The sequence below is a fragment of the Oncorhynchus nerka genome, linkage group LG9a, assembly GCF_034236695.1.
Source record: "Oncorhynchus nerka isolate Pitt River linkage group LG9a, Oner_Uvic_2.0, whole genome shotgun sequence".
NCBI lineage: Eukaryota > Metazoa > Chordata > Actinopteri > Salmoniformes > Salmonidae > Oncorhynchus > Oncorhynchus nerka.
Window position 1 is genome coordinate 29791267 of NC_088404.1, and position 144179 is coordinate 29935445.

Below are 144179 nucleotides of genomic sequence, written 5' to 3' on the forward strand. Positions count from 1 at the left end.
TCTTAGTAAGTAGGTTCAGACATGGGACGGCAGGCTAGCCTAGTGGTTAGAGTGTTGGACTAGTAACCAAAAGGTAGCAAGTTCAAATCCCTGAGCTGACAAGGTACAAATCTGTCATTCTGCTCCTGAACAGGCAGTTAACCTGTCATTGAAAATAAGAATTTGTTCTAAACTGACTTGCATTTTAAAATAAAAAAAAGACTTGGAACTTTTTGCCAAGCAGCACTCTCACACCAATTCACTGTGACTACTAGTCTTCCCATCTGCTGCACATGTCAGATCTTAATATGAACCATTCTAGAGGAAAACAATCCTGCAGCAGGAGGATTTGAATAAATATTTCAAATGTATAATCGCCGCCATGGGACAGCTGGAAGCAATGTTTGTAGGCTATACAATGCAGTACAGTACCTAGGGGCTAGGGTTTGGGGAAGGCTCTGCAAACCAACCGAGCTCATATCATTAAGTATCATCAAGTATTCTCATGGCTTAATAGAGCATTGTGAACTGACATAGTGCAGTAGTCTGAGCAGCTTGCTTTTGCTCTGGACATGATTTTTTTCGCGCCCAGTACTGGGCAATCATTTTGACACTTTGTATGAATGGAAACTATTGTTGGTGTAGCATACTGTTATTAACCAATCCAAAGGCTGCAGCCTATCTGCCTCCAAAGGCACCTACCTTAGTATGCAGCATTTTCCCAGTAGGTTATTGTCATTTGGAACGGGATTTGAAGGCAGCATCGTGTGATAACGCATTCACATTGGCATTGTAGCCACTTTAGCAGCGTGAGCAATTAGTGCTGGCAATTCAATGAAAAACTACCCCAAAATGGAAATATCTGACACAAATAACAAGTAAACAAGTAACAGAATCGTTCTCCTCATTACCTGTTAATGAATGAAGTTGACACCGACCAGAATATTTATCCTACGGTATAGGGTCCCCCTTTTGCATATTGCTTGGTCTGCTGCTCCGTCGTTGTGGACATGACAGGTAAGATTGCATGCATGATATCATATAGGCTACCATTTTGTTTATGGATAAATAAGTTTAAGAATGAATAATAGCCAGAATAGCAACCTAGACTCAGGGGTAGACATAACGTTACGTTTCGTATGGTATTTGTGGATGTCCATCATTCATTTCGTGTGATAGGTTACGAATTACAATTGTATGATATGTTGTGAATTACAATTCTTATGATATGTTGCGAATTGCAATTTGTTGTGGCTAACATTAGCTAGGTGGCCAACGTTAGCGAAGCTAGGGATTAGGGTTAGGAGATAGGTTAGGGGAAGGGTTAACTAACATGCTAAATCATTTTAAGTAGTTAAAAAGTAGTAAATGGTTGTTAAAATGTTAAAATGTTTGTGTTATACGCCTACCAACTACTCTACTTTCGTTTTTGCCTTAAGTATCCTTCTGTCTTATGTAAACATACCAAATGTAACATATCATACTAATAAACTTTGATTTGATTTAATTTGAGTGTTCCGGATGTACATTTACTATGTTACGTCTAGTCTATGAGACCAGGCTGAGAATAGTGGAGTTTCACTGTGAAGCTAATATTGCATTAGAGCTGCTGTTTTTTTCCTAATGAGTAGGCTTGCATTGTGATTAATTCATACAACTATCCCACCCGTGCATTAAATGACACCGATGTTCAAAAAACCATGGTTTCATATTTGTTGATAACTAATATTGAAAGGTGATATGATGCAATCTATCTAGATTAGAAGGCCTAGGCTACTTCATCCTAATGTAAACTAAACGCATTGGATACAAAACAAATAGTGGCATGTGATAAAGGATAATATGTCCAATATGATTATATAAATGCATATCAAACAAGAAAATATAATGAAATTAATACAGAGTTGAAATAATATTGATGCCTTTCTCTCTCCTTGCAGGGGATTTGACAGATGAACTGCAGTCACCAGATGTTCACACCTCAAAACCAGAAACACATGGAGACATCACCTCTTGTAATTCTGAATAACTGTTAACGTTTTTATTCGTTTTCCTTTATCTGTGCATGAGTCCTTAAAACATAGTTCATTGTTCAAAATAAGTCATTCCCAAGTGAGGGACATCTCAAGGAGATTAAACCTCCAACATGCATAAACTTGTTCATTACCTGAGGGCAATTTAGACATGACAGCCACAGATGTTTTTATATACAGGACAGTAGTTTACATATTTGGTTCCAGCCCTTCACTAACACCTAATTCAACTAATTGTGGTCTAAATTGAATACTTGCACACAGTGCAATCCCCTGGGACAGAAATCATTTCATAAATTACAATGTCCTGGCAAATCTGCATGATAACATTGTTATCAAACATTGTGATGCTGCACAATCCTGAATAATATCCTGGGATATCATGATTATCCTTGTGGCTGGGAGGTTCACAACAAGTTCTTTACATCTGCAGGGTGTCAGGGTGAGATGTCCTTCAACCTGGAACACGATCAGCTGCCCGTTTTAGTCCCTGAAAACAAATGGGGAAAAAACTGTTTGCTACATGTCTTCAGCTGGCTAGCAAATTCACCAATTCATGATTTAAAAATGGTTTGCTACATGTCTTCAGCTGGCTAGCAAATTCACCAATTCATGATTTAAAAACTGTTTGCTACATGTCTTCAGCTGGCTAGCAAATTCACCAATTCATGATTTAAAAACTGTTTGCTACATGTCTTCAGCTGGCTAGCAAATTCACCAATTCATGATTTAAAAACTGTCTGGGTCTTCACAATTTACACATGGCTGAACCTATGATTTGTTGTTCATCTCTAAACAGCCAATAAACAGGATGAGATTGCTTGCTAGCTAGCTAGCTTGGTATCGGGCTGATAAACACCATTTACTCAAGGTTTGAATTCACATTTAATATGAAAGTAAAATATTTTAGCATAATTTAGTGAATAAATAAATGATTCCTCATTTTTCTGGAAAATGTTGTCCCAATCAGGGACTACTGTCCACCGTTAATTCTTTTTTTTAAATTGCCTGCACTGCAAGGTGTTATGGGAGAGCTTCCCCGGCGAAGCATACATGGGATTGGAAAATGCCAATTTGGACATTCTGCCTACAAATGTTGCCTCAAAAGGCAGCATCCTTATTACAGCCAGCTGATGTCTCATCAAACCATCAATTGCAACCATTATTGGTCACCTCATTACCACTCCCTAAAATATGCTGCAACCATTGTCTTTCAAGATATGTTTGCCCTCTGTTCATCACAACAACTTAGTCCTATTTGAATCCCTAGTCATAGACTGTTCTCTCTGCTACCGCATGGCAAGCGATACAGAGTGCCAAGTCTAGGTCCAAAAGGCTTCTTAACAGCTTCTACCCCCAAGCCATACGACTCCCGAACAGCTAATCAAATGGCTACCCAGACTATTTGCATTGCCCCCCTCCCTGTTTATTATCTATGCATAGTCACTTTAACTCTACCTACATGCACATATTACCTCAATTACCGGTGCCGCCACACATTGACTCTGTACCGGTGCCACCTGTATATAGCATCGCTACTGTTTTTTTATTGCTGCTCTTTTAATATTTTTTATTTATGTATTTTTTTACTTAATACTTATTTTTCTTAAAACTGCATTGTTGGTTAAGGAATACCTGTTGTATTCGGCGCATGTGACAAATAACATTTGATTTGAACAGACTAAGGGCGATTTATCTATTTGACAAGCATTGTCAGGGTTGGGGAGTAACGGATTACATGTAAAAAATAGTAACTGTAATCCGTTATGATAACATCAAAAATATTGTAATCAGATTACAGATACTTTTGAAAAACTAGATGTTTACTTCAATGATTACTTTTAAATTCAGAAAAATAAACTTTGACACTTCTCTGTTTTCTTAATGACATTCAAATCATCATTGAAAAAAGGTGCAAGTAAAACATTTTCCTCCTGAGCGAGTCTGACCACAAGTCAGAGACCACAATGTTGACACACCGAATGGGTTTGATGGATTGCAGGAAAAGAGGAGAAATAGGCTTTTGTAGGCTACAGTCCAAGTTATGTCTTCCAATGCTGTGACTGCTGTCGGCATCCAAAGATTATGCAACTTGAATAAACGCTTAGAGGTAAGGATGACAGCAGTGGTGTAGTCTATGGCGATACGGATATCACTTATTATTGATATCTACATAGCGCATTGATGTGAATCACACTGCTGCTCTCTCATTTAGCTATTTGCTCCTTAAGGATTGTGTTTGTTGTGGATGGCTGTTCACACATCTAAATGTGTATTTGCACCCAATAATGGTTGAATTCAACAAGTTTATCGATCTATATTATTTGTAGCCGTCTATTTACCACCACTGACTGATGCTGGCACTAAGACCACACTCGACCAACTCCATAAGGCCATAAGCAAACAAGAAAATGCTCATCCAGAAGAGGCGCTCCTAGTGGCCGGGGACTTTAATGCAGGCAAACTTAAATCTGTTCTCCCACATTTTTACTAGCATGGCACATGTGCAACCAAAGGAAAAAAAAACTTCAGACCACCTTTACTCCACACACAGATATGCATACAAAGCTCTCAATACAGAAGTGGTCAGATGACACGAATGCTACTTTCAAGGAGCGGGACACTAATCCAGACACTAATAAGAAATCCTTCTATGCCCTCAGACAAACCATCAAACAAGCAAATCGTCAATACAGGATTAAGATTGAATCCTACTACATCGGCTCTGACGCTTGTCAGGGCATGAAAACTATTACGCACTACAAAGGGAAACCCAGACTGCCCGGTGACGCTAAATGCCTTTTATGCTCGCTTCAATGCAAGCAACACTGAAGCATGAACGAGAGCACCAGCTGTTCTGGATGACTGAGTGATAACGCTTTGGGTAGCCGATGTGAGCAAGACCTTTAAAATGGTCAACATTCACAAAGCCGCAGGGCCAGACAGATTACCAGGACGTGTACTCAAAGCATGCGTGGACCAACTGGCAAGCGTCTTCACTGAAATTTTCAACCACTCCCTGACCAAGTCTGTAATACCTACATATTTCAAACAGACCACCATAGTCCCTGTGCCCAAGGAAGCGAACGTAACCTGCCTAAATTATTACCTCCCCGTAACACTCACGTCGGTAGCCAAGAAGTGCTCTGAAAGGCTGGTCATGGCTCACATCAACAGCATCCTCCCTGATACCCTAGACCAACCCTCTTCCTGGAGATCTACTGTCCTGCAGGTTTTCAGTCCAACCCTAATTTAGCATATCTGATTCAGCTAGTTAAGGTCTTGTGAGCATCTAAATAGTTGAATCAAGTGTGTTAAATCAGGGTTGGACTGAAACCCACAGGATGGTAGATCTCCAGGAAGAGGGTTGGACAGCCCTGCCCTAGACCCACTCCAATTTGTATACCGCCCCAACAGATACACAGATGATGCAATCTCTATTGCACTCCACACTGCCCTTTCCCACCTGGACAAAATTAATGTGTGAGAATGTGTTCATTGACTACAGCTCAGCATTCAACACCATCGTACCCACGATGCTCATTACTAAGCTAAGGACCCCGGGACTAAACACCTCCTTCTGAAACTGGATCCTGGACTTCCTGACGGGCCGCCCCCAGGTGGTAAGGGTAGGCAACAACACGTCTGCCACGCTGATCCTCAACACTGGGGCCCCTCAGGGGTGTGTACTTAGTCCCCTCCTGTACTCCTATTTCACCCACATCTGTGCGGCCAAACAAGACTCCAACACCATCATGAAGTTTGCTGACGACACAACAGTGGTAGGCCTGATCACCGACAACGATGAGACAGCCTATAGGGAGGAGATCAGAGAACTGTCAGTGTGGAGCTAGGACAACAACCTCTCCCTCAATGTGAGCAAGACAGAGGAGCTGATCATGAACTACATGAAAAGGCGGGCCGAACAGGCCCCCATTAACATTGACGGGGCTGTAGTGGAACGGGTCGAGAGTTTCAAGATCCTTGGTGTCCACATCACCAACAAACTATCATGGTCCAAACACACCAAGACAGTCGTGAAGAGGGAACAACAAAATCTATTCCCCCTCAGGAGACTGAAAAGATTTGGCATAGGTTCCCAGATCCTCAAAAGGTTCTGACCGTAAGGTGCTACAGAGGGTAGTGGGTACGGCCCAGTACATCACTGTGGCCAAGCTTCCTGACATCCAGGACCTATATAATAGGCGGTGTTAGAGGAAAACCCATAAAATTGTCAGAGACTCCAGTCACCCAAGTCTAAGACTGTTTTCTCTTCTACCACACGGCAAGTGGTACCGGAAGGCTAAGTCTAGGTCCAAAAGGCTCTTTAATAGCTTCTACTCCCAATCTATGAGACTGCTGAACAATTAATCAAATGGCCACCAGATTATTTACATTGACCCCCCCCCATTTGTTTTGTACACTGCTGCTACCAGCTGTTTGTTTTCTATGCATAGTCACTTCACCCCTACCCACATGTACAAATTACATCACCTGACCTGTACCCCCGCATACTGACTCGGTACCGGTACTCCCTGTGTATAGCCTCGTTATTGTCATTTTATTTTGTTACTTTTTGTAATTTTATACGTTAGTTTTTTTGATAACAAATTTCTTAACTCTTCTTGAACTGCACTGTTTGTTAAGGGCTTGTAAGTAAGCATTTCACGGTAAGGTCTACACTTGTATTCGGCGCATATAACAAATACAGTTGGATTGGATCATTGTTTTTGAAACCAATGGACAGCCAGGAAAAAATGTGCTCTTGCAACAGCTGCAAAGTGTGAATCCCCGCCTATGGAATAAAAGTGGGTATTTTATTGCTCAATCTAATATAATCTGATTTTTTTTTAATTCATAGGCCTAATCTAATGGACACATGCTCAAACTCACACTTGATAGACTTAAAGAGGCAATATGTAATTGCTACATTAATTTGGGGATTTATAAATTATAAGTATAAGACATCAAAACAATTAAATAAGAAATATGGAATCATGTAGTAACCGAAAAAGTGTTATACAAATCAAAATAGAGTTTAAATTTGAGATTCTTTAAACTAGCCACTCAGAATAGATGACAGATTTGCACACTCTTGGCACCTGGAATGCATTTCAATTAACAGGTGTGCCTTGTTAAAAGTTAATTCTATGGACTTTCTTTCCTTCTTAATGTATTTGGGCCAATCAGTTGTGTTGTGACAAGGTAGGGTGGTATACAGGTAAAAGACCAAGTCCATGTTATGGCAAGAACAGCTCCAAAAAGCAAAGAGAAACAACAGTCCATCATTACTTTAAGACATGAAGGTCAGTCAATCTGGAAAATGTCAAGACCTTTGGAAGTTTCTTGAAGTGTACTCGCAAATACCATCAAGCACTCTGATGAAACTGGCTCTCATGAGGACTGCCACAGGAAAGGAAGCTCCAGATTTAGCTCTGCTGCAGAGGATAAATTCATTAGAGTTAACTGCACCTCAGATTGCAGCCCAAATACTTCACAGAGTCCAAGTAACAGACAAATCTCAACATCAACTGTTTCATAGGAGACTGCATGAATCAGACCTTCAAGGTCAAATTGCTGCAAGGAAACCACCTCTAAAGGACACCAAGAAGAAGAAGAGACTTGCTTGGGCCAAAAAACACGAACACACGAGCAATGGACTCCAAATTTGAGATTTTTGGTTCCAACCATCGTGTCTTTGTTAGATGCAGAGTAGGTGAACGAATGATCTCCGCATGTGTGGTTCCCACCGTGAAGCATGGAGGAGGAGGTGTGATGGTGTGCGGGTGCTTTGCTGGTGACAAAGTCTGATTTATTTAGAATTCAAGGCACATTTAACCAGCATGGCTACCACAGCATTTTGCAGCGATACGCCATCCCATCTGGTTTGCACTTGGTAGGACTCTTATTTGTTTTTCAACAAAAAGACAATGACCCAAAACACACCTCCAGGCTGTACAAGCGATATTTGACCAAGAAGGAGAGTGATGGAGTGCTGCATCAGATGACCTGGCCTCCACAATCACCGACCTCAACCCATTTGAGATGGTTTGGGATGAGTAGGACCGCAGAATGAAGAATAAGCAGTCAACAAGTGCTCAGCATAGGTAGGAACTCCTTCAAGACTGTTGGAAAAGCATTCCTCATGAAGCTGGTTTAAAGAATACAAAGGGTGCCTACTTTGAATAATCTCAAATATACAATATATTTTGATTTGTTTAACACTTTTTCAGTTACTACATGATTCCTTGTTATTTCATAGTTGTGATGTCTTCTATTATTCCACAATGTAGAAAATAGTAAAAAGAAAGAAAAACACTTGAATGAGTAGGTGTGTCCAAACTTTTGACTGGTACTATATATATATCCGTTGAATATTGAAGAATATAATTTATGAATGTCTCATGAGCTTAGTTCAACTGTCACACTCCATAAAAACCCTAAATATAAGCTTGTTTTTCCTCCAATGTTTGTAAACACACTGTATAGCCTCATAACATAGTTAAAACAATCATTTTGATATAATGGATGGTCAGTCCTTTCATCCATAGCTCTGTCTATTAATCTGAGAGTGGTTCCATTTCTCCAGGCCCATACCTCAGCTTTCTACCAATACAGAGGAGGGGTGACCGTTTTGTTATTGTTTCATCTGTGGATTTGCCCTTTAAGATATCTGTCGGGAAGCAAGTCTGGGGAACAGTACAAAACAAGAAACACGAAAAGCGTACAGCCATGAAAGAGAAATACATAAATAATAATGCCTGGGGAAAGAACCGAAGGGAGTGACAGATATAGGGGAGGTAATCAGGAAGGTGATGGAGTCCAGGTGAGTGTCATGAGGCACAGGTGAGCGTAACGATGGTGGCAGGTGTGCATTATGGTGAGACAACTGGCAACGACAAGCGCCAGAGAGGAGGAGCAGGAGTAGATGTGACAATATCAAAGCATATGGCATTAATTTTTCAAATGTAAATAGTAGTGCTCAAAGCATGCCATGAGCACAGCATTTATTTTTGAACTTGAATCAATGAGCCCAAACAATCCTCCATGATAACAAATTCATAAACAACAGATTAGGGATGGCTAAAAAATCCTTAGTTATGGGATTATGATCAGGTAAAACAATTTGACTAATCTATACTTCCATATTTCCAAGTCCTATTCTTGAAGATCAAGGGGTATTAAATGTATCGGAATGACTGTAATTCTGATAGACTTTGGTTTTTAATGTAAATATATCATTTAATTGTATTATTATTATTATTATATGTGGTAGAAAGCGATGGGTTAGAAGAAGCCTACATAGCCAACCAATAAAGTACAATTTAACATCCATATATGGCCAGCTATGTAAACTTCAACATTGATTTATCCTGCAATAATGTTGTTCAATTGGTAACATACATTTTTGGGTAATCCAAAAGTTACGTTACTGATTACAATTTGACAGGTAACTAGGAACTGTAACGGATTACATTTAGAAAGCAACCTACCCAACCCTGATCACGGAAAACTTTATCATTTTAGCTAATCCGCAACTTTACAACTACTTTGAAGCTGCTTTGCAAATACCTAGCATGTTAGCTAAGCCTTCCCCTAACCCCTTTAGCTAACCCTAACCTTAACTCTTTAACCTAACTCCTAAGCCTTACCCCTAACCCCATTTAAGCTAAAGTTAGCCAGCTAGCTAACGTTAGCCACCAAGCTAGAATCCGTAACATACCATACATTTAGCAAATTCTTCACATATTGTACATTCAGCAAATTTGTAACATACAATACGAATTGTAATACGTAACATATCACACGATAATGGGTGATGGACACCCACAAATTAATACATACCATACGAAACGTAACATATCAAACTAAATGGGTTGTCTCGGATTTACGTTCAGAATAATACAAAATGCTCTGAGACCAGGTTTGTATGAATGGGAACTAATTTTGGTGTATCCTGATGACTGATATTTTTTTTATTTGTTTCTTATTTATGTTATCCAAAAGTGTCTGTTATGATAATTTCTTATTTAGATCTGGGGTAAAATAACATTGGAATGTCCAAATTGTAAATATGTAACTATATTAAGTCAATCGGGGATTAAGTTATTTGTGCGTTTTGACTTGTTTACGTGCTGCTGTGCATTTTGTTGCCAACCTTACTTTGCCACCTGACAACTTTAATGTTTTTACTTTTTTATTACCGTTTATATTTTTAGTTTTTCCCTCACTCAACTTTTTTTCATTCAACCTTTTCACGCCGGATGTTTTATCTGGACATGGTTCATCAGGACTTCCAACAGCCGAAGCTAAGTAGTAACATTAACATGATGTCTTCTAATTGCGGTCGCTATACTCATAATATACAGGAGAATGATCGCCAATCGTTAGGCAAGGTTTATTTCAGTGTAGGAAAGGATGAAACAGCATCTGTGCCACCAGATAGTACAGATAGTAACGTGAGTATAAAATCCCCTCGCACGGTCCGCGCAGCCAGACAACTTTCTCATGGCTTCTGGAGGGAAGTGCTGTAGGAATCCTCAACCGGTGTCGCTCATTCAGCTGACAGAAACTTTCAATCGGTTCTCCCCATTAAGCAGCGAAGCGGAGTCAGAGGCCGAGCCTTCTCTGGTCTCTACTCCTCCCGTTACGGGGTCTGAGACGCCAAAGCGTCCCACCATTAGCTCTGACAAATTGAAAACCCTAGTCATTGGCGACTCCATTACCCGCAGTATTAGACTTAAACAAATCATCCAACGATCATACACTGTTTACCAGGGGGCAGGGCTACCGACGTTGAGGCTAATCTGTTTACCAGGGGGCAGGGCTACCGACGTTGAGGCTAATCTGTTTACCAGGGGGCAGGGCTACCGACGTTGAGGCTAATCTGTTTACCAGGGGGCAGGGCTACCGACGTTGAGGCTAATATGTTTACCAGGGGGCAGGGCTACCGACGTTAAGGCTAATCTGTTTACCAGGGGGCAGGGCTACCGACGTTAAGGCTAATCTGTTTACCAGGGGGCAGGGCTACCGACATTAAGGCTAATCTGTTTACCAGGGGGCAGGGCTACCGACGTTAAGGCTAATATGTTTACCAGGGGGCAGGGCTACCGAAGTTAAGGCTAATATGTTTACCAGGGGGCAGGGCTACCGACGTTAAGGCTAATATGTTTACCAGGGGGCAGGGCTACCGACGTTGAGGCTAATATGAAGATGGTGCTGGCTAAAGCTAAAACTGGCGAGTGTAGAGATATTGTTATCCACGTCGGCACCAACGATGTTAGGATGAAACAGTCAGATGTCACCAAGCGCAACATAGCTTCAGCGTGTAAATCATCTAGAAAGATGTGTCGGCATTGAGTAATTGTCTCTGGCCCCTTCCCAGTTAGGGGGAGTGATGAGCTCTACAGCAGAGTCTCACAATTCAATCGCTGGTTGAAAACTGTTTTCTGCCCCTCCCAAAAGATAGAATTTGTAGATAATTGGCCCTCTTTCTGGGACTCACCCACAAACAGGATCAAGGCTGGCCTGCTGAGGAGTGACGGACTCCATCCTAGCTGGAGGGGTGTTCTCATCTTATCTACGAACATAGACAGGGTTCGAACTCCCCTAGCTCCACAATGAAATAGGGTGCAGGCCAGGCAGCAGGCTGTTAGCCAGCCTGCCAGCTTAGTGGAGTCTGCCACTACACAGTCAGTGTAGTCAGCTCAGCCATCCCCATTGAGACCGTGTCTGTGCCTCGACCTAGGTTGGGCAAAACTAAACATGGCGGTGTTCGCCTTAGCAATCTCACTAGAATAAAGACCTCCTCCATTCCTGACATTATTGAAAGAGATCATGATACCTCACATCTCAAAATAGTGCTACTTAATGTTAGATCCCCCACTTCAAAGGCAGTTATAGTCAAAGAACTAATAACTTATCATAATCTTGATGTTATTGGCCTGACTGAAACATGGCTTAAGCCTGATGAATTTACTGTGTTAAATGAGGCCTCACCTCCTGGTTACACTAGTGACCATGTCCCCGCGCATCCATATATTGCCAAGATGGCATAGCAGTTCAGACGTCTTTTGTCCTCGTCTTGTCGTGTCGTGTATATATATATATTTACAACTTTTTTTTCACATACATTTTATTTTTATTTTCCATCAACTCATCTTCAATACACTCTCCTGCAACCTGCCTCACCAATTGATATGTATAAATACGTATTATTTACCTCAAATCTGCAATCAAATCTGCAATCCTCCAAGAAGCTAGCCAGAAGCTAGCCAGAAACTCCAAGAAGCTAGCCAGAAGCTAGCCAGGAGCTAGCCAGAAGCTAATCAGAAGCTAGTTAGCTTCTTTACTGGCAACTCGTTCGTATTCAGCTAACCACGGTTTGTGGTCATTAGCTATCCTTTAACTCGAAAATCTATCGCCAGTTTTGTACGGCGCGGCTCGGAACGGAACATACCGGACCGATTTTTTCTCTCCATGTCCCTGGATTTCAACTGCTCTCTGGACATTCACTCCCGGATCTCACAGCTAGCTGGCTGCTATCCGTGTGTCTATCTGCTTTCGTCGATTCCGGAGCAAACATCAATTACTCCGGAGCTAGCGAGCTCCGTCAACCACTCCTGAGCTCCGTCAATCACTCCTGGGCTGCAGTCACCTACCCGGACCCGTTTTACTGCCTACACGGAGCCCCTCCGGGCCTTCACAACTGGACTGCCGACGTTATCTACCCGAAGGAGATCCGGCTGGCTCCTCCGTCGCGACGTTACCTGAATGCCCATCTGCGGCCTGCTAACCGTTAGCTGTCTTACCGGATGCTCTCAGAATAGACAATCGGACAATTTATTTATTTTTATTATTAACATGTTTCTTCTTGGGCCTCTATAACTATATCTATTGTTTTTATTTTTTTGTTGTTGTGTGATTTGGACTAATCCCCTCTACAACACGGAACTCCACTAATCTACTGACGGAACGCAAGAGGTGGCTAACAACAGACCTCCATCCTATGCTAGCTTGCTACCGATGTCCTGGCTAGCTGTCTAAATCGCCGTGACCCCCAAACCAACCTCTCCACTCCCTGGACCCTTTTGATCACTCGACTAAGGATGCCTCTCCTTAATGTCAATATGTCTTGTCCATTGCTGTTCTGGTTAGTGTTTATTGGCTTATTTCACTGTAGAGCCTCTAGTCCTGCTCACTATACCTTATCCAACTTATTAGTTCCACCACCCACACATGCAATGACATCTCCTGGTTTCAATGATGTTTCTAGAGACAATATCTCTCTCTTCATCACTCAATACCTAGGTTTACCTCCACTGTACTCACATCCTACCATACCTTTGTCTGTACATTATACCTTGATGCTATTTTATCGCCCCCAGAAACCTCCTTTTACTCTCTGTTCCAGACGTTCTAGACGACCAATTCTTATTGCTTTTAGCCGTACCCTTATTCTTCTCCTCCTATGTTCCTCTGGCGATGTAGAGGTGAATCCAGGCCCTGCAGTGCCTAGCTCCACTCCTATTCCCCAGGCGCTCTCTTTTGATGACTTCTGTAACCGTAATAGCCTTGGTTTCATGCATGTTAACATTAGAAGCCTCCTCCCTAAGTTTGTTCTTTTCACTGCTTTAGCACACTCTGCCAACCCGGATGTTCTAGCTGTGTCTGAATCCTGGCTTAGGAAGACCACCAAAAATTCAGAAATTTTAATTCCAAACTACAAAATTTTCAGACAAGATAGAACTGCTAAAGGGGCGGTGTTGCAATCTACTGCAAAGATAGCCTGCAGAGTTCTGTCCTACTATCCAGGTCTGTACCCAAACAATTTGAACTTCTACTTTTAAAAATCCACCTCTCTAAAAACAAGTCTCTCACCGTTGCCGCCTGCTATAGACCACCTTCTGCTCCCAGCTGTGCTCTGGACACCATATGTGAACTGATTGCCCCCATCTATCTTCAGAGCTCGTGCTGCTAGGCGACCTAAACTGGAACATGCTTAACACCCCAGCCATCCTACAATCTAAACTTGATGCCCTCAATCTCACACAAATTATCAATGAACCTACCAGGTACCCCCAAAGCCTTAAACACGGGCACCCTCATAGATATCATCCTAACCAACTTCCCTCTAAATACACCTCTGCTGTCTTCAACCAAGATCTCAGCGATCACTGCCTCATTGCCTGCATCCGTAATGGGTCAGCGGTCAAACGACCTCCACTCATCACTGTAAAACGCTCCCTGAAACACTTCAGCGAGCAGGCCTTTCTAATCGACCTGGCCGGGGTGTCCTGGAAGGATATTGATCTCATCCCGTCAGTAGAGGATGCCTGGATATTTTAAAAAAATGCCTTCCTAACAATGTTAAATAAACATGCCCCATTCAAGAAAATTAGAACCAGGAACAGATATAGCCCTTGGTTCTCCCCAGACCTGACTGCCCTTAACCAACACAAAAACATCCTATGGCGTTCTGCATTAGCATCGAACAGCCCCGTGATATGCAGCTGTTCAGGGAAGCTAGAAACCGTTATACACAGGCAGTTAGAAAAGCCAAGGCTAGCTTTTTCAAGCAGAAATTTGCTTCCTGCAACACTAACTCTAAAAGTTCTGGGACACTGTAAAGTCCATGGAGAATAAGAACACCTCCTCCCAGCTGCCCACTGCACTGAAGATAGGAAACACTGTCACCACTGATAAATCCACCATAATTGAGAATTTCAATAAGCATTTTTCTACGGCTGGCCATGCTTTCCACCTGGCAACTCCTACCCCGGTCAACAGCACTGCACCCCCAACAGCAACTCGCCCAAGCCTTCCCCATTTCTCCTTCTCCCAAATCCATTCAGCTGAAGTTCTGAAAGAGCTGAAAAATCTGGACCCCTACAAATCAGCCGGGCTAGACAATCTGGACCCTTTCTTTCTAAAATTATCTGCCGAAATTGTTGCCACCCCTATTACTAGCCTGTTCAACCTCTCTTTCGTGTCATCTGAGATTCCCAAAGATTGGAAAGCAGCTGCGGTCATCCCCCTCTTCAAAGGGGGACACTCTTGACCCAAACTGCTACAGACCTATATCTATCCTACCATGCCTTTCTAAGGTCTTCGAAAGCCAAGTCAACAAACAGATTACCGACCATTTCGAATCTCACCATACCTTCTCTGCTATGCAATCTGGTTTCAGAGCTGGTCATGGGTGCACCTCAGCCACGCTCAAGGTCCTAAACGATATCTTAACCGCCATCGATAAGAAACATTACTGTGCAGCCGTATTCATTGATCTGGCCAAGGCTTTCGACTCTGTCAACCACCACATCCTCATCGGCAGACTCGACAGCCTTGGTTTCTCAAATGATTGCCTCGCCTGGTTCACCAACTACTTCTCTGATAGAGTTCAGTGTGTCAAATCTGAGGGTCTGCTGTCCGGACCTCTGGCAGTCTCTATGGGGGTGCCACAGGGTTCAATTCTTGGACCGACTCTCTTCTCTGTATACATCAATGAGGTCGCTCTTGCTGCTGGTGAGTCTCTGATCCACCTCTACGCAGACGACACCATTCTGTATACTTCCGGCCCTTCTTTGGACACTGTGTTAACAACCCTCCAGGCAAGCTTCAATGCCATACAACTCTCCTTCCGTGGCCTCCAATTGCTCTTAAATACAAGTAAAACTAAATGCATGCTCTTCAACCGATCGCTACCTGCACCTACCCGCCTGTCCAACATCACTACTCTGGACGGCTCTGACTTAGAATACGTGGACAACTACAAATACTTAGGTGTCTGGTTAGACTGTAAACTCTCCTTCCAGACCCATATCAAATGTCTCCAATCCAAAGTTAAATCTAGAATTGGCTTCCTATTTCGCAACAAAGCATCCTTCACTCATCCTGCCAAACATACCCTTGTAAAATTGACCATCCTACCAATCCTCGACTTTGGCGATGTCATTTACAAAATAGCCTCCAATACCCTACTCAACAAATTGGATGCAGTCTATCACAGTGCTATCCGTTTTGTCACCAAAGCCCCATATACTACCCACCATTGCGACCTGTACGCTCTCGTTGGCTGGCCCTCGCTTCATACTCGTCGCCAAACCCACTGGCTCCATGTCATCTACAAGACCCTGCTAGGTAAAGTCCCCCCTTATCTCAGCTCGCTGGTCACCATAGCATCTCCCACCTGTAGCACACGCTCCAGCAGGTATATCTCTCTAGTCACCCCCAAAACCAATTCTTTCTTTGGCCGCCTCTCCTTCCAGTTCTCTGCTGCCAATGACTGGAACGAACTACAAAAATCTCTTAAATTGGAAACACTTATCTCCCTCACTAGCTTTAAGCACCAACTGTCAGAGCATCTTACAGATTACTGCACCTGTACATAGCCCACCTATAATTTAGCCCAAACAACTACCTCTTTTCCAACTGTATTTAATTTATTTATTTATTTTGCTCCTTTGCACCCCATTATTTTTATTTCTACTTTGCACATTCTTCCATTGCAATACTACCATTCCAGTGTTTTACTTGCTATATTATATTTACTTTGCCACCATGGCCTTTTTTACCTTTACCTCCCTTCTCACCTAATTTGCTCACATTGTATATAGACTTGTTTTTTTTTGTTTTTTTTTACTGTATTATTGACTGTATGTTTGTTTTACTCCATGTGTAACTCTGTGTCGTTGTATGTGTCGAACTGCTTTGCTTTATCTTGGCCAGGTCGCAATTGTAAATGAGAACTTGTTCTCAACTTGCTTACCTGGTTAAATAAAGGTGAAATAAAAATAAATAAATAAAAAAAAGGCGGAGGTGTTGCTAACATTTACGATAGAACATTTCAATTTACAAAAAAAAAAGACATTTTCGTCTTTTGAGCTTCTAGTCATGAAATCTATGCAGCCTACCCAATTAGTTTTTATAGCTACTATTTACAGGCCTCCTGGGCCATATACAGCATTCCTCATTGAGTTCCCTGAATTCCTATTGGACCTTGTAGTCATAGCAGTTAATATTCCAATTTTTGGGGACTTTAATATTCACATGGAAAAGTCCACAGACCCACTCCAAAAGGCTTTCGGAGCCATCATCGACTCAGTGGGTTTTGTCCAACATGTCTCTGGACCTACTCACTGCCACAGTCATACTCTGGACCTAGTTTTGTCCCATGGAATAAATGTTGTGGATCTTAATAAATCCTGTTAGGGAAGTTGCGAATTTTCACAGCTTTTTGTTAAAAATCGCGCAACATTTCAGCGCCCTGCTATTCATGCCAGGAATATAGTATATGCATATGATTAGTATGTGTGGATAGAAAACACTCAGACGTTTCTAAAACTGGTTAAATCACGGCTGTGACTATAACAGAACGTGCGTTTCATCGAAAAGTGCAGGAAAATCTGATCACTGAAAATGGAAATAAATATCCATGCTCTACTTCCAGGAATTGTTCAAGGTGAACCGGATTAAATGAGGCCGAGGTTGCAGTACCTACAGCTTCCACACGATGTTTTGGTTGAGATTTCTCCGGACATTTTTTCGAGACGGACACCTATAGAATTTACATCGCCTCCTGATGAATTTTATCGCTTATTAACGTGTATTAATACCTAAAGTTGCATTACAAAAGTATTTCGAAGTGTTTTGTGAAAGTTTATCGTCGACTTTTTTCATTTAAAAAAATGACGTTACGTTCTAAAACGCTATTTTTTTCCGTTGTTCACACAGTATTCATAGATCGATATCTAGGCTATATATGGACCGATTTAATCGAAAAAAGACCCAAAATTATGTGTGCCAAGAAAGAAGCTCGTCAAAGGTAATGAATGTTTTATATTTTATTTCTGCGTTTTGAGTAGCCCCCGGCTATCGCAAAATCTGTCGTTAGGTGACGTTGCTGTATTCTGGGGGATACATGCTATCAGATAATAGCTTCTCATGCTTTTGCCGAAAAGCATTTTACAAATCTGACTTGGTGGATAGATTCACAACGAGTGTAGCTTTAATTCAGTACATTGTATGTCCATTTTAATGAAAGTTTGAGTTTTATCAACCACTATACGTGGCGCACTTGAAATTTCCTCTGATTTGATCCCCTCGAGGGAACCGCTTCCCTAACAAGTTTTAATGTTTTTCCTCATAATCCTAGACTATCGGACCACCATTTTATTACGTTTGCAATCGCAACAAATAATCTGCTCATACCACAACCAAGGAGCATCAAAAGTCGTGCTATAAATTCTCAGACAACCAAAGATTCCTTGATTCCCTTCCAGACTCCCTCTGCCTACCCAAGGACGTCAGAGGACAAAAATCAGTTAACCACCTAACTGAGGAACTCAATTTAACCTTGCGCAATACCCTATATGCAGTTGCACCCCTAACAACTACTAACATTTGTCGTAAGAAACTTGCTCCCTGGTATACAGAAAATACCCAAGCTCTGAAGCAAGCTTCCAGAAAATTGGAAGGAAATGGCGCCACACCAAACTGGAAGTCTTCCAACTAGCTTGGAAAGACAGTACAATGCAGTATCGAAGAGCCCTCACTGCTGCTCGATCATCCTATTTTTCCAACTTAATTGAGGAAAATAAGAAAAATCCTAAATGAATTTTTTATACTGTCGCAAAGCTAACTAAAAAGCAGCATTCCCCAAGAGAGGATGCCTTTCACTTCAGCAGTTAAAAATATCATAATCATTAGAAAGCAAATTCCAGACTCCTCTTTAAATCTGAGTATTCCTCCAAAGCTCAGTTGTCCTGAGTCTGCACAACTCTGCCAGGACCTAGGATCAAGGGAGACACTCAAGTGTTTTAGTACTATATCTCTTGACACACTGATGAAAATAATCATGGCCTCTAAACCTTCAAGCTGCATACTGGACCCTATTCCAACAAAACTACTGAAAAAGCTGCTTTCTGTGCTTGGCCCACATCCAGTGAAAGTGCAGGGTGCTAAATTCAAACAACAGAAATCTCATAATTAAAATTCCTCAAACATACAAGTATTATACACCATTTTAAAGATAAAAGGGTGATGCAGTTAAGATCCGACAACCTGTAGAAGCAATCAAGTCCAGGTCAGGCCTAAGGTTATGATAACATACATGCTACAGCCCTGGCTTAGAAGATTACTTATTGAGAGAAAGCATGCACTAAACCTGGGCATCGATCCTGTTATACTATAAGAGAAGGAATGGAGAAATTATTAGATGAAAGCTTTCTCAGTCTTATGAAGTAGCCTGAGAGCTGTTAGTGAATAGTTTTGGTGATGTGAAATCACCAACATTACTAATAATAACGTCAGAGCTGGAAGCTGCATCCAGATTGTGCCTGACACTACCAACACACACACATACAAATGTCCACATACACTGTGTGTTGCCTCTCCATCATTGTATAAAGCAAACACTCTCTCTCCACCTCGTCTCCTCTCCAGCCTCACATCAGGGGCTTTTGTGTGCGATGAATAGAGTCACAAGTATTTTATTTTCAAAAGAGAGCAGTCTTAGCATTGCTCATTGTGTTTCTATAGTCTGTGCTGTGAGGGACGGTATAGCTGAGGAGAGTGGAGAGCGATGGAGATGGAAAGAGTGAGATAAATAGATAGTGTGTGTGCAGAGTTCTCACAATTTCTCCCTGTACATCAAAGCAGTACAGCAATTAATTAATGCACTATAGGCCATAAGTATGTAGAGTATTTTGATTGATTTCATTCTGACTGCATAAGAAATATACAGAGCATACAGTGGCTTGCGAAAGTATTCACCCCCTTCTTGGCATTTTTCCTATTTTTTTGCCTTACAACCTGGAATTAAAATACATTTTTGGGAGGTTTGTATCATTTGATTTACACAACATGCCTACCACTTTGATAATGCAAAATATTTTTAACGTGAAACAAACGAGAAATAAGACAAAAAACAGAACTTGAGTGTGCATAACTACCCCCCCCCCCCAAAGTCAATACTTTGTAGAGCCACCTTTTGCAGCAATTACAGCTGCAAGTCTCTGGGGGTATGTCTCTATAAGCTTGGCACATCTAGCCACTGGGATTTTTGCCCATTCTCCAAGGCAAAACTGCTCCAGCTCCTTCAATTTGGATGAGTTCCACTTGTGCACAGCAATCTTTAAGTCATACCACAGATTGTCAATTGGATTGAGGTCTGGGATTTGACTAGGCCATTCCAAGACATTTAAAAGTTTCCCCTTAAACCACTCGAGTGATGCTTTAGCAGTATGCTTAGGGTCATTGTCCTGCTGGAAGGTGAACCTCCGTCCCAGGCTCAAATCTCTGGAAGACAAACAGGTTTCCCTCAATAATTTCTCTGTATTTAGCGCCATCCATCATTCCTTAAATTCTGACCAGTTTCCCAGTCCCAGCATGATACTGCCACTACCATGCTTCACTGTAGGGATGGTGTTCTCAGGGTGATGAGAGGTGTTTGGTTTTCGCCAGACATAGCGTTTTCCTTGATGGCCAATAAGCTACATTTTAGTCTCATCTGACCAGAGTACCTTCTTCCACATGTTTGGGGAGTCTACCACATGCCTTTTGGCGAACACCAAACATGTTTGCTTATTTTTTTCTGACCACTCTTCCGTAAAGCCCAGCTCTGTGAAGTGTACGGCTTAAAGTGGTCCTATGGACAGATACTCCAGTCTCCGCTGTGGAGCTTTGCAGCTCCTTCAGGGTTATTTTGGTCTCTTTGTTGCCTCTCTGATTAATGCCCTCCTTGCCTGGTCCATCAGTTTTGGTGGGCGGCCCTCTCTTGGCAGGTTAGTTGTGGTGCCATATTCTTTAAAAAAATTAATAATGGATTTAATGGTGCTCCGTGAGATGTTCAAAGTTTCTGTTATTTTTTTATAACCAAACCCTGATCTGTATTTCTCCACAACTTTGTCCCTGACCTGTTTGGAGAGCTCCTTGGTCTTAATAGTGCCACTTGCTTGGTGGTGTTGCAGACTCTGGGGCCTTTCAGAACAGGTGTGTATATATACTGAGATCATGTGACCGATCATGTGACACTTAGATTGCACACAGGTGGACTTTATTTAACTAATTATGTGACTTCTGAAGGTAATTGGTTACACCAGATCTTATTTAGGGGCTTCATAGCAAAGGGGTGGAATACATATGCACGCAACACTTTTCCGTTTTACATTTTTTAGACGTTTTTGAAACAAGTTATTTTTTTCATTTCACTTCCCCAGTTTGGACTATTTTGGGTATGTCCATTACATGAAATAAAAATAAAAATCAATTTAAATTACAGTTTGTAATACAACAGAATAGGAAAAACGCCAAAGAGGGTGAATAATTTTGCAAGGCACTGTATTTGAATATTGAACATTGTACATTAGGGGGTTTGATTAATGTTTGATTCAGCAGAAAATTGGTTTTGGATGGAGAATGCCCTAATAGAATATTCTGGGATGATTCTGAAACCTTGAGCTTTTCTTCGATCAGGAGCACTTGCGTCACAAGCCGATGTCCCCCTTTGGCATTATAATCTCTCTCTCTTTCTCTCTTTCTGTCTCTTTCTGTCTGTCCTTCACTTTTTCCATCTCTGTTTCCTCTACACTCTTAGATAAAAAGGTGCTTAGTAGAACCATACAGGGTTCTTCAGTTTCTCCCCTTGGGGAACCCTTTTTGGTGCTAATGAGAATAATTTGCGGAGGGTTCTATGTAGAACCCTCTTCATAGGGTTCTTCAAATAACCCCATGTATATGGTTCTACTTAGAACCCTCTATAAGGGTTCTACTAAGAACCATTTTATCATCTAACGGTTCTTCCTAGAACTGTCTATGAAGATTTCTATCAATAACCTTTTTATCTTTGGAGTGTTCTTCATAGAACCCTCAATGAACAGTTCCACCAACCTTATTAGCCTTTCAAATGTAATTATTTATGACAATACATTATACTGTAAGGCCTTTCTTTGAGGGCCTAGTTAAACCCTAACAAAGGGGTGTTAGGAATCTCCTGATTTACAGTTCTGCAAGCTACATTATTCTGGCCTCCAAAGTGATGTGTAATTCCTTTTGGAATCCAGCCAGAGTTAGGATATCCAACAAGCGGAATTGTTAATCACCCGCAACCTGCATTAAGTACGACTGCCAGGGTAGGGAAGATTGAATACTGAGACTACCTCAATCATCTAAACTGAAACAACCATCTAACTAACTAACGGGTGCAATAAATCCAATTACTAACAGATTAGATTCGTTTTTGCATAGCGTCAAATTAATCAACCAATCAATGCAAAACCACAGATATTACAGTATAACAAACAATTTAGAAAATCTTCCTGCAATAGAGCATGTTGGGAAATATTATATATGGTTCTATGTAAAACCTTTCTTGCCTTCCAAAGAATCCTTCTTGACTTCCAAAGAATCATCAAAGAACCCTCTTTCAAAAACGGTTATTTGGATATTAAAGGTTCTAGGTAGAACCCTTTGCCTTACAAATAACCCATGTCTTCTAAAAAGGGTTCTTCTGATCAAAAACGTTGTTGGTAGAACCCTACCCCTCCTCAAAGAACCATTTTGGAAACCTTTTATCCAAAACTGTATGTCTCCCGCTATGTATCAATATCTCTCTCCTCTCCTCTCTATATGTCTCTCCTTCTTCCAGTTCTCATTCATCCCCCCTGTCCCCTTTTCTCTCTCCATCTCCCCCTCTCAATTTATTTCTGATCAGACAGCAGTCCCTCTCTCCCTCCACACAGACCCAGCTGATCACCACCAGTTCAGACGCTGAGTTTCTTTCTGAAACCATATTGATTCTTCTTTTTGATTTGACATGGTGTTATAACAGACGCAGGGTGCACTGTGCTGAAAGAGAGCAGCCCAGGAACTGACCTGCTTTGAGATGAGAGAGAAAGAAACATTTGGTTTCTACCTCTCAGTTCAACCAAGATGCATGAACAGGAGAACAAACTAGCTTGTACATTATAACCGCTCTTAGAGGACAATGGACGTGGAAGAAATGCTTCTTTATTATTAACTATCGACCTGATTTGAGAGATATTGTGACTCTGAAAGAGAGAGAGATGATAAAAGGAGAGAGACAGACATTGAGAGAGAAGAAGAAGAAGCTAGAAGTGTTTGTTGTCCTGAATGTGATGCTATTTGGTATTCTCTGCCCAAGACAGATTCTGATCTTTCATGCCAATACCACATTGTTACAGATGGCGCAGTAGGTAAATGTTTTCTGTCTGTCTTGTCCATCTCTGTCTGTCGGCCAAAACATCCCACTCATTCTTGGTCTTTGTGTGCTTGAATCTTTATTATAGGAAATGACTTTACTAAACTGCAGTATAGTATCGTATAACTGGCTTTACTTTCATTATACAACTGTGAGCCACAAATCAAATCAAATCAAATCAAATTTATTTATATAGCCCTTCGTACATCAGCTGATATCGCAAAGTGCTGTACAGAAACCCAGCCTAAAACAACAAGTGTGAAACATAAAAAACACTTGTTAGTTTCACATTTGCTTTTGGGCTCATTGTGTAATTGTATTTGGGGTATATTGTAATTAGAATCAAGTCAATGGCCCCGCTAATTGGCCAGAAACTATTTAGCATGGGCTGATGGTAATTCCCTCATTGGAACAGCAGTGCTCCCTCTAGCTGCATCAAGGTTTGGGTGGAACAGATGTAATGCATGATCCTGAAATCTGTTGATTTGTGTACGTTTGTTGACGAGCTATATCTATTGTGAATTTGTCGCTATAAATTATTGTCATGTATTGACCTGAAAAATAACAATTTCCACGTGAGTGATCAGTAAAGGTAGCTATTGTTCTGTAACATATCGCATTCCTAAGTTAACGGCCAAACCCCGCTCAGTATCAGATGCTCACCCAACCTTATTTTGACTCCAGATTCCATCTCTCTCCAAACAACGTGGCTCAATGGGTCAAGAAAAAGAATGGAATAATCTGATCAGGGTTTAGTGAGTAGGTGGTCTTGTCATATCAATTAAAGCTCTGACTAACCCCTCTGCATAGTTTCACTCTCTCTGGGAGACCCCATGTTTTACCTTCTTTGAAATCAAACCCCTTTTTTTAACCATTGATTGTTCTTTATTTTCCAGTGCAAATTGCCAAAGATTTGGACAATGGGTATAATTTGGGCTCATTGTGTAATTGTGTTAGGGGTATATTGTAATTAGAATCAAGTCAATGTACTAAATTGTTATTGTTTTGTTATTTTGCCTCTGCTGTTTATTCTCTTGCAGAGAGGCTTGTCCAGCTGTGTACTTATATATGAGAACGTGAAGTGCTTTTTTTATTACAGTCAATTCAATTGGTCTTTCAGCTGCTCAATTGGCAAAACATCTTCATCCGCATCCAGTGAGACCCAGACTGTGATTACAGCTTAGACTGTAAAACGTATTTATGTTTCACCATAAAGTAGAAGGCAGCACTCACTGGCCAAACACCAAACACTGCTGCTTATGTGGAGCTCAGCTCAATAGCCTCTTAGCTCTCTCTAAGGAGGAGAACAGTGGAAGAGTTTGTTTCCTCTCCCTCTCAAGCCTACTAATCCTGCTGCATTGTCTGTGTTTGCTAGCAGGCTGCTCTCTCTGCCTTTGTTGTGGTTGTCAAGCCAGTTTCTCTCTCCCACCTCTGTGTGTCTCTCTCTCCTGCTGCCACTAGAGAACCAGGAAGTAAAGAGAGAAAGAGAGAAAAAAATACCCAGCAGCTGAGGAAAACAAGGAAGTGAATACAGCCAGGGCCTGAGCGTCAACTGTGAAGTGAAAGGAGCAGGTTAGAGCACAGAGAGCAGGGCAGCTGTGCTAAGGAAGTGCTAGCTAGCTAACGTCATCACTGGCTGTGCTCTCCGCAGCAGAGAGAGAAACAAAGAGTGACAGAAAGCGAACAAAACTGGAGAGCCTGCCACACAGATATACCAGTGAGTACACATTGGGAACCAAGCTTCACACGGGTAGGCCCATAGGGGGGGAGAGAGAGTGTGTGTCGGTGTGTGAAAGAGTCAGAGAAATGGAGATTGCAGAGTGGAGAAGAGAATTGAAGAGTAGGGGGAGTTTTATGGGCAGTGAGGCCCAGTTGGTGGTTGTTTGTGTCAGAAAGGAGAGAGAATAGCCGAGCTGTGCTCAGGAGTGGTAGGCCCCCACGGAGTGAGATAGGAAAAGAGAGAGAGAGAGCACAAAACATACTTTTGTATGCAGCTCAGGCCCTGCTGTGCGTGTCAGGCAGGCAGCGTGGGTAGCCTCCATTCTTAAAATGCTCTCCCGTAGAGTGAAATAAATGAAAGGGGGAGGGAGAAGAGAGAAAAACAAAATTATTGAAGCGTTAAATGGTCTGGCCCTGATACTGGACAGGAAGAGGAGGAGCTTGGAGAGAAAGAGAGTGTGTATGCATTAGATAATGCAGGTATGCACTCTCACCAGTTGCATTAGATAATGCAAGTTTGCACTCTCACCAGTTATGTGTGTATCTACAGTGTGTGTATGTGGGGAAAAGTATGCAAACAAAGAGGGGTGTGTTTGCAGACAAAAGCAGTAAACTTTGGCAGGTACAGTACCTTTGAAAGGGATGTTTTTGTTTTCCCTCTGACAGTAGTCCCTACACCTTGTTTATACCTATTTATATACCCTGTCCTCTACTACTCATCTCTCCCACAGGGTGTCCTTCACTTACCCCCCTACTCACCCTACTCAGACCCACTACAATGACAGACGAAAGGGAACACTGGAGAGGAAGTGGAGGACCTGATGAGGACAAGCTACCGCAGATGGATGGGTCATGTGATGCGTGTGACCCTGATGAGGCCCAGCCGGCGACCCAGGTGTGTCACACCTGCAGCTTCGCCTTCTGCCCTGCCCATGCCGAGAAACACGCCTGCAGCACACGACACCAGCTGATGCCCTACGGCCAGGAAGTGTTGCAGCCCCAGTCCCAACGGCTGGGCAGGGACAGATACACAAAGGAGGGGGCAGGGGAGGAAAGGGTACAGGGAATGAGGCCTGCGGCAGAGCCAGGGGTGGTGGAAAATGGGGCATGCGGTGGGGCTGGGATACAAGAAAACGGTGTGTGTGGAGGAGAGAGAGACCAGGGGAAGGGGAAGGTTGATGATGAAGAGGCAGTGGCGGCTCTAGAGGGGGTTAGTAAGAGGGACACAGTGACAGTGGAGAGGCTGCACTGTAAGGAGCATGGCCAGGAGGGCACTCTCTATTGCAAGGCTGACGAGAAGGTCATCTGTGTGGTGTGCGCCGTGCAGGGGGAGCACCGCGAACATGAGATCATCACCCTGCGCGAGGCCTACGTCTGGCAGAAGGTGAGTTGCACATCCTTCACGCATTCAGTGTCTTCAGAAAGTATTCATAACACTTGACTTATTCAACATTTTGTTGAATTAAAAATGAATATAAAAAAATCTCACCCATCTACACACAATAACCCATAATGATGAAGAGAAAACATGTTTTTAGATTTTGAAATATCAGAAATATCTCATTTACATAAGTATTCACACCCCTTTGCTATGACACAGCATATTGAGCTCAGGTGCATCCAATTTTTGATCATCAGGCAGCTTTACCACTCTTGGGTAGCGAAATTACATTTGCTTCCCTCCAGGCCTGAGGACAAAAACGTTCCTTTAGGCTTAGATTAACGAAATGACCGATAGGAGTAGCTAGAGTCAGCTACCATCCTCAATAGCTTTTCATCTACATTTTCAATGCCAGGAGGTTTGTCATTATTGATTGATAACAAAAAAAAAAATCCACCTCTCCCCACTAACTTTACAAAATTCTAACTTGCAATGCTTTTCTTTCATTATTCATTTTTTTATGCATGAGTACGATGGCTCACTGTTCGTTGTTGGCATTTCCTGCCTAAGTTTGCCCACTTTGCCAATGAAATAATCATTAAAAAAATTGGCAACATCAAATTCTATTGTGATGAATAAGCCATGTGATCCAATGAAAGGTGGAGTTGAATGTCCGTAGTTTAAATTAAATATTTTTTTAATGTAATTTATCTTTGCTTCATAATACAGTTTCTTCCTCTTTTTGTTGAGTGTAGTCTTAATTTCTCAAGTTGCAGTAAGTCAGCCATTCTTATTAGCCACTCCTTTCAACTATACAGATTTTCAATTCATCATCAATCCATGGAGCCTTAACAGTTCTGAAAGTCAGTTTCTTAAAAGGTGCATGTTTATCAATAATTTGAAGAAGCAATTTCATAAATTCATCAAGTGCAGGGTCTGGATGCTCCTGATTAATCACATCAGACCAACAAATATTTTTAACATCATCCACATAAAAGTATCAGTAAAATATTTTGTGTGATCTCTTATACTGTACACTATTTTATGCCCAGCTTTTGGAACTTTGGCTTTCTTAGATATAACCACTATTGTGATCACTGCATCCAATGGGTATGACTACAGCTTTGGAACAAAGTTCTAAAGTATTAATACAAATGTGGATGATCTTGTTCCTGTAGTGTTTGTAAACACCCTGGTAGGTTGATTAATAACGTGAACCAGACTAAAGGCACTGGTTACAGTGAGAAGCTTCCTCTTGAGTGGACAGCTTGATGAAAACCAGTCAATGTTCAGGTCCTCAAGAAGGTCGACCTCTCTGTTTACATCACATACACTATCAAGTATTTCACACATATTATTTAGATACTGACTGTTTGCACTTGGTGGCCTATATCAACACCCCAAAAGAAAGGGCTTTAGATGTGCTAAGTGAAGCTGGAACCACAACACTTCAAAAACACTTTACATGAGATCTTCTCTACGCATTAGAAGCATATGGCTCTGAATACATACAACAATATTCTTGTTTTGCTACTGCTGTATTATCTAATTCAATATCCAAGTGAGTCTCAGAAATAGCTAATATATTAATGTTATCTGATGTTAGCAAGTTATTGATTTCATTAACCTTATTTCTAAGGTTACATATGGGCTATTTTCATCCCTTTCCTGTGTAGCTGATCAGAGATAGACCTAATATGGAACAGAGCGTTCCGTGTTCAACAGGAAGTGACGTGTTGTGCAGTGCATGGTTATCAATACTTTCTGAAGGCGCTAACATAGATATAAGCAGTCCCACCGTTTATAACATAGACATAAGCACAGTCTCACCATGTATGACATAGATATAAGCACATTCCCACCATATATAACATACAAGAACAGTCATGGCATAAGAAATGAAACAAAATAGTTCTAAACTTACATTCCATTGTAAAGGGAGTGAGATATCTAAGCCACCTCTGTCCTTGAGTAACTGAACTGTAAAGGTATTCTTCATGGTGAGAGAGCATACCACACAGTGACACAGCCTGTATGTGACTCATTCTGTGCCCTCTACTGTGTATGATCTACATAACATCACAATACATCTCCTACAGTATAGGAGAAATGATACAATCAATATTCTTTATGTATCTGAAATATCAAATGATAGTAGTACACTAATAGAGCTGAGGAATCTCAAATGATAGTAGTACACTAATAGAGCTGAATATCAAAGGATAGTATTGCACTAATAGAGCTGAATATCAAATGATAGTAGTACACTAATAGAGCTGAATATCAAAGGATAGTATTGCACTAATAGAGCTGAATATCAAAGGATAGTATTGCACTAATAGAGCTGAATATCAAATGATAGTAGTACACTAATAGAGCTGAATATCAAAGGATAGTATTGCACTAATAGAGCTGAATATCAAATGATAGTAGTACACTAATAGAGCTGAATATCAAAGGATAGTATTGCACTAATAGAGCTGAATATCAAATGATAGTAGTACACTAATAGAGCTGAATATCAAAGGATAGTATTGCACTAATAGAGCTGAATATCAAATGATAGTAGTACACTAATAGAGCTGAGCCACTCATACAGCACTTCAAGTCAACACACTAGGGCTTTAGAAGAGTAGAGCAGAGTATATCCGTATGTTTAACACAAAATGATGTCATGTATTAATAATAATAATTTAAAAAATAATAATAATGTATGCCATCATGGGACAAATACAATGACATCATGACAAATCCTCCCAATTATCCAGCCCTATTATGAATGTGTTTGGAATATATTCCAGTGTCCGTTTGGCTAGGGATCAATTCCTTCCTGCGTCATGGCTTCCTTTCCAGATGGCTTTTTAATGCAGAAGTTTTACAGCCCGTCCCCTCCCGTCCCGTGACTCACCGACTAACGAACTCCTCTCTGTGGGCAGAGGAGATATCATGGAGCGAGAATGACACATCATATCATCTTGACTACGGAGGGAGTAGGGATGACATTAGCAACGTGAATGTCCCACCCACCTGAGGAACTGTCTTCTTCAGACATCTATTTCCTGCGTTTGAGTTATGCAAAATCCACTTGTCACGTCTTGCTGGATTGATTGCTTTCATTTTACTCCTGCGACTCTTTCATACTCTTGCTTGTGTCGTTTTTTTCCCATTAACGTTCTAACCGCGGAGATTTTTGTAATGACCTGTCAAACACAACCCGGTAATGGCTGAAATGGGCTCAATGGAATACAGAGGCCGTGTCCAAATTTCTTTATTTTATTTGACTTTATTTCAACAGGGTGCCCTGCATTTTACACATTCTACAGAATACAAGCGACTGTTAAAATACAAAATACAATCATAGATATCATCTACATCTCTCAGCTTCCAGATCTTCTATCAATACTCTAAACTGTCTGAGCGGCACCAGAACATCCCATTTCAATGAGATCTGCATATTTTTCCAGCAGTTGGGCACATTAAAACAAAAACCGGATCTACCCAATTCGGTGCAGACCCGAGGAACCTCAATAGTTAACCAACCCTGCAAACATGTTTTGTAACTCATGTATTCATACTTCAACAACAAAGTGAGGTATGTTGGAAGCTTGTGCAGTAGAGCTTTGTGAATAAAGAGGGAGTAATGAAGTGACCTACATGAATTTATAATGAGGACCAGCCAACCTTTTGATACAGGATGCAGTGATGTGTATTAAAACTGTCACCAGTGATAAAGCGAAGGGTGTTATGGTAGACGGCATCCAAAGGTTTAAGAGTAGAGGCTGCTGCAATCTGTTAAATGGAATCACCATAGACAAGAACTGACAGGATGGTTGACTGTACGATCTGCTTCCTGCTATTTAGGGAGAGGCAAGATCGATTTCTAAAAAAAGAAGCCCACTTTAAATCTTAGCTTTGAAACTAGCTTATCTGTATGTTTTTTAAACAGGTCTTGTCAATCCAAATACCTACATATTTGTGGTCGGGAACCTGATCAATGGGAGAACCATCCAATTAATAAATATGTTGTCCATCTGAAACGTTCACCATAGTTCTCAAAAGGACAACGTGTATTTAGTCTTGCCTGCATTATGTACAAGTGTCACGCCTGCTCCCGCTCTCCCTCTCTGGCGCTTGAGGGTGCCAGGCTGCCCTTCATTACCCACACCTGTCACCATCATTAAGCGCTGTAGCGCTCATTGGACTCACCTGGGCTCCTTCCCTTTGTTGATTGCCCCGTCTATAACTGTCTGCTCCCCCGTTTGTTCCCTGTGTCAGCATTAATGTAGTTGTGTGTTCATGTCCAGACGCTATCCTGTCCTGTTCCATGTCAGTTGCTATTAAATGTTCACTCCCTGTACCTGCTTCTCGTCTACCAACAAGTATTAAACCAACCAAAGGTTTCTGTAAGGTAATAAGGTCAGACTGCAGCTCTAACATAGCCTGGTCAACAGTTGGGGCAATGATATCCATAACAGTGTAATTTGCATACAGATTAATATGACAAGTTTTAGCAAATAGACCAATATATAAGTTGTAAAGAGAGCAGGTCCCAGTACCGACCCCTGCGGTACACTTTCTGTAATATCCAGGAAACTAGACGTAACACCATCAGAGATCACACATTGAGTCCTGTCTGACAGATACATTTCAAACCACTTGCAAGAAGCAAGTGAAGCTCGCATCCGCTACAGGACCATGGTGCTTGCCTACGGAGCTGTGAGGGGAACGGCACCTCAGTACCTCCAGGCTCTGCTTTTGAATTTGAGGGTCAATGGTATCGAAGGCCTTGGAAAGGTCTATAAATAAGACAGCTGTAATGAGTGCGTACTGGCGGCAGAGAAGTCAGGCGCAGGAGAGAAAAGACTGTTAGAACGGCGCAGTTTAATAATAAAACTCACAGTGAACAAAAATAATAAATATATACAATGGGACAACAACCCTTTGCACGCCAGACATAACGTGCACAAACTCTTACAATAAACAAATCTGGACAAGTATATGAGGGAAACAAAGGGTTAAATCCACAACATGTAATTGTGGAATTGGAACCAGGTGTGTGGGAAGTCAAGACAAAACAAATGGAAAATGAAAGGTGGATCGGCGACGCCGACCGCCTAACGCCGCCCGAACAAGGAGAGGGACCGACTTCGGCGGAAGTCGTGACAGCAGCACAATTATTTTTATGATCCAAGCAATTTAACACATCATGTAAAACAAGTGTAGCAGCTGAAACTGTGCTATGTCCAGGTCTAAAACCAGATTGGTGCACATTACAAATAGAGTGAGAAGTAATGTCTTAGCTAGACACGGAAAGTTGGTCATGGATTCTAAAACTTTGTAAATGTTAATTGGACGGTAGTTATCTAAGTCAGAAGGATCAGCAGTATGACGATAATTTATGATTGGGATTACCTAAGCGGGACTTGGTGTTGATAAATGTAATGGTTTTCTTCTGGGGAAAGAGAGGCGGATCAAAACGCAGCGTGATGGTTATTCATGGTACTTTAATAAAGACACTATACATGAATAAACTAACAAAACAAGAAATGTGCAAAACCAAAACAGCATCAATGTCTCAGCACAACCTTGAAATGTGAGGACAAGTTGCAGATACCAAGATCATTTGGATGGACCCCATCCTTTCTGTAAAACATCGTTTCCAAAAGGTGTCAACAGAGCTACAGTAGACTCGTAGCCAGTAATGTAGTGCCAGCAACCTGCTGAATCTTTTGCTGCCATGACTCAGATAATTGGATGTTTATTGGAGTCTTTCAGAGTTCCAATCAGTTCTATAAAATCCAGTTTCAGACATTCCAAGCTAGCTATCCTAAAGTAATTAAATCCCACATGTATTATGACAGCGACAGCCCCTATGTTCTGTCGTAAAATGGTAGGAAGCAGCCTAGTAATGTCCTGTACCCGAGCCCCAGGATAACAAAAACGTTTTTGCCTAAGGAACCAGTTAACCCACTCTTCCTAGGCTGTCATTGAAAATAAGAATTTGTTCTTAACTGACTTGCCTAGTTAAATAAAGGTAAAATTAAAAATTAAAAAATTAAAATATGTTTCTCACCATAGAGCTGCCGATTACAACATAGAAAAACCCCATTGTGGCTGACTGAGGAGCCAGTGCGTCAGACACCCTCGAGGTCTGGTGATCCGAGTCCATGGAAGAATCCGATGCAGAATCGCCCTGGGAAGGAGTCAGGATAGCTGGAATATCCAAAGCCAGGAGGGCAAATCTGTTCAACAACTGGATTTGGGTCAGCCTTCCCAATGCCAAAGAAGCCCCACTCACCACAGGCTGCTTCCCTCCATTAACTCTACGACAGGTGGTGCGCTTCCATGGTTTGGCAGTAGGGATGGTGACAGTATCATTCACTAAATCATTCACTGCCCTTGACCAGCACACAAACATCCTGTGGCGTTTCTGCATTGGCATCGAACAGCCCCCGTGATATGCAACTTTTCAGGGAAGTTAGGAAAAAATATACACAGGAAAGCTAAGGCTAGCTTAGTCATGCAGAAATTTGCATCCTGTAGCACAAAGTCTAAAAAGTTCTGGGACACTGTAAAGTCCATGGAGAATAAGAGCACCTCCTCCCAACTGCCCACTACACTGAGGCTAGGAAACACTGTTACCACCGATAAATCCACAAAAATTGAGAATTTCAGTAAGCATTTTTCTACGGCTGGCCATGCTTTCTACCTGGCTACCCCTACCCCGGTCAACAGCCCTGTGCTCCCCACAGAAACTCGCCCAAGCCTCCCCCACTTCTCCTTCACTAAAATCCAGATAGCTGATATTCTGAAAGAGCTGCAAAATCTGAACCTCTACAAATCAGCTGGGCTAGACAATCTACTTCGTAAAAGGGGGAAACGGAGCGGTCTTCTGGTCAGACTCCGGAGACGGGCACATCGTGCACCACTCCCTAGCATTCTTCTTGCCAATGTCCAGTCTATTGACAACAATGTTGATGAAAAGCGAGCAAGGGTAGCATTCCAGAGGGACATCAGAGACTGTAACGTTCTTTGCTTCACGGAAACATGGCTCACTGGAGAGACGCTATCGGAATCGGTGCAGCCAGCGGGTTTCTCCACGCATCGCGCTGACAGAAACAAACATCTTTCTGGTAAGAAGAGGGGCGGGGGCGTATGCTTCATGGTTAACGTGACGTGGTGTGATCATAACAACATACAGGTACTCAAGTCCTTCTGTTCACCTGATTTAGAATTCCTCACAATCAAATGTCGACCGCATTATCTTCCAAGGGAATTCTCTTCGATTATAATCACAGCCGTATATATTCCCCCCCCAAGCAGACACATCGATGGCTCTGAACAAACCTTATTTGACTCTTTGCAAACTGGAATCCATTTATCCGGAGGCTGCATTCATTGTAGCTGGGGATTTTAACAAGGCTAATCTGAAAACAAGACTCCCTAAATTTTATCAGCATATCGATTGCGCAACCAGGGCTGGAAAAACCTTGGATAACTGCTATTCTAACTTCCGCGATGCATATAAGGCCCTGCCCCGCCCTCCTTTCGGAAAATCTGACCACGACTCCATTTTGTTGATCCCTGCCTACAGACAGAAACTAAAACAAGAAGCTCCCGCGCTGAGGTCTGTTCAACGCTGGTTCGACCAATCTGATTCCACACTCCAAGACTGCTTCCATCACGTGGACTGGGATATGTTTCGTATTGCGTCAGACAACAACATTGACGAATACGCTGATTCGGTGAGTGAGTTCATTAGAACGTGCGTTGAAGATGTCGTTCCCATAGCAACGATTAAAACATTCCCAAACCAGAAACCGTGGATTGATGGCAGCATTTGTGTGAAACTGAAATCCCGAACCACTGCTTTTAATCAGGGCAAGGTGACCGGAAACATGACCGAATACAAACAGTGTAACTATTCCCTCCGCAAGGCAATCAAACAAGCTAAGCTTCAGTATAGAGACAAAGTAGAATCTCAATTCAACGGCTCAGACACAAGAGGTATGTGGCAGGGTCTGCAGTCAATCACGGATTACAAAAAGAAAACCAGCCCAGTCACGGACCAGGATGTCTTGCTCCCAGGCAGACTAAATAACTTTTTTGCCCGCTTTGAGGACAATACAGTGCCACTGACACGACCCGCAACTAAAACATGCGGACTCTCCTTCACTGCAGCCGACGTGAGGAAAACATTTAAACGTGTCAACCATCGCAAGGCTGCAGGCCCAGACGGCATCCCCAGCCGCGCCCTCAGAGCATGCGCAGACCAGCTGGCCGGTGTGTTTACGGACATATTCAATCAATCCCTATCCCAGTCTGTTGTTCCCACATGCTTCAAGAGGGCCACCATTGTTCCTGTTCCCAAGAAAGATAAGGTAACTGAGCTAAACGACTACCGCCCCGTAGCACTCACTTCCGTCACCATGAAGTGCTTTGAGAGACTAGTCAAGGACCATATCACCTCCACCCTACCTGACACCCTAGACCCACTCCAATTTGCTTACCGCCCAAATAGGTCCACAGACGATGCAATCTCAACCACACTGCACACTGCTCTAACCCATCTGGACAAGAGGAATACCTATGTGAGAATGCTGTTCATCGACTATAGCTCGGCATTTAACACCATAGTGCCATCCAAGCTCGTCATCAAGCTCGAGACCTTGGGTCTCGACCCCGCCCTGTGCAACTGGGTACTGGACTTCCTGACGGGCCGCCCCCAGGTGGTGAGGGTAGGCAACAACATTTCCACCCCACTGATCCTCAACACTGGGGCCCCACAATGGTGCGTTCTGAGCCCTCTCCTGTACTCCCTGTTCACCCACGACTGCGTGGCCACGCACGCCTCCAACTCAATCATCAAGTTTGCGGACGACACAACAGTGGTAGGCTTGATTACCAACAACGACGAGACGGCCTACAGGGAGGAGGTGAGGGCCCTCGGAGTGTGGTGTCAGGAAAATAACCTCACACTCAACGTCAACAAAACTAAGGAGATGATTGTGGACTTCAGGAAACAGCAGAGGGAACACCCCCCTATCCACATTTATGGGACAGTAGTGGAGAGGGTAGTAAGTTTTAAGTTCCTCGGCATACACATCACAGACAAACTGAATTGGTCCACCCACACAGACAGCATCGTGAAGAAGGCGCAGCAGCGCCTCTTCAACCTCAGGAGGCTGAAGAAATTTGGCTTGTCACCAAAAGCACTCACAAACTTCTACAGTATCACCGCCTGGTACGGCAACTGCTCCGCCCACCACCGTAAGGCTCTCCAGAGGGTAGCGAGGTCTGCACAACGCATCACCGGGGGCAAACTACCTGCCCTCCAGGACACCTACACCACCCGATGTCACAGGAAGGCCATAAAGATCATCAAGGACAACAACCACCCGAGCCACTGCCTGTTCACCCCGCTATCATCCAGAAGGCGAGGTCAGTACAGGTGCATCAAAGCTGGGACCGAGAGACTGAAAAACAGCTTCTATCTCAAGGCCATCAGACTGTTAAACAGCCACCACTAACATTGAGTGGCTGCTGCCAACACACTGACTCAACTCCAGCCACTTTAATAATGGGAATTGATGGGAAATGATGTAAAATATATCACTAGCCACTTTAAACAATGCTACCTAATATAATGTTTACATACCCTACATTATTCATCTCATATGTATATGTATATACTATACTCTATATCATCTACTGCATCTTTATGTAATACATGTATCACTAGCCACTATAACTATGCCACTTTGTTTACATACTCATCTCATATGTATATACTGTACTCGATACCATCTACTGCATCTTGCCTATGCCGTTCTGTACCATCACTCACTCATATATCTTTATGTACATATTCTTATCCCCTTACACTTGTGTCTATAAGGTAGTAGTTTTGGAATTGTTAGCTAGATTACTTGTTGGTTATTACTGCATTGTCGGAACTAGAAGCGCAAGCATTTCGCTACACTCCCATTAACATCTGCCAACCATGTGTATGTGACAAATAAAATTTGATTTGATTTGATTTAGACCCTCTCTTTCTAAAATGATCTGCAGAAATTGTTGCAACCCCTATTACTAGCCTGTTCAACCTCTCTTTCGAATCGTCTGAGATTCCCAAAGATTGGAAAGCTGCCCTCGTCAAAGGGGGAGACACAAACTGCTACTGACCTATATCTATTCTACACTTCCTTTCTAAGGTCTTTGAAAGCCATGTAAACAAATGGATTTACCAACCATTTCGAATCTCGCCGTACCTTCTCCGCTACGGAATCTGGTTTCAGAGCTAGTCATGGGTGCACCTCAGCCACGCTCAAGGTCCTAAATGATATCATAACCACCATCAATAAGAGACATTACTGTGCAGCCGTATTCATCGACCTGGCTAAGGCTTTCGACTCTGTCAATCACAACATTCTTATTGGCAGACTCAACAGCCTTGGTTTCTCAAATGATTTCCTTGCCTGGTTCACCAACTACTTCTCTGATAGAGTTCAGTATGTCAAATCGGAGGGCCTGATGTCTGGACCTCTAGCAGTCTCTATGGGGGTGCCACAGGGTTCAATTCTCGGGCCGACACTCTTCTCTGTATACATCAATGATGTCGCTCTTGCTGCTGGTGATTCTTTGATCCACCTCTGCGCAGACGACACAATCTGTATACCGCTGGCCCTTCTTTGAACACTGTGTTAACTAACCTCCAGATGAGCTCCAATGCCATACAAATCTCCTGCCGTGGCCTCCAACTGCTCTTAAATGCAAGTAAAACTAAATGCATGCTCTTCAATCAATCGCTGCCTGCACCTGACCGCCCGTCCAGCATCACTACTCTGGACGGTTCTGACTTAGAATATGTGAACAACTACAAATACCTAGGTGTCTGGTTAGACTGTAAACTCTCCTTCCAGACTCACATTAAACATCTCCATTCCAAAATGAAATCTAGAATCGGCTTCCTATTTCGCAACAAAGCATCCTTCACTCATGCTGCCAAACATACCCTCGTAAAACTGACCATCCTACCAATCCTCGACTTCGTCATTACAAAATAGCCTCCAACACTCTACTCAGCAATTTGGATGCGGTCTATTACAGTGCCATCCGTTTTGTCACCAAAGCCCCATATACTACCCACCACTGCGACCTGTATGCTCTCGTTGGCTGGCCCTCGCTTCATACTCGTCGCCAAACCCACTGACTCCAGATCATCTACAAGTCTCTGCTAGGTAAAGCCCTTTGGCCGCCTCTCCTTCCAGTTTTCAAGCTTTCTTTGAGTTTGCAACATTACTAGTTATTGTTTATGGCCCCTTCATGAAAAATAATAACTTTTGTGCCGATTATGGGGATTATACCGATTTACATTTTCAATCCCATTGAACTGTTTAATGAGGCAGTCTAGACAGTGCAGGTAGTCCTAGACAGAGCAAGTGTTGGTGGTTGCAGCCCTGTTCCACCCGTTTATGTTACTTTATTAATATATTCAAATGAACCCATTGTATTTATGCTAACTAGGCACATATACTGTTCTATATTCTAACACAACATATTGTAACAAATACCTGATACCATTAGAACATTTATATATGAGTGCATTAATAATAAATACAATTTGACAATACATTGAATACCTGAATTTTCATCATAATCCCTGAACTCCATTAATTATTTGTCTGTGCCAGCAAAATGTTTTATGTGGAATAATTTGTTCAATATCTGATGGATTTAAAACATTCTAAAACTTTGAAGTATCTTCATCCATTGTCCAACTATTGCGTTTATCAGAATTGTTTTTAAAATCTTTTAACAATTTTGATGACCGTTAAGGACATTATCACTGCCACATTTACACTCAGGCATACATTATCAGGAAATGATCATGACATTAGCAGGATATTATCAAGACATTAGTATGACATTATCAAGACTTTTTCATTAAATTATCAGGATATTAGCAGGATATTATCAGGACAATGATGATTAAGTATAAAATTGTATCCACTCGCTCTGGATAAGAGCATCTGCTAAATTACAATTGAAAAAATATATACACTGCTCAAAAAATGAAGGGAACACTAAAATAACACATCCTAGATCTGAATGAATGAAATATTCTTATTAAATGTTTTTTTCTTTACATAGTTGAATGTGCTGACAACAAAATCACGCAAAAAAATTATAAATGGAAATCAAATTTATCAACCCATGGAGGTCTGGATTTGGAGTCACACTCAAAATTAAAGTTGAAAACCACACTACAGGCTGATCCAACTTTGATGTAATGTCCTTAAAACAAGTGAAAATTAGGCTCAGTAGTGTGTGTGGCCACGTGCCTGTATGACCTCCCTACGCCTGAGCATGCTCCTGATGAGGTGGCGGATGGTCTCCTGAGGGATCTCCTCCCAGACCTGGACTAAAGCATCCGCCAACTCCTGGACAGTCTGTGGTGCAACGTGGCGTTGGTGGATGGAGCGAGACATGATGTCCCAGATGTGCTCAATTGGATTCAGGTCTGGGGAACGGGCGGGCCAGTCCATAGCATCAATGCCTTCCTCTTGCAGGAACTGCTGACACACTCCAGCCACATGAGGTTTAGCATTGTCTTGCATTAGGAGGAACCCAGGGCCAACCGCACCAGCATATGGTCTCACAAGGGGTCTGAGGATCTCATCTCGGTACCTAATGGCAGTCAGGCTATCTGAGGAGGGCTGTGCGGCCCCCCCAAAGAAATGCCACCCCACACCATGACTGACCCACCACCAAAGCGGTCATGCTGGAGGATGTTGCAGGCAGCAGAACGTTCTCCACGGTGTCTCCAGACTCTGTTACGTCTGTCACATGTGCTCAGTGTGAACCTGCTTTGATCTGTGAAGAGCACAGGGCGCCAGTGGCGAATTTGCCAATCTTGGTGTTCTCTGGCAAATGCCAAACGTCCTGCACGGTGTTGGGTTGTAAGCACAACCCCCACCTGTGGACGTCGGGCCCTCATACCACCCTCATGGAGTCTGTTTCTGACCGTTTCAGCAGACACATGCACATTTGTGGCCTGCTGGAGGTCATTTTTCAGGGCTCTGGCAGTGCTCCTCCTGCTCCTCCTTGCACAAAGGCGGAGGTAGTGGTCCTGTTGCTGGGTTGTTGCCCTCCTACGGCCTCCTCCACGTCTCCTGATGTACTGGCCTGTCTCCTGGTAGCGCCTCCATGCTCTGGACACTACGCTGACAGACACAGCAAACCTTCTTGCCACAGCTCGCATTGATGTGCCATCCTGGATGAGCTGCACTACCTGAGCCACTTGTGTGGGTTGTAGACTCCGTCTCATGCTACCACTAGAGTGAAAGCACCGCCAGCATTCAAAAGTGACCAAACCATCAGCCAGGAAGCATAGGAACTGAGAAGTGGTCTGTGGTCACCACCTGCAGAACCACTCCTTTATTGGGGGTGTCTTGCTAATTGCCTATAATTTCCACCTGTTGTCTAATCCATTTGCATAACAGCATGTGAATTTTATTGTCAATCAGTGTTGCTTCCTAAGTGGACAGTTTGATTTCACAGAAGTGTGATTGACTTGGAGTTACATTGTGTTGTTTAAGTGTTCCCTTTATTTTTTTTAGCAGTATATATATATATATATATATATATATATATATTGAATTAACACATTATCATTGTAGTACCAATTAGTCATGAATCAAGTGTGATAATAATTGTCAGAATTTTTCCTCTGAGGATTATTTAGAATGATAAAAGATTAAGCTGAGGAGTGATGGAATTTTACAAAGTTTAAAAACCAACTTCAAATGGTTTGACTGTGTCTCTGTGGTGTCTTTTTTCTCCTCCAGAGCAGGGATGGTTACGACCTGCTGGGCTGCACACAGAACATGGCTGACCACATCAAGACCAAGTGGACCAACCCTGAGGTCAGTACAACAAAACTGTTACAACTAAAATTCCAATATGGCCGATGGTGTTTCTACCTCGGAACATTGCTTTGAACGAGAACGTCTGATGATGATTATTTTCCTTCAAATTCTATAACAACGAATCCCGTCAGTGGCAGTATGACATATGTGTATTGTGAGCTAAAGATGGATTACACAGAGATGACATCCTAAATGAGACAGAGGGGGTATACATGGGAGCCAATTATTCCCATCTATCCACTGTGCTCCTTTCACTGGGAGGGCTTCCATTTGGCTCCCTGTCTAAGAACCTAGAGATTTATGACATCCCCACCTAAATCTGTCTTCATCTCCTCCCAGACACACAGACATGGCTCTGTTGAGCAGGACTATAGACAAGATATCGTCACAACATCCTTGTTTACTGCTGAGACATAGTACAGGGTCCTGGATTGCTTTCATACAGTGCTAGTGACTGTAGGTCTCCCTCTAGGTAGTTTATTGTTTAGTGAAGTTATTGAACATGCATGTTTGACATGGAGTAGGTTATTTGGCAGGGATCCTGTTAATAGAGTGATATTAGTAGAAAGTTGTTATCCCTCTCGGCAAGCTACATCAGGTAGACAAATTTAAAACACACAACAACTGAAATAGACTTTCACTATTCCAGGTCGACCTTGGAAAGGATAGCTGTAATTCCTGCCCAGATAGGTTAGTGTGGGGACACAGTCACTGGAAATCAAATGGTGTGCATGCATGCAGGTCTGGGAGTTAGGTCAGTGCTAACCAGCCAGGTCTAATTTATTTACCATAGACAGTGTTGTACCTGGCATCCCAGCGAACCCTGCAGGCCTAACGCTCTGCTGTGTCGTTACATAACTCTGTCTCCCGCTGAGAGCTGACCTGCAGCTATGCACCATAATCTAGCAGGTTCATTTGAACACCCTTTGAGAAGGTAATACTCTTATGGGCAGCCCCAGCCCCGGCAATTTATCATACTGAAATATCAACGCTGCCCCCAGGCCTTCCCGCTGCCCCCAGGCCTTCCTGGACCTTTTGTCTTCTGTACTATCACCAGAGAGGTGTGTCGTGTTCAGGAAAATCCACTTCCCTCCTTATTCACAGGCTGACCTGTCAGGAACCATTAGGTGGATTTGTCTCTGTGTCCTCTCCACGCTCTCAAATGTCACAGCTTCTTCTTGCGCGCGCGCGTGCTTGCGTGTGTGTCTATGTGTCTGTCTCTGAGAGCAGGTAACAAACAGTGTGTTAACCGGGGGGATCAAGGCAGCAGGTAGTCAGCATATTTACCTCTGTCTCATATTTTATTTACTGTTTCCTCTGCATAATGCAGTCAGTGGCACAATGCCTGCTGGGGTGGTGCTGCTGGCTGCTTCTCGCTCGCTCGCTTCAGACATGGCCCATATTAGGAGCACCGAACACACACAAACACACCTTCCTGCTCCATCCCTTTTCCCTGCTTCAGAAAATCTAGAAAAGTACACATTAAAGCTGTCACAGGGATGCGAGGAACAGACAGAAATGGATGGGAAAAACTAAACTGTTGGCCTATTTCTTTCTTTCTCCTGCTCTTTCAGTCTTTCTCTCTCTCTCTGCTTCTCCCTCCCTTTGTCCTTCTCTCTCTCCTTTCACAGCATTTTAATTTAATTACCGTATGTATCATTGCCCAGGAGCTCACTGTACCTGACTTTCCTTCACAACTGTGAAAGGCGCAGGGCATTGAAACTCCTGCCGTTAGAATGCCACATGCCCTCTCTTTCCCTCCCTTGCTTTCCCCATTTTTACATTACTTTAGAGTAAAAAAGGGTGAAAGTAAACAGCAGCAGTGCGTGAGTAAAATCACTGGGGAGCCAAGCCAGAAAAAAAGCCAATCTACAACCTATGTGTTGTGATAATTGCCTTGTTTGCTCTATATCCTGTTACTTCGTATGCCTTGCGACCGTGATATATAGGCCTAACGCCAAGCCAATAAGAAGACACAGTGGCAGAATAAATTCAACCACGCCTTTGTTTCATCACAAAACCGGAGAGTAACCTCTGTCAATGTAACAAACAGTTACATGACCTACAGCATTGTCAAGCAAGTTAATGTTTCTGACATTTCCGGACTACTAAACAACTATTGTTAGAACCACGGGACGTTACCGCAAGTCGCAAAGAAAACAGGAGCTGCCTTGACTATGCCAGCCCCATTTTCAACTTCACAATCATTAAATCACCTAAAAGATACCAAAAATGATTTTGTCCAATCAATGTAAGCTAACTATGATGTGGCTGTCCATGGTCCTGATTTCTCTCTGTGTGTGTGTGTGTGTGTGTGTGTGTGTGTGTGTGTGTGTGTGTGTGTGTGTGTGTGTGTGTGTGTGTGTGTGTGTGTGTGTGTGTGTGTGTGTGTGTGTGTGGTGGAAAAACATGTTGACTCACCCTACTTGTATAGAAACGACAATGCCATCCTCCGCTCGTTCATGTTGACAAAACGGTCTATGACTCTGTCATACAGTACACGCTTTTATTTTTTGTTGTCCTAGGCTACCTGGCTAAAATTCTTGCTCGCAAACCTACATTTCTTTCATGGACAACAATGCGCCAGGCCAGTTAGTAAACATTAGCCTAGTGCATCTAGCTACATTTTTTACCATCCTCTCATGCCAGGTGCACAATTTAAGAATTTATGGTTGGATCAGAATCAGATTTTTCTTTGCACTCAATGTGATGTGATTGGAGTGAAGCCAAATCCAAACTGGCTTCCCTTGACACTTTTTTGGGGGTTCGCCAGGACCATTCACAGTTGAGCTCACTTAGTTTAGCTCAACGCTGATTTGCTATTTATACTTTTTTTAATCAAGGGAGGCAAAGTGCTCGCTGGCTTCCCTTGCATTCAATGCTATGGGTGGCAACAATGTCATATTACTTTTGACCAGACAGCATCAGGTAGATGATTTACACATACAGAGAGCGGCAATTTCTCGCTCACTTGGATGCTTTCTCCAGTGAGATACATTCAGCCTCTTGTGAATTGAAGGAAAATGATGAAACACAGTCAATTGTTTGGGGAAGTCTGGCTTCCCTTGGCATCCATGAATACCCGCCACTGAAGGTAAATACAACATGTTACCTCTCCTCTGTTGAGTTAGTGGAGAATTTGGAAAATTTGATTGCTGGCAGAGAAACGCCGATAACGGAGAGAGCGAGAGCGCATAATGGAGCTTTGGATCTCCCTGGAAAAGTGTTAATTTGGAGTGGGGCCATTGTTGCCAGAGGGAGGGACTGACCGTTCAAAGTCATTTGCTCCTAATGTTCCATTAATGCTTTTTAGCCCTTTTAAAAACATTACACAGACCCTGGGCCTGGGGATGAGCACCAGCAGGACCTATATGGGAGGAAATTACCTTCACAGAAAGTTGCATAACAAGTATACACAGAGATGCGCAGTATGTATTTTAAATATGCATTTCATTTCAGTTACTTCTGAGTATTATAGAATTTGTATTATGCTGGGCTGAACTACACTCTAATGTATTTTGTAACAAGATACTTTAATAATTAGTATTTTCAAAATACCAAATACTTTTCTATACCACTTGTTTTATAGTGGTTCAACATTTTTTGGCCCCCTTTCACTTTGCATTGGTATCAGAAGTCTGATGGCACTATGTTGTGTTATTTTTTTGTTTTATTTTATTTCACCTTTACTTTACCAGGTAGGCCAGTTGAGAAGAAGTTCTCCTGGCCTAGATAAAGTAAAGCAGTGTGACAAAAACAACAGCACAGAGTTACACATGGGATAAACAAATGTACAGTCAATAACACAATAGAAAAATCTATATACAGTGTGTGCAAATGTAGAAGGCAATAAATAGGCCATAGTGGTGAAATAATTACAATTTAGTATTAACACTGGAGTGATAGATGTGCAGATGATGATGTGCAAGTAGAGATACTTAGGTGCAAAAAAACTAAAAAGCAATATGGGGATGGGGTAGTTGGGTGGGCTATTTACAGATGGGCTGTGTGCAGGTGCAGTGATCAGTAAGCTGCATCTGCTAAATTGACTTAATGCGTATGTAAAAATGGACAATCGCAAAGCATACAGAGTATTATTCTTATGAGCTCTGCCCTGAAACAAGGTTTTGCCTAGAAGGGAGCTTAATATAGCTTTTAATATAGCTTTTGTAAAAATGTACTTTTCTCGGCAGATTTAGGGGAACTTACGCAGCAGGTTAGGAGAATTAACATAGCAGGTTAGGAGAATTAGGTTAAGCTGTATCTCATCTAGACATGACCCTGAAACAATGCCAATAATAATACCCAGTGTGCTTTGTAGTTCATTTTGGTATGTTCATTTTCACATATACTTTAACGTTTTGGTCATTTAGCAGACACTCTTATCCAGAGTGACTTACAGTGCAACCAAGGTTGATAAACAACAACATATCACAGTCCTGGCAAGTAAAACATTTCTGTAGCCGTTACTGAGGATGTTGCTGCTAGGGCCGGCTACTTGAAAATGTATTCCTATATTTGAAAATACATATATTTTAATGAAATACATTTCAAAATACTTGTATTTTGTCTTTTTTTGTTGTTGAATTTTACCCCCTTTTTTTCTCCCCAATTTTGTGGTATGCAATTGTTAGTAGCTACTATCTTGTCTCATCGCTACAACTCCCGTACGGGCTCGGGAGAGACGAAGGTTGAAAGTCATGCGTCCTCCGATACACAACTGTTAGGAATTTTATGAATAATGACTAAACAATATCTACATTTTAAATAGAACTATAACTAATGAAACTTATGCTCTGTTTTATTATATCTGATTAATAATATTAATTCATAAGGAAGGGATTGTGTAGCATGAAGCAGGGGGTAATAAAATAAAATAAATACCATTCCAGCCAGGTTGGAGAAGACTGGAATTGTGGGTTTTTAAGTAAGCAAAAAGGGTTAACCTTTGGTTGAACCGACTCAACTTAGCTCTGGGATGTTTAGATAAGGCAGAGAGTGTTTTCCTGGGTTTTCCATTATCTGAAACTGTCTTCTAAATAGTGATGGATGAAGGTGAAGATTCCAGAAGTTAATAGATAAGTGTGTGTCTGGAGTGAGCGAGCTAGTGGGTGGGAATAAACTTTTCAACTTTGTTGGGTCCTGGTTGATAGGAGGAAAAACGTTTTATAACCTATGACGTCATATTTTGTATATAAACTGTTGTTCGTGGTTATATGGGAGCGCGCTCCGAGAATATATACTATTACCTAATTTTGATAAGACTGGTCTCTGTCTATTTTATGCAAATAAGAATCTTACAAATTCTCATAAAATAGACTAAGTGAATTCAATTAATGAAAACATATTGGAATTATGAAATTACATTAACAACAACCCAACCAAGCTGCACTGCTTCTTAATACAGCGCGCATCCAACCCGGAAGCAAGCCGCACCAATGTGTCGGAGGAAACACCGTGCACCTGGCAACCTTTGTTAAGCGTGCACTGCGCCCGGCCCACCACAGGAGTCGCTGGTGTGCAATGAGACAAGGATATCCCTACCTACCGATATCCTTATCCCTACCAACAAGGATATCCCTATCCCTAATGGCCAAGCCCAAGATGTTTTCTAATCGTCCGTAGCCGTTAGGGCATATGTATGCTAAAGATTTCAAATGTATGCATGACTATGAGTTCAAGTGATCGTTAAAGAAAATTGTTAACACATACAGGCTGTAGCTGTTTTGGAGCTAAGTAGGTCATGTTTTCCTGTTTCTTATAATTGACATGATTAACTGGTTGTGACTTTTGCTTTGGTCTATTTCCGAGTGTTGGCTCTGTTAGCATTCTCTATCAGTACTAATTGGTAGCACCACGTTCTGAATCTCCAACCCCAAAGGAGCCATTGTCCGTTGTCAATTTCATTGGAGTGTACACTGTATAGACTTCTGCAGTCATGTGCACAGCACTCTCTCTCATGACCAATGTTTAAGAAATTTGCTATATTTAGTCAAACACAGATCACAACTCTTCTCTGTAACATGTTGATACCAAAGAGCCGTTCCGTCTTTAACATTTTGATACCAAACAGTCGTTGTCTGTCTTCGTGTAGCCTCAGATGCACAGTGGCCCAATGCACACACACTTGCCAGTGCCCTCTCTATCTCTTTCCCTCCCCCCTCCCCTTGTTGAGCCCTGTACCCTCTCTCTCTCCGGTGTCCCCAGTTGGAGGCCTCAGTCTGCTCCAGTGTAAATTAAGATTAGCACGCATGGCTGCTTCCCCTCTCACTATCAGGACTACCAGGGAGAGAGGTCCAAGGGCAGAGGGCCATGCTCCATAAACAGAGGGCCAGTGCTAGGAGCGCGCCCCATCCCCTCTGGTGCAGGAGTTGTAGGGAGCCAGCAGCAGAGGGCATGGGGGTTCACTGGAGGCCCTGGAGGATAGTGGAGGTGGTGAGAAAATGGGTCACCGTGTCAGATTGATGACATGTACACAGCAAATTTGAGATCGGAATATCACCACACAGAGTTAAATTTGAAAACTTTCTTAGAAAGTATATTTGACCATCTCAAATAGTTTTAAACTAAATAGTTTTCTAAGTGTTGATAAACTTACATGGGTGTAACATATTCCAACTTTAATTACAGGAGAAGTTACATTTTCTACAACCAGATCTCTATTTTTTATGTAAATGTTATGTTATGGAAGGGTCTAGAAACCCTTTTTTGTAATTTCACATTTTTGAGAAACCTTGTTATGTAGCATGGGGTCCTGAAAAAACATGAACAAAGGCTCCCAAAACACCCAAATACGTAATTTTAGAAACAGCAAAGCTCTCAGTATAGTGATGCAGGTCTTTAGATGTTGTACACATTAAATTGTGTCATTCCAAACTTTATCGGCAATGTTATATTCCGTTTTGCTCGACTCAAGCCGATTCCCCTATCCATCTTCTCCATTCTCCATGTATGCCTGCTGCTACAGGTAACTACCAAATAAAGGAAACACCAACATGTCTTAATAGTGTGTTGGGCCTCCACGAGCTGCCAGAACAGCTTCAGTACACCATAGCATAGATTTTACAATATACAAAAGGGACCATTCTATAACATGCCAATTACATAACAAATAGAGATTTGTTTTTAGAAAACACTTCATTAGAGCTGATGCTGTTACACTTTCTCAGTGTTAGGGAATTAGTCACTTGTTTTGGGTTGTTGTTTTAACACTAAGCTGTAAAGCCTTATTTCCATATTTATCTCTAAGGGTGCCTTTTGAGTGAATTTTAGAGGTTCCAGTACCACCCACGACTGTGTTTGCTAGTGAAAGAGACATGATTGTTGCATTCGATGGCTTTCAGTCTTGTAGCCTTCAACAAGTGAGTGCCTAAGTCAATATTTTATCATAAACACGTAATTATTTATGACTATACATTACTTTGTTTTACAATACCATACTTTAACAGACTCGTTTTAACCTAACACACCGGTCTGAGTCTCCTTGTTTGCAGGCCACATTGGCAAGTCACATTTTTCTGGCTTGCAAAGTGGTATATCATTCTTATTGGAATCCAGCCACAGATAGTATAGCCAACAATTGTGCCTTTTTTTCACCCACAACTCAGTTAGAATGGGTGCGAAGGTAGAGAAGATTACTATATGAGACTACGTAAACTATCTAAATGGGAACAACCATCTCAATAACGGGTGAAATAAGTTCAACCACTTACAGATTGGAATAGTTTAGAAAAAGTTTGGATACACCTACCCATTCAAGAGTTTCTTCATTTTTACTATTTTCTACATTGTAGAATAAAAGTGAAGACATCAAAACTATGAAATAAAAAATATGGAATCATGTCGTAACCAAAAATGTGTTAAACAAATCAAAATCTATTTTAGATTTTAGATTCTTCAAAGTAGCCACCCTTTGCCTTGATGACAGCTTTGCACACTCTTGGCATTCTCTCAACCAGCTTCATCTGGAATGGTTTTCCAACAGTCTTGAAAGAGTTCCCACATATGCTGAGGACTTGTTGGCTGCTTTTACTTCAATCTGCGGTCCAACTCATCCCAAACCATCTCAATTGTGTTGAGGCCGGGTGATTGTGGAGACCAGGTCATCTGATGCAGCACTCCATCACTCTCCTTCTTAATCAAATAGCCGTTACACAGCCTTGATGTGTGTTGGGTCAATGTCCTGTTGAAAAACAAATGATAGTCCCACTAAGGGCAAACCAGATGGGATGGCATATCACTGCAGAATGCTGTCGTAGCCATGCTGGTTAAGTGTGCCTTGAATTCTAAATCAATAACAGACCGTGTCACCAGAAAAACACCCCCACATCATCACACCTCCCCCTGCTTGCCTCACAATGGGAACCACGCTTGCAGAGATGTGTCTGTGTCTCACAAAGACAGCAGTTGGGATTTGTTCCCACAAATCTAAAATGTGGACTCATCAGACCAAAGAACAGATTTTCAATGGTCGAATGTCCATTGCTCGTGTTTCTTGGCCCAAGCAAGTCTCTTCTTATTATTGGTGTCCTTTAGTAGGGGTTTCTTTGCTGCAAATCGACCATGAAGGCCTGAATCATGCAGTCTCCCCTGAACAGTTGATGTTGAGGTGTGTCTGTTACTTGAACTCTGTGAAGCATTTATTTGGGCTGCAATTTCTGAGGCTAGTAACTCTAATGAACTTATCCTCTAGTAGAGGTAACTCTGGATTTTTCTTTCTTGTGGCGGTCCTCATGAGAGCCAGTTTCATTATGGCGCTTGATGGTTTTTGCGACTGCACTTGAAGAAACTTTCAAAGTTCCTGAAATTTACTGAATTGACTGACCTTCATATATTAAAGTAATGATGGACTGCTTATTTGAGCTGTTCTTGCCATGATATGGACTTGGTCTTTTAATAAATAGAGCTATTTTCTGTATACCACCCCTACCTTGTCACAACACAACTGATTGGCTCACATGTATTACAAAGGAAAGAAATTCCACAAATTAACTTGTAACAAGGCACACCTGTTTATTGAAATGCATTCCAGGTGACTACCTCATGAAGCTGGTTGAGAGAATGCCAAGAGTGTGCAAAGCTCTCATCAAGGTAAAGGGTGGCGACTTTGAAGAATCTCAAATATAAAATGCATTTAGATTTGTTTAACACTTTTTTGGTTACTACATGTTTCCATATGTGTTATTTCATAGTTTGGATGTCTTCACTTTTATTCTACAATGTATAAAATAGTAAAGAAAAAGCTTGGAATGAGTAGGTGTGTCCAAACTTTTGACTGGTAGTGTATATTTCAACAATTTTTGGAAAACGTTGTCGCATTAAAACAACTGAGGGATATTTTACGGTGAATCTGTTACCAAACTTTACATCTGCACAGTTCTTCCAGGAACTGTGTTTTTGTGAAATGTTCTGTGTAAGTTATTCAAGGTAGTCCTTGTTTATTTTTTGTTAACCTTTATTTAACTAGGCAAGTCAGTTAAGAACAAATTCTTATTTACAATGACGGCCTACCCTGGATGACGCTGGGCCAGTTGTGCGTCGCCCTATGGGACTCCCAATCATTGCCGGATGTGATACAGCCTGGATTTGATCCAGGGACTGTAGTGACACATCTTGCACTGAGATTAAGTGCCTTAGACCACTGCGCCACTCGGGAACCCATATAGAGTTGTATAGTTTGTTAAACTTTGAAATCAATGGTTTTTGTTTAAAATGTATGCCGAAGTGAAAAATCAGAGCCAAAGCGTAATTCCATTGCCGTGGAATTACACGCCAATAGGTGAAATGGGACAGAAAAAGTCACTTATAGAATCAGTACACTGGTTCTGTGACTACAAATTTGCTGTGATTTGATCACCTGGAATCAGAATGAAGGATAGACATTTTTCAACTCCCCATATGAAGGAAGTAAATCAAAAATGTTACATCTCTTTGTTGAGTTAGGGAGTAATTTGGAGAATCTGATTGCTTGTGCAGAGATGCCAATAACTGACAAGACTTTGGTCCCCAATGCCCCCCAGCTTTGGCAACTTCTGTGAAACAGCTCCACTAGAGCAGTTATGGGGAGGGGAAGGATGCGTGGAGGGGAGGGTAGATGTGGGAGGGAAGTGAGATGACGTGAGGGCATTGAGGGGCATAGGGGGTGTCAGGGGACCTTGACAGGGGGTTGTGCGGTGCTCCTCAACGCTTCACCATCTACGTTGTCAAATCAAATCAAATGTTGTGTTGGAGGCAGAGGCGTCCCAGTGAGGGGCCTGCTAGTGGAGGTGTCATATTCTAATGAGTCATAGCTAAAGAGAGCTCGGCGGCATTGGGAGATGGGAAATGGATTAACAGGGAGTCTCAGTAAGCAGTTCAATTGCCCTGAAAGCCAAACAGATGGCATGGCAGAGGGGCTCTGAAGACTCTATCTGCAGACTGGAGCCATGGCGGAGGGCCTGGGGAGGAGATGCACCATGCCAGGCTGCAACCAGGTAGCAACCACATGGCACAGACACAGGGCTGGCTCTAGGCTTTTGGGGGCCCTAAGCGAGATTTGGTTGGGAGACCCCCCCCCATCTTGTGGCAAAACATTTTGGTGGCCCCTCTCTTCAAGGTGAAGAGAAAATGTTTAGTTATTTTCTTGCAATTCTAAACATTTTGCCTTGGGGCGTAGAGAAAATATAGTAATTTTAAAGGAAGTATTCTGCAATTCTAGTACACATTTTGCCATGGGGCGAAGAGAAAATGTTGCAGGGGTATAACACATTTCATGCAATTCTACTCATTTTGCAATGACTTATGCCATGTTAATATGATATCTGAAGAAGAATGACTAACAAAATCAATAGGAGCCTCCTGGGGGTATGGGCCCCTGGGCATGTGCTTATTGTCATGAGTCTTGTCCTGGAGGCATAACTGAGTGATTTCCCCTGAGATAGACCACCTGCCAAGTCCAACTTGGCTATATTGTAAAAATTCACGAAAACCAACATTTCGATTTTTGGTCTTAATTTAAGGTTAGTTAGACATTATGGTTAACAGTGTGGTTAAGGTTTAAAAACAGATTTTTATGACTTTGTGGCTGTACCAGCTAGTGACCACTCTGCAGAGCTGTCTCTAGAACAAGATTCATTACGAAAAACGTCGGTATTCGGCCATGGTTACTACAAGTTTAGATAGCTGGCTAGACTAACTACCAATCTAAAAAGTGATAGCTGACATGACTAATTGAGTGACTGTCACTGACTGACATAACAAGAGAAAAACTGCTGATGCACAACCACATTTTGAAATTGCACCTTGTGTGTTCTACTATTTTTACTCTCAACAGTAAGTTGAGACCCTTAGTGACCGGGGGCCCTGTCGCTTATGCCTTGAACCGGCCCTGCACAGAGAGAGAGGAAGATCATTAATATGACACTCCGAGAGCGAGAAACAGAGAAAAATAGGCCCCATCCCCTTTTCACTCTCACTCTCTCTCAATTCAAATCAATTCAAAGGGCTTTATTGTCATGGGAAACATATGTTTACATTGCCAAAGCAAGTGAAATAGATAATTAGCAAAAGTGAAATCTTTGTCTCTGTCTTTCTCTCTCTATATCTTTCTGTCGCTCTCCGTTCCTCCTTCTCTCTGTCACCTTCTGGCTCTAGTCTTTTACCCCATCATCCTCTGTTATTTTATAATCTCCTCGTCACTCTTTTACTTCTACAGTTATGCACTGGCTCTCTACATCTCCGTCTCTTTTCCCTGTTTTAGGTCTATATCTCAATAATTTATATCCTACAAAGGTAGTTCATTCAAGTTAATTTGAAATGACAGTAATGTATCTCCTCACCTTAATGAACTCTCTCTCACTTTCTTCATGTGCTTCTCCATATTTGACCTTCTTCATCTTCCTAACACACTCTCTCCTTCTCACCTTCGTTTCCATCTTAAGGCTGGTTTATAGTCCGTCTAATAACATGTCTATAGACCAGTTGAATGCCAAAAGTGTTGTTGACAAAAACAACATTAATTTATAATAACTGTAGACGTGTGTCTGTAGTCAATGAGACAGACTATCACACCCTCTCATCCTCCTTTTCTTCCTCTAATTTCTTCACATTCTCCTTCCATCTCTCTCCAAAAGTAGTTGAACTGAAATATTTACCATATCTCTCTCTCTTTCTCCTTCCCTCTGTCTCTTCAGATGTCTACAGAGCAGTTGGAGGCGTATGTCAACAGTCAGTTTGATGACCTCTACCGGCTGGTTCGTCTGGAGGAGAAGAGGACCCTCCACCTGGTTGACCTGAAGGAAGCCTTCCTGACTGCCGCCGCCGCTGAGAATATCGCTGAGATCACCATCCACACCAAGCGGCTCCAGGAGGAGATGGCCTGCATCACACAGCAATTGGGCCAGCTGGACCAGGCTGGGGCACAGCCTGGGGCCGCATTAGCAGCCCTAGCCCAGGGAGGAGCACCTGGCCTGAGCCCCAGACCAGCGGTGAGGCATCTCTCCCTTATACACCACCATGGTCAAGGTAGATGTTACTGATCTTGGATCTGTTTAAAGCAGCAAAGACTTTATATCTGACCCATCACACTAGGATATCTGAAAGGCATAGCAGGCAGCTTCGTGTTGATTGGTATGAAGTGTACAGGGATAAAAATCACTTTATACAAGCTTCTTTTTATTGGAAAGGAGCGTGTGTAAAACTATGGTGGGTTCTTAGATGTAAACATGTTTTGCACTGCATAGCCAAGGGCTTAAGTGTAGCTGTGTATGTCCTCTGACTGCACACACGTATGCACCCACACACACACACACACACAACAGCTGGAAATACTCTATCACCTATTCTACATACCAATCTCTACCAAGGTTATGTTCTCAGATGCCCACACCATTACTCAAATACACAAATATACACAGATATGTTTTCTCACAATGATTTTACTGAGTTCATATAAGGAAATCAGTCAATTAAATTAAATTCATTAGGCCCTAATCTATGGATTTCACATGACTGGGCAGGGGCGAAGCCATGGGTGGGCCTGGGAGGGGATAGGCCTTTTGGGAGCCAGGCTCACCCACTGATGAGCCAGGACCTGCCAATCAGAATGAGTTTGTCCCCACAAAAATACTTTATTAAAGACAGAAATACTCCTCAGTTTCATAAACTGTCCGGGTGGCTGGTGTCAGACAATCCTGTAGGTTAAGAAGCATGATGTAGAGGTCGTGGGCTGGCGAGGTTACACGTGGTCTGCAATTTTGAGACCGTTTGGACATAGGGAAAAATTCTCTAAAACGACGTTGGAGGCGGTTTATTGTAAAGAAATGAACATTTAATTCTATTGTAACAGCTCTGCTGGACATTCCTGCCGTCCGCATGCCAATTGCATGCTCCCTCAAAATACATCTGTGGCACTGTGTTGTGTTACAAAACGGTACATTTTAGAGTGGCCTTTTATTGTCCCCAGCACCTGTTTAATGATCATACTGTTAAATCAGATTCTTGATCTGCCACACCTGTCAGGTGCATGGATTATCTTGTCAAGTGAGAAATGCTCCCTAACAGGGATGTAAACAAATTTGTGCACAACATTTGAAAGAAATAAGCTTTATGTGCGTATTAAACATTTCTGGGATCTTTTATTTCAGCTCATGAAACATGGGACCAACACTTTACAGTATATACACTATATATACAAAAGTATGTGGACACCCCTTCAAAAGAGTGGATTTGGCGCCACACCTGTTGCTGGCAGGTGTATAAAATCGAGCACACAGTTATGTAATCTCCATAGACAAACATTGGCAGTGGAATGGTCTGACGAGCTTAGTGACTTTCAACGTGGCACCGTCATAGGATGCCACCTTTATAACAAGTCAGTTTGTAAAATTTCTGCCCCGATAGACCTGCCCCGGTCAACTGTAAATGCTGTTATTGTGAAGTGGAAACGTCTAGGAGAGACAATGGCTCAGCCAATGGCTCAGCCGCCGAGTGCTGAAGCACGTAGATATCATCCTCGGTTGCAACACTCCAAGTTCCAAACTGCCTCTGGAAGCAATTTCAGCACAACAACTATTCGTCTTGAGCTTCATGAAATTGGTTTCCATGGCCGAGCAGCCGCACACAAGCCTAAGATCACCATGCGCAATGGCAAGCATTGGCTGGAGTGGTGTAAAGCTCGCCACCATTGGACTCTGGAGAAGTGGAATGTCTTTTTCTGGAGTGATGAATCACGCTTCATCATGTGTCAGCCCGACGTACGAATCTGGGTTTGGCGGATGCCAGGAGAACGCTAACTGCCCGAATGCAGTTTGGTGCAGGAGGAATAATGGTTTGAGGCTGTTTTTCATGGTTCGGGCTATGCCTTTTAGTTCCAATGAAGGGAAATCTTAAGGCTACAGCAGACAATGACATAATAGACGATTCTATGCTTCCAATATTGTGGCAACAGTTTGGCGAAGGAACTTTCCTATTTCAGCATGACAATGTCCCTGTGGACAAGGCGAGGTCCATACAGAAATGGTTTGTCGAGATCGGCGTGGAAGAACTAGACTGGCCTGCACAAAGCCCCGACCTCAACCCCATCGAACATCTTTGGGATGAATTGGAACGCCCACTGCGAGTCAGGCCTAATCGGCCAACATCGGTTCCCGACCTCACTAATGCTCTTGTGGCTGAATGGAAAAAGTCCCGCAGCAATGTTCCAACATCTAGTGGAAAGCCTTCTCAGAAGAGTGGAGGCTGTTATAGCAGCAAAGGGGGGGACCAACTACTTATTAATGCCCATCATTTTGGATTGAGATGTTCCCCAAGCAGGTGTCCACATACGTTGGGTCATGTAATGTACAGTACCAGTCAAATGTTTGGAATAAGCTAACATTTTGGAAATTATTCAGATTGTTTTGTTCAACAGCGAACCAAAGACATACATACAATATCAGTCAAAAGTTTGGACACACCTACTCATTCAAGGGTTTGTCTTTATTTTTTACTATTTCCTACAGTGTAGAATAATTGTGAAGACATCAAAACTATGAAATAATACATATGGAATCATGTAGTAACCACAAAAGTGTTAAACAAATCAAAATGTGATTTAGATGTTTAGATTTTTCAAAGTCGCCACCCTTTGCCTTGATGACAGCTTTGCCCGCTCTTGGCATTCTCTCAACCAGCTTCACCTGGAATGCTTTTCCAACAGTCTAGAAGGAGTTCTCATATGTGCTGAGCACTTGTTGGCTGCTTTTCCTTCACTCTGAGGTCGGGTGATTGTGGAGGCCAGGTCATCTGATGCAGCACTCCATCACTCTCCTTCTTGGTCAAATAACCCTTACACAGCCTGGAGGTGTGTTTGGTCATTGTCCTGTTGAAAAACAAATATTATTCCCACTAAGCGCGAACCAGATGGGATGGCGTATTTCTGCAGAATGCTGTGGTAGCCATGCTGGTTAAGTGTGCCTTGAAATCTAAATTAATCAGACAGTGTCACCAGTAAAGCACCCCAACACCATCACACCTCCTGCTCCATGCTTCATGGTGGGAACCCACCATGGGGAGATCATCCGTTCACCTACTCTGCATCTCACAAAGACACAACAGTTGGAACCAAAACATCCCACATTTGGACTCGTCAGACCAAAGGACAGATCTCCACCGGTCTAATGTCCATTGCTCGTGTTTCTTGGCCCAAGCAAATCTCTTCTTGTTATTGGTGTCCTTTAGTAGTGGTTTCTTTGAAGCAGGCCTGAGTCACGCAGTCTCCTCTGAACAGTTGATGTTGAGATGTGTCTGTTACTGAACTTTGTGAAGCATTTATTTGGGCTGCAATTTCTGTGTGTGCATGCATGTGTGTGCATGCATTTATATCTCTGTGTGTGTGCAAGAGATACGAAATGGAGAATGAGATAGAAAGAAGCCCTTAACACCAATTTATACACACAATCTAATCATTCTCCAGCGAGTTTCAGTTCTCTGTGTGTGTGTGTGTGTGTATGTGTGTGTGTGTGTGTGTGTGTGTGTGTGTGTGTGTGTGTGTGTGTGTGTGTGTGTGTGTGTGTGCTCGCTAAGCAGTTAGTCTAACTAGAGGCAAGACTGATAAAGAATGGGCCATTTGTTATGTATTACAGAAATGCATGGGCTCCTGTTTTGCAGTGTAATCTACAGATCTGTCATTAAATCAATAAAGAGCGGTGCGGGCAGTAGGTAAGCAGCTGTACAGACGTACGCCACTGTGTTTACCCTCCAATCACCACACACCATGATTACTGAGCACTTATCTGTCACCCCGGAGGAAACCATCTCTCAGGCTGTCTCACAGAACATACGCACACACATCACCTCACGTAGCATACACAAATAGTCAGAGAACACACACACATAGCAGAATAAATCAGAGCGAGCACACTCATTTACCTATGCTTACGTTGTACTATACAGACTGCCAGGAAAGTACCAAAATGTATTTGCTCTGTGTGTGTACAGTGCACATAATCGTGTTGACACAGACACTGATTAGACTTTCTGAAATACACATTTTTGTCACACTCACACGTATTCCAAGAGTGACACAGACAGGAAGGAATGCCTCCACCCATACAGATAGACAGTCATGCACACTGACTTTTTCACATGCCCCAGTGCATCAATACACAAAGAAACACATTCCATTGAATTGTGTGAGATGTGTTTGCTCCCGTATGAGTCTGTGTTATTGTGCGTACTAGAATGTGTGTGGCTGTTTGAGTAAGCAAGTTACCGTAGTGTCCACATTTCTGTGTGAGCAAGTGTGTGTATGAGTTTGGCAGAGGAGTGTATAGTCAGCTGGTCCAATCAGCCATTAGTCAATCATTAAATACCAGGTGTGTGGACTGTGTTGACCCAGGCCTGAACTGGACCTAAACTGGGGCGGCAGGGTAGCCTAGTGGACTAGTAACCGAAAGGTTGCAAGTTCAAATCCCTGAGCTGACAAGGTACAAATCTGTCGTTTTGCCCCTGAACAGGCAGTTAACCCACTGTTCCTAGGCCGTCATTGAAAATAAGAATTTGTTCTTAACTGACTTGCCTAGTTAAATAAAAGTAAAATAAAAAATAACCTGTTCCTGAACCAAATCTAACCTGTTCCTGACCTGGTTGTGAACCAGACCTAACATGGTCCTGACCTGGTTCACAGTGAGGGGCAGAGGGGCTGATCTTAGACAACCAATAGTCTAGAAAGTAAAGCTCATAGTGACTGAACAATTACTGCCTTCACTGTAGACCACTCATTCTACAGTATGTTTTCACCTAAATCGGACCTGGGTTACAATTAAGTGATAATGCCAGAGAAGCCGGTGTTTGGAGGATATATTGGTACAGGTTTTGTTAGGCCCGAGACACTGTTCTAATCGCTTGCTTTCTAGCTAGCCAACTACGGCTAATTTACAGTCACGTCAAACAGTGCAGCCAGAATAACAGCAAACTAGCTGCATTTGTTTAAGCTGTTTTCTAGTGACATTTATTTGGATACATCCATAACAATGAGCTAATGATGCGCGATATCGCCTGTTGTTAAAATGTGCTTTATCGTCAAAACACTGTTATTCAGAGGAGCTACCCAACAACACAGCTAACACAATCACTTCAATCTGAAGCTGGAAAGACAGCAAACTAGCTACACTTTGTTTCATTTGACCTGTTTTCTATTGACATTTCTTTGTATATATCCATAAAAATTATGCTGATTCGTGATTTCGATTGGCTGAGAAAGGCTGCCTGCCTGTCTGTCTCATCCCGACTCATTACTATGGGACAGCTATAGATCGAATTTGAATATTGAAACACTGTTGCAAATGTTGGAGAGACAAACAGCAAGATTAATACAAATCTCCACTGCTGAAAATGAAATGTTAGTCTAAATAGAAATGTGAGATAATGTCTAGATGCTATTTATAGTGGAGATGAAGTTTATACGTTGCCTGGCTGGGCTGATGAGACAGTGGATTATGCAGTCAGATGGAACAGAGTAAATAGGCATTTTAACGTCATAGATTTAGCCGGTGGTAACTTGTCGAATAGACACTGACTGGAATGCATTTTTAACAAATGAGTATTCAGGATTAGACCCACCCATTGTTTAATGGTAAACTAAACACCACCCGGCCTCACAATATGTTCTTATTTTTACATTCACCTTTTGAATTCATTTGAATTCTGCACCAATTCCAATGAGATGTGGGAAGTGGGAACTAAGTGGGGAAGAACTATGGCAGTATTCTGTTGTCTTGTTTTAATGAAAAGCAGAGAGATGGCGTTAGCGGCTCAGGGCCCTTTGAGGGAAGATACAGCACAGTGCTGTATAGTTAGTCTCTGTGGTCCTCCCCTAGCTGCTGTCTGGGCTGGTGGCTGCTAATTAAAGTGTGAACAGTGTCTACTGTCAGAGTAGAGCTCCGCCGCTTTATTCATTTACTCTCCTCTCATGTGACACAATGATATGTGAAAGCCACTGTCTCACACTCACAGTCACTCAGTAACACGGTCACACGCTTACTAAGTCACACTGTAAGGCTGTCATTAAGGCACTGTCTCACACTCACAGTCACTCAGTAACACGGTCACACGCTTACTAAGTCACACTGTAAGGCTGTCATTAAGGCACTGTCTCACACTCAGTCACTCAGTAACACGGTCACGCGCTTACTAAGTCACACTGTAAGGCTGTCATTAAGGCACTGTCTCACACTCACAGTCACTCAGTAACACGGTCACACGCTTACTAAGTCACACTGTAAGGCTGTCATTAAGGCACTGTCTCACACTCAGTCACTCAGTAACACGGTCACACGCTTACTAAGTCACACTGTAAGGCTGTCATTAAGGCACTGTCTCACACTCACAGTCACTCAGTAACACGGTCACACGCTTACTAAGTCACACTGTAAGGCTGTCATTAAGGCACTGTCTCACACTCACAGTCACTCAGTAACACGGTCACACGCTTACTAAGTCACACTGTAAGGCTGTCATTAAGGCACTGTCTCACACTCACAGTCACTCAGTAACACGGTCACACGCTTACTAAGTCACACTGTAAGGCTGTCATTAAGGCACTGTCTCACACTCACAGTCACTCAGTAACACGGTCACACGCTTACTAAGTCACACTGTAAGGCTGTCATTAAGGCACTGTCTCACACTCACAGTCACTCAGTAACACGGTCACACGCTTACTAAGTCACACTGTAAGGCTGTCATTAAGGCACTGTCTCACACTCAGTCACTCAGTAACACGGTCACACGCTTACTAAGTCACACTGTAAGGCTGTCATTAAGGCACTGTCTCACACTCACAGTCACTCAGTAACACGGTCACACGCTTACTAAGTCACACTGTAAGGCTGTCATTAAGGCACTGTCTCACACTCACAGTCACTCAGTAACACGTTCACACGCTTACTAAGTCACACTGTAAGGCTGTCATTAAGGCACTGTCTCACACTCACAGTCACTCAGTAACACGGTCACACGCTTACTAAGTCACACTGTAAGGCTGTCATTAAGGCACTGTCTCACACTCAGTCACTCAGTAACACGGTCACGCGCTTACTAAGTCACACTGTAAGGCTGTCATTAAGGCACTGTCTCACACTCACAGTCACTCAGTAACACGGTCACACGCTTACTAAGTCACACTGTAAGGCTGTCATTAAGGCACTGTCTCACACTCACAGTCACTCAGTAACACGGTCACACGCTTACTAAGTCACACTGTAAGGCTGTCATTAAGGCACTGTCTCAAAGCCAGTATCACACAGACACTCATACTCAGACACTTTCTTAAACCCTTTTTTCTCCTTGGGTAGTATACGTCATGTACAGGTAGTAATATAGTAAGTATATAATAATTCCTACCGTGTGAATGTATTAAAGAACTGCTAAGTGTCTGTGAATAGCTTTTGATTTGTGAAGGCATGCCAGCTGTGTAGCTACATCACCTCTGTGTTATTGGCCCCTGTATTACAACTACTGTCTCCCTTTTCTTTTTCAGCAGCGCAACATTGAGGCCAGGCCAAGGTAAGTCTGATTAATAACATTCTGAGCATCTAGCAGAGCAGGGAGAAAAAATACATTTTAAAATCCCCACACTCAGGTGGTTTTACAGTGGGTTTACAGGGAGAGAGGAATACCACACACATCCATGCTGACACCCACATGTACAGTAAACGTGCATGCTCTCTCTATCTCTTTTCACGCACACACACACACACACACACACACACACACACACACACACACACACACACACACACACACACACACACACACACACACACACACACACACACACACACACACACACACACACACACTTCTCTCTCCAGCCCTTGAACATAGTATCTCCTCTCCTCCTCCCCTGTAGTCCTGTATAGACCTTTTCATACTGCACTGTTCTTAGCCCTGGGCTAGATTAGCCTGTGTTCAAACAAGCATTTTTTATCCCTGGGCTAAGCTTTAGTCATACTTATATTCCAAAGCCCTGGGCTAACGGACAAACACAACATGCAACCAACATTCTATCTCGACACGGAACCAATGTTATAAACAATACATGAATTAACACATGAATTCCTCTAGCTTCGAGCCTAGCATTTGATTTCCAACAGTGATGGTTTGTATAAACCGTACAAACCTTGATGTTTGCCTGTGACCTTTTTAATTTTTTTGTTAAAAAGTTATTATTATTTCACCTTTATTTAACCAGGTAGGCTAGTTGGGATCAAGTTCTCATTTATAACTGCGACCTGGCCAAGATAAAGCAAAGGAGTTCGACATATACAACAACACAGAGTTACACATGGAATAAACAAACATACAGTCAATTATACAGTCTATAATTAAAAGTCTATATACAGGGTGTGCAAATGAGGTAAGTTAAGGGAGGTAAGGCAATAAAATAGGCTATAGTAGCGAAATAATTACAATATAGCAATTAAACACTGGAGTGATAGATGTGCAGAAGATGAATGTGCAAGTAGAAAAATTGGGGTGCAAAGGAGCAAGATAAATAAATAAATAGAGTATGGGGATGAGGTAGTTGGATGGGCTATTTACAGATGGGCTGAACTGCTTTGACAGCTGGTGATTAAAGCTAGTGAGGGAGATAGGAGTCTCCAGCTTCAGTGATTTTTGCAATTCGTTCCACTCATTGGCAGCAGAGAACTGGGAGGAAAGGAGGCCAAAGGAGGAATTGGCTATGCGGGTGACCAGTGAGATATACCTGCTGGAGTGCGTGCTAAGAGTGGGTGCTGCTATAGTGACCAGTGAGCTGAGATAAGGCAGGGCTTTACCTAGCAGAGACTTGTAGATGACCTGGAGCCAGTGGGTTTGGCGACGAGTATGAAGCGAGGGCCAGCCAACGAGAGCGTACAGGTCGCCGTGGTGGGTAGTATATGGGGCTTTGGTGACAAAACGGATGACACTGTGATAGACTGCATCCAATTTGTTGAGTAGAGTGTTGGAGGCTATTTTATAGATGACGTCTCCGAAGATGAGGATTGGTAGGATGGTCAGTTTTACGAGGGTATGTTTGGCAGCATGAGTGACGGATGCTTTTTTGCGAAATAAGAAGCCGATTCTAGATTTCATTTGGATTGGAGATGCTTAATGTGAGCCTGGAAGGAGAGTTACAGTCTAACCAGACACCTAGGTATTTGTAGTTGTCCACATATTCTAAGTCAGAACCGTCCAGAGTAGTGATGCTTGACTTGCGGGTAGGTACGGGCAGCTATCGGTTGAAGAGCATGCATTTAGTTTTACTTGCATTTAAGAGCAGTTGGAGCTTGTCCAAAGAAGGGCCAGAATTATACAGAATGGTGTCGTCTGCGTAGAGGTGGATCAGAGAATCAACAGCAGCAAGAGCGACATCATTGATGTATACAGAGAAGAGAGTCGGCCCGAGAATTGAACCCTGTGGCACCCCCATAGAGACTGCCAGAGGTCCGGACAACAGGCCCTCCGATTTGACACACTGAACTCTATCAGAGAAGTAGTTGGTGAACCAGGCAAGGAAATCATTTGAGAAACCAAGGCTGTTGAGTCTGCCAATAAGAATGTGGTGATTGACAGAGTCGAAAGCCTTGGCTAGGTGGATGAATACGGCTGCACAGTAATGTAAGTAATCGATGGAGGTTATGATATCGTTTAGGACCTTGAACGTGGCTGAGGTGCACCCATGACCAGCTCTGAAACAGATTGCATAGCGGAGAAGGTACGGTGGGATTCGAAATGGCCGGTAATCTGTTTGTTAACTTGGCTTTCGAAGACCTTAGAAAGGCAGGGTAGGATAGATAAAGGTCTGTGGCAGTTTGGGTATAGAGTGTCTCCCCCTTTGAAGAGGGGGATGATCACGGCTACTTTCCAATCTTTGGGATACGAAAGAGAGGTTGTACAGGCTAGTAATAATGGTTGCAACAATTTCGGCAGATCATTTTCTAGCCCGGCTGATTTGTAGGGGTCCAGATTTTGTAGCTCTTTCAGAACATCAGGTGTCTGGATTTGGGTGAAGGAGAAATGGGGAGGCTTGGAGAGTTGCGGTGGGGGGTGCAGGGCAGTTGACTGGGGTAGTGGTAGCCAGGTGGAAAGCATGGCCTGCTGTAGAAAAATGGTTATTGAAATTCTCATTTATAGTGGATTTTTTGGTAGTGACAATGTTTCCTAGCCTCAGTGCAGTGGGAAGCTGGGAGGAGGTGCTCTTTTTCTCCATGGGCTTCAGTGTCCCAGAACTTTTTTGAGTTTGTGCTACTGGATGCAAATTTCTGTTTGAAAAATCTAGCCATAGCTTTCCTAACTGTCTGTGTATATTGGTTCCTAACTTTCCTGAATGTTGCATATCACAGGGGCTATTCGATGATAATGCAGAACGCCACAGGATGTTTTTGTGCTGGTCAAGGGCAGTCAGGTCTGGAGTGAACCATGGGCTATATCTGTTCCTGGTTCTACATTTTTTGAATGGGGCATGCTTATTTAAAATGTTGAGGGAGGCACTTTTAAAGAATAACCAGGCATCCTCTACTGACGGGATGAGGTCAATATCCTTCCAGGATACCCGGGCAAGGTCGATTAGAAAGGCTTGCTCGCTGAAGTGTTTTAGGGAGCGTTTGACAGTGATGAGGTGTGGTTGTTTGACCACAGACCAATTACGGATGCAGGCAGTGAGGCAGTGATCGCTGAGATCTTGGTTGAAGACAGCAGAGGTGTATTTGGAGGGCAAGTTGGTAAGGATGATATCTATGAGGGTGCCCGTGTTTACGAATTTAGGGTTGTACCTGGTAGGTTCGTTAATCATTTGTGCGAGATTGAGGGCATCAAGCTTAGATTGTGGGATGGCTGGGGTGTTAGGCATGTCCCAGTTTATGTCACCTAGCAGCCGAGCTCTGAAGATAGATGGGGGGGCAATCAATTCACATATGGTGTCCAAGGCACCGCTGGGGGCTGAGGGTGGTCTATAGCAAGCAGCAACGGTGAGAGACTTGTTTCTGGAAGGTGGATTTTCAGAGCCTCGGAAACAATGTTTCACTTTTGAAATACGATCTCGCCCCTCTACAGAGAATACTGTCAATGAACAAACTTTTCTGATCTAGGTGAAATCATGCAAAACTATTATTATCATGGATATATCCTAATAAATGTTATTACAAAAGCTATGAAAACAGATGAAAATGGAGTGTTTGCTGCCCTTCCAGCTGTAGAGTCTGAAGCTTTAGGTGGCTACATGAGAAGACGTTAGCCAGCCGGCATAGCAGCCATTTTTGTTAGGCATACTGATTAAAGTATTTCGATTTTTGTCCTCAGATGGAAGGATGAAATAGTATGAATTTGGCTATCAAAATAACGTGCATAATAATTATAAGCATCACAAGTATATGTAAATTAAGTGACAATGCAGCTTTTGTGATTGGACTGTGAGCATTCTAGGTGTTGTTCTAGACCCCGTTTTACACTGGCTATTTTGGCACCATGTTTTTTGGGTTAACCCTGAAAATGTGGTGCTAACCCTGCTCCAAGGCAGGGCCAGACAGCACTGGGCTAAGGTTGGCGCTAGCCCACTTTATAATGTGAAAAATATAAACTATTGGAACCTAGAAAGTTGGCTGTCAGAAGTATTGCAATGTAAACATAATTTTAATCCGTTGGTCTGCATATTTCAAGGCTGGACTATTCTTTTCTCATCACTCATCTTGCTAAAACGTATACTAAAAACGTGGAAATCATTTAATCCGACCATTAATTAACACAATGAAATAATCTGTGGCAAACAATAACTCATGCACTAAGGATGGGGGTGTGAGCATGTGGGTCTGGGCAGGGTCTGGGCAGGGTCTGGGCAGATGAGATGTAGTCATGGTTTGTGTGCGTCTGTAATTTGTTGTTTGTATGTATACGTTTGTATATGGAGTAAAAATGTAAAAATCTTCCTTAGCCCAGGGCTAAGGGGCATTATGAATGCACCGTATGTGTGTCACATCCTTGGCCCAGCCAGCATTTAGCTGCTCTAATCTCTATGCCCGCTGGAATGTAACGCTCAGAGTTGTGACGATCTCCCTGCTCCAATCACACGGCCACGCCGCTCCACTGTTCACTGGGCCAAGCCGGGCAGGGCTGGGCAAATGGAGAGACACACTGTCCACTAGTGTGTGGTCAAGCTGTAGTTTGATTATTGGGGTCAACCCAAGCCCTCTTGTGGAACAATCGTGCTTAGGCAGCATGGTCTGTGTTGTACTAAGCTTGTCTAGAAGGTAGTCGTGTGAAAGGTCTTGTCTGCTTGCCTGCCTGCCTGCTTGTCTGCCTGAATGCCTGTCTACTTGTCTGTATCTCTGTCCATCTGTTCATCCTCTAGTTAATTTGTCTGACTGTCATTTTGTCTGTCTCACTTGTAGAGGTGTGTAGGTTAGTGTGTGAGACGGTGTGTGTGTGTATGTTAGTGTGTGAGACAGTGTGTGTAGATTGGTTTGTGAGACAGTGTGTAAAACAGTAGGTGTAACAGATAGCCTTTCGCCAGTCACACACATATTGATCCCCTGACACTGACATGGCTTTCAGGAGTCGCTCGCCCGGAGCAGCTGCCTTCCCATCACCCCCTGCTGTGTCCCTATGGTGTGTGTCTCTTCAGGCCTTGTTGTCAGGCTTCCCACCTCACCACATCTCTCACACACACACACATACACACACACTCAGTAATGGTCTGAGACACAGGCAGAGCCTCCCTGTCTGCCTGTCTGAGCTGTGCAAATGTCAGCCTCAGCATCTCGGGTGGGAAAGAAATGCTTTATCTAAAAGGTACTATCTGGGTGAATAATGGTTAAAGAAGAACCTGTCTGATAAGACAGACACCTACAAGCTGTAAGCTAAAAGTTTGAAAAAAATAACAGAGTGCTCAATGTTTTATCTTTGGAATGTTGTTGGATTTTCAGAACATATGTATAAGTGATAACACAAACAACCAAATAACAGCTATGATGGGGAAACTGAATACACACTAACATCAGACTGCATTGCCTTGCTCTGCTACACTCCTGAAAAACTGAACAAATAAATATAGGAGTTTGAGTATTTATTTTGGAGGAATATACAGTATTTGTAGATATTTGCAGATTCTAGTGTTTTGTTTTTAATGGCCCTGACCCAGTCATGGAGAAGCCCAGTATAACTGCCATCTCAGGGGCTGTAGGAGCTTTAACCTGCCAATGGTAATACTGAGACCCAAGCACAATCCACTACTCTCTACTCCAGACCAGATGGCTGCAATTTGGGACCCCAGGGTGGCATAACGCTTCTGAAATGCCCTTGGTCAAGGTTAACACACACACATACACACACAGACATACACACATACACATAAAAGTATGCGCAGACACACATGAACGCCCACACACCACCTTTCCCCATCTTCATAAAACTCCTAGGTTGCAGAATCCAGCCCAGCTCCCTGCCTGGATAAAGACATCCGATAATGACTGGTATAAAACATAATGAACTCATCATACGAGAAGGACGAGGATAGAGGGATGAGAGAGGGATGAAGGGAGGAATGTGACTGGGAGAGAGGAGGGAATGCAAGTATTTTTATTGTCTGAAGGTTTAGTTTACAAGCTTGGGAAGATGGGGATTGAGGCAGTGGAGAGGAGAAAATTAATTGGAGGAAGAATGGGAGAGAAAGATTTGTATTTATTTATTAACTTTTATTTATTCAGGGGAATCCAATTAAGACCAGAATCTCATTCTCAATGGTGCCCTGAGAAGAAACAATTCACAAATCAACATTATAATTCAATAAAACAGCAAAAGAGAAATGACAGATGCAGCAGTTACAGATGCAGCAGTTACAGATGCAGCAGTTACAGATGCAGCAGTTACAGATGCATTACAATTCAACAACACAAATAAATTCTTACATTCAACCAAAACACTCGCAAACCTCAGTGAACTCCTTCCTCATCAGCATTCTAAACTGCCCTATTGGCACCAGGGATTTGTATATTATGGGGGGGCATTAAAACTAAAGGCTGATTTACCTAGGTTGGTAGAGGCATGAGCAGGTTTGGTGCCTCATATTTCTATACAGAGAAGTGAAATATGTTGGAAGCTGGTGCAGCAGAGCTTTGGAAACAAAAAGGGAGAAATTAAGTGATCTACGGGAATTTAGAGTAATCCAGCCGACCTTCTGATAAAGGATGCAGTGATGAGTATTAAACCTGTCACCTGTGAAAAAGCAAAGCACGCTATGGTACACTATATCCAAGGGGGTTTTAGAGTAGTGGTTGCTGCTTTCTTATAAATGGTGTCACAATAATCAAGAACTGGCAGAAAGGTTGCCTTTACAACCTGCTTCCTGATGTTTAGAGAGGGGAATTGTTTTAAGATGGTCATACCATGGATCGTTTAGCTATTTGATTTTGAATAATAGGATCCTTCAGGTATAACAATTATTTTATAAAATAATTAAGTTGGCGTTTAATATTATAACCCATAGAAACACATTGAATAACACATTCATAAGTGGGAAAAAGGACTGTGATAAGCAATATAAATCATAAGCAATAAAGTTTTGGAGTGTCTGTCCTTTGTCTAGGAGGTATAAGAAAGCTCAGGAAATATTTGTGTTTTTTTTCTACACATATTTAACCCCTTATTTTTGTAGGCATAAAACTACCTCCATACTTCCATTCATTTGTATGGGTTACCTTCTGACGAGTCCCGTGACAACTGTGGGAGGCGTAGAGCAAAACAGATCCATCGTATTCGTGGGAGTCTTATCTTTCCATAGATTGGTCACATTAGTTTGTAGGCCAAACCTGTTATAGACCTGCCAGTGAATTGCTTACTTACGAAACCCTAACCAACAATGCAGTTCAAAAATATACGGATAAGAATAAGAATTAAAAGTAACAAGTAATTGAAGAGCAGCAGTAAAATAACAATAGCGTGACTATTTACAGGGGGTACTGGTACAGAGTCAGTGTGTGGGGGCACTGGTTCCTGCCAAACTGCGCTTATTAACACCCGCCCACTTAACCCGCAAGCGAGCCGCACCAATGTGTTGAAGGAAATACTGTTCATCTGACGACCGAGGTCAGCCTGCAGTTCCCCAGCACGTCACAAGGAGTCTCTAGAGCGCAATGAGCCAAGTAAATCCCACCCGGCCAAACCCTCCCCTAACCCGGACTAATTGTGCGCTGCCCTATGGGACTCCCAATCATGGCCGGTTGTGATACAGCCCAGGATTGAACCAGGTTCTGTAATGACGCCTCTAGCACTGCAATTCTACGTAAGACATCTATTTCTCAAATGTCTGAAGGACTGCCAGTCAGAGGTAGAACTTTTTTTTTTTTTTTTAACCAGGCAAGTCTGTTAAGAACAAATTCTTATTTTCAATGACGGCCTAGGAACAGTGGGTTAACTGCCTGTTCAGGGGCAGAATGACCTTGTCAGCTCAGGGGTTTGAACTTGCAACCTTCCGGTTACTAGTCCAACGCTCTAACCACTAGGCTACCCTGCCGCCCCAGTCAATCTAGCCTTGGCCCAAGCTAAGTTTCTTTCATGAAATCTCTCAGACAAGGAATGAGTGAAGCTTGATTTAGATCGGTCCTTTAACCTTAATATTTTCTATGGGTTATGCTAATCTACATCCGAGTTAGACAGGGAGTTAAGGGCCTGATCCGAATCAGAGATTGAGGACACACCCTCCCAATCATACAACCCCAGGTCATACAGGTGTCGTGTCTTTGGCTATGCCGGATTATGTGATATGACTTGCTATTCTATAAAATAATTTATCCGTAATTAATATCACCTGATTGAGCTAACCATGTAAATGTAATTAACTAGAGAGTCAGGCACCACAAAATAATATCTATAGAGCTATTATCTTCCGAATAAACTCTTAAAGACCTAGTAATATTTTACATCAATAACCGTCAATATCAATTATCGTCTTAATTCAGTCTCATCTGAAAGTTGTAAATTATTTTATCTGCAAGAACCCTGGCTAACAATTTGAATCAGCAATACAAAATTGGGTTTAATTATTTATTTACTAAATACCTACCTAATCACACAGAATTCACATACACACAATTAATCATAACTTGATTACAAACTAAGTCATAAAGGAAAATGTCCCTAGCGGGTGGAACAGATATGACAGCTTGTTACACAAAGGAAAAGGGGCTAGGTTGGGTGAAAGAGCGAGAGACTGAGGAACAAAGGGAAAAGCTGTGCTATCGTAAATACAGTATCTTATGCATTCTAAATTACCTCCCATTTGGAAAAGGAAAATGCAATAAATATTTTAATAGGTTAATTGGATACGTTGTAGTAATGTCGTTGTGTGATAGACGGGATACTCTGTCTGTTCCTTCCTAACCTTCGTTTGCAGCTGCTGTTGCTAACTCAGTTGAGGTATCACTTCTGTAGTGAATAAGAGTTCAAAAGTTCATACCATTCGCAACCAAAGCTCATGCTGATGTTAGCTTCGTTCTGTAGTTATTATCTGAACCATTCTGACATAGGACCGTCGTCCTCATATCCTTTGAACAGGAAGTTCCGTTGTCGTCAAGGCTTTATATAGGAAGGGAGAAGAGGCGTGTTTGAAATTTTTTATAGCCCATGTCCCGTCACAGAGGCGGGTGTAAGGGTTTTCTTCTGGTGAAAGAGAGGCGGACCAAAATGCAGCGTGGTGGTTATTCATGTTTTTTATAAAGACGACTATACATGAACAGACTATACAAAACAAGAAAAGTGAAAACCTAAACAGTCCTATCTGGTGCAACCACAGAGACAGGAACAATCACCCACAAAACCCAACACAAAACAGGCTACCTAAATATGGTTCCCAATCAGAGACAATGGCTAACACCTGCCTCTGATTGAGAACCATATCAGGCCAAACATAGAAATAGACAAACCAGACACACAACATAGAATGCCCACCCAGCTCACGTCCTGACCAACACTAAAACAAGGAAAACACATACGACCGATGGACAGAACGTGACAGAATTCCCCCCCCCCCCAAGGTGCGGACTCCGAACGCACAACCTAAACCTATAGGGGAGGGTCTGGGTGGGCATCTGTCCGCGGTGACGGCTCTGGCGCTGGACGTGGACCCCACTCCATAATTGTCTTAGTCCACCTCCTTAGTGTCCCTTGAGTGGCGACCCTCGCCGCTAACCTTGGCCTAGGAAACCTAACAACGGGCCCCACTGGACTGAGGTAGCTCAGGACTGAGGGGAAGCTCGGGACTGAGGGGAAGCTCCGAGGGGAAGCTCGGGACCGAGGGGAAGCTCAGGAGTGAGAGGAAGCTCAGGCAGGTTGATGGATCTATCAGATCCTGGCTGGCTGGTGGTTCCGGCAGATCCTGGCTGACTGGCGGATCATGGCTGACTAGCGGATCCTGGCTGACTAGCGGATCTGGCAGATCCTGGCTGACTGGCACTTCTGGCGGATCCTGGCTGACTGGTGGATCCTGGCAGACTGGCGGATCCTGGCTGAATGGCGGATCTAACTGATCCTGGCCGACTGGCAGATCCTGGCCGACTGGCAGTTCTGGCGGATCCTGGCCGACTGGCGGATCCTGGCCGACCCTGGCTGACTGGCAGATCCTGGCTGACTGGCGGATCCTGGCCGACTGGCAGTTCTGGCGGATCCTGGCTGACTGGCGGATCCTGGCAGACTGGCGGATCCTGGCTGACTGGCAGTTCTGGCGGATCCTGGCTGACCCTGGCACACTGGCGGATCTAACTGATCCTGGCAGACTGGCGGATCCTGGCTGACTGGCGGATCCTGGCCGACTGGCGGATCCTGGCCGACTGGCGGATCCTGGCAGACTGGCGGATCCTGGCAGACTGGCGGATCCTGGCCGACTGGCGGATCCTGGCAGACTGGCGGATCTGGCAGATCCTGGCTGACTGGCACTTCTGGCGGATCCTGGCTGACTGGTGGATTCTGGCAGACTGGCGGATCCTGGCTGAATGGCGGATCTAACTGATCCTGGCTGACTGGCAGATCCTGGCCGACTGGCGGATCCTGGCTGACTGGCAGATCCTGGCCGACTGGCAGATCCTGGCCGACTGGCAGATCCTGGCCGACTGGCAGATCCTGGCCGTCTGGCAGATCTGGCGGATCCTGGCAGACTGGCGGATCCTGGCAGACTGGCGGATCCTGGCTGACTGGCAGATCCTGGCCGACTGGCAGTTCTAGCAGATCCTGGCTGACTGGCACTTCTGGCAGCGCTGGGCAGACGGGTAGCTCAGACGGCGCTGGGCAGACTGGCAGCGCTGGGCAGACTGGTAGCTCAAACGGCGCTGGGCAGACGGGTAGCTCAGACGGTGCTGGGCAGACTGGAGAAAAAGGCTCTGGCAGCGCTGGACTGAGGAGCACTGGTGCCTCTGGAATGAGGGGCTCTGGCGCCACTGGCATGAGGGGCGGTAGCTCTGACAGCGCCGGACAGGTGGGAGACTCTGGCTGCGCTGGAGAGGAGGAAGGCTCCGGCAGCGCTGGACAGGCGGGACGCACTGTAGGCCTGATGCGTGGTGCTGGCACTGGTATGCCGTGCATACTATGCCAAACCAACAGCTTGCTTTCTACTCTGTCCAATACATCCTCCACACTCTCAGACTCAGCACTCTACTTCGCCGACAGCTCCAATTCCATCCATGGCTCCTTACGGTAAACAGGGGGAGTTGGCTCAGGTCTGACTCCTGACTCTGCCACACTCTCCCTGTGCCTCCCCCCAAGACATTTTTGGGGGTGCCTCTCGGGCTTCCAGCCGCTCTGCCGTGCTAGCTCCTCATAATGCCGCCTCTCTGCTTTCGCTGCCTCCAGCTCGGCTTTGGGGCGGCAATATTCCCCTGGCTCTGCCCAGGGTCCTTTTCCGTCAAGGATCTCCTCCCAAGTCCATTTATCCAAATAGTGCAGCCTCTCCCACTGCTGCTGCTGCCTCTGTTGCTTCTCCTGCTGCTGCCTTTGCTGCTGCTGCTGTTGCACCTGTCGCTTCTCCTGCTGCTGCTGTTGCTGCTGCCTCTGTTTACCACGCCACTTGGTCCTTGGTTGGTGGGTGATTCTGTAAGGGTTTTCTTCTGGTGAAAGAGAGGCGGACCAAAATGCAGCGTGGTGGTTATTCATGTTTTTTATAAAGACGACTATACATGAACAGACTATACAAAACAAGTGAAAACCTAAACAGTCCTATCTGGTGCAAACACAGAGACAGGAACAATCACCCACAAAACCCAACACAAAACAGGCTACCTAAATATGGTTCCCAATCAGAGACAATGGCTAACACCTGCCTCTGATTGAGAACCATATCAGGCCAAACATAGAAATAGACAAACCAGACACACAACATAGAATGCCCACCCAGCTCACGTCCTGACCAACACTAAAACAAGGAAAACACATACGAACGATGGACAGAACGTGACAGCGGGCCACTGAGTGAGCAGCCCTAACTTATGAAAACCCGCAACTCACATTTTAGAAGCTAAAATCACATTTCATTTCATCCCATCACAAATAATTTCATATTCAAACATTTAAATTTAAATTAGTTAAACATCAAGTCAGGCTAATTTCTAAGAGCAATTGGGAGGGCTGAGGGAGGATGATAAACTCCCACTAACGTTCGTTGGTCCATTATTACCAAGGCACACACTTAGAACAAGACATTCAAATTGCTTGGGGACAGAGGTGGTAATACACACAGCAACATTCAAGTTGTTCTTTATGAAATGGCGACACCCCTACCTCTGCCAGCTCTGTCAGATATATAAACATTATATCCATTCAGAGACACATCAGAGTCTGGCACAGACTTTTTTTTACCAAGATTCAAAATGTATGCTTTGGTCTGAGAAGCCAGAATTACAATTAGATCCATTTTCTAAATCAAACTTCTAACATTTACATGAATCAGTCCAAGGCCACAGATGTGGTTTTTCAGATCAGACTGAGTCTCTAATACAAACATGCTATGATCAGTAGATAACCCTCTATATCAAATAGCCATGGGGTTATCTTGAAATGGTATACAGTACAGTAGATAAAAGATTGCTTAGAACTGTGCCATTTTGTCTATGCCTCAAACTAGGACGTGGATTAAAACAAGAATCAATGTGTTACCTCTTGCGGACAAGGACTGATATCCGATCACTTTTTTAGTACCCTTTCGATGTTAGCACTCAGCATCCAAACTCTCTCCTGTTCGGGTGCAGGTCATCACTTTTTAGGTACTGTGGTTGCTCCCGAAACCAATCCAATGCTTTTTCTGAGTCCTGATTTCATCTAAGAGTCCAGTGCAAATAGTCGGGAGAAGTGATCAATTCCACGACCTAGGGAGAGGGAGAGGGAGGAGAGGGAGAAAGAAAGAAAGAAAGAAAGGAGATTTTTTTTTTTAAAGAAAACTATTTAAAAATCCCAATCAATCGAGTCTCTCTGTCTCTAAAAGTTGATAATTGCTTGTCTTTTTAAGATGTTTTTCACCCTGTATGTGTTGCAAGTGATGATAGACAGGCGTTTAGGGAGTCTTTTAGGGAGTCTGTCCTTTTGGATATGGTTTCTGTTAGTTTTCTGATAAAGACAGAGGCAGGACATTCACTGAGGCCTATGGAATGCTTTCAGCTTTCTCTCTTTGGCTCCCTCTATTCAGTAGTTGAGATGTCCCCATTCAGAGTTTTGGAATAAGAATGCCCTAATAGAATTTTCTGGGATTATTCAAAAATCTTGAGCTTTTCCTCGATCGAGGCTGCAGAGGATCAGGAACACTTGCGTCACAAGCTGGCCCCGTTTCTTGTTATAATCGTTCTCTCTTTCTGTTTCTTTCTGTCCGTTCCTCTTTCTCCACCCTTTGTTCTTTGTGGTGTCTTTCCATATCAAAGGTTCAATCAGATAGTCTATAAATAAAGAGAAGAGAAAACAATGAGATCCAGTCAAAGAATATACCAGCTTTATCCAATGTAAGATTTGGGAAACTTTTCTAATTTGAATAAGATAAGACGTTTTATTGTCAGGGAAATGTGTTGTTTTACAGGGTTGGGTTGGCAGTTGTGTCTTCCATTGCAGTTGTGTCTTCCATTGCAGTTGTGTCTTCCATTGCAGTTGTGTCTTCCATTGCAGTTGTGTCTTCCATTGCAGTTGTGTCTTCCATTGCAGTTGTGTCTTCCATTGCAGTTGTGTCTTCCATTGCAGTTGTGTCTTCCATTGCAGTTGTGTCTTCCATTGCAGTTGTGTCTTCCATTGCAGTTGTGTCTTCCATTGCAGTTGTGTCTTCCATTGCAGTTGTGTCTTCCATTGCAGTTGTGTCTTCCATTGCAGTTGTGCTACATACAGCATCTCTTTTTCATCTGGGTTATATATCACTGTATCCCTTTTTAGCTGTCAATGACATCACTGAGCGATGGCCCCGAGGGATGAAATGTACTTCTACAAACAGTGCCCTCAGAAAGTATTCACACCCCATTGACATTTTCCACATTTAGTTGTAACAGCCTACATTTAAAATGGATTAAATCGCGATTTTGTATCACTGACCTAAACACAATAACCCATAAGTATTCAACCCCTTAATTATGGCAAGCCTAAATATGTTCAGGAGTAACCATTTGCTCAACTTGTCACATAATAAGTTGCATGGGATCACTCTGTGTGCAGTAATAGTGTTAAACATGATTTTTGAATGACTACCTCATCTCTGTACCCCACACATACAATTATCTTTAAGGTCCCTCAGTCGAACAGTGAATTTCAAACGCATATTCAACCACAAACACCAGGGAGGTTTTTCAATGCTTCGTAAAGAAGGGCACCTATTGGTAGATAAAATACTTTTTTAAAGAAGCAGACATTGAATAAATATCCCTTAGAGAAATGTGGCGTTATTAATTACACTTTGGATGGTGTATCAATACACTCAGACACAACAAAGATACAGGCGTCCTTCCTAACTCAGTTGCCGGAGAGGAAGGAAACCCGCTCAGGGATTTCACCATGAGGCTAATGGTAACTTTAAAACAGTTAGAGTTTCATCGCTGTGATAGGAGAAAACTAAGGATGGATCAACAACATTGTAATTACTCCACAATACTAACCTATATGACAGAGTGTGCCTCCTGTTTGCAATAAGGCACTAAAATAAAACTGCAAAGAAATTACCTGTATGTCCTGAATACAAAGCATTATGTTTGGGGCAAATCCAACACAACACATCACTGAGTGACTCTTCATATTTTCAAGCATGGTGGTGGCTACATGTTATGTGTATGCTTGTCATCGGCAAGGTCTACAGAGTTTTTTAGGAATACAGCTGAGTACAGGCAAAATCCTAGAGGAAAACCTGGTTCAGTCTGCTTTCCAACAGACATTGGGAGACAAATTCACCTTTCAGCAGGACAATAACCTAAAACACAAGGCCAAATATACATTGGAATTGCTTACTAAGAAGACATTGAATGTTCCTTAATAACGGCCTAGTTACAGTTTTGACGTAAATAGACTTGAAAATGGGTGTCTAGCACTGATCAACAACCAACTTGACAGAGCTTGAATAATTTTTTAAATAATAATGTGCAAGTATTATACAATCCAAGTGTGCATAGCTCTTATAGACTTACCCAGAAAGACTCACAGCTGTAATCGCTACCAAAAGTGATTCTAACATGTATTGACTCAAGGGTGTGAATACTTATGTAAATGAGATATTTCTGTATTTCATTTTCAAAAAATAATGTTTTCACTATGGCATTATGGGTTATTGTGTGTAAATGGGTGAGAAACAAAATACATTTAATCAATTTTGAATTCAGGCTGCAACACAACAAAATGTGGAATAAGTCAAGGGGTATGAATACTTTCAGAAGGCACTGTACACTGTATATACGGCAGGTAGCCTAGTGGTTACAGCGTTGGGCCTCTAACTGAAAGGTTGGTAGATCAAATCCCTGAGCTGACAATGTAGAAATCTGTCTGTCTGCCCCTGAACAAGGCAGTTAACCCATTGTTCCTAGGCCGTCATTGTAAGTAAGAATTTGTTTTTAATTGACTTGCGTAGTTAAATTAAAAAATATCTATATGTACCAGAAGGCATTGCTGTGGTGGAGCTTTTAAAGTGCGTTGGCTCACACCTTGTTTAGCAAACACTCCAGGAACAAAGGACATACAGTATGTGTGTCAAAGAGCTATGGGACTGTGATGTGCATAAAGTCTGCTCAGCAGGGGAGGCTTGGCAGGCATATAAATCATGCAATGTAATCACACTAATATGATAGGCACTCTGGGGTGTCTGGCACTTCTAATGATGATAGCAGGTCCCTCCATTTATTCCTCCACTCTGTCACGTTTCTCTGCTCTGTCCCTGTCTCTGGAGCCATGAAACATCCCCTGACCTACACACACACACACACACACACACACACACACACACACACACACACACACACACACACACACACAGAACCTCTGTTTTATCATGCATGGGACCTACACATACACACACACACACATCCTCTGTTTTATCATGCATGAGACCTACACACACACACACACACACACACACACACACACACACACACACACACACACACACACACAACCTCTGTTTTATCATGCATGGGGCCTACACACACAGACAACCTCTGTTTTATAATGCATGGGACCTACACACACACACAGAACCTCTGTTTTATCATGCATGGGACCTACACACACACACAACCTCTGTTTTATCATGCATGGGACCTACACACACACACAACCTCTGTTTTATCATGCATGGGACCTACACACACACAACCTCTGTTTTATCATGCATGGGACCTACAGACGCACACACAACCTCTGTTTTATCATGCATGGGACCTGAGGAGAAGTAGCGTTACCTCAGAGAATAGCGATAAGAGGGCTAAGGGCTATCGCTCTCACCAGAGCCTTTAAACACAAACACTATCTCTCTCTCCTACTCTCTTTCTGTCTTTCTTTTCCTCTCTCTCTCTCACTCTCACTCTCTCAAACACACACAAACTGATAGCAGGACATTTATTTAAACACACACAGTCTGAGCTGTATTGGCTCACGTTCAACTACCTATTTTGTTGTTGTTTTGATCATTCTCTCTCTTAGTTAGTAGTGTTCTGGTTGAATGGGTGGTTAGTTAGTGTTCTGATTTAATGGATGGTTAGTTAGTGGTGTTCTGGTTGAATGGGTGGTTAGTTAGTGTTCTGATTTAATGGATGGTTAGTTAGTGGTGTTCTGGATGAATGGATGGTTACTAGTGTTCTGGTTGAATGGATGGTTAGTTAGTGGTGTTCTGGTTGTGTTCTGGTTGAATGGATGATTAGTTAGTGGTGTTCTGATTTATTGAATGGTTAGTTAGTGGTGTTCTGATTTAATGGATGGTTAGCTAAACATACCCTTGTAAAACTGACCATCCTACCAATCCTCGACTTTGGCGATGTCATTTACAAAATAGCCTCCAATACCCTACTCAATAAATTGGATGCAGTCTATCACAGTGCCATCCGTTTTGTCACCAAAGCCCCATATACTACCCACCATTGCGACCTGTACGCTCTCGTTGGCTGGCCCTCGCTTCATACACGTCGCCAAAACCACTGTCTCCATGTCATCTACAAGACCCTGCTAGGTAAAGTCCCCCCTTATCTCAGCTCGCTGGTCACCATAGCATCACCCACCTGTAGCACGCGCTCCAGCAGGTATATCTCTCTGATCACCCCCAAAACCAATTCTTTCTTTGGCCGCCTCTCCTTCCAGTTCTCTGCTGCCAATGACTGGAACGAACTACAAAAATCTCTGAAACTGGAAACACTTATCTCCCTCACTAGCTTTAAGCACCAGCTGTCAGAGCAGCTCACAGATTAATGCACCTGTACATAGCCCACCTATAATTTAGCCCAAACAACTACCTCTTTCCCTACTGTATTTATTTTATTTTATTTATTTATTTATTTTGCTCCTTTGCACCCCATTATTTTTATTTCTATTTTGCACATTCTTCCACTGCAAATCTACCATTCCAGTGTTTTACTTGCTATATTGTATTTACTTTGCCACCATGGCCTTTTTTTGCCTCTACCTCCCTTATCTCACCTCATTTGCTAACATCGTATATAGACTTGTTTATACTGTATTATTGACTGTATGTTTGTTTTACTCCATGTGTAACTCTGTGTCGTTATGTGTCGAACTGCTTTGCTTTATCTTGGCCAGGTCGCAATTGTAAATGAGAACTTGTTCTCGACTTGCCTACCTGGTTAAATAAAGGTGAAATAAAAAATAAAATAAAATAAAAGTTAGTGGTGTTCTGGTTGAATGGGTGCTTAGTTAGTGGTGTTCTGGTTGAATGGATGTTTAGTTAGTAGTGTTCTGGTTGAATGGATGTTTAGTTAGTAGTGCTCAGGTTGAATGGATGGTTAGTTAGTGGTGTTTTGGTTGAATGGATGATTAGTTGGTAGTGTTCTGGTTGAATGGGTGGTTAGTTAGTAGTGTTCTGGTTGAATGGATGATTAGTTAGTAGTGTTCTGGTTGAATGGGTGGTTAGTTAGTAGTGCTCTGGTTGAATGGATGGTTAGTTAGTAGTGCTCAGGTTGAATGGATGGTTAGTTAGTTAGTAGTGTTCTGGTTGAATGGGTGGTTAGTTAGTGGTGTTCTGGTTGAATGGGTGGTTAGTTAGTAGTGTTCTGGTTGAATGGATGATTAGTTAGTAGTGTTATGGTTGAATGGGTGGTTAGTTAGTGGTGTTCTGGTTGAATGGATGGTTAGTTAGTTGTGTTCTGGTTGAATGGATGGTTAGTTAGTAGTGTTATGGTTGAATGGGTGGTTAATAGTGTTCTGGTTGAATGGATGGTTACTAGTGTTCTGGTTGAATGGATGATTAGTTAGTAGTGTTCTGGTTGAATTGATGGTTAGTTAGTGGTGTTCTGGTTGAATGGATGGTTAGTTAGTGGTGTGCTGGTTGAAAGGATGGTTAGGTAGTTGTGTTCTGGTTGATTGGATGATTAGTTAGTGGTGTTCTGGTTGAATGGATGGTTATTTAGTGGTGTTGTGGTTGATTTGATGATTAGTTAGTGGTGTTCTGGTTGATTGGATGGTTAGTTAGTGGTGTTCTGGTTGAATGGATGGTTAGTTAGTTGTGTTCTGGTTGAATGGATGGTTAGTTAGTAGTGTTATGGTTGAATGGGTGGTTAATAGTGTTCTGGTTGAATGGATGGTTACTAGTGTTCTGGTTGAATTGATGGTTAGTTAGTGGTGTTCTGGTTGAATGGATGGTTAATTAGTGGTGTGCTGGTTGAAAGGATGGTTAGGTAGTTGTGTTCTGGTTGATTGGATGATTAGTTAGTGGTGTTCTGGTTGAATGGATGGTTATTTAGTGGTATTGTGGTTGATTTGATGATTAGTTAGTGGTGTTCTGGTTGAATGGATGGTTTGTTGGTAGTTTTCTGGTTGAGGTCTGGTTCTGTGGATGGAGGCTGTACATGGAGAATAAGTTGGACCTCTCTGGCGTTACCTTCCTGGTGTTCAGTTCAGTCAACACATCCAGGGTCAGGAGACGGAAGAGTCTGGTGTTGAGATGAGTTGCCCTTCAGATGGTCAAACAGACCAGTGGAGGATGAGAAGAAAGGGAGGACTGAGAGAGGAGTGAAATGGTAAAGGACAGGGGATGGTCCCAGAGATGGAAACACAGTGAAATATTTACATTACCCAGAGAGAAGAAAAGGCACTGCGGCCTCCCACTCTCTCTCTCCCCCACCCCTCCTTCATCCCTCCATTCTCCCCACCTCATCACGTGTGCTGTATAATCAACATGCCCTCACTTAAGTGGCTATAGGCTATATAGCATCAGCCAACAGGGTTTTAGTAAGTGCTGCTAGTATGTGTCAAATCAAATCAAATCAAATTTTATTTGTCACATACACATGGTTAGCAGATGTTAATGCGAGTGTAGCGAAATGCTTGTGCTTCTAGTTCCGACAATGCAGTGATAACCAACAAGTAATCTAACTAACAATTCCAAAACTACTGTCTTGTACACAGTGTAAGGGGATAAGGAATATGTACATAAGGATATATGAATGAGTGATGGTACAGAGCAGCATACAGTAGATGGTATCGAGTACAGTATATACATATGAGATGAGTATGTAGACAAAGTAAACAAAGTGGCATAGTTAAAGTGGCTAGTGACATAAGAATGCAGTCGATGATCTAGAGTACAGTATATACATATGCATATGAGATGAATAATGTAGGTTAAGTAACATTATATAAGGTAGCATTGTTTAAAGTGGCTAGTGATATATTTACATCATTTCCCATCAATTCCCATTATTAAAGTGGCTGGAGTTGGGTCAGTGTCAATGACAGTGTGTTGGCAGCAGCCACTCAATGTTAGTGGTGGCTGTTTAACAGTCTGATGGCCTTGAGATAGAAGCTGTTTTTCAGTCTCTCGGTCCCAGCTTTGATGCACCTGTACTGACCTCGCCTTCTGGATGATAGCGGGGTGAACAGGCAGTGGTTCGGGTGGTTGATGTCCTTGATGATCTTTATGGCCTTCCTGTAACATCGGGTGGTGTAGGTGTCCTGGAGGGCAGGTAGTTTGCCCCGGTGATGCGTTGTGCAGACCTCACTACCCTCTGGAGAGCCTTACGGTTGAGGGCGGAGCAGTTGCCGTACCAGGCGGTGATACAGCCCGCCAGGATGCTCTCGATTGTGCATCTGTAGAAGTTTGTGAGTGCTTTTGGTGACAAGCCGAATTTCTTCAGCCTCCTGAGGTTGAAGAGGCGCTGCTGCGCCTTCTTCACGACGCTGTCAGTGTGAGTGGACCAATTCAGTTTGTCTGTGATGTGTATGCCGAGGAACTTAAAACTTGCTACCCTCTCCACTACTGATCCATCGATGTGGATAGGGGGTGTTCCCTCTGCTGTTTCCTGAAGTCCACAATCATCTCCTTAGTTTTGTTGACGTTGAGTGTGAGGTTATTTTCCTGACACCACACTCCGAGGGCCCTCACCTCCTCCCTGTAGGCCGTCTCGTCGTTGTTGGTAATCAAGCCTACCACTGTTGTGTCGTCCGCAAACTTGATGATTGAGTTGGAGGCGTGCGTGGCCACGCAGTCGTGGGTGAACAGGGAGTACAGGAGAGGGCTCAGAACGCACCCTTGTGGGGCCCCCGTGTTGAGGATCAGCGGGGAGGAGATGTTGTTGCCTACCCTCACCACCTGGGGCGGCCCGTCAGGAAGTCCAGTACCCAGTTGCACAGGGCGGGGTCGAGACCCAGGGTCTCGAGCTTGATGACGAGCTTGGAGGGTACTATGGTATTGAATGCCGAGCTGTAGTCGATGAACAGCATTCTCACATAGGTATTCCTCTTGTCCAGGTGGGTTAGGGCAGTGTGCAGTGTGGTTGAGATTGCATCGTCTGTGGACCTATTTGGGCGGTAAGCAAATTGGAGTGGGTCTAGGGTGTCAGGTAGGGTGGAGGTGATATGGTCCTTGACTGGTCTCTCAAAGCACTTCATGATGACGGAAGTGAGTGCTACGGGGCGGTAGTCGTTTAGCTCAGTTACCTTAGCTTTCTTGGGAACAGGAACAATGGTGGACCTCTTGAAGCATGTGGGAACAGCAGACTGGTATAGGGATTGATTGAATATGTCCGTAAACACACCGGCCAGCTGGTCTGCGCATGCTCTGAGGGCGCGGCTGGGGATGCCGTCTGGGCCTGCAGCCTTGCGAGGGTTAACACGTTTAAATGTCTTACTCACCTCGGCTGCAGTGAAGGAGAGACCGCATGTTTTCGTTGCAGGCCGTGTCAGTGGCACTGTATTGTCCTCAAAGCGGGCAAAAATGTTATTTAGTCTGCCTGGGAGCAAGACATCCTGGTCCGTGACTGGGCTGGGTTTCTTCTTGTAGTCCGTGATTGACTGTAGACCCTGCCACATGCCTCTTGTGTCTGAGCCATTGAATTGAGATTCCACTTTGTCTCTGTACTGACGCTTAGCTTGTTTAATAGCCTTGCGGAGGAATAGCTGCATTGTTTATATTCGGACATGTTACCAGACACCTTGCCCTGATTAAAAGCAGTGGTTCGCGCTTTCAGTTTCACGCGAATGCTGCCATCAATCCACGGTTTCTGGTTTGGGAATGTTTTTATCGTTGCTATGGGAACGACATCTTCGACGCACGTTCTAATGAACTCGCACACCGAATCAGCGTATTCGTCAATATTTCCATCTGACGCAATACGAAACATGTCCCAGTCCACGTGATGGAAGCAGTCTTGGAGTGTGGAGTCAGCTTGGTCTGACCAGCGTTGGACAGACCTCAGCGTGGGAGCCTCTTGTTTTAGTTTCTGCCTGTAGGCAGGGATCAGCAAAATGGAGTCGTGGTCAGCTTTTCCGAAAGGGGGCGGGGCAGGGCCTTATATGCGTCGCGGAAGTTAGAGTAACAATGATCCAAGGTTTTACCACCCCTGGTTGCGCAATCGATATGCTGGTCAAATTTAGGGAGTCTTGTTTTCAGATTAGCTTTGTTAAAATCCCCAGCTACAATGAATGCAGCCTCCGGATAAATGGTTTCCAGTTTGCAAAGAGTTAAATAAAGTTCGTTCAGAGCCATCGATGTGTCTGCTTGGGGGGGATATATACGGCTGTGATTATAATCGAGGAGAATTCTCTTGGAAGATAATGCGGTCTACATTTGATTGTGAGGAATTCTAAATCAGGTGAACAGAAGGATTTGAGTTCCTGTATGTTTCCTTCATCACACCATGTCTCGTTAGTCATGAGGCATACGCCCCCGCCACTCTTCTTACCAGAAAGATGTTTGTTTCTGTCGGCGCGATGCGTGGAGAAACCCGTTGGCTGCACCGCAACGGATAGCGTCTTCCCAGTAAGCCATGTTTCTGTGAAGCAGAGAACGTTGCAGTCTCTGATGTCCCTCTGGAATGCTACCCTTGCTCGGATTTCGTCAACCTTGTTGTCAAGAGACTGGACATTGGCAAGAAGAATGCTGGGGAGTGGTGCGCGATGTGCCCTTTTTCGAGTCTGACCAGAACACCGCCTCGTTTCCCTCTTTTTCGGAGTCGTTTCCTTGGGTCGCTGCATGCGATCCATTCCGTTGTCCTGTTTGTAAGGCAGAACACCGGATCCGCGTCGCGGAAAACATATTCTTGGTCGTACTGATGGTGAGTTGGCGCTGATCTTATATTCAGTAGTTCTTCTCGACTGTATGTAATGAAACCTAAGATGACCTGGGGTACTAATGTAAGAAATAACACGTAAAAAAAACAAAAACTGCATAGTTTCCTAGGAACGCGAAGCGAGGCGGCCATCTCAGTCGGCGCCGTGTGTGTGTGTGTGTGTGTGTGTGTGTGTGTGTATGTGTGTGTGTGTGTGTGTGTGTAGTTGGGCCTAGGTAGCTGCTGTGGTTGGTGATGGAGGATCATGTGTCTCTCCTCCACCTCACACTCCTCTCCTCTGTGGGTGTCACATTCTACTTCACACTCTGCACCTTCCTGCTAACACCATACACACACACACACTGGCATGTGCGCACTAACATGCACACTGGCATAACACCTTTCATTTAGTTCTCTGTGCATGCACAAATACACACACACACAAACACCACTCATTGAATGTCACGCCACAAATAAACTTGCATTATTCATTGAAAAACTCACATGTACTAGACACAGCGCACACACACTTCTTAAGGCTCATGTCACCGGTATTCACTCTGAGGGCCACTATCTAAAACTATCTTTCAGGGATTCACTGGAATACATAAAAGGTCATTTTACAACAAGAAAGCTTCTGATAACCATCGCAATTTAATGTTGGGAGTTGCCATAGCAACCCGTACATTGTGGTTTTGTATTTTGTTCCCCTCTACAGACGTGGGCCTTTAAATGGAAAGGGTAGTGCTGCAAAATTAAAGCTTTTCAGATGAATAGAGTTTCTGAAATGGCACAATCTGAATCATAAAAATGTGTTCTCCCACGTCAAAAAAAATGATCTAAGATAATGTTTTTTCATAAAAGATGCAACAGACAGTGTCTGGTTCCATAATAGATGTTGCTGTGGACTAGCTGCCTGATTACTCTGGTTGAGTTCAGTTGTAGATATGAAGACTTGCAACAACACACAGCCTAGCAGTAGCCTGTGTATGGAGCAACGTTTTGAATCCTAATATTTGAAGTCAATACTGGACAATATTGGTGTTGTTTTCTGCATTGACCATCACCCCCAGTACAGATGTAGGATCTTAATTTGATCAACCTGTTGCAGGATAACTTAACATTTAATTGTGTATTTGAGGTTTTAAAAGATTTCGGAAGTTTGTAATTTCCCTTACGAAAAATGTATTAACCCCGACAAAAAAATTGGGGAATTAATTATAATTCACATAATAATTCACATTTTCTGTTGCTGATTGATTATTTTCCTGCTGTAGCAAACTGGCTCAAATTAAGATCAGACATCTGTACCAATCGCAGACTAGTATACTGTAGTACCAGGACTGTGATCTTAGGAAGTGTACTGAGTGAACTTTCCTGGTTAAATAACATGAAATAAGCATATAGTGTCTGTAAATAATGGATTGTCTATTTCTGAGTGTGTTTTTCGGTGTGTGTCGGTTTGTCAGTGAAGTATATGAACACACTGTGTTTGCCTACTCATTCATTTGAAAGCAGTTATCCTCAGCATGTTCTGGTGACATTGAAAAGGAGCCAGGAGAGGATGTACTTCAACTAACAAGGGAATCAAGAGGGTACCGCTTTCAGTATTCAAAAAGATGAGATCCTGTTTAACTCAGAACAGAGAAGGGAAAGAGGGGAAATGGTCACATGGGGGAGATTGTAGCTTTCTGGGCATGCAGTAATATAGAGGAATAGGGGATGAAAAATGGGAGCAGGCCTAGTGAATCATACAGTATCGCATAGGGCTCCAGTGCACAAAACAACAACCATAGGTTAGTCTGACAGCAAACTTCAGTGTGTACGGTGGTATAAACACTTTGCTATCTTCTCCTGTGTTGCATCTGCCTCCAGGGATGCTCTTGCTGATAATCTTGTGGTATCCAATATATTACCAAGTATTACACTTCCTACCAAGTCCATGTACTGTACTGTGGCCTCGTGAGCTCAGTACAACTGTTTGACTCAAATGAAATCAAATTGTTTTGGTCACATGCGCCGAATACAACAGGTGTTGACCTGACAGTGAAATGCTTAGTTACGAGCTCCTAACCAACAATGCAGTTTAAAAAAATATGGATAAGAATAAGAAAAAAAAGTAACAAGTAATTAAAGAGCAGCAGTAAAATAACAATAGCGAAACTATATACAGGGGGGTACCGGTACAGAGTCAATGTGCGGCGGCACCGTTTAGTTGAAGTAATATCTACATGTAGGCAGAGTTTTTAAAGTGACTATGCATAGAAGTTAACAGAGAGTAGCAGCGGTGTAAAAGAGGGAGAGAGGGGGCAATAGTCTGGGTATCATTTTGTTTAAGTGTTCAGGAGTCTTATGGCTTGGGGGTAGAAGCTGTTTAGAAGCCTCTTGGACCTAGACTGTCACCCCCGCACTTGGTACCTCGGTACCGCTTGCCATGCGGTAGCAGAGAGAGCAATCTATGACTAGGGTGGCAGGAGACATTGACCATTTTTAGGGCCTTCCTCTGACACCGCCTGGTATAGAGGTCCTGGATGGCAGGAAGCTTGGCCCCAGTGATGTACTGGGCTGTTTGCACTACCCTCTGTAGTGCCTTGCGGTCAGAAGCCGAGCAGTTGCCATACCAGGCAGTGATGCAACCAGTCAGGATGCTCTCGATGGTGCAGCTGTAGAACCTTTTGAGGATCTGAGGACCCATGCCAAATCTTTTCAGTCTCCCGAGGGGGAATAGTTTTCGTCGTGCCCTCTTCACAACTGTCTTGGTGTGCAAACTATGTTAGTTTGTTGGTGATGTATACATCAAGGAACTTGAAGCTCTCAACATGCTCCACTGCAGCCCCATCAATGAGAATGGGGGAGTGTTCGGTCCTCTTTTTCCTGCAGTCCACAGTCATCTCCTTTGTCTTGATCATGTTGAGGGAGAGGTTGTTGTCCTGGCACCACACGGCCGGGTCTCTGACCTCCTCCCTATAGGCTGTCTTGTCGTTGTCGGTGATTAGGCCTACCACTGTTGTGTCATCGGAAAACTTATTGATGGTATTGCCTGGCCGTGCAGTCATGAGTGAACAGGGAGTACAGGAGGGGACTGAGCACGCACCACTGAGGGGCCCCCGTGTTGAGGATCAGCGTGGAAGATGTGTTGTTGCCTAACCTTACCACATGGGGGCGACCCATCGGGAAGTCCAGGATACAGCTGCAGAGGGAGGTGTTTAGTCCCAGGGTCCTTAGCTTATTGATGAGCTTTGATGACACTATGGTTACCTTAGTGTTATTGGGCACAGGCATGATGGTGGTCTGCTTTAACATGTTGTTATTACAGACTAGGACAGGGAGATGTTGAAAATATCAGTGAAGACACGTGCCAGTTGGTCAGCACATGCTCGCAGTACACATCTTGGTAATCCATCTGGCCCTGCGGCCTTGTGCATGTTGACCTGTTTAAAGGTCTTACATGATCAAACAGTCTTCTGGAACAGCTGGTGCTCCCATGCATGTTTCAGTGTTATTTTCCTCTAAGTGAGCATAGAAGTAGTTTAGCTCGGCTGGTAGGCTTGTGTCACTGGGCAACTCTTGGCTGTGCTTCCCTTTGTAGTCTGTAATGGTTTGCAAGCTGTACCACATCCGACGAGCATCACAGCCGGTGTAGTATGATACAATCTTAGTCCTGTATTGACTCTTTGCCTGTTTGATGGTTCATTGGAGGTCATAGCGGGATTTCTTATAAGCTTCCGGGTTAAAGTCCCGCTCCTTGAAAGCAGCAGCTCTAGCCTTTGGCTCAGTGCGAATGTTACCTGTAATCCATGGCTGCTGGTTGGGGTATGTACGTACGGTCACTGTGGGGACGACGTCATCGATGCCCTTAGTGATGAAGCCAATGACTGATGTGGTGCAGTCCTCATTGCCGCCGGAGCAACCCCGGAACATATTCCAGTCTGTGATAGCAAAACAGTCCTTTAGCTTAGCATCTACTTCATCTGACCACTTTTTTTATTGATCTAGTCACTGGTGCTTCCTGCTTTAATTTTTGCTTGCATGCAGGAATCAGGAGGATAGAATTATGGTCAGATTTGTCAAATGGAGGGTGAGGGAGAGCTTTGTATGCATCTCTGTGTGTGGAGTAAAGGTGGTCCAGAGTTTTTTTCTCCTCTGCTTGCACTTTTAACATGCTGATAGAAATTTGGTTAAAGGTGATTTAAGTTTCCCTGTATTAAAGTCCCCGGTTACTAGGAGCGCCGCCTCTGGATGATCGTTTTCTTGTTTGCTGGAAGGCCATTAAAACCAAATTGAACAATTGTTCATGTGTTTTGTCATTTGCGTCGTGTGTAGACTATTTAAAATATGTTTAAACCATTCATTTGGTCTCGTGGCCTATCATGCCCCCCCCCCCCCCAGGAAGAGAGAGAGACAGGTGTTAGATGAAAAGATGAGTAGGTATATAACACAGTCAACATGCTAATTAAAACAATTGTCCTGGAGGAAACATATACCTCATATTGTTGAGGAGGGAGAGAAAGAGAAAGTGTGGGAAAGAAAGAGCACGCTTGAGACAGAAAAGGGATGTGCGTGTCAGAGAGAGAGAGCCCATATGAGAGGTAGACAGCAGGAGAAGGTGGGAGCAGTGTATCGTAGAACACAGATGTGTTGTGATTCTCTGTGTAGTTTGACTAGTCAACATCTGGAGGGAAGCATTCTGTTACAGCGAGACGAGACCAGGCAGGGTCATCATCGTCACGCAGCGGACACAGTAGCAATGGAGAATATGTAATGGTCTGTAATGGGCTACGATGGTTATCAGAGCACTGGCGACGTACGGCATCCATTTCAACTAGCAGCTAAAGGTCAATGTAGCAGTCTAAGTCTCCAGGCTGGTAGAATTGTGGGTCTTACACAAGGCAGACCTATTGGTTGTGAAAAGACAGTCGATGTCTGCTTTAGTGTTTTCTGGGACAGAGACTTTTTTAAAGTTGGAACAACTGGGCACTGGGACTCAATACCTGGGGATAACACTCCCTCCTCCTTTGTCTGTGGAAACACACACATACAGAAACAGATACAGAAAAGAGCAAGTGCACAATCTCTCTCTCTCCTTTCTTTCTTTGAGTGCCGGTGTGCTTCCCAAAGCAGATTTCCACCCTGCATCTCTGTAGAGAGTACTCCCACACATACACACTCTAGAAATTACAGCACACAGAAACATTATTCATGCAAACAGTCAAAAGACTGAACACAACACGCACAAACACTACAGGAGTGTTCATGCTTTCTGTCTCTCTCTCTCGATTTCTCTCTCTCTCACACACACACATTCACTCACACATACACACACTGCGACCGATCGAAACACACAGTGCAACAAACCTTGACACCCCGGGGTAGTGTTCTAGGTTTGGTGTCAGCTCAGTGAAGATGCTGGAGGGTGATAGCGGTGAGCTGAACAAAGGCTGATGAATCAGCTGCTTATCAAACTCCAGCCCCTCGTATGACCTGTCAACGCAGCAGCAGCAGAGCGACATTATCACCCAGCACCACCGCAGTGCCACATCACAACTCCTCATCCCCCAGCCGCAGCCCCACTCCCGTCCCATTGCAGGCAGGGGCCCGCCGAATCGCGTGGCACTACAACACACACTTCAGCAAGGTTAAAAGGTTGAAGATGTCTGTTCCTCCTCTCCTTTCCTCCCTTCCTCCACCCAGAGAGAGAGAGAGGGACAGCGTGACGATTGTCATGGCATGTTTAATTCAGCAGCCTCCCGACAGTCGCTGTCACAGTGGCGATTTATGTGTTGCCGTGGCGTTGTGTTGCCTCCCACCTCAGCATCAGTATTCGGCGGTGGAGGGAGAAGGCAACCTTGAGTGGAATGTAGGGGCAGGGAGGAGTAGAGCGAGTGGAGGGAGCCAGTTCTTAATTACCCTGCTATAGAGGGTGTGTTGATATGCACACCCCATACCACACATCTTCTCACTAGTTAAACATCCAGACAGCTTTTTTTTTTTTTTTTTTTTACTATTTTCACTTTGTGTGTTGTTTTTTCTCCACTTTGGATTGAGCAGGGCTGTTGAGGCAGATTGCTGATGAGTTTTTCTTTGTTTGAATGACATGTTTGAGGTAAGGTTGTTATCGTGGTAGTTTTTATACTGTAGATGTGAATGTTTTCTGGTTGCTGTGGACTTGGACTGATTTAGATGACAGTGGCATTGTTCCCCCCTAGCCTCCACTGAAGGTATTTATGTGGTTGTGTCCTGGTAGTAGGGGTGTGTTTTTACTAACAGGCATGGATGGACAGGCCACTGGATTTCTCAAAACACTTCAATTGCCTTCTGCCTAGTGCTATCCTGAAATATCATCGGGGGGGGGGGGTTTAACTCCAGGAGATGGCATGCTTTTATGACAGACCCTTTACAAGATGCATTAGCACACATAAAAGTTTATTAGTCACCCAGCTAGCAGCTAACACTGTGGAGCTGTCAGGCCCCAGTGGCAGTGTCTCTGCATGTTTCTCTTTCTGTTCCTGTCTCAGTTACTTCTTCAGGAACCACAGACACTGGGACCAGGCATACACACATTCTCACAGCTCTATTCTGTTCTGTCTGGTTCATTATGAGGCCATGGATTGTATGCTCAAACATGAAAAGTTATGTAATCAATGATATCCCCAGTGGTTAGTATTCAGGGCAAATTCTGTCAGTCGATTAAAGATATATATTTATGAGAGGACATGTTGAACTGAGGGACAGGGGACATTTATCAGGAGAAGAACGTTTTGACAGCAGCACACAGTCAGGCAGAGAAGATGGTATAGGCTTCCTGTGTGTCCTTCAGACTAGGGCTATGTACGTGTGGATGACAGGACTATGGGGGGAGTATTCACATGACAGAAGGCTTTGCCTAATAGCCAGGCTGTCACTTCTCCGCCACACTCTCTCTCTAACTCTCTCCCTCTCCCTTTTCTGCTACCATATGTGCCTCTGCCATCTCTCCATCTCTGACGAAGGGAGAGAAGGTGAGAAAGTGATTTCCATAACATCGCGCCGAGAGAGTCCACTCAGACAGCATTCCTAAGCATTCCCGGACAGCTTGCCTCGGCACCTGGGTGATTCTTCAATGGTGGTGGCGCCAGGAATCAGCCGTTAGAGAAGGATGGAGGGAGGGAGGCAGATGTGCCAGTCTGCTTACCCCTTTGTCTGTGTGTGTGTGCGTGAGTGAGTGCGTGAGTAGGTGCGTACCATGTTTGTGGGCGGGAGGACGCTGTGACCAGTCACTCTTCATAATGGCCCGGCGCCTACACATCTCATAACATACATCACATGGGCCTGATATTCATATCACACCAGGGGGAGTTGCCCTCTAGTAGAGTAAGATTGATGGCTCTTAGAAGCGCAGAGAAGAGAGGAGGAAGGGTGGGGATGGGGGATGGTTTTACTGTTATTTATCCCCTGTTAGCTATTGATTTCTCAGCACAACAGAGGTGTGGTTTAATAGAGGGATAGATACAAGTTTATCTCCATGCTGTTGTTCTCTCTGCTGTCCTTGAAACTCCAACTTTTCGGAGAGAAGTTGAAGATATATTTAGAGCAGTGGTGAAGAAAGAGGCTTTTTCAACTGAGAGGAAAATAAACCTGGTTTAAAGTTTGGATCCTTGGCAAGAAGCTGGAGAAAAAAGACAAGGGTTCCTCCAAATCCTGCTCTCCTCGGTAGAAATGTCAAAGTTAACTGCAGAAAGATCCAAATACTTTATTTTACTCCTGATTGGCATAAGACTTTCTTCTGACACGTTGTGCCACCCATTTCAGGTGTGCAGCCCACACAAACACTCACATTCAGGGAGCGCTAACTGAGTGTGAAGGATTTTGTTCCAGTGCTTCTCCGAAACACCTGATTCAGCTAATCAAGGTCCATCTCTGCTATAATTAAATGGTTAAAATTATGATCAAATGCTATGGTTACACTACAACACAGTTGGCAGCATTGGGCTGCGACACCGGCACTTGGTCACATTGGAATTCCCATGACCCCCTCGTCACTCCAAATAACTTTTTCTCTGTTCAACCACGTGCTACAGCTTATCATTTCCACAATGTTCCAGAACCCAGTGTGACCGTTCTGTGACCTACCAGCAGTTCCATAAGAGTGACTTGTCCAAGCTGGTTATAGCCTCTGCTCTATTACCCTCTGACACAGGGTGGGACTCTACACTCTACAGTCATCGACTGTGTCCCAAATGGTACCCTATTCCCTGGTCAAAAGTAGTGCACCATATAGGGAATAGAGTACCATTTGGGACGCAGATTTACAGTCATCGTCTGGGAGGTGGTGAGTGGTACAATACCATACTACTCCAGGCCCTGTTCCCATATGCAGTCCCAATGAAACCCAGGACCAAATGGCTTTGCACACTCTGGGGACAAGTCTTTATAGTGCATCGTGAACACAGAGGGCTCCAGTACTATGCAAAGCCTTGGTTGTTATGGGTCCTTCACTTCCCTATTTCCTGTCTGCCTGCCTGTCTGCCTGGTGTGTTCTGCAGGCTGCTTGCTTGGGGGATCCCGGCACATTGGCCTACATTAAACTACAGCATTACTGTAGGCACTGATATGCTCCATTTCTCCATCTGGCCCCAGATAGAATAATGGTGAAGAATGAAACAAATCTCATCTTCTTTTCAGGCCTGCTCCACAGCTTCCACTAGAGACTATCTCTCTCTCTCTCTCTCTCTCTCTCTCTCTCTCTCTCTCTCTCTCTCTCTCTCTCTCTCTCTCCTCCTCTTTCTATACCTAGGCCTCCACTTTTATGTTGTTTTTCTCTCTCCCCTCTCCGCTCTTCTATAGACATTTAAGTCATTTAGCAGGAAGCTCTTTAGAAACTAATGACGGCTAATAGGATTTTAACGACTCTGGAGGTGGTATAGGAGGCAGGCGCAGGCTCAGCCCAGGATGTACTCTAATTGTTTATGGTCTATTTACATCTCTGTGAAGAATGGCTTTATGGGGGAATTATCAGCCACGTGACACTTGCAACACAAACAGCCCTCCCTGCCGAGCCGCTTGGCCGCTTTGTGTCGTTCTGTTTAGCCCCAATTTTTATTTCACATTACTAATTAATGAGCGATTTTATTTCTTCGCCCTACGCAGGCGGCAGCATTTCTCGATGCAACTCTCCTCAATTGCTCCTGTGGCAACAGTGATTGATAAAGCACTAAATGAACCTATGTCAGATTGACTCTTTACCATGATTAATGCTCTTATCAGAATATCTCTTTGTTCATTCCTGTAAACGATTAAGGCAGGTGCGTACATTGTCGACGCACACAGGAAATTGGCTCTTGGTTGATAACAGCTGTAACACTGCTACACACAATCTATCTCCTCAATGAATATTCAGATTGGATGAACATCAACTACGCTTGATTTAATTACACATCACTGACCTTATGTGTTCCAGCGTTGTGGTTTAGAGCCGGTAGCACACAGAGGCATATTCAGGCTATTGTATGCTACACGTGGTGGGTAGATTGCATGGATATCCTCTTGGGCAAGTGAGTGGTAGTATCCAGGTAATTTCATAATGTACATTTTTACGTAATGGCATGCATGAACATGAGCTGGAATCAGGGCCGCTGGAGGCTGTGGATCAGTAAGCTAATGATATGGATTCTTTCCCTACTATACTGAGCCGCGTTTTGCTCACATCAATCACTTGCAATGTAAACTACAGGTTATAAGAAGCGGCAGCTCCCTCCGCTTCTCTGCCTGTAGCGAACAGATTATATCTTACACGCACCGTGCCAGTGTAATTATAGGTGCATTATTTACTTATGTGAAGATGTTCTCCTGGCCCTGTGAGTGAATAGACTTCAGTCACCATTAACAGTACAGTAATGTATACATGTATGTATGAGGGAATGCAGTATCAATATTGCTGTGATAACATGGCTAGTAAAATAGATTGGTATATATGTGTACATTACCAGTCAAAAGTATGGACACACCTACTCATTCAAGTTTTTTTTCTTTATTTTGACTATTTTCTACATTGTATAATAATAGTGAAGACATCACAACTATGAAATAACACATATGGAATCATGTAGTAACCAAAAAAGTGTTAAAACTAATCAAAGTATATTTTAGATTTGAGATTCTTCGAAGTAGCCACCCTTTGCTTTGATGACAGCTTTGCACACTCTTGGCATTCTCTCAACCAGCTTCATGAGGTCACCTGGAATGCATTTCAATTAACAGGTGTGCCTTGTTAAAAGTTAATTTGTGGAATTTATGTTCTTCTTAATGAGTTTGAGCCAATCAGTTGTGTTGTGACAAGGTAGGGGGGTATACAGAAGATAGCCCTATTTGGTAAAAGACCAAGTCAATATTATGCCAAGAACAGCTCAAAAAAGCAAAGAGAAATGACAGTCCATCATTACTTTATGACATGGTCAGACAATATGGAACATTTCGAGGATTTTTAAAGTTTCTTCAAGTGCAGTCATAAAAACCATCAAGCGCTATGATGAAACTGACTCTCATGAGGACCGCCACAGGAAAGGGAGACCCAGAGTTACCTCTGCTGCAGAGGATAAGTTCATTAGAGTTAACTGCACTTGAGATTGCAGCCCAAATAAATGCTTCAAGGATTTCAAGTAACAGACACATCTCAACATCAGCTGTTCAGAAGAGACTGCGTGAATCAGGCCTTCATTGTTGAATTGCTGCAAAGAAACCACTACTACACTACACATCAATAAGAAGAAGAGACTTGCTTGGGCCAAGAAACACAAGCAATTTGAGATTTTTGGTTCCAACCGCTGTGTCTTTGTGAGACACAGAGTAGGTGAACGGATGATCTCTGTATGTGTGGCTCTCACCGTGAAGCATGGAGCAGGAGGTGTGATAGTGTGGGGGTCATTTGCTGGTGACACTGTTATTCAGAATTCAAGGCACACTTAACCAGCATGGCTACCACAGTATTCTGCAGCGATACACCATCCCATCTGGTTTGCGCGTAGTTGGGCTATCATTTGTTTTTCAACAGGACAATGACCCAAAACACCTCCAGGCTGTGTTATTTGACCAAGAAGGATAGTGATGTAGTGCTGCATCAGATGACCTGGCCTCCACAATCACCCAACGTCAAACCAATTGAGATGGTTTGGGATGAGTTGGACTGCAGATTGAAGGAAAAGCAGCCAACAAGTGCTCAGCATATGTGGGAACTCTTTCAAGACTGTTGGAAAACCATTCCAGATGAAGCTGGTTGAGAGAATGCCAAGAGTGTCCAAAGCTGACATTGAGGCAAAGGGTGGCTACTTTGAAAAATCTAAAATATAACATTACTGAACTCTGTGAATCACTTATTTGGGCTGCAATTTCTGATCCTGGTAACTCTAATGGTCATATCTTCTGCAGCAGAGGTAACTCTGGGTCTTCCTTTCCTGTAGCGGTCCTCATGAGAGCCAGTTTCATCACACCGCTTGCTGGTTTTTGCGACTGCATTGACTGACCTTCATGTCTTAAAGTAATGGCAGACTATCATTTCTCTTTGCTTTTTTGAGCTGTTCTTGGCATAATATAGACTTGGTATTTTACCAAATAGGACTATCTTCTGTATACCACCCCTACCTTGTCACAACACAACTGATTGGCTCAAACACATTAAGAAGGAGAGAAATTCCACAAATGAATTTTTAACAAGGCACACCTGTTAATTGAAATGCATTCCAGGTGACAACCTCATGAAGATGGTTGAGATAATGCCAAGAGTCTGCGAAGCTGTCATCAATGTAAAGGGTGGCTACTTTGAAAACTCTCAAATATAAAATATATATTTTTAGTTGTTTAACACTTTTTTGGTTACTACGTGATTCCATATGTGTTATTTCCTGGTTTTAATGTCTTCACTATTATTCCTAAATGTAGGAAATAGTAAAATAAAGAAAAACCCTTGAATGAGTAGGTGTGTCCAAACTTTTGACTGATACTGTATGTGTTACATCATATGACAGGCTCCCATCTGGGTTGCCTCCCACAATGTTCAAATGTTCCGGCTGAACATGTCTGTAGTAATAGAACATCAGTTTGGCATAGAGCACGGCTCCCCAACCCTGTTCCTGGAGAGTTATCGTCCTTTAGGTTTTCGCTCCAATCTTAGTATTTTATTAACTGCATTTCGCAAAGTTCTGACATGTCTGCTTCGTGATTTGTTGGGAGAGATGTCTGCCTGAAGAGGACCCACCCCAGATGTATTTTTTTACCCTTATTGAAGTTGCCAAATGTGTCCGTCATTGAAACCAGACCCTAATCACCGCTGAAGCCTAGGGTCATGTTTCTGAGACTCCTTGTAGATTCAGGATGTGATTGGTGGCTAGACAGCTTTTTGTTTTTTCTCTCTCTCTACTGCAACTCAGTCTTCAGATAGCTTTATCAAAGGAATTGTTGAAAAGAATGTTCTGGGAATTATGTCAAGCAACGCTCTGAATGGTTTGCACTGATATCTCCTTTATCATGGAATAGTAACTCTACTCATGTCTTTTTTCCCTCTGCAGCTTTGTTTCACAGCTTTATTAGGCCGTCTGTTCTGTCTTTGTCTCTATTTTAGTGGGTGTGTGCGTGGGTGCGTGGGTGTGTACTGTGTATACAGTATGTGTATGTGTGGTGGCTGCTGTGAAGTGAAGAGTGAGATGATGACGAGTGAGTGGACTGGCCGGCAGGTGTTCACTCCCTGTCAGGTCGGGGAAGGTTGCCTCAGCAAGCCGCTTCAGTTTACAATAGACACTCCAACGTCAATAACAGCTGTATGTAGAAAGATCCACTTACCGAATAGCTATTCACAGCTCTTATCTAGAGGCGATGTGGTGGAAGCATACATTTACAAAATCCTCTCTTCCCTTTCAACATATGAAACTCTACGCGTTGACACACACACACACACACAATCTCCAATTGACATTATAGCAGTTCCTCCTGCTTCCTCTGAATCACTCTGACAGAGAATCCATTTCCTCCTCAGGCTTCATGTGAAGCAGTGATCTTTTTTTCTCTTCCTCTCCACCTTTCCATGTCCCTCTCTCTCTCATTCCCTACATCCTTCCCTTCCCTCCCTCCATCCACTCCTTCCACTCTGCATTTCTTCTCATCACACTTCATCCCCAGCTGAGATTCTCCATGGCAGGATGATTGCAGTACAAAGTGCTGGGGACTGGCACAGGGTTTCCCAGGGACAGGTGGATGAGCAGGGGACATTTCTAAATTACACATTTTCCAAAGAACAGCTGTCGGATGAATGGTGGAGGACTGATCTACTGACATTAACCAGAAAAGAGAGAGAGATTGGGATGGTGAGTGGAAGAGAGCGGAAAGGAGAGGGAAAGAGAGACAGAGAAAGGAAGATCGAGAGACCGAGAGAGGAAAAGAGAGATGGTGTCCTGCAGGACAATGATCAATTAGACCCAGTGGAGCATTCGCTGTGATAAGTCAAATTACCCATCATACCCCTGCTTCCGTTTTCCACAAGGGACGGCCATCTGCCCAATGTAAAAAATACTATAGTGCCTCTGAAGTCTGCAGAAACACAATAGTGAATGCTGTAGTATTTACTGCAGTATACTGTTGAATTTACTGTTTTTAATCGCACCCTTCAGCTATCCTCAACCCCTCCCATTTATCTCTGAAGGTCATCCAATTTTGATTGCCATCTTTTTTCAACTGTGCTGTGATGCTTTAGAAAAGTTTTAAAAACCTTTCTATTCTCATAGTTTCTACAGATAAACATTTTTGCTAAGAGTGTTATATAATGGATTAAGACACACCCAGGAGTGCTATTTGCAGAGTTAGCTCCAGGTAAATGTTGTAATTCTTCAGTCATTCCTGAACCTGTGACCAAAAACAAGCTACATAAGGGCAGTACCAAAACAAGTGACCTCGTGATTCTGTCTCTTTTGTTGCAAAATCCACAGCGCTGATAGGATTTACTAGTGTTTTTGCTGACTTTTGTTTTTACTGTAGTGTTTTGGGTACATTTACTCAAGTGTTTTATTATCTTTGATGTAGAAGTGGGGGGCTTTCTCCTTGAGGAAACCTACTGGAGAAAGACTAAAAGAGCAAATGTTATATAGCCTATAGGTAGGACTGGGTTGTGAATGGAGAGTTCAGGGCTTCTCTAGGGAACACAATATGACATATACTTGGCATGTAAGTTTCTCAGTTATGGGTTGCACACATTGGGACATGGGGGAGGGGAATGGGCAGGGTATATGCAAATTGAATAATGTAGTATTTACTATAGTTTTAAAAAATGTAGTGTTTTTGCGGACCTTAGTGTTATTGTGGACATTTCTGTAGTATTTACTACAGTATACTACAAAATTATATACTAAATATGGCACATGATTGGGGGATACTACAGTGTGTAGTATAGAATTCTACAATATACTACAGTTTACTACAACATTTTATAGTAAGTACTGTAATATTCTATAATAAACTTGAGTTTTTTTATGTGGGTGGACTAACTCTTTCTTTTCTTGTTCTCTTGCTAACCCGCACTCATTCTTCCTCACTCATACTTTCTCTCATTCTCTCTCTCCCCCTTTATCATTCCTTCCCTCTACCACTCACCCTCTCGATCGGTCCATGTCTCAGAGCTGTTTGTGATGTTAAATCCTCCCGGGGAAGCTACCAGTTTTACTTCATTAAGTAGCGGCAGAGTGCACTGCTTACTGGAGAGTTAGGATAAGACGCTGTCCTGGGGGCCCTATCAATATCTGTTAAGGATCCTCTCTCATTACGGCCCCCCTCCTCGCAGGGTTTTGGGGCCCTTGAGAAATGGGCCTCTCTCTCCCTGCCTAATGTTATCGAGTAGGGTCAGTCGGCCCTGCCTTTTGGAAATGCAAATGGCGATATTTATTTAACCCACGGATGACTGCCATGAGTGCCTTTCCTCTGCATCTCTGCTCCCTCACACAGGTTAGCATTTTTCATCATGAATCTTGTTCTGGAGGCAGTCTTGCAGAGTGGTCACTAACTGGCACAGCCACGGTCTCACCCCCCATCGCTGTTTCACCCGTCCCATTAAGACCATCCGAAGTACCGCATTCTGATTGATTATGCCTGGTGCAATAAGGCTAGATTTGTCACACCAACCTTCGCTTTGGCTGCCCCTCCTGTCCAGCTCAAACATTCAGCGGCCGGCCTTCTAGCTGCTGCCGAACCTGTTGCTGGCAAACGCCCTACACTCATCAACTCCAGACTGGTCTCGTCATCATTACACGCACCTGGTTCCAATCCCCACTCTATCACTGTATATATACTCAGTCATTGTATATGTTGCTTGTTTTCCTGAGAGGAATCTCTCCTAGTTTTTCCTGAGTACTTTATTATTTTGCACTTTGGGTTTCGTCACGCTTTTCTATATGGTGCTTTAATAAATCTCAGTAGTTCTAAACCTGCGACTGCATCCTGCCTACTTCTCTCTACACTTGTGACAAGATTGAGGAGGCAAGGCTGGAGCGTGATGGGCGCATTTCCGGATGATGACTTAGAAGCCCTGCGGTTTCTAGGCCAAGAGCAGGGAATTCAAACTCAATCAGGGCACAGCTCGCTCCCCTCCTCCCTCTCTGCATCTCTCCCTCCCCCATTCCCTCTCTGTCTGTCTCTATAGACCTCAGCAACAACGCCAGAAAAAGAACAGAGAGAGAAAAGTGTGTCGGCAACATGGTGCTTGATCCTCCTCTCTGGTTCCTCGCGGTGCACCTAAAGTTTTCCAAAATGAGTGATGGGTTCATTTTAGGGGTGACTGGCTAGGCATTTCCAATTTAACCAGTCAGTGGATATTAGTATGATTTGGAGACATTTGACACTTTCAGCTCATTTTCCCCCCACAGCTCTCTCTCTCTCTCTCAGCTTTGTCTCTCTCACACACACAAGATACACATCCGACCCCATCCATTTAGACCTCATCTCTCCATCCATCACCCAGGAGCCCCAGGACTGTCCCAACCCCACACTCTCCGCATTGGGCTTTTCAGCTCAGCCTGCCCCCTATCCATGGGCCACGGTCACAAGCAAGGGGAGGAGGAAATGATTGGTTGTGATCAATAATGCATCGACTACATTAAAGCCCATAAATAAGAAATGGCTGGTAAGAACCCGGAAAGTCCTCTTTAAGATAGCACTTCCCCACAACTCGTCTGTTCTAACCAGGGCAGAGCAGACGGAGAGATGGAGAGGTGGTGGAGAAAGAGAGAGAGAGACAGAGAGGTGATGGGGAAGTGTGCTTGCATGTGCATGTGTGCATTTCCAGAGAAACAGGGAGAGACAGGTAAAAAGAAAGAGGTATTCTAACCTTGTAGGGAATATTTATCTCTTTATTCTGACATTTCTTCCATGTTAACTCTATCCCTGCTTTCTCTCTTTCGCTCTAGACAAAATGGCCTCTCTCCCGCATGTCGGATAGAATATACTGTATAAGTTATTACATCCATGGCGCCTAGGGTTGAGCCAGGACAATTGCAATAGAAATAGTTAATTTATCAACGTAGGGGAGCCATGTAAATATATTTGTAATTACGTCAAACAGCAGGGAGACTTTTTGGTTGACTGGAGATAAAAGATGAAATTGCCTAACACAAAAAAAGCCTTTGTGAGTTTCTCCCTTAACTCAGCTTCTCCCCTCATGTCAGGCATGGGGGAATTGTGTGTGTGTGTGCGTGTGCATATGTGTGTTTGTTTGAGTGTCTACTCTTTGATGAGGTGCCCTTGTTGGCTGAGAGGTGGGTTGAGGTGCAGAACCAGAGGTCGTTATATTTTATTTTATTTATTTATTTCACCTTTATTTAACCAGGTAGGCAAGATGAGAACAAGTTCTCATTTACAATTGCGACCTGGCCAAGATAGAGCAAAGCAGTTCGACAGATACAACGACACAGAGTTACACATGGAGTAAAACAAACATACAGTCAATAATACAGTATAAACAAGTCTATATACAATGTGAGCAAATGAGGTGAGAAGGGAGGTAAAGGCAAAAAAGGCCATGGTGGCAAAGTAAATACAATATAGCAAGTAAAACACTGGAATGGTAGTTTTGCAATGGAAGAATGTGCAAAGTTAAAATTAAAATAATGGGGTGCAAAGGAGCAAAATAAATAAATAAATTAAATACAGTTGGGAAAGAGGTAGTTGTTTGGGCTAAATTATAGGTGGGCTATGTACAGGTGCAGTAATCTGTAAGATGCTCTGACAGTTGGTGCTTAAAGCTAGTGAGGGAGATAAGTGTTTCCAGTTTCAGAGATTTTTGTAGTTCGTTCCAGTCATTGGCAGCAGAGAACTGGAAGGAGAGGCGGCCAAAGAAAGAATTGGTTTTGGGGGTGACTAGCGAGATATACCTGCTGGAGCGTGTGCTACAGGTGGGAGATGCTATGGTGACCAGCGAGCTGAGATAAGGGGGGACTTTACCTAGCAGGGTCTTGTAGATGACATGGAGCCAGTGGGTTTGGCGACGAGTATGAAGCGAGGGCCAGCCAACGAGAGCGTACAGGTCGCAATGGTGGGTAGTATATGGGGCTTTGGTGACAAAATGCATTGCACTGTGATAGACTGCATCCAATTTGTTGAGTAGGGTATTGGAGGCTATTTTGTAAATGACATCGCCAAAGTCGAGGATTGGTAGGATGGTCAGTTTTACAAGGGTATGTTTGGCAGCATGAGTGAAGGATGCTTTGTTGCGAAATAGGAAGCCAATTCTAGATTTAACTTTGGATTGGAGATGTTTGATATGGGTCTGGAAGGAGAGTTTAAAGTCTAACCAGACACCTAAGTATTTGTAGTTGTCCACGTATTCTAAGTCAGAGCCGTCCAGAGTAGTGATGTTGGACAGGCGGGTAGGTGCAGGTAGCGATCGGTTGAAGAGCATGCATTTAGTTTTACTTGTATTTAAGAGCAATTGGAGGCCACGGAAGGAGAGTTGTATGGCAGCCAGAAGAGAAGTATGCACATACACATAACAGAACATACACAAACACTGCAGAGCATACACACATGCACACTCACACATACATACACACACTACAGAGCAAAACAAACAAACACACACACACACACACACAGGTGGGCTTAGTAGGGCTCAGAGGTAGCTGCATGCCTTCTCCTGGTTAATGGATATGGTGCTCTGCTGCCTTAGACAGCACCTCAGTCTAAGACTGGGGAGCAGGAGCGGGAGGAAGGACAGAGGAATGGGTGGTACAGGTTGTTAAAAGAGGAGAGAACAGAGGATAGGCTCTTTGACCAGATCCCAACAAGAGAGGATAGGAGAGAGAGGGGAGAGAGGGATGTTTGGATTCAGACCGAGTAAGCGCCAGCAGAGATGTGGTCTTTGGGAGGGGAAAGAGAAGAGAGAATGGTTGGAAGTACAGAGAAAGATCAGTTAGCAGAGTGGGGAGATAGAACGTTTGAGGGGGAAGAGTAGGAAGGGAGTAGAAGGAAGGGAGGAAAGGATAGAGAGAAAAGGAGGAAGATACTGTAAGTGTGCAGACATGAGGAGGAGTATGTCTGTTTCTTGTCTTCTCTCTCAGGGAGGACAGGGAGAGGTAAGAGGAGGGATGAGAGCAGGAGGGGAGAACTATGTATTTTTGCTCTCCCTTCTCTCTCGTTTCTGTCATTCTATCACCCTCTGAACGTTGTCCAATTAAGGGATATGATTAGTGCAGCCTGTCCCCATTGGAATGGAATCTATTACACTCTCTCTGATTACTACAGGCTCCACCAATTTGGCAATCACTTTATCTGAGTCACTCGACAGCCACTAAGTAGAAAGATTTCTATACAAAATGTCAAAATTAAGACTTGATTGGTGACATGTAGTTTGTGCGTCTGTGTGTGTTTGTGTGTGTGTGAGAAAGAGAGAGAGATTTTCTTCTCACGAAGATGTTCTTGCGTGTCTCGTTCCATCAGACTCCCTGAGCCGAGACGAGACCCCAGGGACTACGGAGAGGGCAGTTCCGGATCCTCAATGGGACACGCCCCCTGACAAATCACCTCCCACACCGCTCTCTCCTCCTACCTCTCTCCAGGAGACCAACACTAGACAGAGTCTCCTTTCCTCTGCATGTCTGCTGACGTTGGAGTGACCTTGAAGAAGGCTGCTGGTGGTGTAACAAAATGGATCTTATTGCTTTCAGAACTTTTAAAACTACAATAACTATTTTAATTGAGGAGCATGATATCCATGCAATCAATTTCCGTCAGGCTCAGTTTTCACACCCACTCAGATCCTTGGCTGGTGAGCTTGGCTTAGAGAGGACTGTGGGTAGGAAAGCATAGCGGCTGAGTGCCTGCTGAAACCCAACTGAATAGAACATGAAATCCTGAATGTGACGCGCTGTGCTTTACTTTAATTTCTTCTGTATATTTTGCTTTGACAAGCAGCGTTGAAAATAGAAAAGTTGACTGGTGACAGGACTTAGATCAGAGGAGGAATATAGAATGTACAGGACAAGGTGGGTGTTCCTGTTTTATACTCTAAAGGGAAATGAATTACAGGTGTCTCGAAAATCTTCCTTGATGTATAAACACAACCTAGCACTCACCTCTCATCTCCTCTCCTCTTCTTCTTCTACAAATTCTCCCCACTCCCTCCTCTTGTGTGTGTGTTTGTCAGATCAATCAGATGAAGCATTGACACATAATTCATTTCTGAGAGCCTCGGAGTACATGCTAGGTGAAAATCAAAGTGTATTTTGCCTGTATGTAATATTCCTCTGTGCAGTGTCAGCATTCTCTAATACCACGCCTCATTACCCGAGACAATCTGCACAGACAGTACAGTCCTGACTCCTGATGACTAACTTCACGCAGTACTGTCTTACTCCATCATGTCTTTCCATATTCACATACAGAGGGTGTGTGTGTTTGTGTTTTGTTTGTGATGTGATCTAGAGACACGTCTTAATGTGAAAGGAGAAGGTGACCTTTGACCTAATCAATATGACTTGAGTTGTGAACAAGACTCAGCCCTACCCAATGGGATCATGTTATTTTGTAGCAGTCATATAATGATTTCTAGAAAAAGATGCATTGATTGTTTCTATTCAGCAATAATGGTAAGAGTAAAGAGGGTGAAAGGAAAATAGTCAAGACATTAAAATGTTTTAATTTTTGTTGTTGCCTTAAATTAATTAATAAATGAAATTACAGATAATGGTTTCAGAAGCCTATTGTCTCCCTTAGTAATGTGTTACGCAAGCTGAGTCCTCTGAAGAGGTGTCTTCCAGTCCCATATCAATCAAATGTATTTATAAAGCCCTTTTTAGCTCATGTCACAAAGTACTGTACAGAAACCCAGCCTAAAACCCCAAACAGCAAGCAATGCAGATGTAGAAGCACGGTGGCTAGGAAAAACTCGCTAGAAAGGCAAGAACCTAGGACAAAACCTAGCGAGGTACCAGGCTCTGAGGGGTGGCCAGTCCTCTTCTGGCTGTGCTGGGTGGAGATTATAACAGTACATGGCCAAGATGGGCAAACATTCATAGATGACCAGCAAAGTCAAATAATAATAACCACAGTGGGTGTGGTTGTGGACATTAGTTCTTCCGGCGCCGACAGAGATGGCCGCCTCGCTTCGCGTTCCTAGGAAACTATGCAGTTTTTTGTTTTTTTACGTGTTATTTCTTACATTAGTACCCCAGGTCATCTTAGGTTTCATTACATACAGTCGAGAAGAACTACTGAATATAAGAGCAGCGTCAACTCACCATCAGTACGACCAAGAATATGACTTTTGCGAAGCGGATCCTGTGGTCTGCCTTTCACCCAGGACAACGGAATGGATCCCAGCCGGCGACCCAAAAAAACGACTTCGTAAAAGAGGGAAACTAAGCGGTGTTCTGGTCAGACTCCGGAGACGGGCACCACTCCCCAGTATACTTCCCGCCAATGTCCAGTCTCTTGACAACAAGGTTGATGAAATCCGAGCAAGGGTAGCATTCCAGAGGGACATCAGAGACTGTAACGTTCTTTGCTTCACGGAAACATGGCTCAATGGAGAGACACTATCGGAGTCGGTGCAGCCAGCTGGTTTCTCCACGCATCGCGCCGACAGAAACAAACATCTTTCTGGTAAGAAGAGGGGCGGGGGCGTATGCCTAGTCACAAAAACATACAGGAACTAAAGTCCTTCTGTTCACCTGATTTAGAATTCCTCACAATCAAATGTCGACCGCATTATCTACCAAGGGAATTCTCTTCGATTTTAATCACAGCGGTATATATTCCCCCCCAAGCAGACAGATTGATGGCTCTGAACGAACTTTATTTGACTCTTTGCAAACTGGAATCCATACATCCTGAGGCTGCATTCATTGTAGCTGGGGATTTTAACAAGGCTAATCTAAAAACAAGACTCCCTAAATTGTATCAGCATATCGATTGCGCAACCAGGGCTGGCAAAACCTTGGATCATTGCTATTCTAACTTGCCCCGCCCTCTTTTCGGAAAAGCTGACCACGACTCCATTTTGTTGATCCCTGCCTACAGACAGAAACTAAAACAAGAAGCTCCCACGCTGAGGTCTGTCCAACGCTGGTCCGACCAATCTGATTCCACACTCCAAGACTGCTTCCATCACGTGGACTGGGATATGTTTCGTATTGTGTCAGACAACAACATTGACGAATACGCTGATTCGGTGTGCGAGTTCATTAGAACGTGCATTGAAGATGTCGTTCCCATAGCAACGATTAAAACATTCCCAAACCAGAAACCGTGGATTGATGGCAGCATTCGGGTGAAACTGAAAGCGCAAACCACTGCTTTTAATCAGGGCAAGGTGACCGGAAATATGACCGAATACAAACAGTGTAGCTTTTCCCTCCGCAAGGCAATCAAACAAGCTAAGCGTCAGTATAGAGACAAAGTAGAATCTCAATTCAACGGCTCAGACACAAGAGGTATGTGGCAGGGTCTACAGTCAATCACGGATTACAAAAAGAAAACCAGCCCCGTCACGGACCAGGATGTCTTGCTCCCAGGCAGACTAAATAACTTTTTTGCCCGCTTTGAGGACAATACAGTGCCACTGACACGGCCTGTGTTACGGATACAGTTATCCTGTGTGTGTGTATCCTGTGTGTGTGTTTCTTTTCTCTCCTTCTCCCCTCACAGGTGAAAATCATCACTCCCCAATCAGTCAACAATCAATCATCAATCAGAAGACACACCTCCTCCTACTTCCTACCCTATCACAGTTCCTTCCCCATGGTTTAAAAACCCCATCATTTGTTTGCTCTAGAGCTCAATCTCTAGAGCAATCTCTCTGTAAATGCCATGTCTGTAGGTCTCTGTGTTTCACTCTCGCTTTGTGTCGTAACCTCTCTTTTGTTTAAGCACCTCATAGCACTTTGTCATCACCTGTGAGTATTTTTTTTGGTTATGGTGTTTGTGTGTTGCTGGTGGGAAAAGGGGGAAACCAAGACAAGTCGCCCATGGGCATACACTACCCGTAGGTGAACTTTGTTAAATACACTAGTTAGAACTGGGCGGACCACCCACTGTATTTTTGGTTAGTTAGTTAGCTGTTGTTAAAGTAGGCTAGTCTAGCTTAGGGGTGTTTTGGATGCTTATTGTTTCTTTCCTTGGGTCCAGCTCAGCCCCTTTTCCTGCTCCCCCCATTACTGTGTGTTTATAAATAAACCTAGAGTTTGACGGTAGATTTCTGTTGTTGTGGTTATTTCGTGCACACTTTTACTTTGTCACAATAATCATTTGCATGAGTTATGTTACGGGTCTCATTACCATCCCCCCTAGACTGTCGGGCCAAAAGGGATTCGTAACAGCCTGCAACCAAAACATGTGGCCTCTCCTTCACTGCAGCCGAGGTGAGTAAAACATTTAAACGTGTTAACCCTCGCAAGGCTGCAGGCCCAGACGGCATCCCCAGCCGCGCCCTCAGAGCATGCGCAGACCAGCTGGCTGGTGTGTTTACGGACATATTCAATCAATCCCTACCCCAGTCTGCTGTTTCCACATGCTTCAAGAGGGCCACCATTGTTCCTGTTCCCAAGAAAGCTAAGGTAACTGAGCTAAACGACTACCGCCCCGTAACACTCACTTCCGTCATCATGAAGTGCTTTGAGAGACTAGTCAAGGACCATATCACCTCCACCCTACCTGACACCCTAGATCCACTCCAATTTGCTTACTGCCCAAATAGGTCCACAGACGATGCAATCTCAACCACACTGCAAACTGCCCTAATCCATCTGGACAAGAGGAATACCTATGTGAGAATGCTGTTCATCGACTACAGCTCAGCATTTAACACCATAGTGCCCTCCAAGCTCGTCATCAAGCTCGAGACCCTGGGTCTCGACCCCGCCCTGTGCAACTGGGTAATGAACTTCCTGACGGGCCGCCCCCAGGTGGTGAGGGTAGGCAACAACATCTCCACCCCGCTGATCCTCAACACTGGGGCCCCACAAGGGTGCGTTCTGAGCCCTCTCCTGTACTCCCTGTTCACCCACGACTGCGTGGCCACGCTCGCCTCCAACTCAATCATCAAGTTTGCGGACGACACAACAGTGGTAGGCTTAATTACCAACAACGACGAGGCGGCCTACAGGGAGGAGGTGAGGGCCCTCGGGAGTGTGGTGTCAGGAAAATAACCTCACACTCAACGTCAACAAAACTAAGGAGATGATTGTGGACTTCAGGAAACAGCAGAGGGAACACCCCCTTATCCACATCGATGGAACAGTAGTGGAGAGGGTAGCAAGTTTTAAGTTCCTCGGAATACACATCACAGACAAACTGAATTGGTCCACCCACACAGACAGCATCGTGAAGAAGGCGCAGCAGCGCCTCTTCAACCTCAGGAGGCTGAAGAAATTCGGCAAACTACCTGCCCTCCAGGACACCTACACCACCCGATGTTACAGGAAGGCCATAAAGATCATCAAGGACAACAACCACCCGAGCCACTGCCTGTTCACCCCGCTATCATCCAGAAGGCGAGGTCAGTACAGGTGCATCAAAGCTGGGACCGAGAGACTGAAAAACAGCTTCTATCTCAAGGCCATCAGACTGTTAAACAGCCACCACTAACATTGAGTGGCTGCTGCCAACACACTGACTCAACTCCAGCCACTTTAATAATGGGAATTGATGGGAAATGATGTAAAATATATCACTAGCCACTTTAAACAATGCTACCTAATATAATGTTTACATACCCTACATTATTCATCTCATATGTTTACGTATATACTGTACTCTATATCATCTACTGCATCTTTATGTAATACATGTATCACTAGCCACTTTAACTATGTCACTTTGTTTACATACTCATCTCATATGTATATACTGTACTCGATACCATCTACTGTATCTTGCCTATGCCGCCCTGTACCATCACTCATTCATATATATTTATGTACATATTCTTTATCCCCCTACACTTGTGTGTATAAGACAGTAGTTTTGAAATTGTTAGTTAGATTTTACTTGTTGGTTATTACTGCATTGTCGGAACTAGAAGCACAAGCATTTCGCTACACTCGCATTAACATCTGCTAACCATGTGTATGTGACAAATAACATTTGATTTGATTTGATTTTATTTTATTTGGAGGCTGCAACAGGTCAGCACCTCAGGAGTAAATGTCAGTTGGCTTTTCATAGGCGAGCATTCGGAGTTAGAGACCGCAAGTGCGGTAGAGAGAGTCGAAAACAGCAGGTTCAGGACAAGGTAGCACGTCCGGTGAACAGGTCAGGGTTCCATAGCCACAGGCAGAACAGTTGAAATTGTAACAGCAGCATGACCAGGTGGACTGGGGACAGCAAGGAGTCATCAGGCCAGGTAGTCCTGAGGCATGGTCCCAGGGCTCAGGTCCTCCGGGAGGGAGAGGGAGAGATAGAGAATTAGAGGGAGCATACTTAAATTTACCAGGACACTGGATAAGACAGGAGAAATACTCCATATACAACAGACTGACCCTAGCCCCCCGACACAAACTATTGCAGCATATGTGAGGGCCATTCCTTCTCGCCACCTCACAAGCAAACTTTGGGAGGGAGGAAATAGTAGATGAGCTGGGTGAGGAAGGGAGTATTTTTCAGTCTTTCCTTTTTCAAGATTCATGGCACCGTTTCATTCAGATGGGGTTGGGTGAATGGAGGAATGAATGGAGGAAATGGGAGAAGGAGAGGTTCTCTTAAATTCTGTCTTCTAGCTGCTAGCACCTTTTAAATGCAGTGAACAGCCAGGGAGAGATTCCCTTAGACCTCGCCAAGAAGGAACCACTCTCTTCCCCTCACAGCCGTAATAAAAAACACTGTCTCATCTTCCGCTCCCCCAACGTTCCTTTTTATGCCTTCACATAATCGGGGCGCAGCACGCACTGCGGATTCACACCTGCTTTCAAGCGGAGATGGAACGCTCCATTAAATGTGGTGCTGCTGTCTCAGCAGACCTCCCAATGTCTTTGCTTTGAGATATCGATGGCTAGAAACTCATTTAACAATTGGTTATGGTTAGCTGGAGCTGGAGTGTATGCGGTTCTGCATTCTCTCTCCTCACCTGTTTCCCTTTATAGAAATAATGGGCCTTAATGACTCACTGTAGGAGGCATTGATCCCCAGGCTAAACCACTGCTGAGTGTCAGTGGACCAAAGCACTCAAACCCTTTTAGTGGGGACTTTTTTCCTCTGCTAAATAGATTTTGGCCAGAGAAAACACATAGAGGGAGAGGGGTTTTCATGCTATCAAAGGAGGGCTGTTTTCAACACGTAATCATTAGCCTGTCATACGTGTTTCCTCGATCGTAGATTCCGACGTGATCAAAGCAATAATAACAGGCCTGAGGAGGAAATGGAGAGGAGAAGATAGTCTGATCTAATTTAGCGAGAGAGACCACAAGGTTCCCACACCCAATTACACCTGTTCTCCCAGGCTGGGCTCACCTAGCTAAACATGCATGCCTGCACACAAACACGGATACACACACCGGCACATATTCACACACGGATACACACACTGGCACAGATTCACACACAAACACATACACATCCATTAGACCTCTGTCTTCCCGACAGGCAAAATAGAGAAAATGTGTGTATTGACAATAATGAATTATTTTGTAAGATTAAATTAGCTACGTGACGGGGATGCTAGTGGTGGGTGGCTTTAATTACTGTGTTTAATAGACCCTTTGTCTATCTATGTCATTTAAAAACATCTGTAGGCTGTGGTTTCAGAGTAGCAGAGCAGCTCAGACGCCCACCTTCCCACTTTGACATGCTTTAATGATTCTGCTTATTGGCATCAAGCCTTGAGTAGCAGGAGGAAATGGTAATTATGTTCAATGTTTAGACCACACACTGCAAGAGGCTCAAACCTGGTTGTACGGCTGCACTTTTCATTATGCGGCTGCACATTTGTGTTTGCGCGTGCATGACGTCCTGTCTACGATAGGAGCCGTTTATTTGAGGAGACCCACCTCTGCCTAGATTGCATAGTGCCTCACAGGTGAAGAGAATGTATTGCCTGTCTCAGGGTAAATGCACTTTCCGGTTCACCTTTCCCCAGCCCCCTTGAGCAGACACACACACACACATTCTCGGGAGATAAGGATCAACAGCAGGATTCCACCCTGCATTCCTTTGGCTCTTGAACCCTGCTACTACAGACAATTAAGTCCTTTTTCCTACTGCATCAATTCACCAATTGTTCAGAATGGAACAACCATTTTTAATAAAAGGAGAGGCTGAATATCAAAACAGTAACATTATACACGTTGTTGAATACTGAGAAGCTTGGATACAATAGTGATTAGTTTGAATTAGGGTTGTCAAACTATTACAATAATTAATTGCGATTAATTTTAGGATTTTCTGTAGTTAATCACAATTAATCCATTTAAAAAGCAGTGCTTTGAGTTACAGGCATACTATGCTTGTTACGGTTCTCTTCTTCCTCTTCCTCTGAAGAAGAGGTGTAGCAGGGATCGGACCAAGACGCAGCGTAGTTATAATTCTTGATTCTTTTAATAACGCAACTATACATGAAATAGACTACAAAACAAGAAACATGAAAACCCGAAACAGTCCCGTGTGGTACAAACACTGACACAGGAGACAACCACCCACAAAACCCAACACAAAACAGGCTACCTAAATATGGTTCCCAATCAGAGACAATGACTAACACCTGCCTCTGATTGAGAACCATATCAGTCCAAGCATAGAAATAGACAAACCAGACACACAACATAGAATGCCCACCCAGCTCACGTCCTGACCAACACTAAAACAAGGAAAACACACAAGAACGATGGTCAGAACGTGACAATGCTTTTATTGTGAGGGAGAGAAACAAAACATTCTGTATCAGAATGTTTATAATATCATTTTCATCATAACCAACACAAAAGTCACTATAATACAGCCATTAATCTAACTGCGCTGTCCAATTTACAGTAGGCTTTACAGCGAAAGCATGCCATGCGATTGTTTGAGGACAGCGCCCTACATCAAAATACCTTTTTTATATCCTTAAAAGTCTATTTAGTTGGCGCCATCGATTTGAGTAATCCACTCATTCAACATGCAGACAAATGATTCCAAAAAGCTACCTCTAAACCTTGTTAAAACAAGTCAAAATAAGTTTCTATTAAATCCTCAGATGCCCTAAAATGTAGTTAAACTATAATATTTAATACGGAAAGAAGTATGTTCAATAGGAAAACGATATTAGCAGGTGCGTGTCCTCTTCATCGTACGCGCATACACTGATTTCTAAGTCTGTGTCCCTGTATCAAAACTCATTATTCTTCCTCGTTTTTGGGAAGAAACAAGTCTGAAACTTTGAACAAAGACTACTGACATCCAGTGGAAGCCAATAGGAATTGCATACTGGGAGCTAGATGACATTTTTTACCTATACGTTCCAAATCAAATCAAATCAAATCAAATCAAATTGTATTTGTCACATACACATGGTTAGCAGATGTTAATGCGAGTGTAGCGAAATGCTTGTGCTTCTAGTTCCGACAATGCAGTGATAACCAACAAGTAATCTAACTAACAATTCCAAAACTACTGTCTTATACACAGTGTAAGGGGATAAAGAATATGTACATAAGGATATATGAATGAGTGATGGTACAGAGCAGCATACAGTAGATGGTATCGAGTACAGTATATACATATGAGATGAGTATGTAGACAAAGTAAACAAAGTGGCATAGTTAAAGTGGCTAGTGATACATGTATTACATAAGGATGCAGTCGATGATGTAGAGTACAGTATATACGTATGCATATGAGATGAATAATGTAGGGTAAGTAACATTATATAAGGTAGCATTGTTTAAAGTGGCTAGTGATATATTTACATCATTTCCCATCAATTCCCATTATTAAAGTGGCTGGAGTTCCATTGGAAGAGCATGGGCTCTCAAAAAAAGAAAACATTTCCGGTTAGTTTTTCTTTGGATTTCCTCCTACCATATCTATTGTATTATAGTCTCCTACATTATTTTAACATTTCTACAAACTTCAGAGTGTTTTCTTTACAATGGTACCAATTATATGCATATCCTGGCATCAGGGCCTGAGCAACAGGCAGTTTACTTTGGACACGTCGGTCAGGGGGAAATGGAGAAAAATAGACCCTATCCTGAAGAAGTTTTTAAAACTTCAGGCATTCTAAATTTGTGTTCTCCCAATTTCTGATTAGATCTAGCCTAGGCTACTTTTCCATGTTCTTCAACATGATGAACTAGTCACAAGCTACTACAAAAAAAGTAGCTAAATGGAATGGATGTCCTGTTGTAATTAAAATCATAAAACTGATGATACACTTGCAATTTTTGGGGCAATATTGCAGAGCAATGTTGCTGGCAATTGAGTGGGGTATGAGACCCTGGAGCAATAAGGAGCAATGAGGAACATCAACTTTAAACTACATTTCCCCATTTATTTACTTATCTCCTATAGCTTGTTGTTGCCTGTTGACTGACACATCTGTACTGGAATTGATCAGCTAACAAACGAGATGCAACAAAGAGGTGTTGCCCCTGCCCGTTTAAGTCAATAGCATTGCAGACATAAGGATAACTAGATTTAGCAAACGTTTTACTTCACAATTCTAAACGAGGGAGTGTAAATGGGATTCATCGAGCTAGTCAGCTAGTTAAACATACAACAAAATGATCTAAACTCAAATGTGCAAATGTAAAATCTACATGGCTGGCTAGCTAGCTTCCAAATTAGCCTGTTTGTCCCATTGACTTAGCATAGATTTCTGTAAACCTGCTACTAATCAATAAGCATGCGCACCACGTCAACATTTTCAGCAGTTAAACATAAACTGAACACAGATTTAATGTATTATGATAAAATATTGTAATGAAGCAACATATGAGACCTGAATGGCCAACATTTCACTCCATAGCTACATAACAGCTGCTGCCATCAAGTGCACACTGTGTTGTGTGTTGCGCTTGGTCAGGGAGGTGACCAAAAAGCCGATTGTCACTCCGACAGAGTTCTAAAGTTCCTCTGTGGAGATTGGAGAACCATCCAGAAAGACAGCCATCCCTACAGGACTCCACCAATCAGGCCTTTATGGTAGAATGGCCAGATGGAAGTCACTCCTCAGTAAAAGGCACATGCCAAAAGGCACCTAAAGATTTTCTGGTCTGATGAAACCAAGACTGAACTCTTTGGCCTGAATGCCAAGCGTTACATCCGGAGGAAACCTGACACCATCCCTACGGTGAAGCATGGTGGTGGCAGCATCATGCTGTGGGGATGTTTTTTAGCGGCAAGGACTGGGAGACTAGTCAGGATCGAGGCAGGAAAGATGGACGGAGCAAAGCACAGAGAGATCCAAAGGCGCTTCAACAAAGTAATAAGTAGAGGGTCTGAATACTTATGTACATGTGATATTTCCATATTTTTTTTTTACAAAAACTGTTTTTGCGTTATCATTATTGGGTAATGTGTGTAGATTGATGATGGGGGAAAAAGCTATTTAATCAATTGTAGAATAAGGCTGTGATGTAACAAAATGTGGAAAAAGTCCAGGGGTCTGAATACTTTTTGAAGACACTGTATGTGCTTAAAAAGGGTCCCTGCAGTAAATACATTGAGATGTAATTAATGGTGTCTAAAACATGTGTAGAATAAAACATTGAACTCTTTAAAACATTATTAACACCTTCACTTCGACAGCCCTAGTATTAATTGAGCAGCTTTAAAAGGCAATGTTCCTTAATGCTGTGGTTTTCTAAGTGAAAACCTGGAAGTGGACAGCTTTAATAGATTTATTAGTTCTGTGCCTGCCTGGGCTAGTTAAAAACACAGAGGACTAAAATGCCTATTTGTGGTCTGAGCTCTGAATCAGAGGGTGGTTTTTGGTACTGGGTTTGGCTCATCAACATCATCATCTGAAGATGACGGGATGAATAGTGAAACTGCCTGTACTCCATTGCAGAAGGAGGCTCATACCTAAATCATCAGAAACAACAGTGGCCAAGGCTCTGGTGTGTGTGTGTGTGTGTGTGGTGTGTGTGTGTGTGTGTGTGTGTGTGTGTGTGTGTGTGTGTGTGTGTGTGTGTGTGTGTGTGTGTGTGTGTGCGCGCGTTTGTGTGTGAGACAATAAGATGGACAGCTGTGTCCGAGATTTTGGCCCATCCCAGACTGAGTGACAGGTGGCATCTGTCAGGTGTGCCACAGACAGACAGGTGTCAGGCAACACACACTGATGAACAATGACTGTGTGGAAATGAGAGGGCCCAGAAATCCATCTCCCATTGTCTTCATCACTCCTTTGTCCTCAGGTCTGCCAACATGACCTCTCGTCCACCTATCTGTCTGTAGGTCTGTCTGGGTCTCCCTGGCTCTGGATCAGTTTGTGTCTCTAGAACTTGTCTGTCTCTGCCTGTCTGCTGCCAGGTATGTTAACCCATTCAATCTGTCTGTCTGTCACTGGGAGTGTGTATGTGTGTGTAGAGATGCTTGATTCCTTCTCAGTCGGTGAAAACGGTATGTGTGTGTGAATAAAATGTGATCCTGCGGCAGATACCCATCCTGCTGGTGTTCATTCTGGGAGCTGTAGCACATTCTCTCTATTTCGCTCTCTCTCCCCTCCAAACTCTCTCCCTCCAAACTCTCTCTCTTCAAACTCTCTCTCTCTATCTGTTATCCCACAGGTACAGGTAACAGCAAAACAATATAACTCTGGATTGCATCATCAAAGTGGTACATGAAAAGGCTCACCCCAAAAACAGTTTCATCATGTTTGTGTCAAGGAAGAAAGTTGAGCATCCGACTCAGAATTTAAAACATGTTTCTTTTTTTTTCTTTTTCTCAGAAAGAGAACAGCGCTGGTTGTTGTGAGGATTCTGCCACCCGCCTACACCAGCTGTTCACTACAACCTGGCAACCCAGCATGTCCACCCTCCTGCACGTGTTCTCTCCATTCTCCCTCCTCCCTCCTTCCTCTCTTCCCTCACTCTGTGTATGCGGTCTGTCACTCTGTTGTTGTCCAGGCTCCTCCAGAGCTTGTTAATTGCGGTGGTGACACAGGACAGTGTTTGAGTCAGCAGGTCTAATTGCTCTGTCTAGTAGTGTGGGGGCAGCGTGGCAGCTCAGGTTATGCAACATGGCCTCTGTCCTGCCCCCAGGCCCTGCCCTCCTCTGTCACATCACATCTGCTTTCTGTTTGATGACATGGAAAGGTTGTTCTTTCTTCCTTTTCAGGGACAGTTAAAGGACTAAGATACCTTGTTAGGAGTGTCAGCTCAAGGTATGCCAGTTTGCTACCTACGCTTATAACTGTCACTCAAACCATTCTGTTCTTACTTTACCATACTTTACCATTCTGTTCTTACTTTACATTCTGTTCTTTCTTTATGGGACCAAACTATGTCCAACTTTTTTCATTTTAACATTTTCAAAGTTTTAAACATAGCGATCGGATCGTAAATGGAGGCAGCTGAAGTCTGAATCCTGTGAGTCCCGACAGTCAATATCTTGTTGGGGATTGTTTGGTGAGTAATCTGGCTAGCCTAGCTATAAGGTTACATTTAGCTGGCTATCTAACGTTACCTTAAACAGCAATAACAGAAACACTTAACCGCTGAAACATATGGATTCTGATAGAAATTTGCGCAGTGTTGAAAGTGCCAATAGCATGGCTAATCTCATGACGGAGATAAGGAGTCTAGATACAAAAATGGAATAAAAGATGGACGAAATGGAGCTGAGTATTGAAAAAGGAATGAATAGTAAAGTTGACAGCGTACGTGCATCTTTGGAGAAAGCCATTCAGGATGATCATACAGCTTTGCTCTCAACTGGAGAATAATAACGAGCAGCTCTTGAAGTTGGACTTCTGGAGTCCCGTGTAGAATTCCTAGAATCTGGGAGAATAGGTGCTGCCAAAACAATGAAGTTCAACCCAGACGTGTCTATCATAGCTGATGAAAACGAGGACCTAAACCTAATCTCCAAAGTGAACCAGTTGATATCGGTAGGCCTAGGCTGCGAAACAGAGGTGATTGCAGTTGAGAGGATGAGGGCGAGAGGTTAAGGTCCAAGGGTTGTGAAGGTGAAGTATCCATGGAGGAGAAAGTGGCTCTGTTACGGACAAAGCAAAAGCTGCGAGTCTTCCTTCGATCAGCCAAGTCCCACACTGATCGCCTTATAGAACTGAATTTCAAGACGCTGCTGAGGGAAATACCAGGAGGAAATGACTATTTTGTCACAGGAAGTGGACGGGTCATGAAACGAGATCAACCAGAAGGACAACGCAGACAAGGACATGGGGTGGACAGACCTACTAGATACTGAGGGGCTTCCCATCCCCTACAACATTCCATTTCAATTGGAATGTTAACGGATGGACCACATTGATCAATAAATTACGAATAATAATACTAAAATCCTTAAACCCAGACATTTCTCAATAAATGAAATGCATTTGTGTCGGCAAGAAACTATTGATATTGAAGGGTATGTATGGTGTGGACCCAACAGGATGTCACGCCCTGACCATAGTTTGCTTTGTATGTTTCTATGTTTTCTTTGGTCAGGGTGTGATCTGAGTGGGCATTCTATGTTGTGTGTCTAGTTTGTCTGTTTCTGTGTTTGGCCTGATATGGTTCTCAATCAGAGGCAGGTGTTAGTCATTGTCTCTGATTGGGAACCATATTCAGGTAGCCTGTTTGGTGTTGGGTTTTGTGGGTGATTGTTCCTGTCTCAGTGTTTGTTCCACACGGGACTGTTTCGGGTTTACGCGTTTGTTGTTTTTGTAGTTTATTCATGTATAGTTTTCTTATTAAAAACAAACATGAATCTCAACAACACTGCATTTTGGTCCTCCTCTCCTTCAACACAAGAAAACCATTACACAGGAACACTCATGTGAAAGCCCCCAGGGGCTCTGCAGAAGTGGGAATATGTGTTAAGTCTGATATGATGAAAGCATATAAAATTGAAATTATCGACAAAATCATATTAGGTTTGCGCTTTGAACATAGGGAGTCAGAATATTGTTTTGTTGGGTTTTCATACTATTTGCCACCTGAACAGTCCACATGGGGAAGAGATGCATCCTCCTTCTATTGTCATTCGTTAAGTCAAGTATACCTATATACAGAAGCAGATGCTATTTACATATGCGGGGATCTTAACAGTGGAATTGGGAGATTAGATGACTATATAAATTATTTTGATGATATTCCATCACGTGTTACTTTGGATGACTTTGTTAATCATCATGGGGAAACCCTGTTTGAATTCCTTCAGGACTCATTAATGGAAGGATATGCCCCTTAAGCAGTAACTTTACATCCATATCTGACAAATGAAAAGCTGTGGTGGACCATATAGTTACCCTCCACGACTGTCTAGAAGCTTGTTTGGAATTGAAGGTGTTATCTCCTACACAGATGGTTGAAGAGCATGGATGTTTTGACTTAATTGGGGGAAAAAAGTAGACTCCCTGATCATTCTCTTTTATTTATGATCTTTTCTGTTGGCCACAAACTTTCTCAACCAGGTATTACTGTGCATCACACGGGGCAAAATATACATATCCCGCATAGGCATAAATGTAAGAAAAGAAATGTGCCAAATGACTTTTTATGTTCTGAAATGGCATGTAGAGCTCTGGTGGAACTCATTGAAACTCTGGAAAGATGCCAAGAAACAACATTTGTGATATGATTTTTTTTTTATATTATATATTCTGAAATGGGAAAACGTGAATAAAGAATACACCCCTAGTCCAGGAAAGTTTACAAGCCGAACAAGCCTTATTGGAATGATGAGTTAAGGGATCTATGGTCAGTAATGCGGCAGGGTAGCCTAGTGGTTAGAGCGTTGGACTAGTAACCGGAAGGTTGCAAGTTCAAACCCCCGAGCTGACAAGGTACAAATCTGTCGTTCTGCCCCTGAACAGGCAGTTAACCCACTGTTCCCAGGCCTTCATGGAAAATACAACCCTCTTATATATGTAACCTAAATGAGGAGCTGTCTGTGGCAGAAGTTGAGAAGGTGATTGACACTGCAAAACATGGGGAAACGTTTGGCATTGATGAACTGCCTAATGAGGTTTTAATATTTTCATTCTATATGATTTGCTCCACATTTGTTTTGAGTACAGTGTACTGCCATCCACTTGCTATAAGTCTATAGTTAATCCCATTCCCCAAATCTTCAAAAGAAATGACACAAAAGTGCCACTGACCTATAGAGGTTTACGTTTTATAAATGATATTCATCCATCCTTAACAGGCTGATTACATTCTGGTGGAAGAACATTCTGGTTTTGGTAAATCCAGAGCCTGTATAGATCATACGTTCTCGGTCTGTACAGTAATCAGTAATAGATTACACGAACAGAAGACTACTTTGCATCTTTCATTGATTTCCAGAAAGCTTTCATTTTGTAAATAGGAATCTTCTAGCCTGTAGTTTGTTAAAAACAGGGGTTGGTGGGAAATTTTATCACGCAATCCAGTCTCTTTACAAAGCACCAATTGCTTGTGTGCGTTTTAATGAATTTGGTACAGATTGGTTTCCCACACCCTCGGGTGTAAAAACCCTTATCCTTAGCCTTATCACAGACTTTGTTTGCTTTGTTTATAAATTATTATTAAACAGTTAAATATTGGAGTAAGATATGATGATATGCTAAGTATCCTTTTATAAGCTGCTGATATTATTTTGATGGCAGAAACTGAACAAGACCTGCAGACCATGTTATTATGTGCAGTAAATTGGTGTAAAAGATGGAGACTCATCATTAACCAGACATAAAAACAGAAACTGTTTTTCAGTTTTGTTTTGGTGAAGACATTCTTGAGTTTACAAGCATTTATAAATATTTGGTATTTTTATTGATGAACATATTACCCTTCTATATGTAACATCTGACCTGGCCGACTCATCAAGTAGAGCTCTTGGGGGAGTTAAAGGAAAAACAAAAACACTCAAAGATATTGGTTATGCAACATATTCCAAACTGTATCAGACATGCGTGTGCCCTGTCCTGGACTATTCAGCAGGAGTGTGGGGTGCTAAGAGGTACCTAAAAAATGAACATGTCCATAACAGAGCAGTACATTACTTTTAAGGTGTCCACAAGTTTGCACCTATATTTGCAATAACTGGGGACATGGGCTGGGAATCCAGTGACGTGAGATGGAAGGTGTGTATGGTGAGACTGGAATAACAGGGCTCCGGGCAACCGAGCGGAAATGGAGGAAAACTCGCCTCCCTGCGGACCTGGCATCCTTTCACTCCCTCCTCTCTACATTTTCCTCTTCTGTCGCTGCTGCTAAAGCCACTTTCTACCACTCTAAATTCCAAGCATCTGCCTCTAACCCTAGGAAGCTCTTTGCCACCTTCTCCTCCCTCCTGAATCCTCCTCCCCCTCCCCCCCCCCTCCTCCCTCTCTGCAGAAGACTTCGTCAACCATTTTGAAAAGAAGGTCGACGACATCCGATCCTCGTTTGCTAAGTCAAACGACACCGCTGGTTCTGCTCACACTGCCCTACCCTGTGCTCTGACCTCTTTCTCCCCTCTCTCCAGATGAAATCTTGCGTCTTGTGATGGCCGGCCGCCCAACAACCTGCCCGCTTGACCCTATCCCCTCCTCTCTTCTCCAGACCATTTCCGGAGACCTTTCCCTTACCTCACCTCGCTCATCAACTCATCCCTGACCGCTGGCTACGTCCCTTCCGTCTTCAAGAGAGCGAGAGTTGCACCCCTTCTGAAAAAACCTACACTCGATCCCTCCGATGTCAACAACTACAGACCAGTATCCCTTCTTTCTTTTCTCTCCAAAACCCTTGAACGTGCCGTCCTTGGCCAGCTCTCCCGCTATCTCTCTCAGAATGACCTTCTTGATCCAAATCAGTCAGGTTTCAAGACTAGTCATTCAACTGAGACTGCTCTTCTCTGTATCACGGAGGCGCTCCGCACTGCTAAAGCTAACTCTCTCTCCTCTGCTCTCATCCTTCTAGACCTATCGGCTGCCTTCGATACTGTGAACCATCAGATCCTCCTCTCCACCCTCTCCGAGTTGGGCATCTCCGGCGCGGCCCACGCTTGGATTGCGTCCTACCTGACAGGTCGCTCCTACCAGGTGGCGTGGCGAGAATCCGTCTCCTCACCACGTGCTCTCACCACTGGTGTCCCCCAGGGCTCTGTTCTAGGCCCTCTCCTATTCTCGCTATGCACCAAGTCACTTGGCTCTGTCATAACCTCACATGGTCTCTCCTATCATTGCTATGCAGACGACACACAATTAATCTTCTCCTTTCCCCCTTCTGATACCCAGGTGGAGAATCGCATCTCTGCATGTCTGGCAGACATATCAGTGTGGATGACGGATCACCACCTCAAGCTGAACCTCGGCAAGACGGAGCTGCTCTTCCTCCCGGAAGGACTGCCCGTTCCATGATCTCGCCATCACGGATGACAACTCCACTGTGTCCTCCTCCCAGAGCGCTAAGAACCTTGGCGTGATCCAGGACAACACCCTGTCGTTCTCAACTAACATCAAGGCGGTGGCCTGTTCCTGTAGGTTCATGCTCTACAACATCTGCAGAGTACGACCCTGCCTCACACAGGAAGCGGCGCAGGTCCTAATCCAGGCACTTGTCATCTCCCGTCTGGATTTCTGCAACTCGCTGTTGGCTGGGCTCCCTGCCTGTGCCATTAAACCCCTACAACTCATCCAGAACGCCGCAGCCCGTCTGGTGTTCAACCTTCCCAAGTTCTCTCACGTCACCCCGCTCCTCCGCTCTCTCCACTGGCTTCCAGTTGAAGCTCGCATCCGCTACAAGACCATGGTGCTTGCCTACGGAACTGTGAGGGGAACGGCACCTCAGTACCTCCAGGCTCTGATCAGGCCCTACACCCAAACAAGGGCACTGCGTTCATCCACCTCTGGCCTGCTCGCCTCCCTACCACTGAGGAAGTACAGTTCCCGCTCAGCCCAGTCAAAACTGTTCGCTGCTCTGGCCCCCCAATGGTGGAACAAACTCCCTCACGACGCCAGGACAGCGGAGTCAATCACCACCTTCCGGAGACACCTGAAACCCCACCTCTTTAAGGAATACCTAGGATAGGATAAAGTAATCCTTCTCACCCCCTTAAAAGATTTAGATGCACTATTGTAAAGTGGCTGCTCCACTGGATGTCATAAGGTGAATGCACCAATTTGTAAGTCGTCCTGGATAAGAGCGTCTGCTAAATGACTTAAATGTAATGTAAATGAATAGATTATTGGATATGCCAACTACCAGAATAGCTAGAAAGGTTTTTCAATGGGATCTATCTATAGGGGGAGCCTGGGCAACTGAAATGTCTGACCTTTTCAACAGTCTGACTGTGAACATCTGTATGAAAACCAAATTAAGGGAGACATAGAATTTTTTTTTTTTAACTGTTGATACAATATGAAAGAAATGGAGGGAGGAGATTAATCATAAACCCAAATTGAGAAGCTTTTGTTTGATTAAGGATGAATTTGTATGTGAGAGAAATATTATGTATAACCTACCTAAAAGCAAGAGATCGCTATGTGCACAGGTAAGATCCAGAATATTGTCTCTGCATATTGAAACAGGAAAGATCAGGTATATTGTCTCTGCGTATTGAAACCGGTAAGATCAGGTATATTGCCTCTGCGTATTGAAACAGGTAAGATTAGTTATATTGCCTCTGCATATTGAAACAGGTAAGATTAGGTATATTGCTTCTGCGTATTGAAACAGTTCGGTATTGTGGTTAAATGGAAGAGGCCCCTTCCTCCTGACAAAGCTGGTGTAACGGAGTCAGGTTTGTAGGCCTCCTTGCTCGCACACTCTTTTTCAGTTCTGCCCATAAATGTTCTATAGGATTGAGGACAGGGCTTTGTGATGGCCACTGCAACACCTTGACTTCGTTGTCCTTAAACCATTTTTCCACAACTTTGGATGTCTCCTTGGGGTCATTGTCCATTTGGAAGACCTATTTGCGAACAAGCTTTAACTTCCTGAATATATCCAAGTAATTTTCCTACCTCATGATGTCATCTATTTTGTGGTGTGCACCAGTCCCTCCTGAAAGCAAAGCACCCCCACAACATGATGCTGCTACCCCCGTGCTTCACGGTTGGGACGGTGTTCTTCGGCTTGCAAGCCGTCCCCCTTTTTTTCCAAACATAACAATGGTCATTATGGCCAAACAGTTCTATTTTTGTTTCATCAGACCAGAGGACATTTCTCCAAAAAGTATGATCTTTGTCTCCATGTGCAGTTGCAAACCATAATCCGACATTTATATGGCGGTTTTGGAGCAGTCGCTTCTTCCTTGCTGAGCAGCCTTTCAGGTTATGTCCATGTTACTGTGGATATATATACTTTTGTACTTGTTTCCTCCAGCATCTTCACAAGGTCCTTTGCTGTTGTGGGATTGGTTTGCACTTTTTGGACCAAAGTACGTTCATCTCTAGGGGACAGAATGTGTCTCCTTCCTGAGCGGTATGACGCCTGCATAGTCCCATGGTGTTTGTACTTGCATACTATTGTTTGTACAGATGAATGTGGTACTTTCAGGTGTTTTGAAATTGCTCCCAAGGCGGAACAAGATTTTTGTAGGTCTACAATTTTTTCTGAGGTCTTGGCTGATTTCTTTAGATTTTCCCATGATGTCAAGCAAAGAGGCACTGCGTTTAAGGTAGGCCTTGAAATACATCCACAGGTACATCTCCAATTGAATCAAGTGATGTCAATTAGCCTTTCAAAAGCTTCTAAAGCCATAACATAATTTTCTGGAATTTTCCAAGCTCTTTAAAGGCACAGTCAACTTAATGTATGTACACTTCTGACCCACTGGAATTCAGATACAGTGAATTATAAGTGAAATAATCTGTCTGTGAACAGTCTGCGTAGAGCTGAATCAGGGAATCACCAGCAGCAAGAGCGACATCATTGATGTATACAGAGAAGAGAGTCGGCCCGAGAATTGAACCCTGTGGCATCCCCATAGAGACTGCCAGAGGTCCGGACAACAGTCCCTCCGATCTGACACACTGAGCTCTATCAGAGCAGAAGTTGGTAAACCAGACGAGGCAGTCATTTGAGAAACCAAGTGTATCGAGTCTGCCGATGAGGATGTGGTGATTGACAGAGTCGAAAGCCTTGGCCAGGTCAATGAATACGGCTGTACAGTATTGTTTCTTATCCATGGCGGTTAAGATATCGTTTAGGACCTTGGGCGTGGCTGAGGTGTACCCATGACCAGCTCTGAAACAGATTGCATAGCAGAGAAGGTGCGGTGGGATTCAAAATGGTCGGTAATCTGTTTGTTGACTTGGCTTTCGAAGACCTTAGAAAGGCAGGGTAGGATATATATAGGTCTGTAGCAGTTTGGGTCAAGAGTGCCCCCCCCCTTTGAAGAGGGGGATGACCGCAGCGGCTTTCCAATCTTTGGGAATCTCAGACGACACCAAAGAGAGGTTGAACAAGCTAGTAATAGGGGTTGCAACAATTTTGGCAGATAATTTTAGAAAGAAAGGGTCCAGATTGTCTAGCCCGGCTGATTTGTGAGAGGTCCAGATTTTGCAGATCTTTCAGAACATCAGCTGACTGGATTTGGGAAAAGGAGAAATGGGGGAGGCTTGGGCGAGTTGCTGTGGGGGGTACAGGGCAGTTGACCGGGGTAGTGGTAGCCAGGTGGAAAGCATGGCCCGCTGTAGAAAAATGCTTCTTGAAATTGTCATTTATAGTGCATTTATCGGTGATGACAATGTCTAGCCTCAGTGCAGTGGGCAACTGGGAGGAGGTGCTCTTATTCTCCATGGACTTTACAGTGTCCCAGAACTTTTTTGAGTTTGTGCTACAGGATGCAAATTTCTGTTTGAAAAAGCTAGCCTTAGCTTTCCTAACTGCTTGTGTATATTGGTTCCTAACTTAAAAAGTTCCATATCACTGAAAACTGAAAAGTTGCATATCACGGGTGCTATTTGATGCTAATGCAGAATGGCACAGGATGTTTTTGTGCTGGTCAAGGGCAGTCAGGTCTGGAGTGAACCAAGGGCTATATCTGTTCCTAGGTCTACATTTAAATGCTTATTTAAAATGGTGAGGAAGTCACTTTTAAAGAATAACCAGGCATCGTCTACTGAGCGGATGAGGTCAATATCCTTCCAGGATACCCGGGCCAGGTCGAAAAGGCCTACTTTTGACAGTGATGAGGAGTGGTCGTTTGACCGCCGACCCATTACGGATGCAGGCAATGAGGCAGTGATCTCTGAGATCTTGGTTGAAGATAGCAGAGATGTATTTGGAGGGCAAGCTGGTTAGGATGATATCTATGAGGGTGCCCGTGTTTACGGATTTGGGGTTGTACCTGGTAGGTTCATTGATAATTGATAATAGTATGACAGAATTCTGCAGGCTATCTATACAGTAGATTTCCACTCCGCACCCTTTGGCAGTTCGATCTTGTCAGAAAATGTTGTAGTTAGGGATGGAAGTTTGTGGGTTTTTGGTGGTCCCCCTAAGCCAGGATTCAGACATGGCTAGGACATCTGGGTTGGCAGAGTGTGCTAAAGCAGTGAATAAAACAAACTTGGGGAGGAGGGTTCTTCAGTCACTTAAACCATTCTGCTCTTACTTGAGATTCAGGATGACGGGGATGGAATTATACTCAGTCACACTGGTAAAGAGCATCTGCTAAGTGAGCAGAAATGGAGTGGTTTTAAAGTGACTTCTAAGATATAATGACCCTGTTAAGACTTAAATGCTATCTCACAGAGTTGAAATTATGCAGTCATTTTCTTTCCATATTGAGTGGCTCCAATTGGCTTTCCGATTGAAATACAGGAATATAAAACTTCAAGCTGTATAATATCAAGCTTTCTTGAAAATGTAAATTGTCACAGTCATTTTGCGCATCATGAGTGTCAACTAAATGCTGAGCAATGAAATAGCATGTGTCCAACATTGTCTCACCCTTGTCTCACCTTGGGTTGATCTTGTCCTGTTGTTGTCATCCGTCATATATTATTATTTTCGGTCCTTGAGCCTCTCCACCCACTCACTCCTGCTGTACATCATCCTGGTACTCTGCTCTCTCTTTCTTTCTTTCACTCTTCCCATGGCAACCGGTTAATCAAGATGCCGGGCGGATAAAAAAGTGGATCCTAATTGGATTTGGGTGATGATGATAAAACGTTTACATGTAGATGTCTGTAGATGTCCTGATGATAACCACTGCTGATTCTCTGCTAGGAGCAGCAACAGTGATGCTGGGATGACTGAGGAAGAGACTCTGGTAAACAAACCACTGATGGATAAGCATTCACCCACTGAGCTGAGCAATCTGCATCTGGCTTGATGAATCCATCCACCCTGGTAAGCACAGCTGCATGCAGGCAGGAAATATACTGTATACATAGTCTGGCCATGGTTGTGTGTGCTCCCTACACATTATTCCTGATATAGAGCAATACCCAGTCTCATATAGTGCACTAGTTTTGACTGGAGCCCCACATAGTCCAGAAGACAGCTATTTATCCGGTCTAGTTCTTACATGTAAAAAACTGCCCAGGCCTTTGACTGTCTACCATTGTTCCTGTATTAGACATACCATCAGGCTTCAGCTTATCTTTGTGAAAAAGATCGTAAATTATTCCACAAATGACCTTTCTCAAATGTGAACCACTAGTCTATTCTACTACATGGACATACATTGCCCTCTGTAGTTATTGGGAAAGTGAAGCATTTCTTTGTGAAATCAAACAATGACTATGAATGCATACTGTCAAATTTAAATGTGAGTGTATGACTGCATCATGCTTGTGACTCTACAAATGTATTGGATGCATTTGCTGTTTGTTTTTGTTGTGTTTAAGATGATTTTGTGCCCAATAGAAATTATTGGTAAATAATGTATGGTGTAATTTTGTAAATAAGAATAAAATATGTTTCTAAACACTTCTACATTAATATGGATGCTACCATGATTACTGATAATCCAGAAATAATTGTAAATAATGATGAGAGAGAAAGTAAGACGCTCAAACAGGTTTGTTTTTTCTGGGGGTATGATATTGTGCGTCTAACTTTCTCATTCATCATTATCCGTGATTCATTCAGGATGATTCATCATCCTGGTAGCATTCACATGAATGTAGAAGTTACTCTGTTCTATACTAATTTACAATACAAGAGTGTCCAAAATAACACAATTCATTATTTACCTTTCATTCCTATTGGGCACAAAATAATCTGAAACACAAACAAAACAAGCAGCAAATGCATCCAACAAATTTGTAGAGTCACAAGCTTGATGTAGTCATTGCGTGCTAGGACTATGGGAACAAACACTTCACTGTTTCCTACTTTAATACACATGTAAGTGAATTTGTCCCAATACTTTTGGTTCCCTAAAATGGGGGGACTATGTACATAAAGTGCTGTAATTTAGAAACGGTTCACCTGACATGGATGAAAATACCCTCAAATTAAGGCCGGCAGTCTGCACTTTAACCTCATAGTCATTGTTTGATTTCAATTCAATTTGTTTGGAGTATAGGGCCAAAATTAAAAATTGTTTCACTGTCCCAATAATTACAGAGGGCACTGTACATGCAGGCCTGTATGTAGAGACTGTATTTTTGCACTGAAACTGAGAAAGTGTTAGAAAGAGAGAGGGAACAGAAATAAACAAGTATTAGGTGTGAGTGAGAGAGGGACAGACAGTGTGAAGGCAGGGTGTGAGGAGCTGGAGGAATGGCAGAGGTAACAGTCTAGACACAGAATGACTCATTCTGGGAAGAGTGAGAGAGGGAGGAGGAGATGGAGCGAGAGACAGGGAGATGACAGCAAAATAAACTTTGAAAGGGTGGTGGTTTGCCAGTGTGGGGAGTGAAAGTAAAGAATGGGGACACTATGAGTAAGGAAGCTTTAAGGGGGAGGCTGTATGTGCCATCAGTGCTGGATGATAAGAACTTTCCCAAGGCTAGTTGGGAAATAGGAGATTTTGCTCTTCAAGGCTGTATTCTCAATACAAACATATAGATCATCCATGTGATGTCAGAAGGGCCAAATGTCTTTCCACTCTTTACTATAAGGTGACATACCACATAATCATTTCTGCTTTCTGTTTGATATGTCTCTTCTAGAGAGAGGCCCATAAGGGTTTGTCTATGGGTGACGGAATGAATCTGTTTCTATTTTGTGACACCCCTCAGAGTGCTGGATGCCTGGGGAATGAGTTTGACTGACTGAGTGAATGTGTGTGTCCCAGGGCTCTGCAATTTCTTCAGTCCTTCTTCGAGCCTTGCCTGTGGGTGGCATAGTCACACCCACACCCTTTCAACAGCATGTTTCTAATGAGCCTGGTGCTGGGCTGCTCTCTATCTAAACAGGGTCCTGGTTGGCTGATAGCGTAGCAGGCAAACAGATGGTGGAGATATGCATGCAGACGCACTCCGCTCATCTCATCTGGCCCACTGAGGAGGAGAGGAAAAGATGACCAGTTCATCCCTGAGAAATACTGGAGACATATTTCTATTTATTCACATTACGCTTCAATTAAGGCCTCACTGTATTCAGAGCGCTGTTGCAAAGAAGTTAAGTGCACCAAAAAAGGAGTAACAAACCCTTCTCTCCTCCTTCCTGTCTCCTGTCTCTGTTGTAATGGTTATCCGTAGGGCCAGAATATTTTCCGGACCACAGGACCCCCCCATGCAGGGCCTGACTGGTGATGTCACATGGTCAGAAAACACTCAGGGCCCTAGTTATTTGATTATATGTGTTTTGGTTCATAGATCACAGCCAATTAGAGCGCTGCATTTCCTCTGTGCCCACCTCAGTACCAAAGCAACGACATTGAAGCAAACAGGCTCTGATTGTAACCATGATGTATGGGTTCTCATAAAGATATGATAAAATAACCTTCTGATTAAACGAGCGCCCAGTCATGTTAATTGTTCTTCTGGTGAAAGTTCAGCCTCAGCATGTATCTGTGCACTAGCTGCCACTGGCAGCACTATTTAATGAGACTTTCTCAATTAAATGATCAGCATGGAAACAAAGAGAGAGGCCAGCTTCCTCTGCCACCGGCTGACATTTATGTGACATGCTGACTGGTGGTGGTCTTTAAAATGCCCTGGCAGGCAGTTTATGGCCCAATGAAACCTTCTGGTGGATGGGTTTGATGCACCTCTTTATACCATCTATCCCCTCCACAATCCTAAATCCAGCCTGATTATTATTGTACTGCAGTGGCAGTTTGTAGCCCCATGAAAATGTTGGAGTAGATTGGAGCATATTCCTACAGCCCACCACACACACACACACACACACACACACACACACACACACACACACACACACACACACACACACACACACACACACACACACACACACACACACACACACACACACACACACACACACACACACACCATCATTCCAAAAGTCTAATGTTTGGTCCACCCATTTCTCCAAGGGAGCTGAGGTAGGCCTCTCCTCTGAGGATTAGGGAAGATCAAAGCCGGCCTTATTTCACGCTCACATTTCCTTCCTCTACGAGAGGCGGCTGGGAAGGAGGGGGAGGGAGGGAGACAAACACCACCGGCCAAGACTCACACTAACTCCCCTGCATTAGGGATCTAAAACATATATTTTTTTCCTTCCAAAATTAATATTATAAATGTACCATGCATATCCAATGTTCTAGCTGTTTAGTCTCTGAGAGAGATTATAAATGAGCATTCCTACAGTTGGACCTATTGTTTGAATGCTTCAGGACCTGTCCTTCCTCTTCAGTCAGTGTGGACTCTATAGGAATGTTGCAGACAACCGCAGCATCTAAGCCATTGGTTCAGAAATGTAAATATTCGGACCCGTTGAAATTCTTCCAGACATATTTCCTTGGTCCTCAGTCACTGTAAACGCAGGCATGCATGGGGAGTTCTGCAGCCAGCTACAGCACCTAAACTATTGACTCTCAACAAAGAAAGATTAAACATATTTTGAATTACACCCTTTCCCACTATTCAGATCTATTCCCAGCTAGCACATTTGGTTCCTCGGAGTTGGTTTCCCATTGCTTCTGGGAATGAAGCCACAAGTTACCTGAATGTTCTGAGAACGGAAATGAAAATGTCACCTGTTCTGGGAGGTTATAAGAATGTCTTACTATTTTTCCCCAAAAGTTTTCCTGGGATGTTTTTAATAACGTTCTGAGATCAGAAATTCTAGGTTATTTGAAGGTAAATAAATATTGTTCTGAGAACATGTTTCAATAAGACGTTTAATTACACTGCTTTGTTCCTTAGACATTAATCATGCAAACACTTTTTTATTGTGGCACAGCATCAGTGAGATTGAGATTCAAACCTATGATCTTCTGCTCTCTATCCATGGAATTAGTCCACTGCGGCACAAGGATGGAGCTAGCATGCCATGTGTTTTTAATTCATACAAAGCTGTTCATTTTAGTCTATTCAAACAGACCCCATTTCGAAGGAAACAAGCACTCATTAAGATCGGGTTTGGCCAATTAGGGAGTGGCCAACACACCTGAACACACTTAACAAGATAGAAGATAGAGAGTTGACGCTGAGAACGCAATGTACATGTTTTTAAATAGCATTCCTAGAACGTTCTTTGAACATGAATGTTTTCTTGTGTTTCTCATTTTTCTGAATGTTCTGAGAACATGACTTTATATAGAACAATGAGGAAACCTGCATAAAACGTTATGCTGAATAATTAAATTCCCACAGAAGAACATTGTTTCTTAACATTCTCTAAACATTCAGAGAACTTGACTTTAAATAGAACCACGAGGAAACCTGTAGAAAACGTGCTGAAGTACTGAAATTACCACCTAAGAAACATATGGTTCTCAGAACGTTATGTGCTAACTGGCTATCCTGTACCATTTCCAGAACCATAGGACACACACGCTAACACCAAGCTCTTTGAAACATTCAGTTCTCAGAACTTCATGTGCTAGCTGAGTTGATTATGTCTGTTAATGCTTGTTCTTGTGGTTGAGTGAGTCACTCTTCAGGCCTACAGACTCTGAGAATAGTTTGGCTGCCTGAAAAATGTGGATTTTTCACAAAGAAAGGTTATGAACATGCATTTGAACTATTCACACATCATTGTCTAGATCCTGCTAACAACATGGCTCTGTCGCTCTCTCTCTCTGTCACTGTGTCTCTCTGTAACTGTGTCTCACTGTCTCTGTGTCTCTCTGTCCCTGTGTCTCTCTGTCCCTGTCTCTCTGTCCCTGTGTCTCTCTGTCTCTTTCTCCCTGTGTCTCTATGTCACTCTCTCACTATGGCTCTGCTTCTCTCTGTGTGGGCGTGAATGGAGTTTGGCATCACCTCTTCTTTATGTGTGTGTCTCTGTGTGTATGTATGGCTCTGTGTGTCACGGGCCCACATTCCTCACTGTTGACTCTAATGAAAAAAGGCAGGGTGAGGGAACAAAGACATTAAGTAAGGTGCGTGTATGTGTGTATGTGTGTGTGTGTACCAGGGACATAGAGAGTAGGGGTTTGGTTGGAGTCTGTGTATTGTACTCTAATCTAACCAGAACCTTTTCCCAGAATGCTTTGTGGAGTTGGGGCCCAGGAGCCGTGGATACGAGCTGGTAATTCCTCTCTGGGTGATCAAAGGCCTTCCCCCTCCCTCTCCCCCCGTCCCTCCCTCTACTCTCCTGTCCACTCTACCCATCCTCACAAAAAGGCACTTAATGCAGCCCCTTATTATAATCACTTTCCTCTCTCCCACCCTGTCCTCTCCACCTATCTCCTCCCTCTCTCTCCTCTCTGTGTTCTAGTCAGGGTTGAGGTAAGTCAGGTGTGAACACTAAGCCTTTAGCGACAGCCCTCATTATCCCAGAGCCCAGGACACCTCCGGTGCCACCACATGACCGTTACCCCCTGCCCGCTTCAAACCTTACCCCCTGTCCACTTGACCATTACCCCATGTCCACTTCAAACCTTACCCCCTGTCCGCTTGACCGTTACCCCATGTCCACTTCAAACCTTACCCCCTGTCCGCTTGACCGTTACCCCCTGTCCGCTTAACCGTTACCCCATGTCCACTTCAGATCTTACCTCCTGTCTGCTTGACCATTACCCCATGTCCACTTCAAACCTTACCCCCTGTCCGCTTGACCGTTAAACCATGTCCACTTCAGCTCTTACCCCCTGTCTGCTTAACCGTTACCCCATGTCCACTTCAAACCTTACCCCCTGTCCGCTTGACCGTTAAACCATGTCCACTTCAGCATGTCCTTACCCCCTGTCCGCTTGACCATTTTACCATGTCCACTTCAGGTCTGTCCACTTCAGCTCTGCTCTGTCTGCTTGACCATAAACCATGTCCACTTCAGCCTTACCCCTGTCTGCTTGACCATTAAACCATGTCCACTTCAGCTCTTACCCCCTGTCCGCTTGACCATTAAACCATGTCCACTTCAGCTCTTACCCCCTGTCCGCTTGACCGTTAAACCATGTCCACTTCAGCTCTTACCCCCTGTCCGCTTGACCGTTAAACCATGTCCACTTCAGCTCTTACCCCCTGTCCGCTTGACCCCGTTATCCCATGTCCACTTCAGCTCTTACCCCCTGTCGCTTGACCATTAAACCATGTCCACTTCAGCTCTGACCATTAAACCATGTCCACTTCAGCTCCCCTGTCCGCTTGACCATTAAACCATGTCCACTTCAGCTCTTACCCCTGTCTACCCCCGATTGACCATTAAACCATGTCCACTTAAACCAGTCCTCTTACCCCTGTCTGCTTAACCGTTACCCCATGTCCACTTCCTGCTTGACCAAACCTTACTTCAGCCCCTGTCTGCTTGACCATTAAACCATGTCCACTTCAGCTCTTACCCCCTGTCTGCTTGACCATTAAACCATGTCCACTTCAGCTCTTACCCCCTGTCTGCTTGACCGTTAAACCATGTCCACTTCAAACCTTACCCCCTGTCCGCTTGACCATTAAACCATGTCCACTTCAGCTCTTACCCCCTGTCCGCTTAACCGTTACCCCATGTCCACTTCAAACCTTACCCCCTGTCTGCTTAACCGTTAAACCATGTCCACTTCAGCTCTTACCTCCTGTCTGCTTGACCGTTACCCCATGTCCACTTCAGCTCTTACCCCCTGTCCGCTTGACCATTAAACCATTTCCACTTCAGCTCTTACCCCCTGTCTGCTTGACCATTAAACCATGTCCACTTCAGCTCTTACCCCCTGTCCGCTTGACCATTAAACCATGTCCACCTCAGCTCTTACCCCCTGTCCACTTGACCGTTAAACCATGTCCACTTCAGCTCTTACCCCCTGTCCGCTTGACCGTTAAACCATGTCCACTTCAGCTCTTACCCCCTGTCCGCTTGACCGTTACCCCATGTCCACTTCAGCTCTTACCCCATGTCTGCTTGACCATTAAACCATGTCCACTTCAGCTCTTACCCCATGTCTGCTTGACCATTACCCCATGTCCACTTCAGATCTTACCCCCTGTCTGCTTGACCATTAAACCATGTCCACTTCAGCTCTTACCCCGTCTGCTTAACCGTTACCCCATGTCCACTTCAGCTCTTACCCCCTGTCTGCTTGACCATTAAACCATGTCTACTTCAGCTCTTACCCCCTGTCTGCTTGACCATTAAACCCCCTGTCTGCTTGACCATTAAACCATGTCCACTTCAGCTCTTACCCCCTGTCTGCTTAACCGTTACCCCATGTCCACTTCAGCTCTTACCCCCTGTCCGCTTGACCGTTACCCCATGTCCACTTCAGCTCTTACCCCCTGTCTGCTTGACCATTAAACCATGTCCACTTCAGCTCTTACCCCCTGTCCGCTTGACCGTTACCCCATGTCCACTTCAGCTCTTACCCCCTGTCTGCTTGACCATTAAACCATGTCCACTTCAGCTCTTACCCCCTGTCTGCTTGACCATTAAACCATGTCCACTTCAGCTCTTACCCCCTGTCCGCTTGACCATTAAACCATGTCCACTTCAGCTCTTACACCCTGTCTGCTTGAACATTAAACCATGTCCACTTCAGCTCTTACCCCCTGTCCGCTTGACCATTAAACCATGTCCACTTCAGCTCTTACCCCCTGTCCATGTCCACTTCAGACCCCTGTCTGTTACCCCATGTCCACTTCAGCTCTTACCCCCTGTCTGCTTGACCATTAAACCATGTCCACTTCAGCTCTTACCGCTTGACCGTTACCCCATGTCCACTTCAGCTCTTACCTCCTGTCTGCTTAACCGTTACCCCATGTCCACTTCAGCTCTTACCCCCTGTCCGCTTGACCGTTACCCCATGTCCACTTCAGCTCTTACCCCGTCTGCTTGACCATTAAACCATGTCCACTTCAGCTCTTACCGCTTGACCGTTACCCCATGTCCACTTCAGCTCTTACCGCTTGACCGTTACCCCATGTCCACTTCAGCTCTTACCGCTTGACCGTTAACCCATGTCCACTTCAGCTCTTACTTCCTGTCTGCTTAACCGTTACCCCATGTCCACTTCAAACCTTACCCCCTGTCCGCTTGACCGTTACCCCATGTCCACTTCAGCTCTTACCCCCTGTCTGCTTGACCGTTAAACCATGTCCACTTCAGCTCTTACCGCTTGACCGTTAGCCCATGTCCACTTCAGCTCTTACCCCCTGTCCGCTTGACCGTTAAACCATGTCCACTTCAGCTCTTACCCCCGCTACCCCATGTCCACCGTTACCCCATGTCCACTTCAGCTCTTACCCCCTGTCCGATTGACCGTTACCCCATGTCCACTTCAGCTCTTACCCCCTGTCCGCTTGACCGTTACCCCACGTCCACTTCAGCTCTTACCGCTTGACCGTTACCCCATGTCCACTTCAGCTCTTACCCCCTGTCCGATTGACCATTAAACCATGTCCACTTCAGCTCTTACCCCCTGTCCGATTGACGCTTACCCATGTCCACTTCAGCTCTTACCCCTGTCTGCTTGAACATTAAACCATGTCCACTTCAGCTCTTACCCCCTGTCCGCTTGACCGTTACCCCATGTCCACTTCAGCTCTTACCCCTGTCTGCTTGACCGTTACCCCATGTCCACTTCAGCTCTTACCCCTGTCCATTAAACCATGTCCACCGTTACCCCATGTCCACTTCAGCTCTTACCCCCTGTCCGATTGACCATTAAACCATGTCCACTTCAGCTCTTACCGCTTGACCGTTACCCCATGTCCACTTCAGCTCTTACCTCCTGTCTGCTTGACCATTACCCCATGTCCACTTCAGCTCTTACCCCCTGTCTGCTTGACCATTACCCTGTGTCCACTTCAGCTCTTACCCCCTGTCCGCTTGACCGTTACCCCATGTCCACTTCAGCTCTTACCCCCTGTCCGCTTGACCATTAAACCATGTCCACTTCAGCTCTTACCCCTGTCTGCTCTTGACCCCCGTCTTACCCCATGTCCACTTCAGCTCTTACCCCCTGTCAGCTTAACCACTTACCCCATGTCCACTTCAGCTCTTCAGCTCTTATGTCCTCCCTGTCCGCTTGACCGTTACCCCATGTCCACTTCAGCTCTTACCCCTGTCCGATTGACCATTAAACCATGTCCACTTCAGCTCTTACCCCCTGTCCATGTCCACTTCAGCTCTTACCCCCTGATTGACCATTAAACCATGACCCGTTACCCCATGTCCACTTCAGCTCTTACCCCCTGTCTGCTTGACCATTACCCTATGTCCACTTCAGCTCTTACCCCCTGTCCGCTTGACCGTTACCCCATGTCCACTTCAGCTCTTACCTCCTGTCAGCTTAACCGTTACCCCATGTCCACTTCAGCTCTTACCTCCTGTCTGCTTGACCGTTACCCCATGTCCACTTCAGCTCTTACCTCCTGTCTGCTTAACCGTTACCCCATGTCCACTTCAGCTCTTATTTCCTGCCCGCTAACTGCGATCCCCTCCCCACTTTCACTGTTATCTCCAGCCAGCTTTCACCCTCCACCGCTTTAACCTTTGACTTCTTACTTCCTACTCACTTTGTCCTCCCTATCCAAACCTCTACTCTCATGGACACTCTTACTGATAGTTGTGGCTGCTTTGTGTGATGTATTGTTGCCTCTACCAATAATGTTTGTACCATGTTGTGTTGCTACCATGTTGTTGTCATGTTGTGTTGCTACCATGCTGTGTTGTCATGTGTTGCTGCCTTGCTATGTTTTTGTCTTAGGTCTCCCTTTATGTAGTGTTGTGTTGTCTCTCTTGTCGTGATGTGTGTTTTGTCCAATATTTATATGTTATTTTAAAAAATAACATTATCCCAGCGTCTGTCCCCGCAGGAGGTACTTCGCCTTTTGGTAGGCCGCCATTGTAAATAAGATTTTTTTCATAACTGACTTGCCTAGTTAAATAAAATAAATACAAATTCCCCTTTCCTAGATGTCACAAACTCAGTTCTCTTAATCATAATAATTGTTCAAGTCAAACACCTTACTCATCTCCAGTTCAGTCACTCTCTCACTGTTATCTTGCACTTTCCATTCATTTTCAACCTTTTTAATATCAGCTGTTTTAATCGGCCCGAAGTTATACTCAATGTTACTCTTTCACAGGGCTGAAGTTTTTTTAATCTAATGGATATACAAATATAGCCCAGAGCAGGCTTCTGAAATATGCAGGAGTGGGGCATTGAGAGAAGGCAGGGAATGTCCCACTTTGGTCCATAAACAAACACCTGCAGCAGGCAGTTGGTGGGCCACTAAGGCAGTCTGTGGGGCTGAGGGCTGAGACAGGGCCAGCCAAGCCACGCTGCTGGCAGTAAAACAGGCCTTGCCTGCTGGGAAAACTGGTGACGGGGCCTGGCCTTTCTGCACTACCCCCCCCCCCCCCCCATTTGCTGTTTCTCTGCATCGGCAGCTGGCAAGACTTCTGCTATAGGAACTACCCATGTCAAAGGAAAGAGATAAAATGATTACTTAATTGAAGAATAAATTAATGCCTTTTTTAGAGGAGCATGAAGGAGACACCGGGGTGATGTGGCACAACACATGGGTGTGCATATTTGCATAAGAGTGTGTGTGTGTCTGTGTCTCTTTGTGTGTTTATCCTTGAGCGTGTTACACGACACATGCATGGGTGTGTGTGGTCCATTTGCCACCAAAGTGGATGTGCTAATGGGTTGGCAGGCAGATTCTTGCTGAAATCATCAGTGGTATGTATCCCCTGCATCAGTGGAAGTATCCCCTGCTCTGTCAGACACACAAACCCACACAGAGTTGTCCTTCACACCCCTCCTGACATACTGTACACTATCGTGGTTATTAGGTTAGGGATGGGTATTGAAGGAGGTACACACACACACATCCTCCTATCAGCCAGTTCTTTAGGGAGCTTGGCATTTCCCAGCTGCTGTGACAGCAGTCCAACATGACAAGGGCATTTCATCCTGAAGACTATGTGACTTTTATTACTCTCCCTCAGATGCAGTAGTAAAGAATGATGTATTTAAAGTCATGCGTTAAGGATGACCTCACAGTGGAGCACAAGATAACTGGCAAGGTTAAATTAACATCCCAGAATGCCTTGTGGCTTCCTCTGTTCTTCATTCTGCTTCCCTTGCTCTTTTACACCTACCCTACTCTTCCTCCCTCTCTCTCACATTACCATCTTACTCATCTCCCCTCTGTCTTTGCTTCTACATTTCTCTCTACTTATCAAAATTCAACTCCATATTTCATCAAATCAGATGGCTTATTCATCACAAAACCATTTGAAGTTGCCAATTATTCTAATGATTATTTAATTGGCAAAGTGGGCAAACTTAGGCAGGAAATGCCAACAACGAACAGTGAGCCATCGTACTCATGCATACAAAAAAATACAAATAATGAAAGAAAAGCATTGCAGGTTTGAATTTTGTCAAATTAATGTGGGAGAGGTGGAAAATGTATTGTTATCTGTAAATAATGACAAAACTCATGGCATTGATAACTTAGAAGGAAAGCTATTGAGGATTTAATGATTCTAACAGCAGATCTATCAGTTTGATGCCAGCTCTTAGCAAACTGTGGGAAATATTTTTGGGGACTAAATGCAATGCTATTTCTCTGTAAACAAATTAACAACAGACTTTCAGCATGCTTATAGAAAAGGGCACTCAACATGTACTGCACTGACACAAATGACAAATGATAATAATAAGATTGTGGGAGATATAATGTTAGATTTCAGTGCAGCCTTTGATATCATTGACCATAACCTGGTGTTGAGAAAACATACAGTACCAGTCAACAGTTTGGAAAAACCTAATCATTCCCCTAATCAATTTTCTTATTTATATTTTTCTACATTATTTTCCACATCAAAACCTTGAAATAACACATTTATTTTATTTTTATTTTTTATTTCACCTTTATTTAACCAGATAGGCAAGTTGAGAACAAGTTCTCATATACAATTGCGACCTGGCCAAGATAAAGCAAAGCAGTTCGACACATAACGACACAGAGTTACACATGGAGTAAAACAAACATACAGTCAATAATACAGTATAAACAAGTCTATATACGATGTGAGCAAATGAGGTGAGAAGGGAGTTAAAGGCAAAAAAGGCCATGGTGGCAAAGTAAATACAATATAGCAAGTAAAACACTGGAATGGTAGTTTTGCAATGGAAGAATGTGCAAAGTAGAAATAAAAATAATGGGGTGCAAAGGAGCAAAATAAATAAATAAATTAAATACAGTTGGGAAAGAGGTAGTTGTTTGGGCTAAATTATAGGTGGGCTATGTACAGGTGCAGTAATCTGTGAGCTGCTCTGACAGTTGGTGCTTAAAGCTAGTGAGGGAGATAAGTGTTTCCAGTTTCAGAGATTTTTGTAGTTCGTTCCAGTCATTGGCAGCAGAGAACTGGAAGGAGAGGCGGCCAAAGAAAGAATTGGTTTTGGGGGTGACTAGAGAGATATACCTGCTGGAGCGTGTGCTACAGGTGGGAGATGCTATGGTGACCAGCGAGCTGAGATAAGGGGGGACTTTACCTAGCAGGGTCTTGTAGATGACATGGAATCTGATATGATATGGAATCATGTAGTAAAAAAAATTGTGTTGAACATTTCAAAATATACTTTATATTTGAAATTCCTCAAAGTCGCCACCCTTTGCCTTGATGACAGCTTTGCACACTCTTGGCATTCTCTCATCCAGCTTCATGAGGTAGTCACCTGGATTGCATTTCAATTAACAGGGTGCCTTGTTAAAAGTTAATTGTGGAATTGCTTCCGTGCTTCTACACCTGCATTGCTTGCTGTTTGGGGTTTTAGGCTGGGTTTCTGTACAGCATCAAATTTGATTTGATTTGATTCCATTCTTAATGTATTTGAGCCAATCAGTTGTATTGTGACAAGGTAGGGGTGGTATACAGAAGATATCATGGCAAGAACAGCTCAAATAAGCAAAGAGAAAAAACAGTCCATCATTACTTTAAGACATGAAGATCAGTCAATATGGAACATTTCAAGAACTTTGAAAGTTTATTTAAGTACAGTCGCAAAAACCATCAAGCGCTATGAAAAACAACTGTAAAACAACTGTAAAAATATTGTCTGTGAGTATAACAGAACTGATATTGCAGGCGAAAGCCTGAGAAAAATCCAATCCGTAAGTGCCTCATGTTTTGAAAGCTCTGCGTTCCAATGCGTCCCTATCGAGCAGTGAATGGGCTATCAACCAGATTACTTTTTCTACGTATTATTCCCTCCGCAAGGCAATCATACTTCCCTGCCCCTCTTCTTACCGGAAAGCTGTTTGTTTCTGTCGGCGCAAAGCGTGAAGAAACCAACTGGCTGCACCGTATCCGTTAGCGTCTCTCGAGTGAGCCATGCTTCCGTGAAGCAAAGAACATTACAGTCTCTGATGTCCCCCTGGAATGCTACCCTTGCTTGTATTTCATCAACCTTGTTGTCAAGAGACTGGACATTGGCGAGTAGTATGCTAGGGAGTGGTGCGTGATGTACCTGTCTCCGGAGCCTGACCAGGAGACCGCTTCGTTTCCCTCTTTTACGACGTTGTTGTTTTGGGTCGCAGGCTGGGATTCATTCCGTTGTCCTGGGTGGAAGGCAGAACACAGGATCCGCTTCGGGAAAGTCCTATTCCTGGTCGTACTGATGGTGAGTTGACGTTGCTCTTATATTCAGTAGTTCTTCCCGACTGTATTTAATGACACCTAAGATTATCTGGGGTGCCAATGTAAGAAATAACACGTAAAAAAACAAAATACTGCATAGTTTCCTAGGAACACGAAGCGAGGCGGCCATCTCTGTCGGCGCCGGAAGTTAAGTAGGTGTAGGTGAACAGATGAAGCAATGAGGAGGAAGTGTGATGGTGTGGGGGTGCTTTGCTGGTGACACTGTCTGTGATTTATTTACAATTCAAGGTGCACTTAATCAGTATGGCTACCACAGTATTCTGCAGCGATACGCCATCCAGTCTGGTTTGCACTTTCTGGGACTATCATTTGTTTTTCAACAAGACAATGACCCAACACCTCCAGCCTGTATAAGGGATATTTGACCAAGAAGGATAGTGATTTGTTTAACACTTTTTGGGTTACTACATGATTCGATATGTGTTATTTTATAGTTTTGATGTCTTCACTATTATTCTACAATGTAGAAAATAATAATAATAAAGAAAAATCCTTGAATGAGTAGGTGTATCCAAACTTTTGACTGGTACTGAAGTAAATACTGGTAAATAGTGTGGCCTACAGCTTACCATGAGATAATCTATCTTAGGCGAGCAAAACCTTGAGACTTCTTTAATATTAGATTTTGTGCACGGTTGTTGAGCGTTCGTAAATTCATCATTTATTCTGCACTCTGGCACATTCAGATGAGAGTGCTCTGAAATCGGAGTAGATAGCCAGAGCAAAGTAACATTGTCCATTGAGAATGCAGAACGACTATACCACTTAGCTAAACTAAGAATGAAGTGAATAATCAAGTCAATAAACTTTGGGTAGTTAGTTAGATAGTATATAGTTCATTTACTAGCAAGTACGATGTATTAGTTGTGTCACGTTCGCTGGAATAATTATCGGACCAAACTGCAGCGTGATATGGTTTCCACATAATATTTATTTGAAAATGCACAAAACAACAAAGAAAGAACAAAACAAACACAGGTGGAAAAATGCTGCTTAAAAATGATACCCAGTTAGAGACAACGATAGCCAGCTGCCTCTAATTGGGAATCATACCAAACACCAACGTAGAAAAATAAACTAGAACCCCACCTAGAAAATAATAACTAGAAAACCCCCCAGTCACGCCCTGACCTACTCTACCATAGAAAATAAGGGCTCTCTATGGTCAGGACATGACAAGTTGCCAACTAACGTTACGTTAGGTAGCTAGGTAACATACCGGTACATACTGCTGTAATGATGTGCTATGCTGTTTGTAAGGATAGCGTAGCTAACAAATTGTCAGCCAACATAACTTGTAATGTAATTTATTTGAAAAGTCATTACTTTATTACATTGCTCAACATTTTCTTAACATTTGTCATAATTAGTTAAAGCAACGAATTTGTATCCGTTCTCGTCAGACTTTGGCTTCATATGTTCCGCCATTCACTTCAAATCTGAAACAATTGTGAAGCCACGCCCATTTTCTCAAGAAATGCATTATGGGCCCTAAAAGCACTGAAATAGTGTCCAATACTTATGTACTTCGTATTTTGGCAAATAATTATAACCATAGTATGACCAATAAGCATACTACATTGTCACGCCCTGGCCATAGAGAGGCTTTTTATTCTCTATTATGGTTAGGCCAGTGTGTGACTAGGGTGGGCATTCTATGTTCTTTTTTCCATGTTTTTGTATTTCTTTGTTTTTGGCCGGGTATGGTCCTCAATCAGGGACAGCTGTTTGTCGTTGTCTCTGATTGAGAACCATACTTAGGTAGCTCTTGCCCACATTGGTTTTGTGGGTAGTTGTTTTCTGTGTCTGTGTTTCACCATACAGAACTGTTTCGATTTTCATTTCGTTGTTTCATTTGGTTATTTTGTATTCAGTGTTCACTTATATTTCATTAAAATCGACACTTACCACGCTGTGTTTTGGTCCTATCTTTCATACTCCTCCTCAGATGAAGAAGATCGTTACATACATACTCAATTTACTTCACAAATACTACAGTTAATGCAGTTAGTATGTTAATTCAAACACAGCTATTGTCTAAATGACTGATAGAAACACATTCATAACCATAAAGGGGTAACGAGCCCCTAATACTGGGGGGAAATTTGCCTCCAGCACACTCATTCAACATAAACTCAGCAAAAAAAGAAACATAGATTTTTCAGGAACCTGTCTTTCAAAGACAATTCATAAAAATACCAATAACTTCACTGATCTTCATTGTAAAGGGTTTAACCTCAGTTTCCCATGCTTGTTCAATTAACCATAAACAATTAATGAACATGCACCTGTGGAACGGTCGTTAAGACACTAACAGCTTACAGACAGTAGGCAATTAAGGTCACAGTTATAAAAACTTAGGACACTAAAGAGGCCTTTCTACTGACTCTGAAAAACACCTTAAGAAAGATGCTCAGGGCCCCTGCTCTGCGTGAACGTGCCTTAGGCATGCTGCAAGGAGGCATGAGGACTGCAGATATGGCCAGGGCAATAAATTGCAAGGTCCGTACTGTGAGACGTCTAAGACAGCGCTACAGGGAGAAAGGACAGACAGCTGATCATCCTCGTAGTGGCAGACCATGTGTAACAACACCTGCACAGGATCAGTACATCAGAACATCACACCTGCGGGACAGGTACAGGATGGCAACAACCCCTCCATCAGTGCTCAGTCTGTTCGCAATAGGCTAAGAGAGGCTGGACTGAGGGCTTGTAGGCCTGTTGTAAGGCAGGTCCTCACCAGACATCACCAGCAACAATGCCGCCTATGGGCACAAACCCATCGTCACTGGACCAGACAGGACTGGCAAATAGTGCTCTTCACTGACGAGCCCTGTTTTGTCTCACCAGGGGTGATGGTCAGATTCTCATTTATCGTTGAAGGAATGAGCGTTACACCGAGGCCTGTACTCTGGAGAGGGATCGATTTGGAGGTGGAGGGTCCGTCTTGGTCTGGAGCGGTGTGTCACAGCATCATCGGACTGAGCTTGTTGTCATTGCAGGCAATCTCAACACTGTGCGTTACAGGGAAGACTTCCTCCTCCCTCATGTGGTACCCTTCCTGCAGGCTCATCCTGACATGTACCTTTAGCATAACAATGCCACCAGCCATACTGCTCGTTCTGTGTGTGATTTCCTGCAAGACTGGAATGTCAGTGATCTGCCATGGCCAGTGAAGAGAACGGATCTCAATCCCATTGAGCACGTCTGGGACCTGTTGGATCGGAGGGTGATGGCTAGGGCCATTCCCCCCAGAAATGTCTGGGAATTTGCAGGTGCCTTGGTGGAAAGGTGGGGTAACATCTCAGAGCAAGAACTGGCAAATCTGGTGCAGTCCATGAGGAGGAGATGCACTGCAGTACTTATTGCAGCTGGTGGCCACACCAGATACTGACTGTTGCTTTTGATTTTGACCCCCCTTTGTTCATGGACATATTATTTACATTTACATTTACATTTAAGTCATTTAGCAGACGCTCTTATCCAGAGCGACTTACAAATTGGTGCTTTCACCTTATGACATCCAGTGGAACAGCCACTTTACAATAGTGCATCTAAGTCTTTTAAGGGGTGGGGGGTGAGAAGGATTACTTTATCCTATCCTAGGTATTCCTTAAAGAGGTGGGGTTTCAGGTGTCTCCGGAAGGTGGTGATTGACTCCGCTGTCCTGGCGTCGTGAGGGAGTTTGTTCCACCATTGGGGGGCCAGAGCAGCGAACAGTTTTGACTGGGCTGAGCGGGAACTGTACTTCCTCAGTGGTAGGGAGGCGAGCAGGCCAGAGGTGGATGAACGCAGTGCCCTTGTTTGGGTGTAGGGCCTGATCAGAGCCTGGAGGTACTGAGGTGCCGTTCCCCTCACAGCTCCGTAGGCAAGCACCATGGTCTTGTAGCGGATGCGAGCTTCAACTGGAAGCCAGTGGAGAGAGCGGAGGAGCGGGGTGACGTGAGAGAACTTGGGAAGGTTGAACACCAGACAGGCTGCGGCATTCTGGATGAGTTGTAGGGGTTTAATGGCACAGGCAGGGAGCCCAGCCAACAGCGAGTTGCAGTAATCCAGACGGGAGATGACAAGTGCCTGGATTAGGACCTGCGCCGCTTCCTGTGTGAGGCAGGGTCGTACTCTGCGGATGTTGTAGAGCATGAACCTACAGGAACGGGCAACTGCCTTGATGTTAGTTGAGAACGACAGGGTGTTGTCCAGGATCACGCCAAGGTTCTTAGCGCTCTGGGAGGAGGACACAATGGAGTTGTCAACCGTGATGGCGAGATCATGGAACGGGCAGTCCTTCCCCGGGAGGAAGAGCAGCTCCGTCTTGCCGAGGTTCAGCTTGAGGTGGTGATCCGTCATCCACACTGATATGTCTGCCAGACATGCAGAGATGCGATTCGCCACCTGGTCATCAGAGGGGGGAAAGGAGAAGATTAATTGTGTGTCGTCTGCATAGCAATGATAGGAGAGACCATGTGAGGTTATGACAGAGCCAAGTGATTTGGTGTATAGCGAGAATAGGAGAGGGCCTAGAACAGAGCCCTGGGGGACACCAGTGGTGAGAGCACGTGGTGAGGAGACGGATTCTCGCCACGCCACCTGGTAGGAGCGACCTGTCAGGTAGGACGCAATCCAAGCGTGGGCCGCGTCGGAGATGCCCAACTCGGAGAGGGTTGTTGGGCGGCCGGCCGTCACCAGACGCGAGATGTCATCTGGAGAGAGAGGGGAGAAAGAGGTCAGAGCACAGGGTAGGGCAGTGTGAGCAGAACCAGCGGTGTCGTTTGACTTAGCAAACGAGGATCGGATGTCGTCGACCTTCTTTTCAAAATGGTTGACGAAGTGATCTGCAGAGGGGGAGGGGGAGGAGGATTCAGGAGGGAGGAGAAGGTGGCAAAGAGCTTCCTAGGGTTAGAGGCAGATGCTTGGAATTTAGAGTGGTAGAAAGTGGCTTTAGCAGCAGAGACAGAGGAGGAAAATGTAGAGAGGAGGGAGTGAAAGGATGCCAGGTCCGCAGGGAGGCGAGTTTTCCTCCATTTCCGCTCGGCTGCCCGGAGCCCTGTTCTGTGAGCTCGCAATGAGTCGTCGAGCCACGGAGCGGGAGGAGGACCGAGCCGGCCTGGAGGATAGGGGAAATAGAGAGTCAAAGGATGCAGAAAGGGAGGAGAGGAGGGTTGAGGAGGCAGAATCAGGAGATAGGTTGGAGAAGGTTTGAGCAGAGGGAAGAGATGATAGGATGGAAGAGGAGAGAGTAGCGGGGGAGAGAGAGCGAAGGTTGGGACGGCGCGATACCATCCGAGTAGGGGCAGTGTGGGAAGTGTTGGATGAGAGCGAGAGGGAAAAGGATACAAGGTAGTGGTCGGAGACTTGGAGGGGAGTTGCAATGAGGTTAGTGGAAGAACAGCATCTAGTAAAGATGAGGTCGAGCGTATTGCCTGCCTTGTGAGTAGGGGGAAGGTGAGAGGGTGAGGTCAAAAGAGGAGAGGAGTGGAAAGAAGGA

The 144179-nt window shown here is 43.7% G+C and overlaps 1 protein-coding gene and 1 non-coding gene across 6 annotated transcripts; one reads left to right on the forward strand and one right to left on the reverse strand.

The window, feature by feature from the left end:
• Positions 1 to 24744: 24744 nt before the first annotated feature.
• LOC115134159 (tripartite motif-containing protein 44) lies at positions 24745 to 105640 on the forward strand. 5 transcript variants are annotated; one of them, XM_029667853.2, is made up of 6 exons: positions 24745 to 24946; positions 25680 to 26332; positions 40180 to 40257; positions 52431 to 52761; positions 60257 to 60282; positions 101889 to 101964. In XM_029667853.2, the coding sequence occupies exons 2-5, from the start codon at positions 25727 to 25729 to the stop codon at positions 60268 to 60270; spliced, it is 1029 nt and encodes a 342-aa protein (XP_029523713.2). In that variant the 5' UTR covers positions 24745 to 24946; positions 25680 to 25726; the 3' UTR covers positions 60271 to 60282; positions 101889 to 101964. The 5 variants fall into 5 exon arrangements, with proteins under 5 accessions (XP_029523713.2, XP_029523712.2, XP_029523714.2 ...); XM_029667852.2 differs by having other exon boundaries at positions 24746 to 24946; positions 52431 to 52724; positions 60260 to 60282; positions 101889 to 105640; XM_029667851.2 differs by having other exon boundaries at positions 24747 to 24979; positions 52431 to 52724; positions 101889 to 105640.
• LOC115134891 (U7 small nuclear RNA) lies at positions 96995 to 97049 on the reverse strand. The gene has a single exon (XR_003864398.1). It is a non-coding gene; the product is annotated as a U7 small nuclear RNA (small nuclear RNA).
• Positions 105641 to 144179: the final 38539 nt, after the last annotated feature.

Coding starts and splice junctions, on each gene's coding strand:
- LOC115134159 (XM_029667851.2), top strand. CDS start 25,727: ATGACAGACGAAAGGGAACACTGGAGAGGAAGTGGAGGACCTGATGAG. Junction 26,333..40,179: donor AGGCCTACGTCTGGCAGAAG/GTGAGTTGCACA, acceptor TTTCTCCTCCAG/AGCAGGGATGGTTACGACCT. Junction 60,283..101,888: donor AACATTGAGGCCAGGCCAAG/GTAAGTCTGATT, acceptor TCGTTCCATCAG/ACTCCCTGAGCCGAGACGAG.